Source organism: Notamacropus eugenii, chromosome 2 (assembly GCF_028372415.1).
Source record: "Notamacropus eugenii isolate mMacEug1 chromosome 2, mMacEug1.pri_v2, whole genome shotgun sequence".
Lineage (NCBI taxonomy): Eukaryota > Metazoa > Chordata > Mammalia > Diprotodontia > Macropodidae > Notamacropus > Notamacropus eugenii.
In genome coordinates, this window is record NC_092873.1 from 198,505,146 (window position 1) to 198,649,324 (window position 144,179).

The 144,179-nt window shown below is 36.0% G+C and overlaps 1 protein-coding gene across 1 annotated transcript; it reads left to right on the top strand.

Moving 5' to 3' along the window:
* Positions 1 to 17,349: 17,349 nt before the first annotated feature.
* Positions 17,350 to 87,791, top strand: RFX6 (regulatory factor X6). Its single transcript, XM_072643140.1, has 19 exons — positions 17,350 to 17,588; positions 17,950 to 18,109; positions 23,475 to 23,598; positions 28,120 to 28,181; positions 43,432 to 43,509; positions 46,671 to 46,698; positions 54,352 to 54,459; positions 59,588 to 59,665; positions 59,761 to 59,874; positions 63,660 to 63,709; positions 66,743 to 66,902; positions 69,278 to 69,422; positions 72,541 to 72,650; positions 74,409 to 74,526; positions 76,204 to 76,326; positions 77,768 to 77,977; positions 80,521 to 81,033; positions 82,444 to 82,665; positions 86,864 to 87,791. Exons 1-19 carry the CDS (start codon positions 17,369 to 17,371, stop codon positions 87,037 to 87,039), a joined length of 2,799 nt encoding a protein of 932 aa, XP_072499241.1. The 5' UTR covers positions 17,350 to 17,368; the 3' UTR covers positions 87,040 to 87,791.
* The last annotated feature ends 56,388 nt before the right edge of the window (positions 87,792 to 144,179 follow it).

Consider the following 144,179-nt stretch of genomic DNA (forward strand, 5'->3'; position numbering starts at 1 on the left):
TCACCAAAGTTATTGATAAGAATACTTGTTTTGTTAGATGCTTTCACCCTTCTGAAAGAAACAAAGGAAAAAAAAATTAGAGCAGAGTTCAGCTCTAAACTCAGTTAGTTCATTGCCCTAATAAGGACAAACTAGAGTGAGGCATTAATGAATACATCTGCTTCACTTGATTGAATGATGGGTAATATTCTCTTCACATCAGTGATAATTTCACATATAGGCAGAGTAGACATTTACATATGTATTGGGATTTGTAGTAGATAGAGCATAGAACCTGGAGTCAGAACACCTGGGCTTTCCGCTTATTAGCTCTGTGACTTTGGGTCAATTTCTAAACCTCTCTGGGCTTCACTTTCCTCTTCTGTTAAATTGGGATAATAGCACCCATCCCACCTACTTCACAGGTTTGTTATAAGACTAAAATGAGAGAGTGTATTTGAAAATGCTTGGTAAACTGGAAATTTTATGTATACATATAGACATGTAAGTATGTATATGTATACATGCATACATACACATAAAGAGACAGAGGGGGGAGGGAGGAAGGAGGAAGAGAGAAGGGGAAGATAGAGGGGGAAGGAGGGAGACAGAGAAAGAGAGAGACAGAGAAAGAGAGAGAGAGAGAGAGAGAGAGAGAGAGAGAGAGAGAGAGAGAGAGAGAGAGAGAGAGAGAGAGAGAGAGAGAGAGAGAGAGAGAGAGAGAGAGAGAGAGAGAGAGAGAGAGAGAGAGAGAATCATCATCACTTTTGTCTCATTCTTCTTTTGATGAAATAGAAATGGCAATTGCACAGGTGGCTCAACTGAGAGCTTCTTGTGACTGAATAAGAATATTGGGATATAAGTTGGTTTTTTTTTTTAGATCACTGAAGGTATCACTGGGACAATTCCAGTCTGGGCAAACATATCAATATATCTCATCTTTTCCCCAAATTGTTTTAATTTTTCTGCTAGGTCTTTACATCTGAAAACTTTTCATTCAATGTAGTTTGGAAATAATGAGTATCCAAGATGGATGCATTTATTAAAAACATTATTTTTAAAATGCTATGGATCAATATTATGTCTCAATGGTGGTGGGTAGTAACTGTTTTTTAATGACGTTCTAGTTCAATTTATTTGCTGAAATGTCAAGGGTATTTTGTGGTTTGCATATTTGTAACACGGTTATTTATTATCTATTAGTTCATAAAGTATAGTGAGCTTCTAGTGTATAATTCTAGTCATGTGGGTATGTCTTTCTCTCTGATATTTGCTACATTTTTCCAATGTGCAGTGATATGTTGCAAAATTTTCACTACTTCTCTGCATAATCTATGTTGATCAATAAATTCAAGCTTCTGGAGGATAAATCTTCTGAACTTTCTGGTTGTATTGTCCTGATCTTGAGTCACTATTATATGCTCCCCCAGTTTCTATAAAAAAATCTATATAACTCAGCTGTTTGCTTAATCTTTGTTTTTGCATATTGTTGGTAAAGTTCATGTGAATACAATCCACAAATCACTAATTGATTCCAATTTTGGATCTTAAGCATTTTGTGTATTTGTCCAGAAATAAGCCATTTTCAAATTACATTTGACAAACTCAGTGGCATATGTACATTGTTACCTTTTACTGTTACTTTGCGAAATCCTGTCTTTGTCCCAAATATATTTCTATAATTTTTTTAACCTGTATACTGCAAGCTCTGAGAATATCTATCTTTTTGAGAAGGAAGAGTTAATCTTTCTAAAGCAGCTTTGGCATGATGAGCCCTGTTTTATTAACATTACACAGTTTTTTGTGTGAATGCCTAGATCCATTGGTATCCATTTCATCATGACCAAATAATATATTGAAACTGGTATTACAATCCTTCCTCCTTGATAATAGTATGCTTGATGGGTCTTGCCTGGAAAAAAGCAAGAGTTTTGTATCACCTTCATCCATTCATTTGGCATCCAGATTCAAAATCAAAGCCTCTAATCTGTGTTCTTCCTTGGCACATGGTAAGAGTTTTAGACTTATCAAATGTTATTTTGCTGTTATTGAAGAAAGTTTTGACAATATGGGATAATTTTTTAATGTGTTTTTTAGTAAAAGCATATAATGTCATTGATGTCATCCATGTAGTTCAAGTAATAAGTTTTGTTTTATGTTTTAAATACATGATATTGCGTATGTCATTATTGCATTTCTAAATTTTCTAAATCACAACATAGTTGTGATATTTGGAAAATCAATATATCAGAAAGATTCTACAATGATGGTCAATCTATTAATTATTATTAGTAGGCTGCACTCTTCCCTATTTCAATTCTTTTGTTTGACTAAAATAGGAAGGCAAAACTATCTGATTGAAAACAGCTTGGCCCTTTCAGCTCTGGGCTCCCACTGTCCCACTGACCATGGTGCTGATGTACTAAAGAGGCTTCTAAACAAGACAGGCTACGATGGAAACATTTTATTTTTTTCTGCTTAAACTCTGTTGAACTCCGTACTAAAAGCTATCTTCCAGCAAACTTAGGTAATTTCAAGAAAGTAGTTTTGTATTTAATTGAGAGACAAATCAATCACTCAACCAATATTTATTAAGTGCCTATTATGTGCCAAATACAAAAATAGCTACAAATGATATAAAAAAGTAAAAAGACAGTCTTTGCTGTCAAGGAGTTCATGATCAGTATGATTAATCTTTGAATCAGACTATTGACAACGGGATCCTTGTATAGACATAAGAATATTGTCAGAGACTTATTAGGAGTGAAAACTCAAAAATAAAAAGAATAGATGAAGAAAAATTTTCTTCTGCTCAGGAAAAAACAATGAAAGAGTTTAGAGGATGCTGACTTTGCTGTTATTCAAGAGGCTGGATGTTCCTCTTCTTCAGAATATTCCAATATATCTATTGTTTTTAGAAGTTAACTTTTTTTTATGAGCCCATTGTGCTACTTTAGATAAATTAAATAAACTCATATTTCTAAAAAAGGCTAGCTAATTGTAATTCTAAAGTATGCTCTTTGTTGGCACTATGAAAAGACTTTATCCTCACACAGACTTGAAGTTATCAAGACCACCGGAAGAAGGTCAGGATTCATTTCGTTCTTACCATGATCCTCTATCTTCTAAAAATCCTTATTTTTAATCTAATCACTTCCTGTCTTCACTATTACCATTTCCATTTTTAATGGTCTACTTAATTCCTTCTATTTCTAAATTTAAGTGAATACTGAAGGCCAATAGTCAATTCAGGGAGTATTTAATGGAATCTTGATAGAGGAGAATTTTCCATTAGATTAGTTTCCTTATAGGTCCAACTGGCAAGATAGGGTGACCTTGATAATTTTGTAATGTCATCAAAGCTTGCACTTGTCATATTATGTCTCCATTGTATCTCTTCAAAATTAACTCGTAGTTAGAAAGTTAATCAACTGCCTTTTTAATGTAATTCAATAGACATATTGCTAGCAATGGTGGCATAGCTCATAATAATAAAATGGGGGAACTATTCACTTCATGAAATGGAAACTTTCCTTATTTTGTGTAAATATCCCAAATGAAGGCAAGTTTCATGTTGATTTTTATATTTAGACAAATAGTCTAATTATGAAGCAGGTAAGCCATCTAAAAATGTGCACCAGTAGATTTTGAAAATTTATCCAAATTACATAAACATGGATAATTTTTGCTCTGCGTCAATGTCAATGTTACTAGTATCTATTCTTGAGCACGAATTTGTTGTGACGAGTTTCTAAAAGTTAGTATAGAGTAGTGCCTATCTCATTGGCTTGCACAAAACTGTTATTTCTCAGTTATTGCATAATTGCTCAATAATATTTGTTGAATTGCTGTTAAAATTAATATCATCTGAAATTTTTTTATTGTTCATTAAAGCACCCAACTCACAATGAAACATCTTATCAAATTGAGAGTTTTTTTAAAAAAACATATTTTGACTGGTGATCACATTTTCTATTACTGTCATAATTTAAGAAAAATCCTGAAAAAGGCAGCTAGATGGTAGAATAGATAGAGCATGAGGTCTGTAGTCAGAAAGACCTGAGTTAAAATTCAGTCTCAGGAAGTTACTAACTGTGTGACAAACTAGAGGTCACTCATCCGCTGCCTGCCTCAGTTTACTCAATGGTAAAATAGGCTCAATAAAAGCACCTAACTCCCAGGGTTTGCTGTGAGGATTAAATGAAATCATGATTGTAAAATACTTAACACAGTGCCTGACAGTAATTAGGTTCTTAAAAAAATGTCTTCCTTCCTTCCTACAAGCTGCCTTTATTCTCAGTATTTACAAACTAATAATTTATTATTGACATATTTTTATTGATGTTTTTATTTTGTAGAAAGTAATAGTAGTCACCTCCTGATTTTTCTTCCTCTCTCCCTTTCCTTCCTTCATTAGGCACCTTTAATGTATTACTCTTTTTCAATGGAGAAACAAAAATGAACAGCCAAAATCCCACACAGGAAGAACATTTTAATAGGTTGTTTAATTTCTCTATTCAATATTTCAATGTCCTATCATCTCTTTGGGTATTCAAAACCTCTGTATGATTTAGTAGATAGACTTCAAGAGTTGTGGATAAAAATATTCATCACTTTGGAGCCAACCTGCTAACAATTCTCTCTTAGCTAAGATGAGTCCTCGTAAGTTGTTGTTCAGTCATTTCAGTTGTGTCTGATTCTTTATGACCCCATTTTGAGATTTTCTTGGCAAAGCTACCAGAGTAGTTTGCCATTTCCTTCTGCCACTCATTTTGCAAATGAGGAATCTGGGGTGAACAGGGTTAAGTGACTTGCCTGGGGTCGCAAGTAAATGTTTGAGGCAGGATTTGAATTCATGAAGATGAGTCTTTCTGATTCCAAGCCTAGTACTCTGTCCACTGCACCACCCAGTCCTCACAAGAGGGACACATAATATAATGTATCCCTGACACCATACTTGAAGCCTTTTCATCTTGGTAATAATAATAACTTGGGTTTGTATAGCATTTTTAAGCCATGTAAAGATCTTTGCATGTTTTCTTATATGATACTCATAACATCCGTGTAGAATAGGTGCTACTATTATCACTGACTTACAAATAAGAAAACTGAGGTAAACAGACAGTAAGTGATTTGTCCAGGGATGCACATTCAGTTAGTCACTAAGGCAAGATTTAGATTCAGGTCTTCTGACTCCAAGTTTAACAGTATTTGTTACATGACCAGGCTGCCTTGAGCTTCTGGTCAGGGCTTGTGCTTTATTGCCATGACCTTGGAGAATCCAGGGTCACTTTTACAACACAATAATACGCAATAGAAGGACTTCAGTAGAAGTTTCTGTTTCACAGAAACTTAATTTGATGATTCCCTCTCTGGTTGCTACTTTTATGGATGTAAACTTTGAGGAATCGTTGTTATTTGGCCTCATGAAATACTCATATATATTAATTTTAAACTCTAAGATGACTACATATTTTACTACTGTATATGCTCATTTCTGAGCCAATCTGGATGGAGTATTTAACTCCATGAAAATGGATACTGAATATGTGGAGATTGACCAATTGTGGGAGCAAGAGGGATAGGGAGAATGAAAAATTCATTCATTTGTTTTTTATATCATCTTATATACTTATGATTCTTCTTTAACAGAGCTAGGAGACCACTTAGCAACTACTTGAAGTCATGTTTCATGTTGTACAACCAATTAGTAGTAGCTGTGATCTCATCACTTCATTTAGTAAACTTGTGTAGTCAAAGATGTTACCCAGAGAAAACTGAGGGTATATACTTATTGACCTTTCCTTCTACATGCCTGTTCCCAGAATAAAATGGCAAAGTGTGTTCTATTCTAGAGTATAGAGGCAAGCTATGTTAAGACTGTCTTGATAACCTGGCCCCTTTCTATGTTTCCAGTCTTACACTTTACTCCCTTTTATTGATAGTGCATTTTTGCTTATTGTTAAAGTAATTTTGCTTCTCAATAGGAAGATCTTTCCCATCCATTAACAGGCCTATGTGACCTGCTTAAGTCACATGGAAGCCTGAGTCACACGAGTCTAAGTCACATTGAACAGAAAGCGGTGGATCAGGAAGAGGCAAAGCTAGAACAGAACTGAGAGGAAATTGGTCAGAGAGCAATCAGAGCTGAGAAAGAAGGCTGGCTAGAGTGAGTGGGAGAGCTTGTTTGTGATTTGTTTAAGGGAGCTGGTTCGCGGGAAGCCTAATAGAGGGAAGGTTTGGGGCTGTTGCTGCCCTCTGCATTACTATTGTGTATAGATTTCTTGGTTACTATAATGAGTTTGGCTTTCTGGTGTCTGAATAAATGTTTTGGTTCTGTCTTTCATGTGGAGAGTCTGTTGTATTTCCGATTCAGAATTGTGCCAGCATATTCATCACTGTTATAGGTGCTGTGAAAATTGCACTGGCACTACATCACCTCCCCATCTCTTATGATCCAGCAACACTGGCTTCCTTGTAGTTGCTCAAACAGGACACACTATCTCCTGTCTTTGAATCTTTGTACATCTCCCATGCCTCAAATGCTCTACCTTCTCACTTTAAAAAAAATTATTTTATTTTTAATTTTTGGAATAAAACAAGCAATTCCATAACCCCATATAATAAAAAGATAATTGCATATGAAATTGCAAATCTATTATATACTATTTGTTATTCCTTTTAAATACATAATAAAATTATCATGTAAATTTTTTCCCCTCTTTTTCTTCCCTCTTCACTCCTCCACCACCCTAGAAATGGCTACTATTAGTCACAAATAGGTACATATATATGTCCATATATAAGTAAAATTATTCTATATATTTGTATTTATCAGTTCTTTCTCTGGATGCAGTTAGTGTCTTTCTTCATATGTTCTTTATAGCTAATTTGGGTAACTATAATAGTCAACATAACATTCACTCAAAGTCATTCTTAAAATAATATTGCTGTTACTATATACAATGTTCTCTTTCTTTTGTTCATTTTACTTTTCATTATTTTATGCAAGTCTCTCTACATTTTTCTAAGATCATTGAGCTCATCATTTCTTACAGCACAGAAGTTTTCCATTACAATCATATACCACAGTTGTTCAGCCTTTCCCAACTGGTGGGCATCTTTGCAATTTCCAGTTCTTTGCCACCACAAGGAGAGCTTCTATAAACATTTTAGAACATATAGATTCTTTCCCTTTTTCCTTAAGCATCTTTGGAAATAAACCTAGTAGTGCTAAAATGATATAAACAGTTTAATAGCTCTTTGGGCATAATTCCAGATTGCTCTGCAAAATTTTTGGATCAGGCTACAACTCCACTAACAATGAATTAGCATCCCAATTTTTCTACATCCCCTCCAACAATGTGATAGGTGTAAAATATATCAAGGTTGTTTTAATTTACTTTTCTCTAAACAATAATGTTTTAGAGCACTTTTTCATACTTTCTCACTTTTACCTTTTACTCAGTTTTCTTCAAGACTTAGCTCAAATCCTTAGGGCAGCTAGGTGGTGCAGTACAGGAGTCAGGAGGACCTGAGTTCAAATCTCAGCTCAGACATGTGACACTCACTAGTTGTGTGACCTTGGGCAAATCACTTTACCCCAATTGCCTCATCCTGGGTCATCTCCAGTCATCCTGATGAACATCTGGTCACTGGATTCAGAAGGCTCTGAAGGACAAGTGAGGCTGGTGACCTGCACTGCCCTCCCTCACTTAAAACAAAGTCAAGTGCAAGTCCTGTCATTATTTCTCTGATGGCATGGTCTTCTTTGACAATGGAGGATGAACACACAGCTCAAATCCTATCTTCTTCAAGAGGTATCTTTCTTGATACCCCTAGCTGTTAATACTTTTCTGTTTCTGATCACCTTCCTTTTATTATAGCTTGTACGTACCTCTTATTTATGTACTGTCTCTCTGCATTCCCTGGCCCTTTATAATGTACACTTCTTGAGGGATGGAACTATATCTTTTGACATTATTTGCATTCCCAGTGCTTAGATAGCATAGTAGCCAGAATATAATAAGTGCTTAATAAATACTTGTTGAATACTTGCTTTCTTGATATACTCAAGTGTAAGGATCACACATAACTTGAATCTAAAATTGGAAGGGACCAGAGAGGCCATCTAGTGCCACTGGTACTTCAGCTTTCCTGATGCACTGTTTTCCAAACTTCTTAAAGATAGATAGTGATATAGAATTTCTCTTTCTTCTGACAAATCTCTTTTCACTAATTCTAAGTTAGTATTGTCTAACAAAGTAAAAATAAATTATTTCAGAACAGAAACTTTTGTTTTTGTATTTTTATCCTCGACACCTAACCCAGTGTGTGGCATAATAAATATTTGATCAATTTTTCATAAGATCTTGGACTTAAAGTGGAGAAGGGTCAGAGAGTCCAGCTCCTTTATTTTATAATTCAGGAAATTTAATCCTAGAGAAGTGAAGTGACTTGTCTAAGATCACAGGTAGGAAGTGGTAGCCCAAAGATTTGAATCTAAGTCTTCTAACTTTTTCCCCAGTATACTTCATCTTTATATCATGCTGCATTGTGATACTAATACATAGATCCCAGAGTCACTTCCTTTTTGCCCCAATCAGAAAGCACAGTTTTCTTGTCACAGGAAATTGTCATTGACAATCTTTAATTAATAAATGAATGAAAAGCATTTATTATACACTTACTATGTGCCAAACATTGTGCTAAGAGTTTAGAATACAAACACAGAAGGTATAAGATCTCTGCCTTACAGTAGTTATCAGTAGCTTTATCCTAATTAGGGAGGAATACACACACACGCACACACACACACATGCACACACACGCACACACACATACATATACATATACATGTAAACAAATGTATATATGGGAATGGCGACCAAGGAGGGGTTTTTTGGCTTGGAAAATCATAGGAAAGTTGAATAAAATCATAGGGGAATTGATAGACATATACTTTATAGGAACAAAGACAATACTCATTTTAATTCAAGAACTGAAAGGATGGGGGTGAGGGAGAACATGGCAGCATTAGGCAAGAAGATGACCAGAATATAAAATGAAACATACTGGGACTGGTTTGTTACAGCACATGATGGGAGACACTCACCAGTGAGGGTAACATAGGTCTAAGGGTAGATTTTTCTAGAATTGAAAAGATTAAATCCCTCAGGTATACTCTCTGGCATAGATGATTCAGTTACAGTGTGGCAGGTAAGAATTAATATTCCTTATTTCTGGGGGTCACACATGGAGGTTTACTAACACAATACCATTTTGTATGGCAAAATTTTAAGTTTATGATTTATTAGTATTGTTATTTAATATTTTTGACAGGATTATGGACCCATGATTTTTACTGCATAGGAACTCTCTTCTTCAATGCAGGTCAGCAATTCTTCTGTAACTTATTGAATTGGAAAATTTCCTGAATCCCTGAGATATTAAGATGACTTGCTCATGGTTTCATAGCTAGTATGTGTCAGAGGGAGCACTTCAACCTAGGTAGATCTTCCTGACTCCAAGATCAGGCCTCTCTCCACCATTCCAGACTTCCTCTCTATTTAGCGTTTATGATTGCCAGAAGGTCACCTGGTTCATAGAGAACTATTGAATCATCTTCTTGTGATAAATTGCTTAGTAAAGATGAGTGATTGGATTTAGAAGCCTTTGAGCAGAGAAAGAAAGATGGCAAATAAATGCATTGCATATATACTTAGTCATGGAACCACAATCTAGAAATAGATATGGGTATTGATTCATCCTATGTAGCCATACTTCACAAAAACAGTATGATTTAAACAAAACTAATGATCTTATAAGTACAGAAAAATAATATTAGCTTTGTAAAAAAGAAAAGTGTATATTTGCATACAGTATTAAGAAAATGTAGACCATATCAAAAACACCATTGTGATTCTTCAGTCATGGAATCATACACAGCATTGTGATTTCTTTTTCTTAAATTGTATTTGTTTGTTTTTGGTTTTCAACACTCACTTCTATAAGATTTTGAGTTCTAAATTTTCTCTGCTTCCTTCTGCTCCCCCTCCCAGCAATGTGATTTCTGAAGAAAAAACATAGCTCTTACCTCTCGCAAAGAGGCAATGAACTTAAAATCCAGAGAGACACATACATTTTCCAACATGTCAAATGTGAGGATTTGTTTAATTGGGCCATGCATAAGGACTTTCTTTTTTTCCTTCCCTTTCCTCCTTTTTTTTTTGTTCAATGCAGAGGATGGGAAAAGTAGTATGGACAGATTTATATAAATTTAAAAAGACTAAATATGCCTCTTTGCAATTATCCCCACTACTGCTCCTTGTTCTAGACTCCAGTATAAAAAAGAAGCCTATTTCCTGTTCTATAGGATACCTTTTCAAATACTTGATGACACAGAGGCATATTTATTAACATAGAGATGAAAATAATACAAAATGTGATTATCTGTGATAGAATGTCTTATTATATAACATGTCTTATTCTATATGAAATAAGTTTGAAAACTAGAGAACTGTGACCATAATATGAATTATTACTGCATACAACAATATTACACCAATTCATGAGACTGTTTAGAAACTAATTAATTGCAGTTATTTCAAAAATATCTTTTGCTTTGTCATTTCAATCATAAATACACCTTAGTGATGATCTTCTTTCCTTAGAAGTAGAGGACATGGATTGTTAGGACAGCAAGCTCAAACCATCAGACCCATGTTTATTTCAGAAGAAAACCATACAGGATAACAAAGATTCAATTCATTTAGCAGTGGTAAGTTCGCAACCTATATAGTAGAGGCATACTTATATACCACTCTCTTGCTTCAAAAGTCCACTTCTTTTCTTTTTATCTACTTCTTTCTCTCCTCCAAATATTTTGGGAATGGTAATTAAAATAGAATAATCAGAAAGCCACATAAAAACCTTCATTTTTGTTTTGAAATGTGCAACTGATTTTTAAAAATTGTTTTGTTTTGAAATGTGCAATTAATTTTTGTTTATTTAATGCATTGTCCCATTATCACAGAACATGTCCTTTGAACTGTTTTCCTAGTAGTAGGAATAGATTCATGCTAAGATATAACCATGTTCTTGCCTGTACCCTAAAGTAAGCAAATAAAATAATTGATTGTAAGATACTGACCTAGAGCAAAGAGGACAGTCTATGATTATTAAATGAATGAAATTGTCAACTCATATAGACCTCAAACCTGAGCCAGTGGCCTCTTTGGTACCCCATTCTAGCCAAATGAACATATGATCAATGGTCACAGCAATATCTTTCAGACCTTTTGAAATATTTGAGTGGTCTCATGGGATAGTGGAAAGTACATTAAATTTACAGTCAATAGAGAAATGTTTTCAAATTCTGCCTCTGAGATTAACTATATGACTGCATGAATCAGATAATCTCTCTGAATCTCTCTTCCACTATAAAATAAAATTAAATAATATTCATGAGGCTCAAATGAGATAATGTACACAAATCACTTCAAGTATCTTAAAGTGTGTTATAAAGGTAAGCTACTGTTATTATTCTAAGAGCATACACCAATCTCACTACTAGCTTTTTCTTTGGCAAACATGATTTGTCCAAGGGAAGGGACAATTTTTTTATTTTTTTAAACCTAGTATGTGATTTCATCAGTGTAGGAATTTCAAAGTGAGGACTTCCCTCTACCTATGCAACTTAACACTTGCTTTGTAACTTCTTAAGTTGCCAGAAGCATTAAGAAATTAAATGACCTGCTCAGGGTCTCATCAGAGATGAGACTTGAACCCCAGTTCCAGAAGCCAGCTTTCTAGCTACTCTATCATGTTGTCATTAGTGACCTCTATTGGTGATTACTGAACTAAGGAGGTAATGAAAAAAAAATCAGATTATTAAAATGAATTATTTATAATTGAGTAATTCTTTGTTAATTGATTTTTTAAAATACTCAATATTAATTATATTTCTTTATATAGATATATAAAGATATTTAAATAATTTGATTCTGTTTTAAGTTCCAAATTAAAATTTCCTCTGCAAATTAAATTTCACTTGTCTGGTTGGGATTGAGTAGTTCCTTTAATACTTTGAAAACATGTACACATACATAGGCAAAGAGAAAACTTATGCATATAGGGAATATGGGATTCCCAAGGGAAAATAGTATTTTCTGATTGGGTTTACATAAAACAACTGCACTGAATCAACAGTAAGTTTTAATCCTACCAGACAAGTCAGATTTTTCTGTTCAGAGTTGTTTTGGCCTGTATTAGATTTTTTTTTACCAGTTAATTCTCACACAGTACAACATAACACTTCTTATTTAATTGAAAATTTTTGTTTATACCACTAAAATGTAAATAAAGTTCTGACTTGAGGCTGCAACAACTCAGAAAAGACAGGGTAGATTGTTTTAATGAGTCAGAATTTGGGCTCCCATTCACTCTGGGTACCATATGGAGGCAGTATGTTCCCCTTTGCTCACCAACACCCTTCATCTCAGATGGGTTCTGGATTTACTGCGAAATGTTCTCTCACACGAAGATCCTGTCCATACATGGAAAAGGGCCTAATACTTGCAGCTCACTGATTTCGGTTGTTGACAGAAATGAAATTAATTTCAAACTTTTGATTGAAACATCTCATATTCCTAATGAACGCACAAAAGCCCAGATTTAGGTAATGTAATTTATCCTGTTAAAATAGTTGAAATGATTTTCATATAGGACTTACATATTTATTATGACTAGACATGTTCATTTAGATCATTATGGCATTGCATGGAAGGGTAGTTCTCATGTACTCATAAGATCGCATATTATTTACTTTCGTGTACTGAACAAGTTTGACCATTTTGCTTTCTTTATAATTACAAATAGATTTAATTTCATATTAAATAAGGGGTACCAATAGACTGTCTTTTACTGGAGTTTGGAAAAATAGGTTGTCATTTAAATGTGAAGGAAAAACATTACTTTAGCAATTATATGTTCTTTAAAAAAATCATTACATTAATGAAAAGAACCATGTTATATTAAATTAATTAAAGAGAAAATTTTAAATGCATCCTTCATCTTCTCCCCCTTTTCCCATAGATAACAGTACAATAAGAGCAATATTACTTTTTCCCAAAGTCTTTTAATGTGCTATTTGGACACATTCACATATCCAATTGGGCAATATTCTGCCTTATAAAAACAACATAAACAACTTTTCTTCATTTCATGGGTTGAGAAGATACAGCTGGGTCACAATCTGTCCCACTTGAGGGAATACACAGATCAATGAGATCATACTTCTATCAAAGTATAAAAAAAAGGAAAATAAATTGCCCTTTGGTTATGTAAATGTTTTTCTAATTAAAATAGCAAACTATTTCAGAGTTCGAAAGATCCTTGGATGTCATACTGTCCAGCCCACTCATTTTAGAGATAAGGAAATTATAGTTAAGAATCACTTTGGTAGAGTCAGGTTGCAAATTCGGTTTTCTGACTTCAATTCCATTGCTCTGTCTTCTATGTTATATATTCTCATAAGGGAAGTCCCAGAAATAAAGACCTTAGGTTAATCCATTCAACAGTATTTGCACTAGGTGGTGGAATAAGCTACAAAGGAAAACAATCACTGTAGGGCAGGAGTTTACAAGCTACTTAGGAACCTGGAACCCTGAACTACATCTCAATAGAACATGTTTCTTACATAGATACTTGAAGATTGTTACTCCCTGTAGCCTAAAACTGAGAAAGGGACTTGATTCTTTGCTGAGGGTTAAGGTCTAAGAACTCTTTGCTTGGTAATAAATGCTTTATTGACTGACTGTGCCTCTCTTTCCACTATACCTTTCTTCCCTCAAAAGTGATTTAAAGTTGTGTTTTTTGAGATTGTCCTTTTAGATAAAATCTAGTATCCACATACATATACACACATACCACATGAACATATTCACACATACATATATATGTTTAGATCTGGAAGGGAACCTAGAGATCATCTGATCTAGTTCTTTCATTTTTTAGGTATCCAATCCAACCTAAGTTCTCTGATTCCAAATCTGGAAGTGTTTCCATTGCCCATTTCCTTATCCTAAAATGCACTGAAATATACTTTGATTAAATGGTAGATTAGATGAGCATTTCTTAGGATGTGTGTATGTGTGAAAATAGTCAAATTTATTACTTGAAATTTTAAATAAAAAAAATCCAGTTGATTGCTTTGAGTAAAATTTCCACGGAGATTGTTGTTTTATTATTATTTTTTGGCATCTTGTAGACAAATTTAGTAAATTCTAACATACACACTCTTCAAAGAAATGTCTGGAAGTTAGCTTCTAAAATACCATTGCTTGATTTGACATCATGTAAGCAAGACCTCACTTAGGCACATTATTTATACAGAGAATTTCTTTTTCTCAGAAACACCTGGTTCATTAGTTAATTTTTTAAGTTCATTAGTAAATGATGCTTAGAGAATAAAATTTATTACAATAATCACATCTTTCATTTCTCCAGATTTCTTCCATGAAGTACCTAGAATTTCAAATATGATCTGGTTGAAGAGTTGAACTCATAGTTTAAGGCAAAATAATCTTAAAGGTTGGATATCAGTTGGATAATTTCACATATCTACCTCAAATTATAGGGCGTGAGAAGAACCATTTATAACATATCTGAAAAACCTCCAATTACTTCAAAAAAAAAAATCTAATTAACTGGAATATTTGACTCCAGGGAGCCAAAGAAAACAACAATGAATAAACCAACCTTTCTGACTTGTCTCAAATTTTCACTTTCCATCTAATGTTGATGTAATAGACACGGTCTATATGTTGTTTAGAGGCAGTAATAAAAGGGATTTCCTTATTGTGCTTAACATGTCCTAATCAAAGAGTAGTTGGGTCAAGAATCAGCAGAATGTATCTATCTAAATCTTATGTGACTTCGGACAATAATAATAACATTTATACAGCATCTACTATGCGCCAGGTACTCCTCTAAGTGCTTCACAAATATCATCTCCTTTGATCCTCACAACAGTCCTGGGAGGCAGGTGCTATTATTAGCCCCATTTTACAGTAGGGGAAATTAAGACAAATAGAGGTTTATGTGACATGCCCAGTGTCACATAAATAGTAAGTATCCAAGGCAGAATTTGAACTTGGATTTTCCTGACTCCAGGCCCAGAACTCTGTCCACTGAATGACCTAGCTACCTCTAAAAACTGATTTGTACAAAATAAATCACTTTCTCCAGATTGTGGTTTCCTCATCTGTAAAGGGAGGATATGTTGGAATAGATCATCTTTATGGTTTCTTCCACCTCTAAAGTTCTATTTCCTTGAATGAGGAATGCATGTAAACATACATTAGTGCTAGGATTCACTAAATACAAAAACTCTGAGGCCCTATGAATGTATAGGAAACATACAAAGTTACTAAAGTAATCAGGGGATGATTTGGGGAGATATCAATTGCTAGGCAAAGATTTAGGGAGGCAACTTGAAGGGGAGAAGTTGTAGCTCTGTCCAGAGTGATATCTGGAAATTCTTTCACTAATTACAAAAGCAGCTGTGGAGGGTGGACAAGGTAGATCACAAGATAGCTCAACAGTAGGTGCAGTCCTAAAGAGATGCTCTGTCTCCCAAAGTTCCTAGTTCCCTACCACTTTAAGGGTTGGGGCCAGAAGGTGGTCCCTAGGAGAGGAGTATCATGGCCACAAGAGGGAGATGTGTGTATAGGGGCAGTAGTACTGTGTGAGGATGGCAGTTAGCTCTTGGAGGAAGGAAAGTGATCCTTTGCATATTTGACCCTATCGTTCTGAGCTAGCGATGGCTTTGGTTCTGCCAGCATCAGGTAACAAAGTTTGGGGCGTTTTTGCGCATAGTCAGGCAAATATGTTTTTCCAATAACTCTTTAATCGAGCAGATTGGACTAATCCTCCATGTACATATGTATCCTAACTACGTATGTATGTGTATAGACGTATACTCAGTCTTAAGAGCACACAAAAGCACATCATCACATCAAAACCTTTCAGGTTTTGATATAACTTATTTTCTCTTCCAGGGTGGACCTTGATGTTCATTCTTAATCAGATATCACTCATAAATCTTTGAAGGAATATTGTTTATGATCCCAACCTTACTTCTGTCATCTTTGCTCACTCTTTGTCCTCATCCCTACACACACTCTGGTCCTGTCCTCATCCTTATACACACTGTGGTCTCTCCAGGAGAAAAGTGAGATGAAATGTCATCCAGGACACCTGTCTAAAACTTCCATTATTTAAAGCTTGTTGTGAATCAAACTGAGTTGAATTAAACAGAATCAAATTAAAAGAAGTCATCCAATCCCTTAAATCATTTCTTAACTCATTGTAAGAAGCAGAAAATTTTAGAAAAATAGAAAAGTACGTTGATCTCATATACTCACAGGAAATTAGATCAGGAAAAGACTTTACAAATCATCTAGTCTGCCTCGCTTTGCACCCCCCCCCCCCGCCCCCCCATTAAACCTAAGATTAGACAATGATCGCCCCAGGGCAGAATTAGGCAGGGAACTCGAACACCAGAGACACCCACCCCGGCAACCCACACAATCAGAAATAATTGTCTTTCCAAGTTAATCATTAATGTCTCCTGGGGCAGGAGCTGGGTGGATCCCTGGGATGGAAGACTTCACTCAGGGTTTCCCCAGCTCAGTCTGACCGGCCCCAGTGTGATTAACTTGTGTGTGTGTGTGTGTGTGTGTGTGTGTGTGTGTGTGTGTGTGTGTGTGTGTGTGTGTGTGTGTAACAGAAGGGGAGGGAGAGATTTGGACCACATAGTCTCTAAGGTTCCTTCCAGCTCAAAAATTCTGTCATCTGAGGAAAAGGAAGAGGATTAAGAAGAGGGAAAAGAGCATTAGGGGATGTGAATTAATTGTTCCGGGCTGGATTGAGACTTCTGCCCCAACAAAAAAGTGTGTACATGTTAGGTCACGCATCCTTGCCCAGGCGGATAAAGGACTCGTGGGATGATGTGGAGGTGTAGCCCTAGTCCCTTCCTGGCTGCAGGGCGCAGACCCCAAAGTAGTAGCGGGGCTAACTTCTAAGTAGCCAGCCTGTACCCCTTTCTCTGGAGGACCGGACTTGATTCATTCATTTGGGAGGTCCTCAAGGCAGTGGCCTCCCATCTTTTAGACAAGCTACTTTTTCCAGTTTTCCTGGTGGACTCCTTCAAGGCAGGTCACTAGTCTCTCACTGCGAAGCCGCACCACCCTACCCGGCACCCTATTCCTTCCCTCACCCCAATCTCCGCCCCCTTCCCTGCCCCCGCCCACGGACCCATCTCGTGGGCTCCCAGCGCTGTGCTCGTCTGCATGGGAGCCCGTTGTGCCTCTGGGGAGGAATAACTATGCCCATGAAGAGGACCGCCAAGGTCCGGGAGCGGGAGGGCGCCTTCCTGCAGGGGCAGCCTTCCCCAAAAGTTTCTCCTGGGCTCCAAGAGGAGGGATGCTACGTAGAGCTTCTGGCCAAGGGCTTGCTTGCCTATCCGGAGGAAGGGCAGCCTGTAAACTCTCGGGGCATCGGGGAGGATGTAGAGGAGCCGGAGCTGTCCGTGGGAATCAAAGCAGGTGAGCCCCTCAGACTTTCAGGGGATGTTACTGGGACCTCGGTAGCAGTAGATTAGTCCTGGCGGTGCAGAGGAACCTGGAGTTATTTCACCACGAACAGGGGACCTATTTGCATAATGTTGCAAATAAAGGATCAAAAGCATCTAGCGTGTGTTTCTTGGTATCTGTGCATTCATACATCTCTATACTGCAGATAGATGCTTTTAAACTAGTAAGACGTGGAACTATAGTTAGTGAGTTATCATCATCTGCAATTACTAGTCACGCCAGTTTAGGAAACTAGCCAGTTATAAGTCAAATAATTGTGATGTCATGAAATGCTTGTCTTGATTTTTCATAATGTATTTTTCTTTGCAATCAGAAATGCATCTCAGCAATGATCACCTTTCTTCCTCATCCGAAGAGGACGTGGATACTCAAGACCATAAAGTGAAAGTCCCTGAACCACATCTGTCCCAGAAGAAAACCATCACCCAAATCATGAAAGATAAAAAGAAACAGACTCAGCTCACTCTGCAGTGGTAAGGAGATTATAAAGTACAGGTATACTTTTATGCATCTGCACTACTCACAAGTCTAACATTTTCCTTTCTTTTCTTTTACCTTTTCTTCTCAAGAACATTTTGGGAGCACAACTGAGACAGAGTAACTCTAGTTATCTTAAAAAATCTTTAGTTTTTTAATACAGAGTAGAAGTAGGCAATTGTGCAAAAGTGATTTGCAATATAAATATAAGAAAATTCACTTTTTCAATTTTGAATGCAAGCAAGAAATTTAAGCATATTATAAAACTTTAAGTGAGATATATTTTAGGTGCTATTATCCTTAGCAAAATGAGATTTTTTTTTGCTTTTTTCTTTTTTAACCCTGCAACACTTAATTGTTTTACATGAAATTACCAGAATATGCAGACTTCATTTATTTTTAAATAGTACATGTTATGCTTTGTTTATAAACATGATCATTTAGGTAACAGGGTTATATTATATCCTATATATTATAGGATATGTATCTTATATACGCTACTGCATATCAATTGAATCCCTAGCATGAAAAATTATAGATGGAGGATGGGATTGAAAGTGAAAGTGTTCAAGATTGAAGGGGGGGGGAATATTCTTTGAGACAGAATTAATAAGGTGCAGATTTAGAGTCAAAGACCTGTGTTAAAATCCAGGCTCTACCATTTACTGTTTGTGTAACACTGCAGAAGCCAGTTAGGGTTTCTGAACCATAAATTCCTCATCTGTAAAAATTAGGAGCCTGAACTAGATTATTTTTAAGGTTCTTTCTACCTTTAAATCTAGGATCCCATTTTGAAGTTCTTCCTATTAATTAAATGATAAAATGTATTTAGGTTATTTGAGACAACTGCTAAGCATAAATTCACTTAGGTGCAATAATCATACTCTCGAAGACTGAATAAGTGGCAACTTTAAAAATTGATCAATACTGCATGTTAGAGGAAAACAATCTAAAAAGATCATAGTATGAAATACCTAGATTCTTCTTTTACATCATTCTAATTAATTAGAACTTCTTGAGCAAGCTTTTTTACTTTCATGTGCCATCAGTAATCCATACTTAAAGCATATGCTCAATAAACTTTTACGGTAAACATGCCTGAATAGTTTATTTAGAAGGGAAAAAAAGACTATTGTTTAAAGAAAATAGACATTTATCAAGATAAAACATTTTAAATATGTTGTGTTTTAATCTTATCTTCACATTTTATATAAAAATTCCAAACTGTACATTTTTTTAAAAAAGCAGCTACATTTTACCTATACTGAAATTTCATGATTCTATAACTCATGTCTAACTTTATAAAACAGAAATCTTAACTAGAATAGTAACCAAAAATGCTACCCATCTAACCATTCTGCTAAATGGAAGAAACATATGCTAGATACATCTTGATGAATCCTAATGTTTCAGGTATTAACATATTAATTGATTAGGTCTATATCAGCAAATTGAAGTAGATATTTGAGTTAATTGTCTGGAAAATTAAGGCCAAAGTTATTTTCATTTGGGATATTAAGCTAATACAAATGGAAAAAAATATTTTGCTTTCTTATGAATTCTTTACTTCATATAGAATACAGAGATATTTTAGTTATTTCATAACTATCTGTGGTTGGATTAAAGAGGAAATGTTGTCCCAAAGAATTAAAAATAAACTTGCTATCCACACATTTAAATTATTATGAATACAGAAATTATGCTTTCAGAACAACAAAACAAACAAATGACAAGAGAAAAATTCAGTCAACTAGCTAGATGTTCTGCCTACACAGTGTGAGGCATTTTAAAGATATCTCTGTTTGTATAGTGATCCTTTCTAGCACCCCAATTTCTCACCATAAAATTCTTGACAAAAGACATTTTTTCATCAAAAAGAATTAAAATCACTTTTATTTTTGAGAAATCTCCATAGCTTCAAATAAACCATTAATTAATTACACTTTGGATTATCACACACACACACACAAAAGGGAGAGAAGCACTGGTTTGTCATCTTGGCAAAATAAATCTGGTTGAGTACTTTCATCCAACTATTTTGCTTTTATGCAGAAAAACAAACATTATTTTATCTTTGAATGCAGTTCCAAAAGATTTTTTGAAAAAAAAAAGAGGTGTTAAATATCATAACTGATTTCTCATTCAAGCTAATAAAAAATTTAGAGCTGAATTCTTGGGAGATAACACTCAGTTGCAGGTTGAATAATTCCTACTTTTGCAATGCTATAGGTATTTTACAATAATATAGATATTCTTAACCTTAGTTTAGGGAGGCAACATAGTATGTCGGAATGAGTGTTGGTTTTGGAGTGGGTAACTTGGATTCAAATCCTTGCTCAGCCATATACAACCTTTGCGAGCTTAGGCATGTCATTTCATATGTCCTGTTCAGAGGGGATCAGACTAAGTGTTCTCAAGCTCTAAAGACATGATCCTATGTCCACCTTAAGTTACTGGTTTAAGTGATTTTTTTCCCCTGCAACCTATATTGAGTTTTTAGCGTAACTGGAAATAGAATATTAGAGTTTTTTCAGAAGTTCTGTGATTTATACTTAATTTTTTTCAGAGGCAATTTAATCCAGTTCCCTCATTTTCATTGTTGTCTTAGTCATATCAGTCTTGTCTGACTCTTAATATCTCCATTTGACTTTTTTTGTTGTTTTTTGGGAAAGATACTAGGATGGTTTGCCATTTCCTTCTCTAGCTCATTTTACAGATGAGGAAACTGAAGAAAAACTGAGTTAAGTGACTTTTTCAGAGTCAAACGGTTAGTAAGTGTCTGAGGCGAGATTTGAAGTCAAGAAAGAGTCTTCTAGATTCCAAGCCCAGTGCTCTATCTACTATGTCATCCCTCATTTTACAAATGAGGAAACTGAGACCCGTGAAGGTTAACTCATACAGCTACTAAATTAGAAAAGTGAGATTTAAATCTTTCTAAACTTAAAGCCAGTGCATTGACCACTGTGCTGCCCCTTGAAATTGTGTGTTCTTCACGTAACAGTTAATGTCCAAATATAGCTTACTCATCTTCAGTTATCAAAATGCTCATGTATAGTCTTTCTGTGTAGGACCGAAGTTAAATTTTTTTACATTTGGAATCCTCTATAGGGTGTTTTATTGATCTGGAAAACAAGCTATTTTAGAACAGAAATGTACAACACTGCTTATAAAGAAAAGTAGGAATTCATCAATATTCTTCTAGAATAGAAAGTCATGAGTTAATTTTGATTTAATTTGTAAATTAATTCATTTTTTATTCTACTATCTTTAAAATGTGAAATAATCTCTTCAATGGCTTAAAAAGAAAAGCAAGAAATGCAAGTATTGGTCATCTTTAAGTTCAGAAAATCTTGAGAGTTGTTGGATCATAGACTTATATAGCTAGAACTGGGAAGGGACCTTGGAGGTCATCTGGTCTAATGCCTTCATTTTGCAGATGAAGAAATGGAGATCTCCAAAGGTTAAGTGACCAGCCCAAGGTCACACAACTAGTAAGTGATAGAGCCAGGATTTGATCCCTGATTACTATGACTCTGGAAAATACCTCTTCTTCAAACTAGTTAACACATTCTTCAACCCTGGTCAGAGATATAGATAATGTTATGGTCTAAATGTAATGACAATTTTACTTCTTTGGGAGAAGCACATCAAGATGCTTGCTGTTTTTATGACTTTTTTTAAATGGCAGCTAGGTGGCACAATGGAAACAGTGATGGACCTGAACTCAGGAAGATCTGGGTTCAAATTCTACTGCAAGTCATTTTTCCTCTTTCTGCTTCAGTTTCTTCATTTAGGGAATAAAAACAGCACCTACTTCACAGAATTGTCTTGAGGGTCAAATGTGATAACATATGGAATGTGCTTTATAACCTTAGAATATTACGTAAATACTACTATTATTATTTTGTGGCATATAAAACCTAAAATGAGAACATTTCTTTTAAAATAGTTTATTATTTCTATTTTTTAAGTCTGTCCCTCTTAGTCCTCTCCTGAATTGAGCAACAAAAAAACCCCCTAAAAACCAGATTCACTAATGCATAGTTACATAATCTAGCAAAACAAATTCCACATTAACTATGTCTAAAAATGTATATCTCTTCCTGTATTTTAAGTCTATAACTCCTCTGTCAGGAGGACAGAAGCACATTTCATCTTCAATCTTTTGGAGTCCTGATAATATTGTGCTAATCAGTGTTCTAAAATCTTTCAAAGTTGTTTTTATTTATTATGTTATTGTATAAATTCTCCTAGTTTTTCTCTCCCTTCTGCATTAGTTCATAAAAGACATAAATTTCCTTAGAAATTATTCATTTCATCATTCTTATATTGCAATAACATTTCATTACAAGCACATGCCACACTTTTTCCCTAGGAAGGAGGACATATCTTTAATTTCCAATTTTTTGGTTACCCTGAAAAGAGCTGTGACAAATATTTTTGTATATATAGGAACTTTTCTACTTAAAAAATTTTTCTTTGGAGCTATAGATCTAGTAGAGGTGTATCTGAGACAAAGGGTATGCACAGCTTGGTAAGTTTCTAGGCATAGTTCCAGTTTGCTTTTTAGAATGGCTGAACTAATTCGTAGCTTCACCATAAGAAGAATATTGTGTCTGTCTTCTTGCAAGACTTTTAACATTTTCTTCTTTTGTCATTTTTGCCAAAATGATAGATATGGAACAGAACCTCAAAATTACTTTAATTTGAACTTACAATTCTCTAATTATTAGTGATTTGCAACATTGTTTTTCATATAATTTTTGATAGCTTGATTTTCTTCCACTGAAGACTTCCAATTCATATCCTTTGACCATATCCCTAGACAAGAAAACTGAAGCATAAAGAGGGTAGTGACTTCTATCAGAATTTGAACTCAGATCTTCTTGACTGCCATGCCACATAGATGCCATAAAAACAAATGACTCTACAGCAAGCACCATAGTTTATATCTCTCAAGGAAATAAAAGTATCATAATTTTTAGACTACAGTATCTTCTATATTTCTTGATCAGAAATTCAGGGGTTGTAATCTTCAGGGTTGAAAATTATGCTATAAACTTGAAGATAACTGTTTCAAAAAGAGCCATAATGACTTATATTCAAATCCTGGCTCTACCACTTACTAACTGTGTGGCCTTGGACAAGTTACCTTTGGGGACTTCCATTTCTTCAACTGTAAAATGAGCCAGTGGAATGTTGAAAGTGGGATTTTTTCAAGGGTATCTCATATCTCTCTTCTAAGCAAAACTGAAAGTAGACCATAGCCACATGATCCTATGTATAAGGAAAAAAAGAAGAAGAAATAGTAAAAAATAGTTAAAAGTAATAGATATTTTTCAATATTACTATTCTTTACAGGCTTGAAGAAAATTACATTGTATGTGAAGGTGTGTGCTTACCACGGTGCATCCTTTATGCACACTATTTGGATTTCTGCAGGAAAGAGAAATTGGAGCCTGCCTGTGCAGCCACTTTTGGAAAGGTAAGATACACATTTTGTACATTCTTCAGTATATCAAATGTCATATCATTTGATGAATTTAATATTACCGTGCCTATGAAAATTTTAAAATATTCTATAAACATAGGTGAGGCCTTTCAAGTAGATTCTCTGGAATAGCTATCCACTGATATTTCCCTTTTGGAGATTGCTTAACTGAGATGAGGCAGTATAGGACAGTGAAAGAGACTTAGGCTGCAGAGTCAAAAGATCTGCTTTCAAATATCATCTCTGATGGCTATGACTGGTATGATCTTAGGGAAGTCACTTAAAGTAAGTGTCAGTTTCCTCATCTATAACATGAGGAAGTTGGACTAAGATAAAATCTGAGATTCCTTCCAATATTAAATTTATGACGTACCAGAATGTTGGTGAACCATTTAAAGCAGCTAAAGAAGTCAATATGGACATTCCCAAGTCCTTTCCCTTGTCTTCTTGATAAGTTTCTTTAAGTATAATATATTGTTTTAAAGAGAGATTTGTTAAAATTCTCTTAATGGTTGCTATGTCTGCATATGTCTACAACCACAAATCAAAATAGAGAGTGGAGCTAAGTACCTGTATCACTCAAACACGAAATATTAACAACCCTATTGTTGTTCATTTATTTTAGTCATGTTCAACTCTTTGTGACCCCATTTGGTGTTTTCTTGGCAAAGATCCTGGAGTGTTTTGTCCTTTCCTTCTCCAGGTAATTCTACAGTGGAAGAAACTGAGGCAAACAGGATTGTCACTTGCCCAGAGTCACACAGCTAATAAGTGTCTGAGTCTGGATTTGAACTTAGCTTTTCCCAACTCCAGGCTCTACATTCTATTCACTGTACCACCTAGCTTCCCAGCTAGGTTGTTGCAACTATCTAGAGATTTCAATTAATTTTAAGTATTGCATAATCTAGATGGTCCCTTCATATTTCCATTTGATTTCTTATATATAGACTTACTCTAAAAAACTCATAAACTTTTATAAGCTTTTTATGGGATTTTGCTTGATATTCTTCACATGTAAAAATTTGATGCTCTCTACCAGATTTACAAATTTGTTTATGAGAGGTAGAAACACTGAAGTGTTAGAGCTCTGCTAATTTCATTGCTATCTCTAGAATTAGAAAAAAAATGTAAACTTCCTGGGGAAAAAGAATTTTTATTAGGTTTCCAATAATATTTTGCAGACCTGAAAAATTTTGACATTCTGAAGAAGCTTTTGAAAACTTGGATCTCAAATTTTGTATATATATACAAAGTTGCATATACCATAAATAATGCCCATATAATCTGAAATTGAAATTAAATATGTTAAAGGGCATGATTGCTCACAATATGTAAACTTCAGATCTCAGGTGTGTTAAAAAATAACAAAGAACAAAGTGACGCACCTGTTTACGTAGGTGCATCTGCAAAAAGTATGTGGTGAATATTTTGATTATCTCTAAAAGATACTGTTTCAGGTACTAGAAAGAATATTGAACTGTTGAATTGGAAGATCTGGAATTTAATCCTGGTACCAATAATTAGCTGTATGATCTTTGGCAAATTGGCTGACTTCTACGAAGTTTAGTTTCCTTATCTGTGAAATGAGTGGACTGAATGAATTAAATGATTTCTAAGGTTGCCTGTAGATATAGGATTCTCTCTTCTGTGGAAGGCAGTTTTCTATTTTAGCAGCAATGGAAAAAAATACTAAAAAAGAGAAAGATTTCTGTCTGATTATAAGATTTTTAATCAAAAGGAAACTTTCTAGTTCAACCCTCTCATTTTACAGATGAAAAAGAGTCCAAAGAAGTTTTGACTTCTCCAAAGTAATACAAGTAAACAATAGAAGGGAAATAAACACAGATCACTGGGATCCAAATGCAATGCCTGTTCTAATATCTTTACAAGAAGCATTTGCAGGAAAGCAGGAAGAGACCAGCAAACCTGGGAGTAGCAGTAGTTCATTGAGATCTAGGGTTTGGGAAGAATCCATTTCAGCTGTACACGACTTCATACACAGAACGATGCTAAATAAAACACAAATCTTCTTGCCAGGAGGATAAACAAAGCAAGGATTGTTTCTTTGGCATGAGAACCTAAATGATTTATTCTCTCTTTTAAATAGTAGCAGTGGCATGGGAATACATGAATCTAAAAAGATATAATCCCCTATGGTAGTTATCTTTATTACCATCATGTACATGTTATTACTTTTTAAAAGACTAAATATTTGCTCCCTGTCCAACATTTCTTTTATTGAGATAAATGCTGCAGAATGGCCACCAAAGAAACCACATTCTCTCTCGAAATAGACAGTTAGGTAGCATAATGGAAAAGTGTTGGAATGAGAGTTAAGAAGACTTGAATTCAAATCCTACCTCAGATATTAACTAACTATGTGATCCTGGGCTTCTCAGCTTTTGTTTCCTCATCTTTAAAATGGAAGTGGTAATAATAATAGAACTATAAAAACATAACTATAAAATACTTCTTATACAAATAAAGTCAGATCTAAACAATTGGAAAAATATTAATTGCTCATGGGTAGACTGAGCTAATATAATAAAAATGGCAGTTCTACCTAAATTAATCTAGTTTAGTGCCATACCAATCAAAATGCCAAAAATTATTTTAGAGAGCTAGAAAAAATAATAACAAAATTTATCTGGAAGAACAAAAGCTCAAGGATATCAAGGGAATGAACAAAAAAAGTGCAAAAGAAGGTGGTCTAGCTGTAGGAGATCTCAAACTGTATTATAAAGCAATAATTATCAAAACACTCTAGTACTACCTAAGGAATAGAGTAGTGGATCAATGGAATAGATTAGGTAAAATTATATTATATTAATTACAATATAGTAAATGACCATAGTAATCAGTATATGATGAAGATCCAAGCTTTTGGAACAAAAGCCAAAAATTTGACAAAAATTGTTGAGAAAACTAGAAGACAGAATGGCAGAAACTAGGTATAGACCAATATTTCACACTATATACCATCATAAGGTCAAAATGAACAAGTGATTTACACATAAAAAGTAATACCATAAGCAAATTAAGGGAGCATGGAATTATTTATCTTTCAGATTTATGGATTAGGGAAGACTTTAGGACCAAAGAAGATAGAGCATTGCAAAGTATAAAATAGATAATTTTGATTATATAAAATTAAAAAGTTCTACACAAACAAAACCAATGCAATCAAAATTATAAGGAAGCAGAAGATGAGGAGGAAAATTTTGCAACAAGTATCTCCAATAATGGCCTGATTTCTCAAATATATAGAGAACTGAGTCAATTTTATAAAAATATAAGTCATTCCCCAATTGATAAATGGTCAAAAGATATGAACAGTTTTCAGACCAAGAAATCAAAGTTATCTATAGTCATGTGAAAAAGTGCTCTAAATTACTGTTGATCAGAGAAATGCAAATTAAAACAACTCTAAGGCACTACTTTATACCTATCAGAATAGGTAATATGATAAAAAAGGAAAATATTGGATTATGGAGGGGATGTGGGAAAACTGGAACACTAATGTACTCTTAGTGGAGTTGTGAACCAATCCAACCATTCTGAAGAATAGGTTGGAACTATGCCCAAAGGACAATCAGTTTATGCATACCCTTTGATCCAGCAATACCACTGCTAGGTCTATATCCCAAAAACATCCAAAGAAAGGGAAAAGGACCTATTTTTACAAAAATATTTATAGCAACTCTTTTTTGTGGTATCTAAGAATTGGAAATTAAAGGGATGCCCATCAATTGGGAATGGCTAAACAAGCTGTGTTATATGATTGCAATGCAATATTGCGGTGCTATAAGAATTGACAATCAGGATGATTTCATAAAAACCTGGAAAGACTTACATGAACTGAAGCATAGTGAGCAGAATCAGGAGAATGTTGTATACAATAACTGCAATATTATTTAATGAAGAATTGTGAATGATTTAGCAATTCTCAGCAATACAATGATCCAAGACAATCTCAAAGGACTAACAATGAAGCATGCCATCTGCCTCCAGAGAAAGAACTGATATTGATTAAATACAGACTGAAGCATACTATTTTTTACTTTCATTTTTTTATTCATCTTCTTATACAAAATGACTAATATGGAAATTTTACATAATTACACATGTATAACCTATAGCTGATCACTTATTTTTTTAGGTAAGGGGAAGAGGAGTGAGAGAGAAATAGAATGTGGAACTTAAAACTAAATGAAAATATTTACAAATTGGAATAATAATAATATTTACCTTACAGTCTTGTAATGATCAATTGAAATAATTTCTTTTTTCTCTCCTCTCTTCTTCTGTTCTCTTCTTCTCTCTCTCATATATATACATATATATATAATATATATGTATATATATATATATATAAAATTTCTGTTTCTTTGTCTCTGTCTCCCTCCCTGTTGTTCCATGTGTCCTCCCTCAATCTGTAGTTTGCAGATTTTAGTGCTATATAAATATTAGCTATTATTATTTTTTTACAATGAAAACAATGTATTTTCTCTTTAGACTATTCGTCAGAAATTTCCCCTTCTTACCACACGGCGACTTGGGACCAGAGGCCATTCAAAGTAAGCCATACTGATGTACATTTTACATGTGTCCTTGTATATGTTCCATGTATGTGGAAAAAATACTAATTTTTTTGTAAGAGGAAAATCAGCCATATAGAACTGTGTGATCTCTTGTTGACAAGGCTAGGTTTTAGCTAGCTGTAGAACTGGAGAAAGGGCAAAAATGGATTTGAAAAAATAGTTCATTAAAATAAAAATAATAATTCAAATGAATTTATATCCTTTAAATTTCACCTACTTTTCAAATTCTTTAAATGTTTCTGTAGAATGTAAGGTTCTTCAAGATAGGAACTGGTTTTTATTTTTGTTTTAGTATCCTTACCAGCACCTAGCACAGTGCTTTGCTTCTGGTAGGTGATTAAAAAATGACAGTTCAATTGAAATATTGTTAGTATATTAACATCTGACAAAATTTCCATTGGGGAAAAAAAAACTAGAGTGTGTTGAGTTGACTTTTTAAATAGCACAGAAGGATTATTTGACTTTTTGGACATTCTTAAAGCACATACTGAAACTGTCTGGTAACAGCTTTCACTGGATGAGACTATATTTGCCTGTCAAAGGATAGTCTCAGTCATGGAATAGAGGCCTCAAAAAAGTGTTACAAAGATTTGCAGAACTGTTCAAGATGCGGATAGGCTTATAAAAAGTACTCATTCTGCTTTCTATTTCAGGATTTCATTTCTTTATTTTCTTTTCTGGGAATGGAGTTTCCTTTTTCATAAAATAAACTCCTACATGTCCCTTCTTTTCTCCTCAGAGGGAAAAATCTTATCCTTCCTCCTGGTCTCTGAAAATGGTAACAGAATTTTCTTGGCTATGTCATTTGGGTGAGAGGAAGAAAATTCCCAGATAGGAAGAAAAAAATCTGAAGCTTTAAAAAAAAAACAAAACACTTGAGTCTTAATACAAATTTACTCCTGCATAACTGACTGCTACTGGATTATGTTGGGATTAGAAAGAGAGGGTCTGGACTTGGTTAGACTTTGGAAAGAAAGACAAACTCAGAGAGATATTGTTCCTTGACTTTCACTATGGACAAGAGGATTGTGATCTGGGGATTCATAGTTTCATTGAGCTTTCATGGGCAGGCACACATGCAAGTCAATTAGTCCTTGGTGGGGCATTTAGGATTAAAGATAAATCATTAACTTGGTCTATTGTGGCAGAGTGAACAGCTCACTGTTTAGACTGAAGTAGGCAACATGTCTTGACTTCAGGGAACCAGGCTGTCTAAGTACTATAGCTTTCCCTAAGAATAAAGCATCCTTGATAACTTGGATTCTTTCTGCCTTGATAGCAGAGTAAATTTGGTATTTACTTGGATTATGTGAATCAGATAAATCTGACATTTTGATAATATAAGGAAAAAAAATTTACCAGGATATGCATGACTGATATATAAAGTTGTTTTTTTTTAAACAATAGTACCATGAATTTGGTTATAATTTTACTCAAAATATTCTCAGTAAGACACTCTTCCCCCTGAATATCTTTAGTATTAGAGATATCTTGAATTTAATTAATTAAATTGAAAAATTGAAGACATTATCTTGATTTTCTAATTTTTTATCAGCTATATTAGAGAAAGAGAAATCTTTTCTGTTATTCATATTATTGAGTGGTATATTTCAACATATTAACACAGCTACATTTTAAAAAGGAAAAGCTGAGAGGTGAGGGAAATCTATAAGGGAATGGCATTATAGGATTAGGTAAGGTGAAGAAATATAAAGATGCTGGAAGATGGAAAGGAGAGATTGAACTTTATGTAACCATATGCTGCAGAAGCATTTTCTTTTACACACAAGGCAAAGAAAATAGGGATAGAGTAAAAATCTTTATTTCAAGATAAAATTATAATGAATTTTTTTTTTGTATTAGTTGATGCACTTGATCCTTCTAGAGTTAAAGGACTGAAAAGAATAGATTTGGTTCAAACAGACTATATCTAATTTTTTTCATATATATATATAGACACACGTACACTCATATATGGATTGCTATCTATGTATAATATATGTATATAATGCTATCTATGTAGATAGATATAGTGCTATCTATGTATAATATATGGTTTAATACTCTAACGGATTTTTCATCTCACCGATGTGGGCACCTTCTGCCTCAATGCTTTCATTGAATATTTCAGCTTCAGACAACAACAACAACAAAAATGCTTGCAGCATCACAACCCATCTATATAGTCCCATACAGTGTGATTTTTCCTCCCCCATGTCCCCCCCCCCATAAATCCTACACAGGGGGTGCACCAAAGCCTGGGAGCCTTTCTATAGCTCTCTCACCTTTGTATACCACTGGAGTGTGAAAACTTGCCACATGATGAATCCACCGACTTTTCTGGTCTATATCTGCCTCCTTTGCTTTGATATTATTCCCCAGGGCTTAGCAAAGTACCTGGTACCTAGTAGGTATCTGAAGAATCCTTGTTGACAAATATTCTTCATGCTATTTTACTTTTTCTAAAATTTTAGATTCCCATCATGTACTTCTCTATGATTTTTGGGGTATCCTCTCCTTCATTTCCCTCCTTTCCCCTCCATCTCTCTCTCTCTCTCTCATATATATATATATATAATATATATATACTCTCTAATATATATATACACTTGTGTACTAATATATACTATAATTAATTAGTATATTAATTAATTAATATAATTAATTATAGTATAGTAATTAATTAATATAATTAATACTAATATATATAATATATATACACTCTCATATATATACATATATATATATACACACACTTGTGTATCCACGTGCTTACTTACATTCTGGTAATGTAGTGTGGAGGAAAGAACACTGGAATCAGAAGACCTTGATTCAAATCCCCGATTTGTAGTTTACAGCCTTGGTGATATCAGGCAACTTGTCTCACTCTATGGCCTTTAGTTACTTACTATTTTTTTTGAGGCAATATGACTTGTTAAGTGACAGAGTTAAGTGACTTGCCCAAGGACACACACCTAGTAGGTGTGAGGCTGTATTTGAACTCAGGTCCTCTTGACTCCAGGGTTGGTGCTCTATGCACTGAACCACCTAGCTGCCCCTAGTTATTCACTTCTTTAAAAAGGAAAGATTGCCCCAGATCAGAGGTGGAGAACCTGCAAATTTGAGGCCACATGTGGCCTTCTAGGTCCTTGGGTGTGGCCTCTTGACTGAGTCCAAGTTTTATAGAACAAATCCTTTTATTAAGGGGATTTGTTCTGTGAAGTTTGGATTCAGTCACAGGGTCGCACTTGAGGTCCTAGAGGGTCACATGTGGTCTTGAGGCCACAGATTCCCCACCTCTGCACTAGATAATCTCAATTTGCCTTAAAATTATATGATTCTTTGTTTTTCAACTTTTAGAACAAGATAAAGGTACAAGAAAATTGATAGGGAAGGGGAAAGGGAATAGAAGAGACTAAGCATTTATATAGTACCTACCACCTTCCAAGTTCTTTACAAATAATATCTCATTTAATCTTCACAACAACTCTGTAAGGTAGGCAGTTTTGTTACCCTATTTTATAGTTGAGGAAACTGAGGAAAACAGAGATTAGTGGTCTGTGCAGGGTCATGAAGCTAGTAAATAACTGAGGTCAGATTTCAACTTGGTCTTTCTGATTCTAGGTTTAGTGTGTCATTTAGAAAAGATTATTGATATAAAATACAAAATAGACAAGGAAAGGATTCAGGTCTCTGGACCTGAGTTGGAAACAACAGGTGAAATAATGCTAAGAAAAAAACCCCTGGATTTGTCACAGGAGTCTCCATTATTTTTTGAATGGTAATTCAAAGATGGTAATTCAGGATACATATAGTTGTTTCATTAACATTTTGCCAATTCACAAAACCAAAGTAGATTATTTTACACTTATAAGGGCTGAAGTAGGCCAAATAATCATTAAGAAAATGGAAAGTAGAGACAAGTGGAAGGAAATCTTGTAGGTCAAATGTTCATGTTTTCTTGTGATGAGACCAGTAAGAAAAGACAAAATCCTGAGAGCTAATGGACCCCCTGTGCTTCTTTTCTCCTTAGTCATTTAGATCAAACAAGTGCGTAAGCTACTTTAAGTTTAAGCTAATGGCATATTAAAACCAAGACAGTGTGACATCTGAACAATCAAGTGAAAAGGGAAAAATTCAATGAAAGCATTTAATTGGCATTAAAAAGGAGAAATAAACAAATGGATGCTTTGTTATTTTTATTGAAGCCAGTGAAGGTTCTGGGTTCAGTTGTTTCATGAAATTCAACAAAGGCAGTTTGTGTGTAGACACAGCCTGTTCTCAACAAGTGGTATTACATTTAATATTTTATTGACATAATTTGTAAAGACTGTTGCTGTAGCCCAAGAGAGGAAATCCATTCAGGGTGTAGCTTAGTCACAAATATGTATGTGCACTCTTATTGTATATGCACACTAAAATCATAGTTGCAGCTACTGAGATAGCAAATCTTTAAAAATTAAGTTAAAATATTATAAATTAAAAGGCTAAAAAATCATTATAAAAACATTTGGGGAATTCATCTTTAGAGCATGTCACAAGATACAAAAGAATATTTTTTTTTTAAAGGAGATAATAGCAAGCAAGAAGGATTGGCTTAAATTGAATTTGAATAAATAAGAAAATATTAGCATGCTAGCTGAATCCACTATTGTTGATATTGCAAATTAATTTACAGCCTTTGTCTTTGATTGTATGATAGTTGTGTCTGTACCATACACTTCTATCCCCTCCCCTCATCTGGGAATTTTGTTGTTTTTTATTCACTTTTCTGTTGAGGTTGACTGTGACCCCTTTTGCGGGATTTTCTTGGCAGAGATATTGGAGTGGTTTGCCCTTTCCTTCTCCATCTCATTTTATAGGTCAGGAACTGAGGCAACCAGTGTTAAATGACTTGCAAAGGGTCCCACAGCTAGCTACTAAGTGTCTGAGGTCAAATCTGAACTCAGGTAGATGAGTCTTCTTGACTCCAGGCTTGGCATCCTATTCCCTGTACCACCTATCTACCTCACAGTCATGCTCTACCTGTGCATTTAGTGAAAAATAATAATCAGGAAAATATATTGACAACCACGTGGAGACAACATAACAAATCACATTTATGTACTACCTTAAGGTTTATAATTATTCAATAAGTATTTATTATTTACTATAAAAGAGATGTGCTTTATGATTATATAAATGTAAAGATCAATTCAATTCAACAAATCTTTATTAAGTGATCCCTATGTAAGGTAATGTACTAGGTTCTAGAGAGGCAAAGGCAAATTAGAAACAACCCTTACCCCCAGGAGCTTACATTCTACTGGGGAGACATGATACCTAATATTAGGTCATTTGAAAAAAGAGAGAGCAACAGCAGCCGTCATAACATGGATCAGGAAAGATATCATGGACATGTTGGCCACCATATCATGGACATGGTGACATCTTGAGAAAGAGGTAAAAATGTTGAGGATAGCTGAAAAGGGAACGCATCCCATGTACAGAGCGTGGCTTACGCACAGAAGTAGAGAATAGGATATTGAGTTTGTCTGAAATGTAGAGCATGGAAATGGAAAAAATATGAAATAAGTCTGGAAATGTAATTAGTAGCTATACTGTAGAGGGCTAGGAAACATGTTTTGTCTTCTAGTTTGACATAAAAGTTCACTTCTACCTTGCCTAAAATCTCCAAAATCATTAGCCTAATGAAGACAACATGATTAAGGTGATAAATATTATAGAAAGAATGACTTCTTTGCAACAGAGTAGAAGACATAGTGAGATAATAAATACACAGAATTTGATATAGTTTATTATCTTTATTGTTGTTCAGTTGTTTCAGTCATGTCTGAATCTTTGTGACCCCATTTGGGGTTTTCTTGGCAAAGGTGCTGGAGTGGTTTGTCATTTCTTTCTCCAGCTCATTTTACAGATGAGGAAACTGAGGCAGAGTTAAGTGACTTGCACAGCATCATACTGCCAGGAAATGTCTGAGGCCAGATTTGAACTCTGAAAAATGAAACTTCTTGAATCGAGGTCCATTACTTTAATCACTGCACCATCAGCTACTCTGATATATTTTATAGCATAACATAAATATCAGATATTATAAGAATAAACTAACTCAATGATCCACTTTTGAACTTTTCAATTCAGTTAAAAATATTTATTGAGTACCTACTATGTATAAAGTACTTCAATTTAAAGTGTTCACTGAGTACCTACTATGTGCAAAATACTATGCTAGGGATGAGGGAACATTAAAAAGTTTTTAAAAATTAAAAAACTATGCCTTGCCCTCAGGTAATTTACAGCTTAGTGGATAGGATATATATGTAATATACATATTCATATATATGTATATATGTGTATGTATATATATACATATTCATATATAAAATTGTAACTAGTTGAGGTGCTATTTCCAGCTTGGTCACTCTATGCCACAGTGAGGCATCACGTCAAAAAATTTACATAAAGACGATGAAGGCAATCATCAATTAAACAATTTAGTTTATTATTGTCTCCCCCATTACACAATAAGCTTCTTTATGGAAGGGACTGTCTTTTGTCTCTTTTTGTGTCCTCAGTGTTTAGCATAGTGCTTAGCACATAGTAGGTGCTTAATAAATGTTTATTGATTGATCGAATGTGAAATTAGCTTAGTAACTAATATAAATGGATTTATTTTGATGTTCCCTTTTGGTTCTCATATTAATTTCCACGGAAATGTCACATACGTGTTTTGTTCTGCATAGCATTTTGTTATGATTATGATTTTAATATTCATAATGGAAACAAATCAAAACCAGTTAAATAGCTATTGAGCCACTTAATTTGTCTGGGAGTGAGGATGTGAGGAATTGTAAAATGTATTCTGTGACACAAAGGGGCTTGCAATCTTATCATTTTTAAAAAGTCTGAATTTCTTCAATTCCAATAGCTTTGTAAAAATCCAAACTAGTAGAATGTAGTACATAGCATGGCAAGAAAGAATTGATTACTTTTGATTTATTGATAATAATTTAGTCTTCTAGTGAGACAGCCTAACAGCTTTGTAGTGAGCTGGCCTCAGAATCAGGAATACCTGGGTTTTAATTCCATCTTTGACACATATTGATTGTTATAACCATGACCACATGACAACCTCTCAATGCTTTAAGCAACCTTCTAAGGCTTTAAGATGGAAAGAGTGTGCTAATGTGAATCAGTAGAGAAACTGTTTCATTTGGAGTTCCCTAACCTAATGAAATTACAATTCCAGGACCTATCTCTGATACATTGTCAGTTACATTTACCAGTGATCATGTAGTCAAATTCTCCCCTCTGAGGAGATCTTCATAGAGGATCACACCTGATACATATGTATCACAGATGCTGTGACCAGAACTCATGTTTTTGTCATTTATTACCTCCGGGCTATATTTTGGGGTCTTGTACTAATAGGAACCCATATAATAAAGGAGAATATAGAAATATAACTAACTAGAGTAGAGTACAGATCTCCCAGCTGCAGCTAGATATGCAGCTAGATATGGAAATGCTTCCAATTTTCTCAGGGTTGTTATGGCTCTACTTTTTGGCATTTATGAATCACAAATTATTTGGGGGAAGAAAGTTTTTATCTTATGTGTTCTATACATGGTTATATGAACTTACACATTTGGAGAGGGCAGAAACAAGGCTTATGAATGCTAGATCTTTTTATTTTGATGAGCAACCTACATTCATAATTTTATCATTTAGAAATGCTTTTACAAATAATGTTGATGATGTGTTCCCTTGTCTTCCAGAATCAAGTACAAAATCCTCTTCTTGGCATTCAAAACTCTTTATAACCTCTTCCCCCTCCTACTTTTCCAGTTTTCTTATACTTCACTCCCCACCAGGTACCCTTCAATCCAGGGACACCGGCTTCTTGGCTGTTCCACAAACAAGACATTCTTATCTCTCAGCTTTGGGCTTTTTCTCTGGTTGTTCCCTATTCCTGGAACACCTTTCCTCCTCAGTTCTACCTATTGGCTTCCTTGGCTGCCTTTAAGTCCCACCTAAAAATCTTGTCCTATACAGGAAGTCTTTCTAAACCTTTCTTAATTCTGGTACCTTTTCCTCTGTTAATTATTTCCTATTTATTCTGAATATAACTTGTTTGTGTATATGCGTTTGTTGTCTCCCTTAATAGCCTGTGGGCTCCTAGAGGGCAGGGACCGTCTTTTGTTTCTTTTTGTGTACTCAGTGCCTAGTACAGGGTTTGCTGGCATATAGTAGGTCCTTAATAAATGTTTACTGATTGATTTGATCATATTTGTAGAGCTGGAGGGGGGCTCATTTTACTGATGAGGCTCAGAGAACTTAAGTATTCTCCTCTACCACACTACCCAACTCATATGACAATAATGACACAATAATGAGAACACAGAAAATGGTGGATTTTCCCGAGAAGTGCTCTATCTTTACTAACATTTTCCTAGATTATTTTGTCTGGATTTGTTTTTTTTATCACCCCCATCTCCCTGACTACACACACATATGTATCTCTTGTATCTCTACTGTATCACTCCATCCCTTCTCAAAAGCAAACTATAAACTCCTTGAGGTCAAGGATTCTAATATTTTTATCTTTGTATCGTATCACCTAACAAAGTGCCTTCCACATACCAGACACTTCATAAGTATTATCTGAATTGAGTTAAGTTGAAATGGCAAATATCCTACAAAAATGTAGAGATAGCTCTATGCTTCTGTCCTTGCCTTGAAAATACTCGTCATTAAATTTTGGACCCATTCTACAGATTATAGACAGACAATAGACTAATTGATGGCTACATTTTAATTTCTTTTGACCTCGATCAGGCAAGGACTAGCTTTCTGACACAATGGATAAATGTTGTTATCTTATTTATTAGCAGTGATTTAGTGGGTTAATAAAACTGATATGGCAGCTGGCCTTATCATAACAAGTTATTGCAAGTCCCTGGAACAGCTTAATCCCATCATTTCCTTATCAGTTATCATTTGTATAATGTAAACAAAAATCAGGGTCACTAACTCTGTGTGAACATATGTTACAGGAAACCTATGTAATGATTAGAAAGGAAAAGAAGAAATATTGTGGCACTTCCAAATTCATGAGAAAATGAAAAAAAAGTTATCAGACATTTAAATATTTTCTTAGTAAACAAGACCAAAATTTAGGTTCAGTAATTTCATTTACCTTTCAAAAAAAATCCTTTTGTTTTAAAACTTTAAAAAGTCCAGTCATTCACAATGTCTCATTGTTATTTTTCTTACTTATTGTACATATATAAAGTAACCTGTCTTCACTCTTTGTGAGGAAATGTAGAACCTCTTTTTTAAAGGAGGTATTGGGGAGGAAAGCACTGGACTGGAGCCTATTCCTTGCTTTAGTCCAAACCTTTACCTCTTTGGGTCTTAGTTTCCCCTCTCTGAAAAATAAAGGGGTTAAACTAATTGTTTTCCATTTCCCTTCCTGTTCTAACACTGTGAAATATTATGACCAATGATTTAAACAATCTAAATTGACTGTCCTAATTTATCCTATCTCAGGCAGACAATCTGTGCAGAATCCAGCTGCCTCTGGTTAATTCCAAGACTTTAGCAGCATTTATTATTTCTTTTTTTAAAATAAAAGCTAGTAACAGGATGAAAACATTCTCAGACATGGGAATCTTTACTCAGAAGAGTTGTATTTTTAATTGTACATGCAGGGTATAACATGTGCCTAGAGTAATGAGCTAGACAAGAAATTTATTGGTTTTCTAGTAGGGAGGTAAGTCCTACTTCCGGTTTTGATAAGCACCAGCTCATTACCTGAAAATCAATTTGGCACCTTTATTAGCATGCAATAAATAATAATTGCTATGGAATCATCTATCCACATTACTTGTGACTCTCATAAGAAGAGAGTGTTTTCTCTAGACTACTCCAATGCTTCTAAAACTTTGACATCTCATTGACAGACTCCCTCCAATGGTGCAGATCCCATGCCCTCTCCTTATGTGCAATTCTGGTCCATATTCTTTCACAGCTCTTCCACCGAAGATCAACACAAACATCTTGGAGGCCAATTTACATTTTACTATTTCCTAAAAAGATTCTGCATGGAATAATGCAAGTTTATATATGGATTTATGTAAAAGCTTGTATTTCTATTAACAGTCTCTAACTCAAAATGCTCATGTGTCAGTTACACATTATTTTAGTGCATGATTTTTGGTATGTTTCTTTGCAAAAGCACAGAATTCAAATTCAATTTTTAGGTTGTAGTGACTGATAGATACAGATGATGTGATCTATACTCTTTGTGGATAATATCGGGCTTGAGAACTGATGACTTCATTTTTAACCGAGGCGTGAGATAGAGTCCTTCTACTTTACAAGTGAGCTTAATTTTTTTTTAAAGGAAAAGAATCAGGGTGCATTTTATTCAGATGATGAAGATGTAGCTGTGGAAGTCTATAAGATTATCTTTAGTTGAACTCTACCACACCAGCTGAATTCAATTAAATTCAATAAAAACATTTTAAGCTCCAGGTCTTAAGTATGGAGCTAGATTCCAAGAGAGACACAGTGATAACTAAGACACAATACCTGGCCTCAAGAAGCCTTGCTATGTTTAATTGCACTGACAGGAAAAGAGACAAGTGTATTTTAGTGAACTGAGGAGCATCTTTTGAACCTGTAAGATCTATGGTCAAGTCATGTTTCTGACAGATATTAGCTGTGTGGCTGTGAGCATGGTACCTAACCTCCCAATGTCCTAGTCAGCATTCTGATATTATGCTACAGATAAGTGGCCAATCCACGTGAGGGAAAGAAACTTCCCATACCAATGGCATCATAGGTTCAGATCAAGACAAAAAGGAAGGTGTCTCCCATAAGGGTAAAGTATGGTGCCAACAGTATTTTTCAGGGTCTCATGAAGATTCTGGATTAAGAAAGTATTTTTCTACCTTTAAATATACCTGAGACAATAAATAAAAAGTTAACAATTTGAAAAATGTGATTTAATACCGTATTTTTCAGCAATAAAACCTTAATTGGGATTATTTGAGTTGACTGTGAGGAGAAGCACTGAAAACGTCCACTTTCAATGAAATTCTCTCCCTGTCTTCTACGGCAGAATGAAATAGAAAAGTGGGCCAAAGCTAATACCAATAAAAAAATACCAAGAAAAAAGACATAGAAAGAGAAATTCCACTTAAAAGAACTACAGAATGTGTAAAATACTTGGGAGTTTACTTTTCAAGAAACACAAAAAAACCATAAAATACAACTACAATCAATTATTTACAGAAATAAAAATAGACGTAAATGATTGAAAAATCTTAATTGCTCACAGGTAGATAAGCCAATGTAATAGGAATGACAATAATATCTAAATTAATTTACTTCTTCAATGCTATATCAAACTGCCAAAGAATTACTTTATGGAACTAGAAAAATAATAAAAAAAATTCAGTGGAAAGGGGAAAAAAGTCAAGATTCTCAAGGGAAATAATGTAAGGAAATAGAGGTAAAGGGGGCCTAGCAGTGACAGATCTCAAATTATATTACAAAGCTGTAATTATTAAAACAATTTGGTACTCGCCAAAAAATAGTGGAACAGATTCAGTGCGCAGTGTAGTAGAAGCAAATGTATTTAGGTATCCTAGAATTCAATAAACACGAAGACCCTAGCTACTGTATAAGGATTTACTATTTGACAAAAAGTGCTGGGAAAATTGGATGGCAAAATGAAAGAAATTAGATTTAAACCAATACCTCACACCTTAAACAAAGTTAAGCTCCACATAGGTAAGTGACCAAGACAGAAAAGGTCACAACATAAACAAATGGTCATTCAAGATTTTGGAGCACTAATAATGAACCATGGTATTCATGACAGAGAGGCAATGGATTTAGGGTGCAGAATGAGACACATACATCTATATACACATATACTATACTATACATATGCCATCTTAATATGTATGTATGGTCAAGAGAAATGAATTCTCTCAATGGCTGTATATTTATATACATATACATATAGATATCTATGGATAGATGTCTACATGATATACATAGATATACAGCCATTGAAAGAATTCATTTCACTTGACCATATGAATTTATTACAAAAATTTGCTTTTCTAATCTTTTTTCCCATTGAGATAGAGAGGGGAGGGAGAAAAAATAGATTCTCTCTCTTTTTTTAAAAAATAGATTGGGAGAAGTTACAGATTTAGAATATTATATGTACTTTCAGATGATGTCACTGTACTATTAGTTTTAATTAATTGTTTTACTTTGTCATAAAAGACCTCTCATGAAGTAGGAGTAATCTGGAAATGTTTATAATGTTAAAATAAGCCACATTAATAAAACTTTAAATTAAAAAATAAAGCCAAAGATTAGGGAGAAGGGGTGAAAAATCAAGAGTACAGAACAATCACAAGCAAAGGAAAATATTTACTTTCTGGACATGACTTAAAATTCATTTTCTTCAGGAAATAGCTATTATATGTCTATAAATGTCTCATGTATACATATACCAATATAGCACAGTGAGGAATCTTCAAAGAATTTGAAGTTAGAATGTAAATTCTATTTTTATTTGCCATGAATCTATTTTTTTTTTCCTGCTCAGATATAGCATTTTCATTAGTTTTTCTAATAGCAATAGCTACCAGAAAAATCGCTGCAAAGCACCTTGTGATTGTAGGGTTCTATACACAAGCAGGTTATTATTGTTATAAAACCTGCCAATTTGTTTATATTCTCTAGTTTTTCTCTTGTTCATATCTCCTAACACAATTGCTTTCAGCAAGATTTTCATGATTTAGTTATGCCAATTTCCTTCCTTAACATTTTCTGTTAGTGACAATGAGTTCAATAGTCTGGGGTTTTCTTAAGTTTGATGTCTCTCACATTTCTCAGTCTTCCTTCTGTATATCCTTGCAGTTTTAAAACAAATATTCATTGTTTTTAAAAAATGCTTTTCTTTCTATAAACATGGAATAAATTTGAGCCTCTCCTATTTTTTCTATTTGCCAAAGTCATTTTTTTCCAGAGGAATTGAGACTGTTTATATCAAAGTCAAGATAATGGAAGCAAAAATACTTTGGCCTTCTCTCGCATTTCACAATATTTATTCTTTATTCTTAAAATTTAGTCATTTGTTGTATTTATACTATTTCTTCATTTCCCCCATTTTTCATAATTTTCTCCTAAAGTCACTTTTTCTTTCAGGCAGCAAGTCTCATACTCATGGGGAGTCATTTTTTTTAGAACGAATTTGAGTAGGAATTCAGTAAATTTAGGAAGGCAGTATGGTATAGTGAGAATCATTAGATTTGGGATTTAGAACATGGACTAAAGTCCTAACTTTGTCACCTAACGGTTTGTGTAAGGCTTTGATCAAGTCATTTGATCCCTATAGATGCCAGTTTTCTTACTCTTAAATGAGCATAGACTACCTGAATTATAAGGTGCCCCCCAACTAAAATTCCATATTCAAAATAACTCTTAATTTACATTTTATTCTGATGTTCGAACACACTCTTCATTTATGTATGTAAATAGATGACCTAGGAATCCTTTTTTCCAGGTTAGATAGAAATTATTCTATGCAAAAAGCTTTAAAGAGAATATAAAGAGGTTCCATATAGGAGATCATCTGGTATCTCATGAACTTTAGACTTAACATTTTCATGACTCCTTGACTCAAGGACATGCTTATCTGTACTTTGTGTATCTTAAGGAAGGTTTCCTAAATTTGTGATTAGGAATGGATTAATTCATAATTTTATTGGTCCACAGTTGATCGTCATATTGATTTCCTTTTTCTGTTCTCAAGTCCTAATTTAGCGTTTTGAACGAATCAAATTTATGTTTTGTGGTGAGCATTGAGCATGGACATAAATAATGCCATTGTCTATTCTGATGTGATCATCTTTATCAAAGCTGTAAACAAAACCCATACTAGCTTTTTGGTGGATGGAAAGATTGCTGTGATTTTAATCAATTTATTCAACTTGTAGAGCTCTTTTTGGCTTTTGGAACTTGAAGGATGAAACATACTGTGCAAATGCAAGTCATTATGGTTATCATTTCTAGAGAAGGAAATTATATTGACGATACTAAAAGGTCAGGACTCAGCAAATGATTGCTTTTATTGCTCATGTCTGAAATTTACATGAGGAATGGAAGAACTCATTTTCATAACTCAAGAGTGATATAGAAGCCAAGAATTTAAGCTTGGAAAAAAGTCACAAAATTTGAGATTGTAGACACCTATGATTTGGTATTTCTAGGCAATTGATTCTAGATCTCATTCTTACTTATATGTGTAGCATGTCAATAGGTGTGGCCAGAGATGGGAAGAGACTGAGCAAATGGATATGATGATTCATCTATCCCATAGCTCATTATCTATTTGAGACTTTTCTTCTAAAAGCATCATACCTTTTCCAATAGCCACTTTTCTAATTGTCTGGTCTTGTTTATTCCCAACAGTTTACAGCACAGAAAAATGTCTCTTCTACTGTTGTTCTATAAAAATTTGAATCAGGCTTTACAGCAAAATAAGCTTGTTCTTATTTCCTCATTTAAAGTGAAATGCTCTTACTACACAACCCATATTGACCTCTAACCTCCTGGAATGTCACTGTTTGCCTGCCTATGTCATAATGTTTTCTTCTTTCCTATAAAAACCATTTTTGTTTAATATCACATATTCTTAAATGATGCAATTTTCAATTAGCCACATTGTACACACTTATAAGTGTTTATATTCTAAAACTTTTCAGCCAGGAGCCTGAGACTTCTGGTTCCCTCTCTCCCTTTGTTCTTCCTTTCCTCCCTCCCTCCCTCCTTCCTTCCCCCTTCCTTCTTACCTTCCTTACCTTCACTGTCAAGTGTGCACCAGAAATGTGGACAAAAGCAGAATAAGTGTTCCTCTGTGATCTTGGGAAAGCTCCAACCTCTTTAAACCTCAGTCTCCTCATCTGTAAAATGAATGGATTGATGTCTTGTCCTCTGATGTCTTGCCCACCTCTAGATCTCTGATCCTATAATCCTTTAAGGAAGGAATTTAGCACATTGAGATATTGATTAATGAAATGATGACAGGAAAACTTGGAATATGGTTAACATTTACTGTATTGAGTTTCCTGGTGTTGGTCTTTTGCCAAGCTGTTGCTGAACTCATCATTTCTACTTTTCTCTTCCACCTCAGGTATCACTATTATGGGATTGGCATCAAAGAGAGCAGTGCATATTATCACTCTGTCTACTCCGGGAAGGGTCTAACAAGGTATATATGGCTCAGTGACACTTCTGGCTTGCTTTCATCTTTCTCCACCTTAGCAGTGATGACTGCTGGACATTCTGCTTGATCTGTCTATGCTCACTGCATCTGTTTTCTTGTAAAACTCAGTAGAAATTTCCAACTTTTTATAGACCTTTGTGCTTGTCAAGTTCCCACTCCTTGGCACTTAAAAAGATGAATTGCTGAGAAAGTATTTAGAAACTAGTTCTTAGAAAGATAAAAAAAAGGAGGAGGGGTAGCCGAATTCAATTTAAATTAATGCTTGCTGGCTAGTCTGGGTCCTTTTATTTGGAAGATATCAGTGATAAATAAGAAGAGAAATTATGTTTGCCTAAGGGATAGCTAAAGCTCTCCACAAGCTGACTACAACTTCTTTGTCTCATTGGCCTTTACTTTCCCTCCTGTGCTCTGTGATTCAACTGGACTCACGGAGAGTAAAGATTGTTTTATGCTTCATCTTTGTACCCTAGCAACTAGTTCAGTGCTTGGAACACAGCAAATACTAATAATTTATAAAATTCTTTTTCATGTTGTCTTTTGAGAGAGGGGTTCAGACCTGTGATCTCATTAGTGTGTGGAATTCCCTTTGACCCATGTAGATCAGTAACCATTTCCCAACTTTGACTCTTAGAAAAATGCTTGAGATACTCAGAGGTAAACTGACTTGTGAGTGATCACACAGACAGTATGTATATAGACAAGGTAAGACTTAAACCGATGACTTCTTGACTCCAAGACCTCCCAGTCTGCTGTGCTATGTTGCTTCTCATTCATATATGTGTGTGTGTGTGTGTGTATGTGTATGTATACACACATATACATTGTATGTATATGTACACACATATACCATATATATGCATACTTTATGTGTATGTATAAGTATATGTATATGTATGTACATGCACACACACACACACACATGCCTGACGTGAAAAGAGTGTTGGACATATAGCCAGCAGAATGCAGTGCTAGCTTATCACATTTCTAGGGCTAAATAAACGTGTTTTGAGAATTGTAAGGGAGGGGAACAATTAAATGGACATGGCAGCTAGTGGCACCAATTAAATACCCTGCTTCTGAATGAGTAAATTTGAATTTGTAAATAGCTTCTTAAGGTTTTCAAAGCATTTACCTCATAAAAGGCAGTAGATTATAATGGACAGAGAGTCATTTTCAGATCCAGGAAGACCTGGGTTTAAGTTCTGCCTGGGATAGTTATATGGCCCTAGATACATTTAACTTCTCAGTAACCTCTCAGAATTGCTTACCTTTGTAATTCTGTAAAATTATAAATTTCAGAAATTGGTACTCACTGGAATTGGTAAAGGGACTATCCACATAAGTAGTTCCCTTGATGTAGTTCCTTATATTAATGGAATCATAGGTCCAACCTGTAACCCTACTTTACAACAACCTTATGAGGAAAATAGGTATCCTCATGTTGCTGATGAAAAAACCGAGGCTCTGAGCAGTGATCTGACTTGTCCAAGGTATTCATAGTTCATGAATGTCTAAGATGGGATCTGTGTCTGAGAATGTATTATACCACACCTTCCAAGGAGTGAGCTTACCTTTTGTCAGAAGAAAACCTTTAAAAATCAAATCTTTTGTGCAATTTTTTTTAGTTACCTAATTGACTCATATTAATAAGAACAAAACCTTGTATTAGAAGTGGCCAAATGGAAGCATATAAATAATTTATGACTCCCAGGAGCTGCTTAAAAGTGTATGGTTTCATCCCTGCCACAGAGACAGGGATGGATGCAATGGAAGTAGCACGGTCTTGTGGAAAGGGTCTTAGACTAGAAATTATGAGAACTTGGCTTTTTCAGATTCTGCTAGTGATTCTGGTTGATTTTCAGTCTTTGTGCCATGTCTGTCTCCATTTAAAAAATATGTATACCTCTTGGGACATTGTGAGGTCTATTGAAAGCTCCTGGAGAGTAGAGATTGTTTCATTCTTTGTCTTTGTATCGCCAGCATTTAGCACAGGACTTGGCACGAGGGAAGGTGCTAAATATATGCTTGTTGATTAATGGAGCAATAAAAACATCTATGACACTTATATGAATGGAGAAGGTGCACCTGAAATTCAGTGTATTAGTATTATTGTTATTAACAAAGTTCTAATGCAAAAAAAAGATATGAAAATGAAAGATTAGGTCATGAAAATGCACTTTTGATTTTGTTATTGCTTTAAGTGCCCATTCTTTCATTTTAATGATGAGAATGATGATAAATGATAATAATGATAAATTCTTAAGCATTTATTGAGCACCTACTACGTTTTAGACCCAGTACAAATGCAATGAATAAAGCATTCCTTGCCATCTTGGAGGTTTTGTTCTATCCACAGAGAGTACATGTACACTTAAAATATATATTAAGTACATACTAAGCAAATACAAGGTAGTACAAGAGAATGGATATAGTGTTAGCCCTGGAAGCTGAAAAGACCTGACTTCAAATATGATCTCAGTCAATTAATAGCTATGTGAACCTGGGCAAGTCATTCAACCTCTAACTCAGTTTCCTCAGTTGTAAAATCAGAATAAATAATAGCACCTGCCTTACAGGGTTGTTGTGAGGATCAAGTGAGATAGCAATATTTGTAAAACATTTAGGACAGCATCTGGCACAGAGTAGGTGCTTATTGAATGATTGTTCCTACCTTTCATTCCTAATTTTGTGGGTGGCATTAGCAGCTAGAGGAGAGTCAGAAAATGACTCAGGTAAGAGGTGGCCTTTGAGCTGAACTTCAATATGTAATATGTTAATATTTGCCATTTGATGTAGCAAATAGTCTATGCAGTTGCTTTTTGTTGTTGTTTCCAGAAACTGCTTAGGCCCATGTGAAAAGTTTCAGATGAGATTCCTATGCCTGAATCTTTATGCACCTTCTATTAATTTCATCTCATTCTGCCTTTCCCCAAGTGTCTCCTTGAGTTCTGAGTAAGTTAAGGAAAGCGCTTGGTTCCTTTTGGGAAGATATTCAAAGAACTACTTTTGTATGAGAGTGTACATTTTCCCAGGTGTGATATGAAGTCACTCTTTTAACAGTCCCCATAATCGGCCCCCTTATTTTTTCCTAATGTTAGAACTGTAATGTTCTTTTGGAACTAATGGAAATGTATTGATTTTTCAAGGTTTTCTGGAAGCAAGCTGAAGAATGAGGTAAGCATCATTTCTTTTCAAAGTATTTCACATTTTTATTACAAAACTTAGTTGCTGAACAACATATACTAGAATAATTCAGAACATCAAAACTCCTCCAGGCTTTGGACGGGAGAAAACTTTCTATTACGTGGACAAATTTTGTTTTGTTTCATGGCCCAAGTACATAGCCTCTTGCAGAGATAATCTTCTAATTATCTGTATCTCAGATCAGGGCTTCTTAATTTGGGATATACCAAAGGATTTGTGAATAGATTTCCAGGAATCCATGAATTTGATTGGGAAAAATAGTTAAATCTTTTGTTTATGATCTCAAAATAAAATTTAACATTTCTGTCAATTATTTTTATATTAAAATCCCACTCTCTTGGTTCTGACCTCTAATCATCCCAGTCCCATCAAGATCCACCTTAGACTCCTCCTCAAGACCTTCCTGAAGCCCCAGACTACTAGGCCACCCCTAGATCCCTCCCACAGTCTTTCTCCATACAAGATCCTTCTTGTCTCCACGAGTTAGATTCAATTTAACTCAGATTCTATGTGGTCCCCCTTGTCAATATAAGCTTCACAAATGGTGAGGCTTCTTAAGAGTCAGCCCAATATGGCAGATCTTTAATAAACTTTGCTTTTCTTTGGCTAAAAAATGATTCTGTGAAGAGGGCAAGGTTCATAGGCTTCACCGATCTGTCAAAGGGATCCATGGTATACAAAAGGTTAAGAGCCCTGCCTTAGATCAAATACTTGAAGATTTTTAAACAAAGCCCCTGAGTACTCCCACTAAAATAAAGTAAAAGAAAAAGGCTTCATGCAACAGGGTTGAATTGTGCTCATAATATGTGAATTTCAATAAAACCTGAAATCTGGAAGAGTAATTACTGAAAACCACCAATGCTGCTTATCTCTGGTATGTTGTACCACTTTTCTTTGGTTAGTATTTTTCCTGTGGAACAACATATCAGCAAACTACCTTTATCTAAACCAGTTAATCTGCCATTAGAGACTGCATGGCTAATTAGGCAGATAATAATGCTCTCATTATCCCGAGGTTAAAGAGCCATTAGAAACAGGTGCTGTAGAACTAAGAGTGGGTGGCAATGTGGTACACGAGCCAATCTAGAACTGAGAATCATGAAACCCCATTAGGACAGTGAAATGATGCAAGTCTGTTATCTTGAAAAATGAAGCCAAATGAAGTCTCTCTGCAGGGAACCAATTTCTTTTCATCGAAGCTTTTAAAAAAATATATCTAATGGGCAATTACATAATAAAACTCCCTGGATTGCCCTTTTTAATCAATGAAATAAACTCTTTGTGTGTTGATAAACAGTTGTTAAAATGGAAAAAAATTGCTTAATATGGTGTTTCAGCAGCATGATGTTTGCATCGATTCAGATTTTAAATTTAAAATAATTTCTTTAATTTACTTTATGTTTAGTGAGAGTGCTAATAGTAGAGGACAATTTGATATTTTCCATATGTTGGCGCTGCCTTTTGTGTCTAATGAAAAGTAAAATTTTTCATCAACGCTACTCTGACCCTCTGTTAGAGGCAGCATGTCATAGCGAATGGGATGGACAGCTTTGGAGTCAGGAAGTCCTGGATTCAAGTTCGGCCTCTGACACAGTAACTGTGTGGCTATGGGCAAGTCATCTAATTTCTTCATGCCCCAGGCAATTCTAAGATAGTGAGTAGAAAAGAGGAAGGGAATAAGCATTTATATGGCCCCTACTATGGGCCAGGCACTGCGCTAAGCACTTTTTGCAAATGTTATCTCATTTGAACTCAATACAACTCTTCAAACTAAGTGCTATCATTTTACGGTTGAGGAAACTGAGGTAAACTGAAGTTAAATGATGTGCCTAGGGTCCCAAAGCTAGAAGATGTCAAGAGGCCAGTTTTACCTCAGTCCTTCCTGACTCTAGGCTCGACTTTCTCTCCACTGCGCCACTGGTTGATTGATGCTATGGCTGATTATTGGGGTGGGTCTGTGGGAAAGTTTTCCACTGTGGAAGCTTCCTGCACTAATGAAATCACAGCTTTGGACTCCTCAGATATTGTTTTCAGCTCTGTGAGTCCAGAGACTTTTTCTTATTTAATCTTCCTATCCCCCTTCTGTGCCAAGTCCAGTGTTCAATTTATGTGAGATAATATAAATTTGTTAAATTGAAACAGAATTTAAGATCAGATTTTGTTTTCAAAGGGGAACATGACGGAAGAAATGGGTTTGCCAAATAGGTATGCTACACAGTGCTCAATGTAGGGGGCGAGGGGAAGGGACTGACAAGTTAGGTTTGTGTAGATTTGAGGATTTACAGAATGCTTCCTCATGCAGTATCTCATCTGAATTAAAACATATCATTTGTTTTTCCACTTGGAGATTGTTCATCTCTTTATGCTTCTCTCTTGAACAGGGAGAGGTTCCCTACCAGCCTGAGTTCATGGCATATTTGGGGAATTCTTAAGACTAGGGACTTTGCTTTAAAATGAATAAACAAAGGAATTCCCCAATTGGTCTTTTTTGATATTTTTTCTTTGGGATTTCAAAGTCCTGGGATCATTAAGGCCAGTTTGAAAGGAGTGTGTGGTGTTATCAAGTTCAACATTCCTGGAATTCATGCTGAAGCTAGTCCTGGATGTCAGCAAACTTGATTAACTCTTTTATGTACTTTGGAAAAGCAAGGATTTAACTGTTTGTTTTTGCTCTTCCATTAAGGGACTAGGAGAGAAGTATGACGTGCTAAGTGTGCATCTAACGGTTAGGTGGAACCTTTTTCTACACATTCTCTTGATTTTGGAAAAAATTAGTCAGTTCTTATTAATAGCTTCTGCTCCAGGATACAGCATTATGGTTAGAAATGGGCAAATTATACACAAAGTATTTCCTTAAATAACCATATCAAAAGATCTTTTAAAAATGATCTACTTACATAATAAAACTCTTAATACATAGTGGCTATTAATTGAAATCTTTCATATTTATTAGTGTAAATTCTAAACTAAGCTTTTATTTTTTAAGATTTTTGTTCTTTGAATTTTGGCCAAGGTAAATTTCATCTATAACTAGATCTGTGAAAATGTCTTAAATAAAACTCTCACGAAGGACTTTCTTTTCCTCTGGACCTGAGAGTTTATTAGTTTAGAGAAATCTTTGTGAGGAAACTCCCTCTGCTATTGCTCTAAAACTTTGTGGTCTTAGAGAATAGCTGGGGGTACTGAGAAGTTAAGGAACTTGCTTATAATCCCATAACCAGTATGTGTCACAAGCAGGACTTCCATCTCGGTCTCCCTGACTCCTTGGTTTGACTGTCTATCCACTGCTCCAGTTGACTTTTTTTGAAGGATTCTATGAATAAAACAATAGCTGTTGCTGCTGCTACTGCTACTACACTACTACTACTACAGCTGCTGCTGCTACTACTACTACTACTGCTGCCAGTAATGATAAATGAATCAATATATCACCTTATACACAATATTTCTATGCAGAGGGAGAGTTTCATAATTTTATAAATGAGAACATGGAGGGAGTTACCGTGATAATCAAAACTTTCCAAAGAGGTTATCCAAAAAGTTCAGAGTAAAGTGTTTCCTTATTTCTTAGTAATTTAGAAGCTAGTAGGGAAAAAAGGATTTTTTTTCCACTTTTTTCACTTTCACTTTGAAGGGTCTTGTCTGTTGTAAGATATTTGAAATCTTGTAAAACATTGGCCAAATAAAAAAATTCCAGTTCATTGAAACTAGGCCATCAGAAAATAAGTGCCTCCCCATAATGTTATCACTTCACAATAAAATACAAGAATGAAAAGTAGAATAATCAAAATTACAAGTGGACAAAATAAGGCTGAGATCAATATAACATAGTGGATGGAAATGGTATTGTCAGAAAAAAATTCTCTAGGATCAATCCAAAAACTGAAGCTAAAAAAAAAGGACTACTCCAGAGCAAGACTGACCATAAACAGTGTATTTTCTAGTTCTTGGCTCAGACTTATTTTAAAGATTCCAAATAATGCAGCTGTCATTTTGCCCTGGCAAATTCCCATGATTTCATCCTTTTCTGAGTCATATTTTCCATCTGAATTTCCCTCTCTTTAACTTCATCCTTTCATGGCCAGCTTAACAACTCTACATCAAGCCAAATAGTGCATCCCCCCTCCTCAGTGTGCTTGTCAAATATTTGTAGACTGTTATCACATTCTCCCTTAGTCATCACTTAGTTGAGCTATATAGATTTAACTCCTTTAATCTTCCCTCATAAATCAGCCCCTCCCTCCCTCTAATCATATTTGTTTCTCTTCTCTAGGCTCATTCTGTTTTTCTTTCCTTACAACTTTTGGTAATGAGATGCTTAAGGCTCAACACAACAGTCCAAATGTCACTTCACTAGGTAAGCAAGGAGGCACCTCTCTAATCAATGACTTGGTACCTCCTTATACAGAAAACAAAAGAACAACAGCTTTCTTTTGGTCCTTTTAGAAACTCACATTTCTTGCTTCTCAGGTCTGATTTTCTTCTAGCATTGCACATTCTTGGTTTTCATTATTGCATTGGTAAAACTTTTCTTCCTTCTTACCCAAGTAGGAATATTCCCAAGTGACCTCTCCCATTTGCTTCCCCTTCCCTCACTCAATCTTTTCATTGATTTCCATCTCTATCAGTTTCGAATAAATATGCGTCACTTCTGAACAAATTTATAATTTACTCACACGTGTATTTAGAATTAGAGAATTATTTATTCATTAAAATGAGGCATATCACTTCTTAGAAATAATTCACTAAGTCCTATCTTGCTTAATGTTACTAGAAAAAAGGTTATTAGAGAAGAAAGATGGTATTCTAAAACTTTAATTTGGTCATGGAGAATCATTATGGCATAGTAGAAAGAGCATCAGGTGTGGAGTGAGAAACACTTGGGTTTGAATCTTAGGTCTGCCCCCTATATGCTGTACAACCTTTAAAATGTCAGGGGATGGATTTCTGTTAGCTTTACTTTTCTCTTCTGTAAAAAAAAGACTGAACTAGATCTCTAAAATCCCTTCCAGGTCTAAATTTTATGAATTCTATGAATAGCTTCTCTATTAATTAACAAAATTTCCTATTTTACTCTACTTTTTCCTGTTTCATGGCACAGTGGATGAAAAGTTAGTCTGGAAGCTATGAAGACAGTTCAAAAGAGTTAGATGGTTCAAATCCTGTTTCTGACACATACTGGGCAAGTTAATTCATCTCCCAGTGCCCTAGGCAACTATCCAAGACTGTAAATCACAGAGAAAGCATTCACTCTGCATTGGTGAAAGGCATTTCCTCCTCCAGGGAGTTCCTTACCATGAACTGCTATTGCCATTCTTTCTCCATGCATTGGTAACTGATGTCCGTACTGTTCACCATAGGTTACTGCAAGTTTCAGGACTGCTTTGGAATCAGAAAAAAAGAAATAAGTAGCATGAATAACTGGCTTGGTATTAAGTGCATTTTACTGTATTCTAATTCTTTCCAAGTTTACCATCCATTAAGGTGACTGTGACAACTCAATAATGAGAATGCCAATCAACCAGAATATCCCATTTTTCTCAACTATTCCAGATAACAGAATGTGTAAGATAGGTGGAAAAGAATGTGTTTTTTTTTTTGTGAAAATGAATCGATTTCATTTTCTTTTTATGAAAAAATCTTTTAAATGATGTACACACATACACAGTCGAGAATATTTAAAATTATTATCCTGGTCTTTATGAGGTAAGCATTTTCAAGCTATAAAACATTTTAGGGACCCAATTTTCCCTCCCTGGTCTTCAGGCTTCACCTTATCTGTCTTTGGGGAGCAGAGGGAATTGATAAGGCAAGGTAGAAATATAACCAATTGATATGGAATAATAATTTTTTTCTGGGGCAGAAAAGATCATAAACATGGTGCAAAAAAATCTTGAAACAAATATTCAAAGATGTGGTGAAAAAATGAATGAAATTGTTTTCGTAGAAAGCTACTAATACCTATAGGCTGTGGAGTACAATGTAAATAGAGTTGGGTTTAGCTAAAGTCAGAGGACTTGGGTTTGAGTTCTTGCTCTGCCCTCTATTCCCTGAATCATGATGAACAAGTCTTTTACTGTCTTTGAATCTCAGTTTCTTAATCTGTGAAACGAGGGGGCTTGGACCACCTGACTTCTAAGGACTTCTTCATCTTAAAATCTGTGCTGCTGTAATTGTTCTTGCCAAAAATAATTTCTTGATGATATCATTAAGACTAAGACTGTGGCTGATATAGTCATGATATACCAGGAGACTTCATTTTGATGGGGTTGTTTTCTTGATCAAACATGAATGCCGTTCAGAGAGATGGTCTTCAGGGTTTGTGCCTTATGTGAATCTAGGTGCATATACTTTGGACTCCTATAATTTTCCACTCTTAATGAATCTGGTGTCACTTTCACTTGGGGCTCCTAATAGCTTTGCCCCATCTTTTTTTAAATGAGAAAACTGAGGCCAAGAGAAATAAAGCAACTTGTCAAAGGTCACATTGATAGTGACTGTGGAATAGTTTGTGTTTTCCTGAATGTGATTTCCTTATAATTTGATGTGTATATATACTTTACACTCCCATATAATTTTTTACTAGTTATGAACCAGCTGTCAGTTTCACTGATTATACCCAAAATGTGATATATGTATATCTAGATATCTATGTGTGTAGCTAGATCTCTGTGTCACTTAGTCTCTCTCTCTCTGTCTCTCTCTCTGTCTCTCTCCCTGTCTCTCTCTCTGTCTGTCTCTTTCTCTCAATTGGAAAGAAATTACATGAAGGAAGTAAAAAACAAAAAGTTCTTTAGGACATTAGACTAGGAGCAAGGAAATTGGAATCCATTGCTGTCACTAACTATGATCATGTAACCTTGGACGAGTTTCTTGACGTATCTGGGCTGCATGGGAGATAGGAATAGGAAAAGATGATGTCCAAAGTCCTTTCTAGATGCAATATTCTTTAGAGAAGGGTAGCGTGGTATAGTAGATAGAGACCCAGGCTGCATCTGGCATATGTTGGCTGTGTGAGTCTGGGTTTAACCTCTTGACACTCTAGATAATTCTCTTAAGATGAAAAGTTGCAGAGAAGTCAGCAACTTGCATTAGTAGAAGGATTTCTCTCACGCAACATTTTCCATACCAGTAAAATAATAATCTCAATCCCTTTCCCTCCTGTAAATGAAGTCATGGTGACGTTTCTGTAATTTTAATATTAAATTAACTGTGAAACCCAATAAAAATAGCTTAAAGTCAGAGTAAAAAAATCTAAAGTCTACAGATTTATTTATTTTTCTTTTCTTTTTATGTTTTCATTAAATTTGGGTTTTTTTGAATGTATATAGATATATTTATAAGTAAATAGAAACAACATGTTTATTGGCATGCACATTTGATGTCCTGTACAAAATGTAGGTCCAGTCTTCTACCTTCACAATGTTTGCAGACAAAGAGCAACACACACACACATACATACATATATATACACATATATATTTCTATTTTATTTGAATGTAACATTTGAACCAATTACTTGATAACTGATATTCTTTTCCAATTTCCTTCATTCAATGGATGTTTATTGAGTACTTTCTGTGAAGGATAACAATATGTTTATTTTTTTCCCCTGAATTATAGGGTGGTTTCACGAGAAAATATTCACTCAGCTCCAAAACTGGGACACTTCTTCCAGAGTTCCCCAGCGCACAACACCTTGTATACCAAGGATGCATTTCTAAGGACAAGGTATTGATATGAAATACTTCTTTATCTTCTGACCACTGCCTGCCCAAATCCTCTCTCCCTTCTATCAGCCCTCCCATTCTCTTGTCCCCTTCCTCTCCTACTTCCCTGCAGAATAAGATAGCTTTCTTCACCCAGCTGAGCGTGTATGTTATCCCTCTTGGAGCTTGTTGTGATGAGAGTAAGGTTCAAGTTTGTCTGCCACTCCCTTGCTTCCCATCTTCCCCTCCTTTATCAAGTCACTGATATCCGTATTACCTGACTCAGTCCTCAGAGTATATCATAGTTGTCATAAATTTGCATAATCAAACATTATTGACTGATTTATGAAAGGGGCAAACTATTACTAATGTTAATTAACAGCTTTTAGTTTAATTATTTACCTTCTCAGTCTTGTTACCTAACCAGGGTTGGCAAAATGTATATTAAATGTTTAAAAATGAGTTTCCATTTAGGTCAACTTGTCAAGGTTAAAGAACTGCAAAGTAAGGGGGTTAGACTTAATGTTTTCAATGGTAATTTCCACTTTTAAAATTCTTTAATAGTCTCATATTTGTGATATACATATATGTGTATATGTATGCATATATTCTCACACATGTCCATGTACATTTTAATGAAGAGATCTACATGTTAGTAGGCACTAATAGCTTATTTCCTTGTACTTATACAGTGAGGTCTCCAGTCAACTGCTCATTCTGGGGCCACTGAAGTCGTTTGTCTAACCAGGCTTTTTATTTGGCTAGTAGCCAGTAAGTAGCTCCCCCATTGATTGCTAAATCTATAGAATTCCTGCAATGTGTCATTGGACTACCTATTTTGGTTTTAGTTTATTTTGTTTTTCTCTTCAACTAAAGTGAATGATTGGAATAATAATAGCTCCAATCTTCCAGGTTTTTGCTGTGAGAATTGGTGAGGCAATATTGGTAAAACACTTTGCAAACCTTATACTGCACATAAAGGCTAGTTATTATTATTCATTAGAATTTGAATCTATTGTTGAAGTATATTAAACCAATTCAGATGATTTGCCTGTAGGATGTACTTAGGTGAGTGTAGTTAACATAATTTCAGATAACTTTGGGAAGTATTCCAGACCACAGAGAGTTGTATGGAGATAAGTAGAGTTAAAAGGTAGGCACCAGGGTCACACAGCCAGCATATGTCAAAGGTAAGACTTAAACTCAGGTCTTTCTGTCTCTGGGAACAGCACTTTATCCACTATGTCATGCTGTACATGAGTATTTACAGAAAAAAAGGTTCAAATGGATAAGTACCAGTTAGCTGAGGGAGTGGGTACTGGCCATTGAGGGCATCAGGAAAATATGTAGAAGATGGTTTTGAATGAGTCTTGAAGGAATTGAGATATTCTCTGACATAGAGGTGAAGAGGAGAATTCTAGGCATAGGGTATTGCTCCAGAAAAGGAAAAGAGAGAGGAAATGAAATGTTATGTATGAAGAAAAGAGAGGTCAGTTTGATTGGGTTGTAGGGCAGCCAGGTGATACAGTGGATAGAGTGCCAGACCTGAAGTCACTGAGTTAAAATCTGTTGTGTGACACTGGGCAAGAGTCTTAACTATTTGCCTCAGTTTCCTCATCTGTAAAATGAACTGGAGAAGAAATGGCAAACCATTCTAGTATCTTTGCCAAGAAAAAACCAAATAGGGTCACAAAGAGTTAGACACAACTGAGCAAAACAATACAGATTAGGAAAGTAATATATGCCCACACTGGAGAGTTAGGTTAGAGCTAGGTTTAAAGGACTTTAAAAGCCAAGTAGAGGAGTTCATATTTTACCCTGGAAGCAATAGAGAAACACTGGAGTTTACTGAGTAGGGGGACTAAGGATTTTAAGGAAAAATCACTTTGGCAGTTGAATGGAGTATGGATTGGAGTGGGGAGAAAGTTGAGGCAAGGACACCAATTAAGAAGGAATTGCAGTAATCCAGGTGACAGATGATGAGGTCTTGAACTAAGGAATGGCTATCTGAATAGGACAAAGACAGATGGGAGAGATATCATAGAGGTAGAAATGGCATAAAAGATGAATAAGTAGATGGATACCCATTGTAAAAATCATTGTTAGTTTCAGGTGGACAAGGACTCTCTACTTTGAAATTTATTAAGAATTAAAAATAATTTTCACAAAATCAAATAATCTCAGAGTTAGATGTAACCTCAGAGACTACCTTGAAGGAAATTAAATTCATAAATCTGTAGTTTGCAGATTCCATTATCTTCTCTTTTTCTGAAAATAAGGATAATATTTGCCCTTCTTAAATGCTGCAGTAACTTCTCTAGTCTCCATAGTCTTTCAAAGATTACTGAAAGGGTCTTAGTGGTTCATTGGTCTAGTGACAAACTCATCAAAGATCAATGGATCATAGATTTAGAATTGGAGTGTACCTTAGAGGCTATCTACTGCAACCCCTTCATTTTATAGGTAAGGAAACTGAGGCTAACAGAGATGAAGTTACTTGTCTAAGGTAATACAGAATTTTAGTATTGTATTCTCCATCATAATCCATTATTCCTTCAATACTGCTTCTCCTAGTATATCACTACCTATGTTGGGTATCCACTTTCTATTAGTTATTTTTTTGTTCTGTTCTTTCTAGTTCAAAAGTTATTCTTCACAGCAGAGTAAATAGAAGCAAAATGAGATTTGAGTAATTTTTCCTTCTCTTTACCATACACTACCATTTTCCCATCCATCCCATGTGGCTTATCCTATGCCTTCTTTGATCCTCCATTGCCCCTCAGTTTAGATTGAAAAAACTTTTAGATTGATTCTCACTCAGTCTCATTGCGAGAATTTTTTTTGCATTTATATCAAGTCTCATGAATTGTTCCCTTCCTATGATTTTATTCTCTTACCACTGTTCATATCTCTCAATTTGTTCACATAATTGTGTATACTTTTGGAGAATAATTTTGTTACCTAAAGGCTGCTATATTTCTGGTTTGAAAGTGACATTATAACTTTGGATTTTGTGAGAGACTAATAAAATTAACAATGTGGCAGTCCAGTCTCTGGACAAGCTGCAACAAACATAGCTAGAAGACTATGGAAAAAAATAAACTCTGTTCTTTGAGAGTATCATCTTGAAGAAATAGATTTATTTGCCATATTGGAGTTTCCCTTTTACCTGGCTTTCCTCCATGTATGGAAGTGGTGGGAAGTCATATAACACATGTGGAAATATACATTATGCAACCAAATTAATATATATGCATATATTCATGACAGAGGTATGGTGGTGTAATACAGGTAGAGGCCTTAGAGTCAGGAAGACTGGGATTGCCTCTGATAGATACAAGCTGTCGGTCAGTTACTTAACATTTCACATTTCCAGGCTCTAAACTTTCTTAAGGTTGTATTATGGGTTGAATTGCTAACCTGCATAGTGAGGGGAATTTTCAAGCCAGGAATGGATAAAAATCACAGGTTCAGGCTATATATATATATATATATATATATATATATATATATATATATATATATATATATATATATATATATATATATATATATATATATATGTATATATATATATATATACATATATATATACAGGGATAGAGGGACAGAAGGAAGGAAAGAAACATGTATATATTTTATTTGGTCTTTATAGCAATTCAATGAGGCAGGTAATATTGAAAAGACACATCATACATTAGCAATATATTTTAGCACCTTCCTCTCATCTCTCCATTTCCTAGGAGTTCCTTCACTTGTGAACTCAAAAACAGATTGGGAGAATCTGCTGATCATATACATTTATGTAAATAATGGAACTTCCATTTAGAAGTGGACAGAGCAGAACTGAGCCTGCATTATCACGAACCACTTTCTACCTGTATCTAGCAGGCAGCTGAGGACCCTGACTCTCATTCTCAGTCTCTCTGTGCCCCTCTCCCCAGCTGTCTGCTTGTTTTGATGAGAATGGGATTAAGTAGGATTGAATTGGATGACTTCAGCATTCCCCCTTCCCCCACCCCTATACCTTTTTTAGAGTCAGGACCAGGATCTCTTTAGCTAGAAGATGGCTCCAGTGAAAGGGACTGAGCAGAGGAGCTGCTGTTTTTTACCTTTAGATTAATTTAGCCCAAGGCAGCTACCCCTCCTAACCTGATTCATGTACATCTTGCTCTCAATAACCTTAATTAAAAAAAAAAGTTTTGCCTGAGCTCATGTCTAATGGTTTGAAAATGATAATGTCTACTCTCAGTCACATCAAGCAAAATTATGATGATTGTGGAATCGTAGTCATTGTCCAAGGTCTTTACAAAATTTGGAAATGAATAAATGAGCTATTGATATTGAAATGTTGGTCAAAAAATGCACAATTCTGATGATTTGTATGTGAAGGAATTAAACTGACTGCTGGATTTGGAGTCAACCTGTTATCAAATCTTAACCCTATTACCATTCTTTACATGTGTGTATTTGACCAAGTCACTTTAATTTCCTTGACCCTGTTTTCTCATCTGGAAAATGAAGAAGATAGACTAGATCAGTTCTAAGATCCTTTCAAATTCTATAACTTTTTATCAATCTTTAAGTAGCATTCTATATCCTAAATTTTTTTTGACAAAACCATCACCAAATATTAATTCATGACTGGTGAAATTTATTAGCTCTATTTTACAGATGAGAAAACTGATTCTCTCAGGGGTTAAGAATAGATTAAACATTTTATATATGCAACCAGCCTCACTCAGTTTGGAGACCTTTATTTCAAGGTTGACTGCAAGGTAATGAATGTTTTAGCCACAATAATCCCTGAAGACCATCTACTAATTATAGAGGGATGATGAATTGCATTAGTGGAGGGAATAACCACACCAATGAAATCAGATAGTTGAAATAAGAAGCTGACATTTATGGGATCAAACTACTAGATTACTGATTTAGAAATGGGGAGGGAGGCTTTCAAGTGTTTATGCTTGAAATTTTCCTTTGTTTTACTTTAGGTAAAAAAGTGTTGCAGAAATTTCACCAACATATTAATGCTATTTCTTTTTTCCCCCTCTGTCCCATTTGGTAACACAGAACTATTTGATTTCCTTTGTTATTAAAAAAGAGTTGAAAATATTCTTAATTTAAGCTGTCACTTCTTTGAATAGGTAGACACTCTCATTATGATGTATAAAACTCACTGCCAGTGTGTTCTGGATAATGCAATTAATGGAAACTTCGAAGAGGTAAGGGTGATCACAAACATTTTCTTGATTATATTATATGTGTGTTCATGTAGAGTGAAGATATTAATTATGTGTACCCCTTCCCCTACCAACAGATCCAACATTTCTTACTACATTTTTGGCAAGGAATGCCTGATCATCTTCTCCCACTGCTTGAAAACCCTGTTATCATTGACATTTTCTGTGTTTGTGACTCAATTCTTTATAAGGTGAGCCTCATCGCATGTTGATGGTTTCTACATGCAGTGTGCACTTAAGACAACAACATCTCCCTATTGGGCTATCTTATGGGAAAATGTTTTCAATAAATTTTACACTTAAGTATAAAAATAACAATAAAAAAATCCCTCGGGCTGAAGATGTGCCAGCAAATGATTTTTTAATTGCTTTGCAAAAAAAGGATCTATTTTCATTTTTTTTTAAAAAAATTACTATCTAAACCATCACTTAGCATTAATAGTTGAAGAGGTGCAACTTCTGTTTTTTATCATTATTATTATTAGCATAATAGTTTAAAGAAAACCATTTAGATATTTCATTGGATCACTTTATGATATTAGCAAAAAAAAAAAAAAAGAATTAGGTGCTATTATGGAAATTCCTTTGAGCATCCTATTTTCTATTGACTCCAGCTGTACCCTTCAAAACAAGAAAAGGTTAGGTCGAATAGACAAGGTCCCTCATTTTTAATGAAATGGCTGTTAACATGTCCCAACTGAAATCAAAGACCCGGGTGTCTACAAAAGATTCATTCATGGATTCTTGTGGAAAGACAAGTCTCTTAGACAAACACTGACTGAGGTAGCATTTAAGGAGTTTCTGATGGAGAGGAGATGGTCCAGGTGAGAGGCTGGGTCCATGACTAACTCCATTATCAGTCACAGTGAATGGGCATAAAAGTGTGGGGAGAACTAGCCCACTGTGTAAATATTATCATTAGATTAAGACTTACATTGTGAAAAAGAAAAGTTCAGCTTTTTAAAAAATGAATTGTCATCAGAAGAATTTCAAGCTAAAAGGGTAGATAAAACTAACTATATTCTAAATTATAAGATTTACTTGATTTTTACAGTGACTTAGCTGCAGATGTAGGAAGGAGAGAGACTTAGGAACAGAGCCACGGTGCATTCTTCTATCTTGTGTCTAGCCCTCACCCTCATCCCCACCCCCACACTTGCCCCATGAGGTAATGGAACCCTCATCATCTAAGAGGACTGGGTAGCTACAGTGTTCTTCCCCCCAAGTTCAAGTTGGAGCTGAGCAGGTATAAAGTATAGTCTTGTACCCTCATCTCCAAAGTAGAGGATAAGCCATTAATTGAAGAGCTAAGGCTTGGATACTATCAGTAGAGAAGTGAAGGACTATAGTGCCTGAGTCTCAGCCTCACACTTAAATGCTTGTTTCCTGGGACAGTGTGCACACTCAAGTCACAGCACCAGGGACTAGCTGAAAGTGTAGCCGGGCTGTGAATTTCTGAGTGGCTGCTGAGAGATCTGGAAGTTTGGACTGAGAGCAGAACTACAGGTCAATGAGTCTGCACCTCTTTTCTCCCCCTTTTTAGTCCCCCTAAGTGAGGAATGCAGGGTTGGGCAGCAGTTCAGGAGAGGAAACTAATTAAGGAGAAGGAAGCAGTTCCAGCATCTGGTGCTAAGAAATGAGCTGAGCCTTGGAGAATCGGTTCATTCATAACGTTATGTTTAAAATTTGCCAAATACTTTCTTCACCATAGCCTTGTGGGGGGAGGGAGTACAGGTATTATCATACTGTGTTACAGATAAGGAAACTGAGTGTTGGTGGGGAAATGACTTGTCTAAGGTGATACAACTGGTAAACATCAGGCCTGGGTTTGAAACGCTAGTGTTAATGTTCTTTCCACTATAGCACACAGCTTCTGATGAACAGCAGCTAACTAAAGCATGAGTTTTTGTAACAAATCCTCCAACTTGAAATTAGAAGACATGAAATTAAATGACAACTTAGAGGAGGAAGAAGAGGAAGAGAAAAAGGAAGATGAGGTGATGATGATGGTGATGGTGATGATAAAGATAGGAAAGGGCCAGGTTGTGAAGAAGTAAGTGCCCAAAACAAGGACTTTATATTTGATCTGGAGTTGATTGAGTAAGAAAGTTACATTGTCAGACTGAAACTTTACAGGGGTGGGGAACCTGCAGAGTCGAGGCCACATGTGGCCCTCTAGGTCCTCAAGTGTGGCCCTTTCACTGAATCCAAACTTCACAGAACAAATCCTCTTAATAAAAGGATTTATTCTGTAAAACTTGGACTCAGTCAAAAGGCCACACCTGAGGACCTAGAGAGTCACATGTGGCCTTGAGGCCTCAGGTTCCCTACCCATGCTTTAGGAAAAGCACTTTGGCAACTGAGTAGAATGGAATGGAAAAGGATGAGAGACCAATTAGGTCTCTCAGGTGAGTATAAAAAGGACCTCAACTAAAGGTGGTGACTGTGTGAGAGGAGAGAAGGGTATGTGTGCGAGAGATATGGAGTTGAAATGATAAGATTTAGCAATTGTTTAGATGTTAAAGGAAAATAAAGAGTCAAAGAGAACATCTAAGTTCAGAACCTGGGTGAATGTATCCTTGACAATATTAGAGAAGCTCAGAATAGAGGAGGTTTTGGGGGTAAAGATAATAAATCCTGTTTTGGGCAGGTTAAATTTGAGATGCCTACTGGGCATGTCCACCATACAAAAAGTCTGACAGGCAGTTGATGTTTTAGGACTGGAGTACTGAAGATTTATTCTGATCAGCTGTGGTGCATCAACAAAACTAGAGAAGATGGCACATCATTAATGAAACAGTGATGAAAAAGTTGAAATTGTGATCTTGCAGATTCTCCTACCTTACCTCCCCACCCCAATAGAGTTTGGTAGCCATTTTTTTAAACCCATAAGCCAGGCTTATAATGAGAATTATGTCTAAGTATATTAATATGCAGTGTATATTAAATGACTGTGAATTTTTCTAACCCTAAGTGTGGGTATACGCATACACAGAAATATAGCTGTGTAGATAGGCTCTATAGATACCTAACTGGTCCATTCTTAGGGGTTTTTTTTTTGGTTGTTTTTATTTTTAATTATAAACTTTCTTCTTTTATTATAACTTATCAACAGACATGAACATTTCAGGATGAAATGAATAAAAAGTAGATTGTACATGAAACTGAACAATTATCTAGTTTTTTTTAAAAGTATATATCAGATTTGACACCACAAAACCTCCCTGTTTGTATTCGATTTTGAACTTTTTGCTTTCATCGGTGTATTTTGAAACATTTTATTGATTCTATTTTTATGCTTTTTGTTGTGTCTGCAACACTATCCATCAACTCTTCCCAATAAAAGTCCCTCTTTATTTTTTAACAAGTAAGTAGTCAAAAAATCAATACACTGACCATTTTCTTCACTCTTATTTTGAAATTGCTTTCCTTTCAGATTTTTCCATGATTCTCCCAAATATATCTAATAGAGGTTTCCAGTAGCTAGCAGAATCTTTATATATTTCTAAGAATCCTATTCTTCCTCCAGACTCTTTTTACTTGTTCCAAACCAGTTAAGTGAGAACTCTCAACCTCGGTTTATAACCTGGTTGCTTCAAGTAGGCTGCTAAATATTTTCCTTTATTGTTACTAAATGTCCTCTCCTAGTCTACCCAGTTTCTTTAGTGCCCCAAAACTTTAGGACTTTTGCTATTTTGGCTTATACTCAGCATTCATGGCAATATTTTTTTCCATCCTTCTCCTCTCTGCCTTCCAAGACCACCAACCTGACATATGTGGGATTTTCCCTCTTTTGTCTACTTTGCTTCCAATCCTATATAATGGCCCATATGCCCACCTACTTTAGGTTCCCGTATAGACACACATTTTAGAGATTATAAGAATGTAAGTACATGAAAATAATTGGGTAATTATTAAGTGACATTATATGAAGTATTGGCACTAAAGATTTAAGCTATCTTTCCCTGTGTTTAAGGTCCTAACAGATGTCCTCATTCCGGCAACAATGCAAGAAATGCCTGAAAGGTAGGTAAGTCAGGTTAAACATGTCAAACCTGTCAGTACAGCATTTCATTCTACATATTACATTAAAGTAGGGGTGCTATGTATAGTGAAGAGTGAACTGATCTTGATATCAGGAAGACCTTGTACTACCTTTCACACGTACTGGCTCTGTGACCCTGGGTGAGGTCACAGTGCACCCAAGTAACTCTCTAACACTGGAAGTTGCATAGTAGGTGCCAATCTACCTTGGTTGAGGAAGTTTCCTACTGGTAGATTCCCTTCACTAATAAATTACAGATTCAGATCTCTTCTTCTTCTCCTTTCTCCACCAATTAATCAAATTTTTAAAGAATCACACTAGAAGAAAAGATATTTACTCAGTAAAAAAAATTATTAAATGCCTAGATTTTGCATATGTGATATTGAAAGGTTAAATCAGACTTCTGTTTTATTTTTAAATGATTTCTGCCTTAACAAACTTACAGTTCAGTAAAGGACATAAAATGTGTTCAGGTTTGTTCAGGTTAAATGAGATAAGTGTGTGTAAGTAGCATGATATTGGATAAGACAGAAATCATTTCCAGTTCAGAGAATCATGGAAAACTTCAGTGTACGTGAACTGAGTCTTGAAGGGTGGGTAGAATTTCAGTAACCAAAGATTGCTCTGGGGTAGAGAAGAAGGAATTCCAGGGAAGATCCAAGGTAGGGATGGAAGGAGGTAAAATAGAAGAGAAATATTTGGGAAATGGCAAGTTTGGATGAAGCATTAAGTAATAAGTGGTAATATAGTTGCCATGCAATTTGTTTTGTTTTCCCATTTTATTAAGTATGTTGTCTGCCAAAAGCCCTTGTTTGAGTATCATAGAAGGAGAGGTGAGAGAACATTGTTTCTGAAAGCTGTAGGGTAGCCTTAGGCCAAATCTAAGTTTATTTAGTTCTCAGGACATAGGGAAATATTTTAAAAGAGAAGCTGGTTTGTTAAACGTAAATGTGATATCCCTCCAACACAAGAGTCCTAAGGAAAGACAAGTCCATCGAGAAGTGCGGCACCATATATTTGTTTGGAAACAATGAACTTAAGCTCAACAGCAATTTGTATATGTAAGAAAGTAGTATTACAGTAATGTAGCCTTTTAAGAACATAGGGTTCTGACGATTGATATCAGCTGTTTGTTGGAGGCCGTCTAATAGGCGAAAAACAAAATTTTCAAAAAAATCCCCAACAAAACCCTTTGCTTTGAAAAATAACTAGCTTAAATCTTGCCTTAGTATATTTAGGAGCAAATGCACACAGTGCTCAGCATGTAGAAAGTGTACACTCATTATGTGATAGAGTTAATTCAGAGGCAGCTTGGTGTCCTAAACAAAAGTACTAGATTAGGAGCCATAGGTCCTGAGTTCAAATCCTGACTCCTCTTCTTTCTGTAGCATAACCAGAGGCAGAGTGCACAAATTCTATGGGCCACAGGTTCCTCATCTGTGAAGAGAGGGGACTGAAGTGGTGGCCATTGTCTAAGGATCTTTACAGCTTCAAATATATGGATCCCATGAATTACACTTAACTGGCTTACATTTTTCTTGTAGTCTTTTCTTTTACCAAATGTTTCTTTGATCTCATTATTGCTTCTGTGTAGCGCAACTGACATTGAGTTGGATCAGTGTGAATACAGGAAATTTATTCTCTGGATCAAAGTTTATGCAAAATAGTAGTTATGTTTATGCGTGGCCAATCATCCAGTCAAATGAATGTTTGTGAGTAGACTGCAAATACAGAGGTGTTTGGTGGATTGTGGCTAAGACACAGATCACTGTTCACTTTTTCACCTACCTCTCAGGGTGGTTGTGAGGATTAAAAATGAGATAATATTTGTAAAGCACTTCACAAAGTGCTCTGTGTGTGTGTGTGTGTGTGTGTGTGTGTGTGTTAGCTATTACTATTGTTTAGCACCCAAGGATTTGCAAAGTACTTTCATTGGGGAATTCACGAACTTCAATGGGTTCAATTCTTTCTTTCTATCTATCTATCTATCTATCTATCTATCTATCTATCTATCTATCTATCCATCCATCCATCTAACCGTCTATCATCTATCTATCTATCTATCTATCTATCTATCTATCTATCTATCTATCTATCTATCTATCATCTATCTATCATCTATCTATCTATCTATCTATCTATCTATCTATCTATCTATCTATCTATCTATCTATCTGTCTATATATTTTACAGTTCTAATCTATAACTCTAATCCCTCTCTTGACCTCAGGTTTGGTACCACCTGCTACCTGGTGAATACCTTGATCTAGATATTCCATTTGAATTTCAAATTCACTGTTTAAAACAGAATTCACTATCTTCCCTCCCCTACCAAACCGCCTCTTCTTGAAACCACTCTTTTCCCATGGAGAGTTCCACCTCATCATCCTTTTAGCCATGCTGAGTTGTATCTCTTGTATCACTCTTCTCCTCCCAATGTAGAATGTGAGGTCATTGAAGCAGAAATTGTTTTTTTTTACTTTATGTTCCCGGTACCTAGCAAAATAACTTGCATATAGTAGATGAAGTGGTGAGTTGAAATGATCTCATTTGACTTTTACAATTATCATGGGAGATAATGCATGGTGAAGATACAATTTTTCCTATTTTGCAGATGAGAAGACTAAAGGCCACAGGTGAATTTTCCCAAGTTTATGAGTAGTAAACAATGGAGCCATTCAACATATGTTCTGACTCCAAGCTTGGTTTTTCCATCATGTTAAACTGCCTCTGATTAACAATCACATTAATTATGATAATATTACTTAGTTTAACTTCCTTTGAAGAATGCAATGAAAAGCCCACATGTCTGTTGTCAGAAAGTTATCCTTTAAACTTATTAGCTTTTAAGACATATTCCTCATTTCATGGAGTCATAGAAATTTAGATGTGAGAGAAAGGGGACTTCAAAACAACCAAGTCTAAGCCCATCAAATTTCTTTAACTTCTAGATTTTTAATTACTTTCCCCTCCCCACAGAAGTCCTGGCATTTAACATGTGGGTTTCTTTGTAGTTTATTAGCAGACATAAGAAATTTTGCTAAAAATTGGGAACAGTGGGTTGTTTCATCCTTGGAAAACCTGCCAGAAGCCCTAACTGATAAGAAACTACCCATCGTACGCAGATTTGTATCTTCCCTGAAACGACAAACATCCTTCTTACATCTTGCTCAGGTAAGTCTGCAGGTGAATTGTATCCAAAATTTCTTGACTTTTGCTACATTAAAAATAAAAAAATCTATTAGTTACAGTACAATCAAGGAATGAAATCCTATTTTCAGACACATCAGTTTATATGGCCAAAATGATGTCGGTGTGATCTTGGTGGTGAGATTTATTGCTGCGAAAGCCATATATCCACTACTTATCAAGTTGCCAACTGTAAAACCTTCCAGTTCTCTTTTAAATGTGTCACTCCTCATTGGGGAAGAAAGAAACCAGTAGTTTCATTCTAAATAAGAAAACTGTCACATGTACATTTCTAAAAAATATATTTTTTCACATGATTATCCTCTTCTGGGGAGGGCTCAGTGTTTTGATCTCTGGAAGAACTATTTTTGTAGGTTATCAGAGAAGAGCGATGAGATTTCTAGTTCTTCTTTTGATCCTGTAAATGAGAGACCTCTTGCTCTAAGACTAGAAGCTCCTGAAATCTTTCACAAAACCAGGCAGCTAGTTGGTGAAGTGGATATGACTCTGGGCCAGGAGTTACAAAGAAATGAGTTCAAATCTGACCTCAGATACTTACTAGCTGTGTGACCCCCCACCCCAATCATTTAACTTCTCTGCCTCAGTTTCCTTCTCTGTAAAATAGGATAATAATAGCACTTACTAGGTTGTTGTGAGAATCAAATGAGAGAATATAGGTAAAATGCTCAACAGAGTGCCTGGAACACAATAGGAACTTAATAAATGTTTCTTTCCTCCCTTCCTTCCTAATCTATCTGAATCAGCAAAACACAAGGAACAGAGGTAGGAATAGCTAACTTCTGTGGAAAAATCAACCCATCATTCATTTGCTGTATAGGATTGTTCATTGGATTTTAGCTATAGGGCTGGAAGGAAACTCAAAGGCCATCTAAGGTGTTTGTGGGTAGATTTTAGGGAGTCTCTGAAGTTGGAAGGGAAAAAAATTACTTATCCGGTCAAGTCCAGTGGCTCCCTATCAACTTCAGGATCAAATGTAAAATCCTCTGACTTCAAAACCCTTTGCAAACTGATGTCCTTCCGTCAGCTTGGAATTCTCTTTCTCATCTCTGCCTCTGGGTTTCTCTGGTTTCTCTTAAGACCCAGCTAAATTCCCACCTATGAGAAGTTTTTCCCCATCTCTTTTAATGTTACTCTTTTCCCTCTGTTACTTTCCTCCAATTTCTACTGCATGTATCTTGTTCACATATAGTTGTTTTCATGTTTCCTCCCCCATTACTTAAGAGTGGGGATTTGGCCTTTCTTTGTATCCCCAGTGATTATCCCAGTGCCGGAAACAGTAATAAATTAAAAAATGTTTATTGACTGATTGGCTTTTTGTTTCCTTTGTAAGTCTATATATTTTAGGCATTTAAAGCATTATTCTGAGAAGGGATCTATAGTCTTTCCTCTATGATGTAAGGGGTCCATGACACACAAAAATGGTGTAGAGGAAACTGAGACCAACAGAGATTTAAGTGCTTAAGATCATTCAGGTAGTAAGTGTCAGATGCAGGATTTGAAATGAGGTCCTCTGCCATAGAGTGCCATTTCTACTGGCTCTGAAGTCAAAGGATTTGCGTTCCAGTTCAACCTTTGATATTTACTTTTGTGACTTTGGAAAAGTGACAGCCCTATAGGGGCTTCATTAACTAGGTGGCAGAGTAGGTAGTAATAAATCTGGTGGCACAGTAGGCTTGGAGTCAAAAAGGCTGCCTCAGGTATTTACCAGGTAGTTCTGTGACCCTGGGCAATTCATTTGACTTCTCATCCCACTTATTCAACTGGAAAATGGGGATAATAATAGCATTTATCTCATAGGGTTGTTGTCAAGATCAAATGAAATAATATTTAAAGTGCCCTGCAGCCCTTCAGGCCTTACATACTAAGACTTGAATACCCAGTATAAATGCTATAATGATGATTAAGAATGAATTATTATAGTTAATTATTGATGTTATTATGAAATTAATTATTAAAACATATGATTTATTATTACTAACAATCTGTAAAATGAAGGGAGTTCTTGCCCTTTTGTGTGTGTGTCTTAGATCTCTGTCAGTCTGGTGAAGCCTATGAAATCCTCCGAATAAACTTTAAAACCATTAAAGAATGCATGCAACAAAATACCTAAGCTTACAAAAGAAACCAAAGGTTAGTCAACTAATCAGTCAATTAACATTGATTAAGCACCTTTAAACTCCCTTCTAGCTTTACTTCGATGAGCTTGTTATTTTCGTGTTAAAATTAGAGGGAGAAGGTGTATATCTAGGATGTTTTCTCCTCTAGTAGTAATAATGGTTTTCTTTCTGGGAGAATTGAAATGATGTACCTCTCCATATCTTGTTTTTTGACAACTGCAGATTGCCAGACCAGCCCTTTTTGACCAGCATGTTGTGAACTCTATGGTGTCTGACATCGAAAAGGTTGATTTGAATAGCATTGGCTCGCAAGCATTTCTCACCATTTCTGGAAGCACCGATCCTGAATCTGAAGTGTACACCGAATGTAAGTCTGTTTTCTTTGCTATGTTATTGAAGTTAAAACAAACTAACAAACTTTGGACCCATTTTGGCCTGATAGCAGATCATGGACCAGGTCAATTCCACATGATGAAGTAATTAGGCATTTTCAAATTATTACTGCTATCTTCTTTTACCTTTAAAAGTGCAAAAAGTTCACATTGTTGTGTAGATCATTAGAGAGAAAGCAGATTGAAGTCTGAGACTAGCCCAACCTGAAATCTGATGATAGCCCAACCCAGAGTGAGGTCTGAAGATAGCCCAGTTCCAATCTGATTCTGTTTCATAATTCAGAATTACATTAAATGACAAAATTTGGAAAACCAAATTCTAGTTCTAATTATTCTATGAATTTGAGGAGATTAATGGAGGTATATATATACATATATATGTGTTTGCATTTGTATATATATAAATATATATTTCTATATTATATATTTGAATGTATGAATATATGAAACTGTTTTGAGGTCTTCCCCCACCCTATAGTATTGAACTTGGGACCTTACTAAATATAAAGGAGATGGTATTTAAGGAAGGAAAAAGCCAAGTAACTTCATTTTTAACTTAGAATGAGCAAACTATTGAGGTTACATTGGGTTCACTAGTACTCAGTAATAATTCTCTTCTATTTGATGAAATTACTTTAGGATTTAAAAGACTTATTGAATTTATTAATTTGTGGAGGCTAATCTGCTGTCATAAGAGATGCTTTTTTGTATTCTTGTAAACCCCAGATACTTAAATTCTAACTTCAAATATTCAGAACACATAGCTTAAAAGAAGTTTGTACTAAAATAATGATTTGAAAAAAAACAGTGGATATTCCTTATTCCTCAACCAATTTCTAAGTTTTTCTATTTTTCTGTTTTTAGTTATTTCTTCATCTCACAATGTTCTAGGCAGTAACATTCTAATACTGAAGGGCAATTTTGCTTAACTTATCTCTGCTAATTATTTTGGGTATTTCAATAGTTTAACAAAATCTTTCATCTAAATTCTATATTTTGGGTTCTAATCCTAGAATACATGTTATGATGTGAGAATATATTTTCTGAGTCAGTCTTATTTCTGTACAATATAGTAAAATTTAGAGGAGATATTTTAGCTACTCCTTTTGGACTTTAATGAAATAGACTTTTTCAGTTAGTCATATTTAACTTTGGTTTGAGTCATCTGCCCCTTCAATGTTATAATCTTATGTTTTGAGTTCAAAAGTCATTATTCCACTTCTTGTGTATTACCTGGATGTGTGAGTAGGTGGTGAGAATCATTCTGTAAGCAAGAAATGCTTTTAGGAGAAAATTATCCTATCAGAAATTAGCTAGATGCAGTTTACACTTGCTGACTCAGATGCCAATTAAAACTTTAATTTAGCAAAATAAAGCACTTAAGAAATTATTGGTGATTTAAGAAAAGGGAGAGAGGATTGCTTTCTCATTAATAATATATTATGAGAATCTTTAAACTGAAAGTATGTTAAATCACAGTGTGGATATTGAGCTTCATAGAATAATAAGAAAATTAAGTGCAGAAGTGCATTGACTAAATCCATTAATTAACAGTATTTTCTTGAAGAATTGTCTACAAACTAGGATGCGCCACTCCTACATCCCTACCATTTAAATGGGAGTATATGTTGTGCTTGGCAATGACAATTAGAGCAAACAAACTGCTCAGTCACGTATGATTCTCTGGGGTCTCTATAACCATAGCCATTTGTCACTACAGAAACCAATAGCTTCGATGAACAATAAAGCAGGGAACTTATTGTAGTAGCTTTTCTATCAAGCCATGTACCATACTTTTCAGGGGGCTCTGGGCACATTTGTGATCTTATGACACAAAGCATAAATGAAAAGTCTACATTTTTCATCAGGCCATAATGAGGACATCTACTATATTTTATACTAACTTAATTCACATTTGCATAGCACTTTAGTATATACAAAGTAGTCTTTGCACTACGATCCTATGAGGTAAGTCTTGTCCGTGTTATTATTCTCATTTTATGGATAAGGAAACTGAGGCCCAGAAGGGTGAGATGCCAAGCCTAATTATTTTTCACTCAAGGTTTAATTCATTTCCCACTCCATTATTCTATTCATAACACAGTAGCTAGAACATGCCAACTGGGTGAACTCTAACATTTTTTTTATCTCAGAATTATGTTATCCTAATAATTAATTCTCCACATGCACTAAATGCTCAGCTGGGGCATTAACTCTAAATATATATTTTGACTAAAACCTCAATAAATCTGAAAAAAAACCACTACCAGCATTCCTGAATTCTAATCCTCTTTTAAATTTAGAAATGAACATAGGCAAAGAAATGTCTTGCAACCCTAAATGATTTTAGTTAATTAACGTAATTGGAATTTGCTTTTACATAATCTTAGAAAAAGTTTTGTTGTGAAGTGGAAAGAGTTCTGACTTTTCAATCAAGAGGTATGGGCTTAAGACCAATCCAATATCTGTTTGACCTTGACCTATGCCTCAGTTTCTTCATCTGTAAAATGAGGATAAGAACACTGGCATTTCCTATTTCATGGGGCTATTGGGAGGAAAGCTCATGGTCACCCACTATACAAATATTAATTGTTTAAAGATTTTAGACCTCTGCAATGAGATAGAAATCTAGTTTAAAAGTTAAGGAAATTTAGAGATATAAAACAATTTCTTCAGAAGATATTTTTAGAAACATGATAGCTAAAATTTATATATCATTTTAGGGTTTGCTTTACCAATATTTTCCCATTTTATTCCACTGTTCTGGGAGGTAGGTACTATTATTATCTTCATTTTACGTATGAGGAAACTGAGGCAGGAAGATTTGATGCAAAAAAGAAATCTAGGAAAATTATTCAAGATTTCAGGAGTTATAGAGATCTTGGGTGGTGTGTTCTCTCTACACACTAGGGAACAGGGAGATGGGGGAAAAGATGAGAGAGTTCTGGGATAGCCCTGAATTCAGGATGCATTTTTTTTTCTGTTTTAATGTTGTCTTTTCTTTTGTATGCTACAAAATTGTCAGTGGTTCTTGGTGAGTGGACCAGGGTTCTGAGTAGAGTGCAACCTTTTGTTCTCCTTTTTACATGGTAGATGACTCTATTACAGTGTTCCAAGAACTGAAGGATTTGCTAAAGAAGAATGCCACCGTGGAATCATTTATTGAGTGGCTGGATACTGTGGTAGAGCAAAGGGTTATAAAGGTACCATTCTATGACTCTGTCAGATTCATGAAAATAAAAAACTTTGTTTTAATAGTTGGCTAAAGTTTCATGTTGAAGAATAGTTTGGGGGTGGGCAGGAAAAAAGCAGAAGATGGTTAAAAGTATAACTCTACCAAATCAAAGTGGAACTATGTATGTAGATATAAGAATCTTGGGTTTTAAGCCATTAATAATCATTAATAATTAGTTCAAATTAGTATTTAAAAGAGTAATATAAATCAAAATGACTGATTTTTTCCCTCATATCCAACGAATTGGCAAGCATGACAATCAGTGTAAATAGTCAATGCTGGACAGGTTGTAGAAAGATAGTCACTTTAATATACTCTTGGTGGATGCATAAATTGTTTCAATCATTGGAAAGCAATTCTGAATTAAGCTTAAGAAAGAAGGAAATAATTAAAATACTTATACCCTTTTACTAGAAATACCACTGCTAGACATATACTCCAAGAAAATGAACAGGAATTACAGGGGAGAATAAAAACCTTATTCTTTGAATTGTCAAGTGCTAGAGCATCCATTGTCATTCCTACAGTTATCATTGGTTCTGTGGCTAGGTAACGTGCTTAGGAAAGGATGGATCACAGAATATAAGTATGAAATATAGAAACTTAAATGCAGCTCAAATTAGAAAAAAAAGAAATAACAAGGAATAATTGCATGAAAAATGTCATTTTAAGCATTTCAAGTTCTCAATTCTAAAAGCATTCAATATTTTGCAATGATTTGTGGTTTCTTTGGTTCTTTCAGTTAACCTTCAAGTCATTCATCAATGAAACCAGACAATCAGAGTGTAGAAATCGCTTACTAGTCCAAGTTATGGTGTGGGGACTTGCTGGTATCATTCAGGATCAGATGAGTGCAAGTTAATCATTCATGGGACATGTAACCCTTCCCCTGCACTTTGCCGTCTGTTCACTTTTAAAGTGCTGTCGCAGGAAAACTCAGAGATAACATAATTTTGTGGACTGTTTCAATTGAGCAAGTGACAACTTCTAATTCTATTATATAACGTAACCATATGGGCGATAATGAAGGGGAATTAAGGCTGAAACCTAATATAGAAAAATATCCTTTAATTTGATATAGTAATTAGTACATTAAGAATCATTGTGGCATGGTAAAATGTCTTGGAGTTGGGAAGACCAGAGGTCAAATTGTACCTCTGAATAATAATTGATAATAATAATGATAATAGCTAACATTTATATAGCACATTATGTGCTATTATTATGTGCCTGGCACTGTGCTAAGTAAGCACTTTATAATTATTATCTCATGTAATCCTCACAACTACCCAGGGAGGTAGAAGTTCCCACTTTATAGATGAGGAAACTGAGACAAACAGGGTAAATGACTTGCCTAGGGTCACAGAACTAGCAAATGTTCGAGGCCAGATTTAAACGGAGGTCTTCCTGACTCCAAGCTTTGTGCTCTACTCACTCTTTCACCTAGATGTCCCATGTACCCTCTGAGCACATGATTTCTGACTATTTCACCCTAGTTAGATCACTTAACCTCTCAGTGCCCCAGGTAATATTCTAAGACTCTTAAGTTTCAGAGCAGGTGCTGCTCTTCACTGGTAAAGGGAGTTTCCTTACTGAGTTGCTTGCACCAATTAAATCACAGGTTTGGTCTAAACTAATATGTCAGTGTCTCTATCTTGTGTCTATCTGGTCATAAAAATAAGAAAGGAGCAGCACGAAAAATTTTGGGTTGTTCCTTTAATTTTAGACCAGCAAGCAAAATGGCAGATCCTTAAAGAAGAGGGCTCAAGATTTCCTGTTGAAATGGAGCTTCTTTGGTGCTCGAGTCATGCACAACCTGACCTTGAACAACGCCTCCAGCTTTGGTATCCTCTCTGCTTTGGGAAACTCTTCTGAAATGTATTGTCTGCTTAGTCCAATAGCCACAATGATCACTCATAAACACCTGATTCTTAGCCCTTTATCTTTTGGTCTTTGAAGGAAAAAGGAAGAGAGGCTACACATTTTCCATGCCATTGTGAGCTGCAGTGTTTGGGAGCCACCTGCTTTTTTGACTGCATGTCCAAAATGCTCCTCTGCAGGAATCGGAGAATCCTAAAATATCAGAGTTAGTGGGGATATCAGTAGCCACCTACTCCAAAGCATGTGGGAAAAGAATGCCCTTGACAATATGTGGGGCAAGACTTCAAGACTCAGTCTCTGGATAGCTCCCTGGGGAAGGAGTCAGAAAGAGGAGATAGACACATTTCTAGATGTTTCTGAGTAGCTATTAAAACATCTTTCGATACCTATATTCCCTGGCTGGAGGAACCTGAAAGTTATGTCTTGAGTTATGTCCTTGCAAAATCAAGTGCTTCTATTTATTTTTCTTCTTGACATAATTTCAGTGAAATGAAGATCAGCCTGTAACTTATAGGGTTAGAGAGCTGTTTAGGGCACCGAGAGGGCATGGTTTGCTTAGCAACATGCAGACTATTAGCATATGGCAGGGGTGAAACTTGAACCCAGGTCTTCCTGACTCTAAGACTGCTTCTCTAGCTACTGTCATTCAACTTCTCTTCCCTTAATATCATTCATAAGATTTTTTTTTGTTATCATTTGTTTTTGAAATCCTTTTAAACTCCTCTTGGACAGGTATTACTTTAGGTTTTTCTTTCCTTTACCTCTGGTACCTAGAATGGTTCCTGTCACATAGAAGGCATGTAGTAAATGCTTATGAATATAATTGAATTGAAACACATCTAAAACATCTAAAATAATCTAAGAAAATATTAAAAAAAACTTTAATGGTTTATTGTGAGCAAAGAAAAGGCGAGTTTCATCTCAATTAAATTTCTGAAAAGACTGGAGAACTCACACATACAGATATTAATTAGATATATAACATTTATTGTTTAGAATATTATTCTCCTATTTAATTTTTAGTGATTTCTTTTAATCCACTGTACTGATGCTCAGCATTCTTTAATGTGAAAAGGACTTTTTTCCCTTTTTGTTAGGCAGTTGATGTGTAATTTAAAGATAAGTCAAAGATCTTTCAGTATATTTCTTTCCTATGGAATATATCCATATATTTTGAAAAATGAAAGATAAAGTTTTAAACTAGACAGAAATCTTCTTTTGATATTTTTTTCACAATTATATTGACAACTGTCTAATTATTTGGCATAAAGTAAACAGGAATGGTACTGAACTGGCCCTGTTCTCCTTCTTATCTCACTCCAGTGTGTGCCTCTTCAAGTATAAAGCATGTCTCACTTTCATCGGTATTTCACTTTGATGTAATTAGGTCCCCGAGAGCTTGAGGGACAGTAAACACACTGAACTAGGTGGGCCAGGACAAAGAGAGATCAGTTTCAGGTTAGGCATGTTGGTCTTGGCAGGTCATTTAAAGTCCAACAGTTATTTGTTTATTTCACTTGCTCCTTGTAAAGTGTTGAAAGATGGTCATGGAGATAACTTTGCTACACACTTTTCTCCCTTTCTCACTTCATTTTATTCTTCCCTTCCTCCTTCTTTTTCCACCTTTTTCTTCATATAAGGTTCTTTTCATTTGATCCGAATGCTTTTGGATGAATACATTCTACTAGCCATGGAGACCCAATTCAACAATGACAAAGAGCAAGAATTGCAGAATTTATTGGAAAAGTATATGAAGAATTCAGGTAACTTGAGAAGTACATGCAGTTTGCATTTTGGCTTTACCTAATCCTATATTTCATATTTTTAAAGTGAATAAACCAAGTAGACTTGAGAAGCATAATCTTCAAAGAACCTCAGAATGCTGCTTTGCTAAAGTATAAAATGTTTGCATTCAGGCAAACATGATATGGGGGGGAGGATATGGATATTTATAGTTAAAGGATCAGTATTCAAATCCTGGATTCTATACTAATTACCTATATGACCTTAACCTCTCTGGATCTGGTTCCTGATCTGTAAAAACTGAGTGTTTAGACTAGATGACATCTATAGTCTCTTCCAATTCAAAATCTATGATTCTCTGACCAAATACTAGCTGATTGATTGGTTTATTCAAAAAATACTTGCATGTCTGCATGCAAGGCATTATGTTTAGAGCTGGGTGATTGGAGCAGGAATGGCAAGAGGAGGGAACAAAGTAATATGAAGCATGGTTTGAACTGTCAGAGGCAGGTAGGGAGTATAGCAGATAGAGCACTGGACTTGGAATCAGGCAGACTCTTGTTCCTGAGTTCAAATCCACAATCAGACATTTATTAGCTGTGTGATCCTGGGCAAGTCATTTTAATCCTGTTTGCCTCTGTTCCTCATGTGTAAAATGAGCTGGAGAGAGAAATGGCAAATCACTTCAGTATCTTTGCCAAGAAAACAGTGTCATGTAGAGTCAGACATGATTGAAATGACTGAATAACAAACTGAGTCCTCAATTTCCTTGTACTCTAGTAGGGGAGAGAAGGTACAGATAACTTTAAGTGTGGAAGTGTGCATTAACCATCATGTGAGTAGGACATATCATATGTAGAGCTGCTAAGTTTGGTATTTTCTGTTTCAATATTATATACTATATGGATGGGGGTGGGAGAACATTGTAGAGGCTTTATTAATATTTGTTGACCTGAATTGTCAATACTTAGAAGAGTAAGATATCACTTCCCTTCGCAATGATATATATTTTTGATGATACCTATAATTCAATGATCAATGACTTAAGTGGTAGCCAAGGGAAGGAAGAAATACAGAGTTCTGTAGCTGAGAGCCAGCCTTGAAGTCAGGAAGGCTTGGGTTCAAGGCTTGCCTTCGACAGTTACTTAGATGTGTAACCATCAGTAAGTCACTTAACTGTTTAGTTTCCCTAAGCAATTCTCTAAGATGATAACTTGCAGATGAGTTACTAATCTTCATTGTTGTGGAGAATCCTTACACTGGAAGTTCCCTACAAGGAAGAATTCATAAATCTGGAAAAAGTAGAAGGAAAGAAGGACCAATTAACCCTAATTTTTAGTGGGACATTTCTTCAAAACTTGAACTAAATCGTCTAACTTTCAGGTACTTTCCTACTCTTTGACCTGACATCATATGCTGTCTGAGTAAGTGAATGGGACTTTCTTGTCTTAATCTTTCCAGATGCAAGTAAAGCTGCCTTCACTGCATCACCAAGCTCTTGCTTTTTGGCTAACCGGAATAAAGGGGGCGCTGTTCCTAGTGATGCTTCAGTCAAGAACGAATGTCTTGCTGAGGCAAATTATGTTTCTCTGCCCTCTAACCAGCCCAGTATCTTGCCTTCTGCTCTACATCCTTTCTCTCCTGGGAACACGGAGAATATGCAACTTACAGGTACAGTTTAAAATGACCAAGAACAATATCTCATTATACGTCAACAAGTGATTTTTATCTCCCTTCCCATTCTCTTTCCTAAAACTGTTCTACTCCAGTGATTTAGCCTAATCCAATTGGAACTCAATAAGCCTTCATATTGAGTGATAGCAATTGCCATTAATGCTCATTATATTGACTATTACTATCATTTATATAATGACATAATTGTTATTAATAACTTACATAATTATTACATACTACAAGTAGGTTTTTATCTTTATTGTATGGACAAAGAGACCAAGCTTTCATCTATATAACTCAAACATAATTCAGAGGTGGGGGTGGGGAGAGGTAGACTCAATGATTTAGTTGTTATTACAGTGTCTACAAATATTAAATTTCTGCCTTGAACTGACTCTAGCAACACTATACCACTTTTCTCAATAAAATTATTTCTCCAAACTAGTGTTTTGTCTGTTTGTTTTTTTGCTGTTCTAGGCTCCCTTGGTTGCTAAAATGGTTTATTACTAAAGCTGATTAACAGATAATAATAATGGTGTCTTACATTGATATACTTTTTAAAAGTATTTCTCTTTGACATATCACTATAACCCCTTTGAGGAAGAAAAAGATGTTTATGCTTCCCAAGTTTTAGATGAGGAAACTGAGAATTAGAAAACTCAATGACTTACTAGTTAATAGCAGAGACAGAATTGGATTCTTAAGACCATGCTCTTTTCATGTGTGCCTATATTGCAAATGCTGGGTAAACATTCTGCTATGACCCTTATGGACAGTGTGAGTACTAAAGTAGTACCAGTACTAGAATCATGGAAATCTAAGTACACTAATTCTGAATGACTTTTGCCAAATTTCAGTGGTATTCATATGATATTAAATCAAAGAATAGGAAAGTACCTGAAATCTAGATGATTCAATTCAAGGTTTTGAAGAAATATTCCATTAAAAATCAGGGCTTTTTGTAAAGAGCTTCCAGCATAGGGTAGATTCCAAGGTTACACTGCTGTGGCCAACTGAATGGGTAGGGCCATGAATCTGCTTAGTAGTCAGTATCATAGAATCACAGAATTGGAAGCTCCTCAGAGGCTATCTAACCCCTAACCACTACAGTCTCCTCTACAGTATACCCAAGAAATGCTTATCCAATCTGTGTTTGAAGAACTTCATCAAGGAGAAATTCATGGCCTCCATTTCACCTTTGAACAGTTTCAATTACTAGAAAGTACTTCCCAATATCAAGCTCAAATCATAATTTTACGTTCTCCTAGGGTCATAAGGAACAAGTATATTCCCTCTGCATCATGGCTTCCTCTCAAGTAATAAAAGATGGCTATAATATCCCCACGCTCAAGTTTTCTTACTGGGCCAAACATTCTTAGGTCCTTCAGCTGATCCTTATATGACATGAGAATGAGGGCCTTCACTATCTTGTGTGTCCTTCTCTGGATTGTCTTTGGTTTATCAATCCTAAAATGTGGTCCTCAGAACTGAATCTATCACTCGAGATGAAGCCTGATCAGTGCAAAACATTGCAGGATTATTACCTTCCTAGTCCTGGACTCTGTCTTTCAATGCAGCCTGTAGTGGCATGAGCTTCCATGGCTACTATAGCATGAGTTGGAAGAGAAGGCCTCATGGTAGAAGTGACAGAGGGAAAGACACAGGGAAACACAGAGAGTTGGAGATGAGGAGGAAAGGTATCCTATGCATGTGAGGCAACCTATGTTAAGGCATGGAATTGTGAGATATGAGTATAACTTTTTGAGAAGTAACAGTCCAATTTGGCTGGAGTATACAATGCAGTTATGTGGCAGCTTCCTTTCTGGTTAAACCATTTAAAATCTCCATATAAAATTATACTGTCTTCCCAAGCCCATTTAAATGATACACAATATATACATATCTATTAATTTCTAATATGAACAGAGCTTATGAAATAATGTAACTTTTTATATAAGGTTTTAGCCACAGTATTTAAGTCAGTTGTCAGTAGAGGTCAGGAGGAGAGATGGAAAGAAATTATTCTGCTTCTCTCACTTGGTTAACAATGTACCCTTCCAGCTCCACCTCTTTTTGATCTTAAAGCAATACTTCCTTATTCTTTATGCTTGTGCACACAGATTTCCTTGATAAATGTAGGATCTGCCATTGGCTATTCATTTCTTACCTTTAATGCGTTGAATTCCCTAGTTCTAAGAACACAGCACATAGTTCTAGAACAGAGCACAGGGAGATTAAATGATGTGGCCAGTGTTCGAGGTAGAATCTGAACATAGGCTGTCTTGCCTCGAGAGCCAGCATTACTTCTGCTTCCACGTTACCATTGCTCCTGAGAATGTAGAGACTTATAGTGAAGCTAAAAAGTAATAATAATGTCGAAAAAGCTAGGGACCTTTATTTGTATGATGAATGAGCTTTCTGCAATATTTTATGATTCCCTATCCACTCCATCTTCATTCAGGACTAAATATCTATCTACTTTAGTAATTCCTCCACATAAATTCTCACATTGATGTTCCTTTAATTTTGACTTCTTCCAGGTCCAGTAGAGCTGTCTCAGAGTACTGGTCACCTGGTGACACCACCCATTTCTCCAGCCATGGTCAGCAGAGGAAGTGTCATCAATCAGGGGCCAATGGCTGGGAGACCTCCCAGTGTTGGTCAGGTGTTATCTGCTCAGTCCCACTGCTCATCATACTCAGAGCCCCTGTACCAGACTCTTTCACAAACAAACCAGAACTATTATGGCACCAGTCCCAGCTATCAAAACATGTTTCGAGCCCAGACCTACTCGTCTGCAGGAATCTACCACCACAGGGCTGAACACAGTCGGTTTATGGCCTTGAGTGAACAACAGCTTTCTCGAGACTACTTCAGTAACAGCTGTGCTGTGTCTCCATATAATGACAGATCACCTTCGAACTATGGACCATCCTCAACTATGCAGGATGCACACAGTATGCAGTTTCTAAATAATGGAAGTTTCAATTTCCTGAGTAATACAGGGGCTAATGGCTGCCAAGGATCATCATATCCTCCTAATGCACCTAACGGTACTGGGGAATTTTAAAGAACCTTCCTTTATTTTCTTATGCTGCTTTCATGCTCTGAGTAAGGGAAAGTATACACTTGTGTTTGTGTAACCAGATGATTGAGTATGGCTCTACTTATTGCTGAGCCATACAAATTTATGGTGACAATTTAGTTTGTCTCTTTCTTTGTCCCCCATAAAGATCCATTCTAAGTGCTTTGGCTGACCTTGTTAGCTTTATAAGTATCACTTATTTAATCAAAGAAAAAAGTCTTGTTAAAACTATGATCAAGGCGACCAAATCAGAAACAGGAACCGAGAAGCAGTTTATTCACTGCTATTCATTGAAAAATGATTTGCCGACTTAAAAGCAATTCCTTAATGTTTAGTTGTTGTAATGCTATTTTTAGAAATAGTTGGGGAATAGATATTATTCCCTAATTTTCAGCTTAGAAAATTATTACAATCAAGTGGCTTGCCTAGGAATATGAAATAAACTAATGGAGAAACTGTTCAGTTCCCTAATTTTCAATGTGGTATCCCACCCATAGGCCATCCCATCTCCCAAAGTTATGCTTCCTTATTTTACCCCCAAATACATAACTTACAATAAATAATATGGAACCTCTGAAAAGTCAATGGTAATATTTATTACCACTTCTTGGAATGGTTCTAATCCACCCTCCAGTGACATTAACTTTGTAACATCTTGTGTCACTTGTTTCTATTTCTGACACATAATAAAACCTTTCTTTTGTCTATTCATTCAACAAACACTGAACACCTATTATGTATCTTCACTAGGCGAGATGTTTCAGGGTATTTGTAGATAATTGAGAGAGGAGTTTAGCTCTTATGGGGCTTACAGTCTGGCAAACTTCATTTTGATATTGCTTTATGAAATTCTTAATTTCTTAATACATAAATGTTGCTCCTGTTAATGTTTTCCAAGGGCACATCTGTGTATTAAATAAGTATTCTCTCTCGGAACTAAAGTAATGAGCCTGAGCCTTTTTTCTTCATATACCCAAGAATCCTCTTAATTTTAATGAGTGCTAGGAGGGATAACAGAGGCCAATCTAGTCTCCCCATCCTCCTTTTACCATTGAGGAAATAGGACAGCAAGGTTATGATTTGGTCAGGGAATGCAGGGAGATTAAATGATGTGGCCAGTGTTAGAGGTAGGATTTGAACATAGGCTGTCTTGCCTCTAGAGCCGGCATGACTTCTGCTTCCACATGAGAATGCAGAGACCTGTAGTGAAGCTAAACAGTAATAACAATGTTGAAAAAATTAGGGACCTTTATTTGTATGATGAATGAGCTTTCTACAATATTTTACGATTCCCCATCCACTCCATCTTCATTCAGGACTAAATGAACTTTGGAGCAAATTAATCCATTGTCAAACTGTCACCCTTTTCTGTTAATAGGATATTATGGAAGCAATATAAACTACACAGAATCTCATAGGCTTGGATCAATGGTTGATCAGCATGTATCTGTTATCAGCAGTGTGAGCAGCATTCGCTCGTTGCCCCCATACAATGACATCCACGATCCCCTGAACATCTTAGATGATAGTAGTCAGAAACAAGCAAGCTCCTATTATGCAGACACATCCTCTTCAGTTGGCTGTCGGACTCCAACAATAGGTAAGTATTTGAACAGGTTTTACACACACACACACACACACCCCATATATTTATGTAATATGTGTGTATGTGTATATTTGTTGTTGTTCAGTCATTTTTAATCATGACTCTTTGTGACCTCATTTGGAGTTTTCTTGTCAAAGCTACTGTAATAGTTTGCCATTTCATTCTCCAGATCATTTTACAAATGAGAAAACTGAGGCACACAGGGTTAAGTGACTTGCCCAGAGTCACACAATTAGTAAGTCTCTAAGATCATGTTTGAACTCGAGAAGATGAATCTTCCTGACTCTAGGACTAACATTCTATCCAATGTGCCACCTAGCAGCACATGTATATATGTATACACATGTATACATATATATGTATGTGTGTAGGTATGTACATATGTATGTAAACATGTGTGTATGTATGAATGGGGTTTATGTCAGTTGCCTTTTGTCAGCCTAAGGTATGAATTATTAATGTGTGGGAAGAACTAGTTACAAACTCACAATAAATTCTTCTCTCTATACGTGCTAAGTTGTCGCCGACAGTCAAAGATGTGGTGGACAGTACCATCTGTAGAGGTGATACAAGTTTTCCAGTATTCCGTAGAAAATAACTAGTATGTAATCTAAGCAAGTAAGAGTGATCTAGTCATATAAAACTACATGGACAAAATATCATGTTACGTTTCTCATTTTGTCATATAAATAAGAGTTTGGTTTTCAGTAAAGATATATGAACATTGCCTTTATATTACGACAAAATTATATACATGTATACGTATATATGTGTATGCCCATATACACACATGGACATACACATATGCAGATATAAAATCACAGGTCTTGTCCAACTAAAATCCACATACATATTATATATATAATATGCACATATACATACATACATATACACGTACACAGATATATGCATGTGTATATAAGTGATACAGATTTTAGTTCTGGATAAGACCTGTGATTTTATTGGTATGAGGATCTCTCAGTTTGGAGGTTCCTTCTATGCGTATAAATCGACCTCTTTTTTAATTTATAATCTTAGGGAGTTGCCTGGGAGCACTGGAGGGCAATGTATCAGAGATATGTATGAAGGGCAGAACTTAACTAAGGTCTTCATCATTCTGCTCTCTGTCCACACTGCTTCTGCTGATATGTGATCTTGAGAGAATTTTTATTGTTTTTTTCGGCAGTCATCTGATTCTTTGTTACCCTATTTGGAATTTTCTTGGCAAAGCTACCAGAGTGGTTTGCCATTTCCTTCTCTAACTCATTTTATAGATGAAGACACTGAGTTAAACAGCGTCAAATGACTTGTTCAGTGTCAAACAGTGAATGTGTCTGAAGCCAGATTTGAACTCAGGTCTTCCTGACTCCAAGTCTGGTGCTCTATTCACTGTGCCCCAACCTTTAACTTAAAATTGACAGACTGATGTCGTAAATACTCTAGGGCATTTGGAGGAACCCCCCATCTCCTCTATTTGAGAACATCTACCGTTTCCCCTCAATTATCAAGGAAGATATTGGCTAACAGACTAAATACTAGCAATGCTCATTATTGTTCTAGAATTTCCAGAGAAATACTGCACATGCCATCCTTAGAATGCTGTTTGGGATCATCTTGTGCTTTGTCAGCAGGAAGGGAGGGGAGCAAGTGGAGATACCCTTTTTGTGCCTATGTCCCCTGTCATTGTCTGGCTAAGCTGTCAGTTTGCTCAGCAGGATAGCCAGAACTGATATAATAATCAATTAAAGCTGTCACTGACTAGTCTAATGCACATTAGGAGCTCAGCTAGTCAGGGAAATGGGTGGAAAGAGGAAGAGGGAGTAATCTCCCAGCAGCTCTACATTTTTACATGTCCCATCACAATTTCTGGGACCCATTAGCACAAAATCCCTACATTTAGTCCTCCTTCAGACCATCACAGGGTAGAAGGGTGTCAACTCACAATCACTGAAAAAGACAAAATCATTAGTTACCCCTATCCCCACCTACTCAGCGTTGGCTTTCAACAGTGCACTTCTCAAAGCACTTTTTGCTTTCCTATGGCTGGCACAGATGAGCTCAGAGAAGTGTCTAGCAGCTGATCTCCTGTTCTGTGCAAATGGCCATTGCTCCTAGATTACTTTAATGAAGCAGAAAATATCACTCTAGGAAGTTTCCTCATCAAGAGAGATTAAAATGTACAGTGTTACCATTGTAACTGTTTGTTCTATTTACATAGACAGATAGTGGGAGCTTTGATGGAATGTATGTTGGGGGACATGCAGCTGTATGCATTTTTTTAATTTAAATTTTTCCCCCAAAATTTATTAATTAACTTATTTTCAGTTTTCAACAATCACTTTCACTAGTTCCAAATTTTCTCCCCCTCCCTTCCTCCTCCCTCTCCAAGATTACATGCAATCTTATTTGGGTTGCATATATGCATTTCTATTAAATACGTTTTTCACATTAGTCATGTTGCACAGAAGAATTAAATGAGAGAAACCACGAGAAAAACAAAACATAATAAAGGAGAAAACAGTCTGCTTCATTCTGTGTTCTAAATTCATAGTTCTTTCTCTGCATGTGGATGGCATTTTGTCTCATTAGTCCTTTGGAAATGTTTTAAGTTCTTGCATTGCTGTGAAGGGCTAAGTGTATCAATAACAGTCCTCACACACTGGGGCTATTACTGTGTATAATGTTCTCCTGGTTCTGCTCATTTCACTCAGCATCTGTTCATATAAATCTTTCTAGGTTTTTCTGAAGTCTGCCTGTTCGTCATTTCTTATGGGACAATAGTATTCCATTACATTCATACACCACAACTTGTTGAGTCATTCTCCAATTGATGGACATCCCCTTGATTTCTAATTCTTTGCCCCCACAAAAAGAACTACTATAAATATTTTTGTACATGTGGGTCCTTTTCCCATTTTGATTTCTTTGGGGGTATATAGCCCTAGAATCCATATTACTGGGTCAAAGGGTACGCACATTTTTATAGCCCTTTGAGCATAGTTCCAAACTGATCTCCAGAATGGTTGGATCAACTTATGGTTGCACCAACAATGAATTAGTGTTCCAACTCTCCCACATCTTCTCCAACATTTATTATTTTCCTGTTTTTTCATGTTAACCAATCTGATAGGTGTGATGAGCTGTATGCATTTGTAATGTAGGACCAGCTTGCAGGCAAAGGGTTTCAGCAACATGAGAAGAAACTAAGGAGGCAAAGTAGTATAAAATGAAACGGAAATTTCTTTAGCTTCTGTCCTCAAGTTCTTATGGTTAATAGACTTGGGGGATACTAGACAGGAAGCTAGAACTTCAAGGTACCATCCAGTCTACCCCCTCTTTTTCCCAGAGAAGTGAACTGAGCTGCCCACGACCACATAAGTAATAAGTAACACAGTTAAAATTTCAATTCAGGCTCTCTGACTACAAATCTTACACTTATCACTATACCAGAAATGTGATGAAAAAATTCAGTTCATGAAACAGCTGCTGTCACAGTGGATAGAGTATTGTACCTGGAGTCAGGACTCAGACGCTTACTAGCTGTGTATCTTTGGGCAAGACAACTTCTATTTACCTCAGCTTTCTTAACTATAAAATGGGGATAATAATAGCACATATTATGAGGATCAAATGGGATAATATCTGAAAGCATTTAATACTGTACCTGGTAGGTGCTATAGATATGCTTCTTCTTGCAACTCAACAGACACTTTTAAAAGTATCTACTGTGTGCAAAACACTATATTGGATAATGGAAGGGTAGGAGAAACAACTTGGGTATTTGGAGATTATGAAAAATAGTTTAAGAAGGAAACACTAAATTTTCTGTGGAGATTGGAGAACAAATTAGATAAAGAAAACTAATATTAAATATTATGCTGTGATTTTACACACACACACACACACTCACACATACACATATACACATTAGGAGTTTGAGCCACTGACTCCAATGTAACTAGCTATATGACCATGGGCCAGTCACCTGACCTCTTTGAGTCTCAGTTTTGCCATTTGTAAAATAAGAACAGTAATGCATTTACTACTTACTTCATAGGATTGTTGTGAGTTGAGTTTTGTAAAAGTTAAAATTTAATTTAGAAATATGTTATTATTGTAGAACGTGACAGGTAAAAATGAAGAGAAAATGTGAACAAAATTCAAAGACAGTGATTGCTTTTTTTTCTTGTAGCCTCCAATATGTCAACAGCAATCCCAGCATCCTCATCTCAGTGTATGTTTGGAACTTCTAGTCAATATCCAACTCAGGAATCTCTGGACTCCCATGGAGCGAATAGTAGAGAAATAGTGTCATCTTTGCCACCAATCAACACTGTCTTCATGGGAACAACAGCTGGGGGGACCTAGGCCAGAAAATGTGGTGGGTTCATTTTGAAAACACTCCCAACATCACTGGTCCAAAGACCACTCTTCCCTCAGCTTTCTAAGAGAGGAGAGAAAACAGACTCTGCTGTAACTGGACACCATTCTTGAAGTCACTTCATTGAGAAAGAATAATAAAAAAAGACTGGGTGATTTAACTACTCATCAGAAAACAGACAACTGCAAAGAGTACATTGCACATGGATCATTTGACATGAGTTCTTAATAATAGTTGTAGCTTCAAGCATCAGCAAGCTAATAGAATTAGTAGGGATTTGGAGAAGCAAATATTTCCATTATGGAGAATTGACATTTCCCTTTCTAATTTATTGAAAATGCATATGCTGCCACTGTTTTGTCTTTTCTTTCTATTCATCCTCTTCTTTCTCCTTTATTTTTTTTAAAGAGGAAAAGTTTATTTAATGCCTATCCACTGTCCTTTATTTATTAGGATCACAGAATCACTGTTTACGACCCCTTATTTGACAAATAGTCAAATGTATGTGTTCTACCTCCTATGGAAATGTTTACAACATCAAGTTTTGATTCAATTCAGCCTATGCCAAAGTTGCTTGACTTTCAAATCTCTTGTGCTTTAGTAGGTTGGTTTCTGTTACATAAGGTTGACATTATCTGTGTAACTGAATAGAGACCAATGCTTTCTACATGTTTATAAGAAATGAAAAAGATGAGGAGAAATAAAAGAAGGAATGCAAGGAAAATCTCAAAAGTTAAAATGTTTTACATGCTCTTTCTCTTTTCTGTTGTGGATGGTGCCATTTTTAGATGATGTAACTTTGGACTATTTTAGCAAACAGACATGTTCGAGGACTAGGATCCATTCTGCAGTATATAAAGTAGTACGTGAGAGGTATATGCAAAGTTCTATGGAAAATGTAAAGAGAGAAAAATGAAGCCAATCAGCCCTTTCTGCCTTAAGTTTTCACCAGTAAATTGGAGCCAACATATATTAAGTAGGTGTTATAGGAACTTATGAAATTAACTAAGATTTGGAAGTAGTTTCTAATGGAAAGAGGTATGAGGAATATGTGTGCAAAGGTTAAATCAAAGTTTATTTTAAAGCAATTTTATTTATCTCATTATTTATAAACTTCAAGTAACTTGATACATCATTTACATAATTTCATTTATTTTCCCTTTCCTACATCTTGGCAGAAAAGGCAGTTGTGTAATCAGTAGAATCTGCTGTGAAACTCCCATTAGCCTTATGGTCTTCTATTCTATTCTTTCCAATCTTTTTATGGAGCGATGAACCCTGCCTTGTATTAACTATATAAAGGATAAACACAAAAGTAAATTTCTGGCACAAATTATAAACACATTTGGTTATCCAAAATTTTCATTTAAAACTAATCTTTAATTTGTATCAAGCCAGGGCTGTGCCTTTTTTGGGGGGGTGTTTCAGACTTGAAATTTCATCAGTGTGAGGGGTTCCTGGTGTGGAAAACACATTCATTGTTGCAGGCCAGTCTGTAACTAGTCTAAGAGAGTTACCTGAAACATGGGGAGGTTAAATAACACTGTTACTTAAATGATTGTGTATAGTGTCAGAAGCTGAACCCAGGTCTTCCTATCTTCGAGACTAGAACTTATCCACTGAATAGCTCAGTCTGAAATTCTATATTCTAATTATAGATTTGTATTAATCAGCAAACATTTGTTGTAGGTCTACCGTATGCTCAGCATTGCGCTGTGAGAAATATAGAAATGTGATCCTCCCTTCCTACCCCTCAAGGAACTCACAATCTAGATGAAGAGACAAGATGAAAAGGCAGTTTAATAATGGAAAGGGCTCTAGATTAGGAGTCCCTTGTTCCGAATCTATATTTTGATCCTTAGCTGTATGACCTTGATCACTTACCTTTCCTGGCTCTCAGTCTCCTCATTTATAAAGTAAGTTAATTGAGCTATATTGTGTCTAAAGCTTCAAAATTCTATGAATCTGAGACTAATACAAGTGAAATGACGACAACGATCAAATTAGTGGCTGAATCCTGCAATATGATTTCTTAAGAGCTTTGTTTGTCCTTCATTCTCAAAGAGGTCCAATGACATCAGGAAGATGATGTTTTGACTTGCAAGTGAATTGGATTTAAGTGAGGCAGAGCTGGGCAAGTCATCAGTGATGGCTCTGAAGGCAGTGGGAGACCTTGGCCTTTTTCAGCTAAAGTCTTTCCCAGGTCTCAGTTTGTCTGAGGCAGCACCCATCAAGTGCTACAGGAATTCAGAGAAGGAGATCAGTGAAGGTAGAAGTAGTCAGGGAAAGCTTTCTGGAATACATGACTCTTGAACTGGGTTGAAAGCCAGCCATTCAACACATTAAATGCTAATGTTTTATTGAATGTCTTCTGTGGAAGAAATCATGGGTGAAGCATAGATGAATAAGATAGTTGTCCTCAAGGAATTTATAATCTAACAAATTTAGGGGAATACAGAATTTATGTGTTGGAAAATAGAAGGCAATTGAAGGTTTGTTTGGTTTTAGAATACAAGGGCCATTATGTAAATGATATTTAAAAAATATTAATCTGGCAGTATCACTCAAAGTTTATTAGAATATAGAGATTGAAACGAGGGACACAAGCCAGGTTGCTAGGATAGCAACTGAAGTATTTCCTGATTCTTATACCAGCTCTAATCGGTTGTTAGCACTTTCTCACTCTTGGAAATACTTTGTAATTAAAGATGTGCTTGTTGCTTCATTTAAGTGGAATGTAATCTCCTTGAAGGCAGAGGCTGTTTGATTTTTTTTTTTTTGGTCTTTATAAGCCCAGTACCCAGCACAGTGCCTGGCACAGAGTAAGGCTTAATAAATGTCAGTTGAGTTGAATGAAGTTCTGTACTATGATGGAGACAGGAGGAATAAAGTAGAAAAGACAGATGTAAGACATTTCTAAGGAAAAATGGATTTGATGTGAAGGTTAATGAAAAGGGGTTAGTTAAATAAAACAATTCAATTGAACAAATATTTATTGTGCACCAGCTAGTTTCAATGTGCCAGAGATTAAAATAAAGATAAACATGACAGATTGTGCCTTGATGGAGTTAGCATACAAGAGGAAACATACTGCACATACGCAGCAACAAAGTGGAGTACAGGGAGAGGGGGGTGGAGGGAATCAAGCATTTATTAAGTGCCTACTACATACTAGGCATTGTGCTAACACAAATATTATAATATTACAAATATTAGATTATTGGATACTTACAACAACACTGGAAGGTCGGTGCTAGTATTATTCCCATTATACAGTTGAGGAAACTGAGGCAGGCAGCAGTTAAGTGAGTTGCCCAGGGTCACATAGTTATGAAATGTCTGAATTCAAACTTAAACTCGGGTTTTCCATTCTCTAGATCCATTTCTTTATCCACTGCATCACCTAGCGTCTAAAAGAAGTACAAGGAGCTATGAGAGATCCAATACCATTTTTTCACTGGGGGTGGGGGTGGGAAAAACATAACAAGGTGGTAGAATCTGAGCTGGAACTTGAATAATGAGTGGATTTCAGAAGGCACAAAGGGATGAAGGAACATGGTAGGCAGAGGCATTGAGACAGGATAGCATTGAACCTATGCGAGGGACAGCAAATAATATATGCTTAATAGATATTTGTTTGATAAATTGAAGTTAGATAAATTAGGAAGGAAAGCTGGTTTGGGGATATTAATGGGGGCAGGGAGAATGATGATGAATTCTGTTTTAGACAGGATGACTTAGAAGTGATGTTGGCACATCCAAGATTCTGTGTTCAAGCAGGCAGGGTAAAATGTCTATCGCTTAGGAGAGAGCTTGGGACTGAAGATTTCATTTTGGGAATCATCAGTATAGTCTATATAGGTGAGATTGTGGGAGTGGATGAAATCAGTCTAGAGAGAGAAGCTAAGAATGAAGGATAGTGTTTTGAAGGAGAGTGGGAAGCAGATCTAGTGAAGAAATCAAATATATAATAGTTATTCAAGTAGGAGAACAAACATTTGATTTTAAAAACATTTCCTAAGCACATAACTATGTTCCTAGCGCTGCTGTGTGCTAGGTGCTAGAGATACAAAGTCAAAAACAAAATAATTCCTGCCTTCCAGGAGCTTATGTTCTACTGAGGGGAAACAACATGTAAGTAAGTAGATACAAAATAATTGCATGCTAATATACTAATATTAGGGAAATGATGGGAAAGGATGAGGACTGGGAAAAAGCCTTTTGTAGGAGGGAGTAGTTGAATTGAGCCTTCATTTGAACTAGGAGTTCCAAAAGACATAAGTGAGTAGGGAAAGAATTATAGACTTGGAGGAAAATCTGTTTGTAAGTCACAGAGGTGAGAGAAGGAATATTAGGAATGTAAAGTACGTCATGGGGAGTGATATAAAACAAATCTATCAAAATAATTTGGAGCTAGTTTGCAATAGGCTTTCAGTGGTAAATAGAGGAATATAAACTTTGTCCTAAACACAATAGAGAGCCACTGAGCTTTTTGATTATGGGAGTGACGTAGTCAAACCTGTGTGTTAGGACTATCAATCTGGTAACTTGAGTGGAGGATGGATTTAAGAGGGAAGATACTGGAGACAGGAAGAACAATTAGGAGGTTATCGGAGTAGTCCAGCTGAAAGTTCATTAGAGTCTGAATTAGGGAGGAGGCTGTGTTAGTGGACAGAAGATAATGGATGGGAGATATATGGAAACAGAATAAAAAAGACTTGGATACTGATTAGTTATGGGGAGTGAGACAAGGGAAGAAATGAGCAGAACTCTGGGCTTTTGAATCTAGGTAACTGCAAAAGATGGTGGTAACTTCCATAGGAATTGGGAAATTAGGAAGATGTATTAGTTTAGAGAAAAAGGTAATGAACTTTTTTTTCTTGGTATATTGAGTTTAAGATACCTGGAATACAAGGTAGAGATGCTTGACTGAATCTCAAGAGAAAGACAAGTGCTAGATATGTAGACAAAAGAATAATCTTCATTGAGATGATAACTGAAACCATGGTGGGGGGGGGGAAGAGAGAGAGAGAGAGAGAGAGAGAGAGAGAGAGAGAGAGAGAGAGAGAGAGAGAGAGAGAGAGAGAGAGAGAGAGTCCAGGATAGAGTTCAGGGATACACACAGGCTCAGACTCATGATGATCTAACAAAGAAGGCTGAGAAAAAAAACAGTTGGGCAGGATGAAAGACAATCAGAAAGGAATGCTGTTATAAAAATCTGAGAGAAAGTAGCTGTTAGGGGACTGGAGAAACGGGGTAGAAACTGGCCAACAGTGTCAAACGCTGCTAAGAAGCCAAGAAAAATGAATAAAGGAAAACACTGTGCTGGGCCCTGGAGATACAGAGATAAAATACTGAGTCCCTACCCTCAAGGGGCTGTCATTTTACTGGAGTTTACATCCAGCCATGGTAGGTAATATCATGATAGTGCAGCCATACATAAGACTTTATACTAGTAGCACATTTTATGTGTACATTTATTACAGAGGCAGCTGCAATGACACATATAGAAAACTGTCCTTGGGATGAGAAGCACTTGGCTTCACTGCCTCTGACACATTCTTGACTAGAAAGTGTTGCCGTTCTTGAATCATTTTCATCCATGTTCAATTCTCTGTGACCTCATTTGGGGTTTTCTTGGAAAAGATTCTCCAGCTCATTTTACAATGAGGAAACTGAGACAAACAAGGTTAAGTGACTTATCCAAGGTCACATAGCTAATAAGTGTCTAGGCCAGATTTGAACTCAGGAAGATGAGTCCTCCTGACTCCAGAACCTACACTTTATCCACTGCACCACCTAACTGCCCTGACTAGTAAGTGACAAGTCATTTAACTCCTAAGAACCCTAGGCAATACTCTCCAACTATAAATTGCAAAGTAGGTGCCAATCTGCAATGGTAGAAACCATTCTGCTTTAGCAGAAGGAGTTTCCATCATGGGGAATTCTTTGTATCAATTAAATTACAGATCCAATCCCCTTCCTCCCTCTCCAAAAAAAAAAATTATGCCCAGTTTTTAAATGAAGAAAACAGGAACACAAGAGTTAAATAACTTTTCTAATGCCATGTCAAATTCACACTCAATGTTAGAAATTAACATAGTTAAATTCTTATCTTATCAATAAATCCTTAGAATACACCATTTTCTGAATCATACATTTTGGTGGTTATCTCCATAGAAATAAATGAACAGATAAATGCATCAATTAGGTGGATCCTTAGCAAAGTTAAGAGACTGAAAGATTGGTAAAGCTGGAGAGGAAAAGCCACCCAAATCAATATGAGAGAATCATAAGGATGGATGAATCATATGGTTATCTTGTTCATCTCCCTGGCTCCAGAAATGACTGCATTTAAGTCATCAAAGACTGGGAGGTAGGAAAAAGGGAAGAAAGGGGAGAAGTATTCTTAATATCATGTTGAAGTGTGATTCACAGTCCTTAAAATGAAAAAGTTTTGTCAAATATTTAGCCCCGAGTATCTACCTGAGTTCCTGTTACATTGGGACTCCCTCTCTGATGGTCTTCATTGTACATGGATGAGACAGTAACTATTTACTCACCTCTTTTCCAGACCTTCTCCATCCATCCTCTAACAAAAAGCCTTTCATATACACTGTATAGCTTATCAAAGCTTAAAACTGCACTAAGTCTTTTGGGATATGCTGTATAAAGTTACACCCCCTAAACATTCCCTTTATAAAGCTATATAAATGTAATTCCTAGTAGGTTCTAGAATCCAACTTGGGCAGCTAGGTGGTGCAGTGAATAGAGCACCAGTGAAGGAGTCAGGAGGACCTGAGTTCAAATCTCACCTCAGACACTTGACACTCACTAGCTGTGTGACCTTGGGCAAGTCACTTAACCCCAGTTGCCTCATCCTGGGTCATCTCCAGTCATCCTGAAGAACATCTGGTCACTGGATTCAGATGGCTGTGGAGGAGAAGTGAGGCTGGTGACCTGCACAGCCCTCCCTCACTCAAAACAAAGGCAAGTTCAAGTCATGTCATCATTTCTCTGATGGCGTGGTCTTCTTCAGCAATGAAGGACGAACACATACAAAGAATCCAAATATTTTTAAATGATTTTGATTTGTCTTCCCAACCTGAAAATGTTGTCTTTACACATCACTTCAAGGAGAAGTGGAAGAAGCCACCCGGTAACACCTTGACCAAAGCTCAGAGGGGAGATCTCCTACTTCCCTATTGCCATTTAAAAGTAGACACTTGCATGTATCCCTATGTCACTGAAGTTTTTCTGCTACCTCATACAAACGCAGTCACTCCTGATGCAATTTACATTTGTGACATTTATTTTATCTTCCATTATTTACAATAACCCTGTGAGGCAGGAATGGCAGGTATTTTCTTCATTTTCATATGAGAAAACTGAGGCCCATAAAGTTCTATAGTTATAAAGTGGCAGAAGTGAACAAAAAATCTAGCTCTCTATGACTTTATTATTGTCCTATTTACACCATGGCAATCAACTCCTTCTGGGTCACTCTGAATGCCAGTGGAGTTTAGCACCGTACTAGCCGTCTCATCTGCTTTGCTCTTACTAGCAAATTTACTGAGAATATTTCCTATTCTATTTTCCAAATCATTAATAAAATTTTCAAGTAGTCCCAGGCCAAAGATATATCCCTCTAAAATTCCATTTTAAATATCTTTCTGGCCTTGCATGGTCTTCGGCCTAGTTCAGGCACTCTTTGACTTTTACCCAGACTATAGTAATAGGTCCCTAAAATAGTCTCCCTGCATCTGGTGTCTCCCCTCTCTGATCTATCCTCCCCAGATTTGTTTAATTTCCTTATAGCCTAAGGATAAAATACAAAGTCTTCCACTTAGCTTCTAAAGCCTTTTGCAGTCTGGCTCCAACCTATCTCTAAAGATTTCCCATGAATTTTCCATTCCAACCAACCTGGTTTATTTACTATTTCCAGATTCTTCCCACATGTTTTTATACTCTCTGTTCCACATGCCTGCAATGCAACCCTTGTCTCTTCCACCTCTTAGAATCACTCATTTCTTTCAAGACTCCGCTCAGCTTCCACATTTTATAGAAGGAGTTTAATTCTCCTGGTTAAGAGTGTTGTCTTCCCCTCAGATTGACTTACACTTACTTATTTACTGACATATTTAATCTCCAAATAGAACAGAAACGTGTGGAAGGTCGGGTACTGCTACTTACTTTGTCTTGGTCTCTGGAACTCAACAGAGCACTTGGCTCATAAGACACTTAATCCTTTTTAAAGTTTGGATAGCTTCTGGGGGAGAGTGGGACAGAATCATTTAACAATAAGTGGATTGTTCTACAGCAATAAAGATACAGTTGAGAAGAAATAAAATAAATATGGTGTGGTCTTGGTCTACATAATTATATATGACTTGTACCATGATTGAGCAGACGGGAGAGGAGGAGGGGGAAACAGATGGCAACCTAGGATTAGGGTACAGACAGCAAGACACAAGAGGCACTGCAAAATGCAAGTCAAGAACAAAGGATGGTATAGAGTTGAATCTGTCAACAAGAGAGTCAAAACCAAGGAGGGAGGAAAGCAAGGCTAGAACAGGTGTCTAAGAAACTTAACTAGAAAGGATCACACATATAATAAGTACCTGAGGTGGTTTTTCTTTTTTTTTCTTTTTAATGTTTTACAATTACTACCATAAAACTTCAATTTTTTCCCCCCTACCTACCCCCCATCAACCCCCTCCCTCCCCAAGATGGCATACAATTCTATATAGGATCTACACATACTTTCCTATTGAATATGTTTTCACTATAGTCATGCTGTATAGATGAACTAAAATAAATGGAAGAAATCGTATAACAAATCAAAACATAATACACACACACACACACACACACACACACACACACAAATGATCTGCTACATTCTATGAATGAATTCCATAGTTCTTTCTTTGAGTGTGGAAGGCATTTTGCCTTAGAGGACCATTGGGAATTTTTTTTTTTAAGTTCTTGCGTTGTTACAAAGTTCCAAGTCTACCAGAAAAACCTCTCGCACACTGTGGTCATTGCTGTGCAAAAAGTTCTCCTAGTTCTGCTCCTTTCCCTCGGCATCAGATCGTATAAGTCCTTCCAGGCCTTTCTGAAGTCTTCTTGTTCATCATTTCCTATGGCTCAATTGTATGCCATTACATTCATACACCATAATTTACTCAGCCATTCCCCAATTGATGGGCATCACCTTGATTACCAGTTTTTGGCCACTACAAAGAGTGCTGCTATAAATATTTTTGTACATGTAGAACTCTTGTCCATTTTTATGATCTCTTGGGGATACGGTCCTAAAAGCGATATTGCTGGGTCAAAGGGTATGCATATTTTTGTAGCCCTTTGGGCATAGTTCCAAACAGCTTTCCAGAATGGTTGGATGAGCTCACAGCTCCACCAACAATGAATTAGTTTCCAACTCTCCCACATCCTCTCCAACATTTATCATTTTCCACCACTGAGGTGGTTTTTCAACCGAGTCTTCCTGTCTTCAAGTCTTTTGGTTATTCATTAAACCAGGGGTGGAGAATCTGTGGCCTTGAGGCCACATATGACCTTCTGGGTCCTTGGGTGTAGCCTTCTGATCAGGTCCAAATTTTACAGAACAAATCCTTTCATTAAGGAGATTTGTTCTGTTAAGTTTGGATTCAGTCAAAGGTCTGCACTTGAGGATCTGGAAGGCCACATGTGGCATTGAGGTCGCAGGTTTTCTATTCCTGCACTAAACCGTAATGCCTCTTCTGATTAATTGGAAGTACAGTGATGGGAGGGATAAAGGTGAGACTGGTGGTCTGGGGATTTACAAACTGATAAATAAAAGTTGATGACTTTGATAAAATACTTGAATGTTTTTAAAGAACATCACGTATTTAATCTTATAACAATTTAGTGAAAAAAGTACTATAGTTATTCTTTGCCCCATTTTATGGATAAGGAAATGTAAGGCCAGATAGATTGAGATTTGTCTGAGGGTACACAACTATTAAGTCTCAGGCAGGATTTGATCTATGTCTTCCTTTTTTTCCTGGTTTTGGACTATTTCTGCTATATGACATTATCTCTTGATTGGTCTTGGATTCTCAGTAATTTGGGTCTTCTTATTTGTGGTTACACAGAAGGATCACACCTCCATATTTTGTAGATGTAGGCTATATAGAAAAGAAGAAAAAGCAACAACCCACAGGTTTCTTAAAGTTAGTTTAAAGTGATTGGTAATTTGCTCATAGAGCCAGTGTGTGAAAAGACTTTGGAAAAAGTGAGTTCTAGAGCTGGAAGTGCCAATTCTGCCAAGAAACAGATAGCCAATATTAGTGTTTGGTTCTGTTTTCTTAGTTACAAGTTACACAAGCCCCACTGAAGTCTGGGATTGATAATATATCATTTTTGTAGAGCAGTGATAAATATCGATTTTCATATAAATGTCACGAGAGCAGCCATGAGTATCTACAAGGGTCTAGATTTAAGAACTATTTGGAGTTTTGAGGGAAAGGGTTAACACATCCATTCAGTTGCAAAAATAAAGAGCAGAAAGAAAAGCAAACAGCATTGATAGTCATTATGACTGACACTGGGCAGATTTTGTTCTTATGGGGAAGATAAAAGACAATGCATTTATACACACTGTTTCTATCCTATCTTATTCAATTATTGAATTCTAAATGAAACTCTCTAGTTTGTCAATGGTAGGGGACATTACCATACTGCTCCATAAAATGTACCAAGCAAGTAAAAATAGATTCCCTTTCAAAGGCCATATTTACTCCTTGATTACAAGAATATCCAATTGCCTGGAAGGATTGAGACTTACACCAGAGTAATTAGGATCTGAATTTGTTTTAAATCTGGCCGCTCATCTTGAGACTGATTTGTTTATAACACGAGGGCTTACTTTTATCCTGTTTAAAGTTTCTCTTTGTTTGTCAATAACATCCTTGATAGAAAATATCTCCCAGTGTTTATGGATAATGCCTTTTATATTCTTTCAGTATAAAAAATTCAGTTCTCTTCGTTTATCAAATCGACCTGCTCTACATAGAATATGATTTTGATTGGACAAGTCTTTCATATTTTATAGAAATTTCTGTTCCACAAATTCTGCCTTTTTAAAATGTGAATGACAGGGCTGACCTCTAAGCCAGTAGCCTCTAGTTTTGGGATCAAGAAACTGTAGGAGTAAAAGAAAAATAAAGAGCATATACCCCTAATATGCATATATTTATAGACAACATAGATATATTATTGTGTTAATAATCATGTTCTATAAAGCATACAAAATAGACATTTTAGAAAAGATGTAGTAAAGATGACATAATATTTGGTATGAGAGTCAATAGGTAGCTGGCACCTTAATGAACAGAAGAGCAACGTGGTCTGTCTATTTTATTAAATTTTTAAAAAGCTTGTAGTTTTATTAATTAAATCAATTTTTACTTTTGCTTTCAATTTTGTTAATTTTATCTTCAATTTTCAAAATTTTTATTTTGATAGTTTTTTTTGATATATTACTTTTCTAGGCATTTAAAATATGTATATCCCTAATCCATTAATCTATTTTTCTTTTCTTTGTTAATAAACAAGTTTAGAGATAAAGAATTTCACTTAAAAACTACTTCGGCTAAATCCCAAATGTTTTGGTATATCATCTCACTGTTGTCATTATATAAATGATGAAATTCTCTATTGTTTCTGTCAGTTGATCTTGAATCATCGATTCTTTGCAATTGCATATTTAGTCTCTAAGTTTGAATCTTTTCTTCAAGAACTCTTTATTAGTAAAAACTTTAATAGTGCAGTGATTAAAAGGTATGTTTAGTATTTCTACTTTTCTGCAAGTTTATAAAATTATTTTTTCTGTCCCCAGTTGATAAATGGTCAAAGGATATGAACAGGCAATTTTTGGAGGAAGAAATTAAAGATATCTATAATCATATGAAAAAATGCTCTAAATCATTTTTGATTGGAGAGATGCAAAGCAAAACAACTCTAAGGTACCACATCACACCTATAAGATTGGCAAACATGTCAGAACAAGAAAATGATAAATGCTGGAGAGGATGTGGGAGAGTTGGAACACTAATTCATTGTTGGTGGAGCTGTGAACTCATCCAACCATTCTGGAGAGCAATTTGGAACTATGTCCAAAGGGCTACAAAAATGTGCATACCATTTGACCCAGCAATACTTCTTCTAGGACTGTATTCCCAAGAGATCATAAAAATGGGAAAGGGTCCCACATGTACAAAAATATTTATAGCAGCACTCTTTGTAGTTGCCCAAAACTGGAAGTCAAGGGGATGTCCATCAATTGGGGAATGGCTGAATAAATTATGGTATATGCATGTAATGGAGTACTATTGTGCCATAAGAAATGATGAACAAGAAGACTTCAGAGAGGCCTGGAAGGACTTATATGATCTGACGCTGAGTGAAAGGAGCAGAACCAGGAGAACTTTGTGCACAGCAACGACCACAGTGTGGGAGAGTTTTTTCTGGTAGACTTGGAACTTCGTAATAACGCAAGAACTCATTAAAAAAAAAAATCCCAATGGTGGTTTTCTAAGGCAAAATGCCTTCCACACTCAGAGAAAGAAATATGGAAGTCATTCGCAGAATGTAGTAGATCATGTTTGTGTGTGTGTGTGTTTTTGTGTATCGTGTTTTGATTTGTTACATGATTTCTTCCATTTATTTTAGTTCGACTACATAGCATGACTATAGTGAAAATGTACTCAATAGGAAAGTATATGTAGAACCTATACAGAATTGTATGCTGTCATGGGGAGGGAGGGGGGTAGTGGGGGGGTAGGCGTGGGGGAGGGATAAAATCTTAATTTTATGGCAATGATTGTAAAACATTAAAAAATAATAATAATAAAATAAAATTTAAAAAAAATTATTTTTTCTGTCACGTAGTCAATTTTGTGAAAGTTCCTTATGTAGCTGAGCCAGACATGAACTTTAGGAAAATCACTTTGGCAGCTATGTAAAGCATGAATCCTATAAAGCAGTGAGATCTGAGGCACAGAGACCAATAAGGAGACAATAGTCCGGGATATAGTTGAAAAAGTTCTGAGCTTATGAGGTGACAAGGCATGGACCAATGTAAAAAGTATGGTTGAGGTTGAAATGGCAAATACATGGGAACTAATTGAATATGTTGAGGGAGGGAAAATGAGCCAAGGTAAAGACTAGGTTGCACACCTGCATTACTAGAAAGATAGTGGTGCCATTCACAGAAATAGGGAAGTTCAGAAGAGAGGTGGGTTTGGGAGGAAAGGTAATTAATTGTTTTAGAAGTGTTGAAAATGCATATCTATGTATGGGACTGAAGTTCAGGAGAAAGACTAGGGCTAGATATGAGAGGAGATTAGAGTTGGGATTCTGCCTTCAAAACTTAAGTGACCCTGCGCAAGTCGCTTAATTTCTGTTTCCCTCAGTTTCCTTAATCCTTAGTACTTACCTCACAGGGCTGTGGTATGTAAAATGTTTTACAACCCTTAAATTCCTATGTAACTGGCAGCTATACACATGTAATAGGAATGAGATATAGTGATAACTTAACAAATTATCAATATGTAAGAGCAGGAAGGACTGGAGAAAGTTGCTAAAAAGAAGTAAAATATTGGTAGGTAGATTTTTGGTAACACTGAAAGGCTGGATCATTTCCCTGATGTCATAGTTAACATCTGGAATCTGCTCTTTCTGTGACATATCACACAAACCAAAATAATTCATTTCATATATTTTTATTTTAATGCTGCATACACAAATACCTGAAAGATCTGTGATTTCATCAGCCCCTTCCATGTAATCAAAACTTGCTACCATCAATCTTAGTAGATAAATGTTAGGGAGTTGATTGAGTTGCAGAGAAGTGTCTATGCTCCTATCACTAGTAAGTGTCAGGGTAGGATTTCAACCTGTTTTCCTGCTTCCAATTCCCAAACTTGATCTACTATACCATACTACCTCTTAAATAGAATTAAACACTACATTGAAGTTCTTCATTAATAAGTTTTTTTTATATCTTTTTAAAAGATATATTAAACAAAATTACTTTCAGTGGGTCACAAAAACTACAAAAGTCTAATTCACTGCATCCTCTGATGAGTAAAAAAAAACTAAACCCTTTATTACTTCACACACCTAGTCATATATAGATATTTGCCTATATCTATATCTATGTCTATATACATATGGGTAATAGTTTTTCCCCCTTTTGGAGGAAGCATGTATATGTATATGTGTAATATGTGTGTGTGTATATGCACATGTATTTTTTTTAGTAGAAAGTATTGATATAGTGTGTGAAATACTTTAAATAAGATTTTCTTATATGTTGACTTGATTGATTTATCCCTGAAGTTGAAGACAGCTGAAGGTGAGGAAAAGGTCAGTCTAGGCTTTTTCAGTGTAATGAGAAGACCTGTCTTAAAAAAAAAGATGTTTTAGATACTCCAAGAAAGACTTGGGTATGGAGAACATTTTAAAAAGTGAAAAATTAACTACTCAAAATGATACCTGTTCTTAAGTAAAGAGAAACCATTGTTTTGATTAGCTGAAAACAAGGGCGGTGTTCTCGCCGATCAATAGTTAGAATAAGGGTCAGAGATTTATAGCCTTCAAGCATCTTTAAACACACAGAGGCAAATACAAGTTTCACCGATAGATTTGTTAATCAGGATTTGTCATTTGGCACTGTGTACTCTAGCTTATTAATGCCGTAGGTATATTACTCTTAAGCAAAAAACCTAACCATATTTCTATATTTAATGTTCAAAGTAGCGCGTATTCTTGACTTTGAATTTTAAATGTACTAAAAGTCCAGTCTCAGTTTTCTTGTTCTGTGTACTCAATCATGATATGGACATTTGCCCATCTGCAACACTTGTAGTAAAACTTCACCAGGAACCAAGCTTAAGGATGGTCTTCTGAGGCACCCTTTGGCAGTAATCTGTGCTTTGCATTGCTTAGGAAATTCTTTCCGTTTTATTGATCATTTCTATAGTTTTTGTCAGTTTCCAGTTGTTTCCCCTCTAATTTTTAATATCTCCTCCTTTGTGCTTATTTTGTATTTGTTTATTTGCCAGCTTTCTATTTTTTTAAAAAAATGATTATTCAGTTTATTAAGCCTCTCTTTCTCTATTTTCTTAGTATATATTTGTAAGGATGATTTTCCCTTTGAATTCTACTTTAACTGTAATCCAGAAATTTGGTATATTTTTACTTCTTTATAATTTTCTTTAACATGATTATTATTTGTTTCTATAATTTGTTCTTTGACCCACTCATTATTTAGGATTTTATTGTAGTTTCCATTTGGATCTGTCTTCTCTTTGTTTTCCTGGAACTGATTACTATTTTTGTTGCATTATGATCTGTAAAGGATAAGAATATATTTCTGCCTTTTAATATTTCTTTTCAATATTGATGTGCCCTAATACATGGTCAATTTTTGTAGAAAGTTAATCTAATGCTAAGAAAACCACTAATTTATCTCTCCAGTTATTTTAGCTTAATCTATTATAAAGCAGCCCTATTTTTTATCAGCTCATCCTTAGTTTCCCTCTCGTTTGTAACCCCTTTCCCTGGTTTTGGAGTTTTGCTTAGCTTACTAGTTCCATTTTATTTCTTCCTTTTATCTTCTTACTTAATACCCTCCCATTTTAATCCTTTTTTAGTAAAAGACCCAAGTAAAATCCCTCTGCTTCTTTTGTTTCACTTGTTAGCTTTAAAAACTTCGTTTTTGTGCACTTTTTTCTGTAAAACACTTTTTTTCTGTTTCTTTCCCTGACTTTCTTCATTATATCTCTTTTCAGTCCATTCTAGACTTTTGTTCTGTGATTCATGACTATTATATATTTAGACCTCCTTTAGTCTGTTCTCTTTGAAGTGCCTTGCAAACATCATGTAGGGCAAGTTTGAAACCTGAATCTATAATATATAGAGAAACGGTGCTGTAAGACAAGAGAAATTGTCCCAGCACTCCAAGTAACCAACCTATGGTACTGCTGAAACTAAAATAAAAGAAACATACATTAACAATAAATGCAATAGACATGGCTCTATACAAAGCAACACCTTATGGGACACTAGGTGACAATATATGTAACTAATACAGATAGGAAAGTATACACATGTCCATTTGTTGTTCAGTCATTCAGTAGTGTCTGACTCTACATGACCTTACAGGTATTTGTCAATGGGGTTTTAAAAACAATTTCTGTTGTGTCTTGTATATTTTTTCCTGCCCCCCTTTCTATTGTGCCTTACTCTTAAAAATGCCAATCACTATAGATTATAGAAAAGATGTTTTCCCATGATAGAAATTTCCTGTATCCTGGTTTATTATCAACCGTTTCCCTCTTCATGGTCATTTCTCCTCCATTTGCTATAGAATCTCCATCACTGATTCATGCCCTCCAGCTCCTCTATGAGTTAATTGCTCCCAGGGGCTCTGATTCTCCTTCTGAGGCATGATGTGGGGGAGGGGGGGTTCTCTTTAAGCATCAGATCTTTGCAGATTGTACCCATCGTGAAGTATCCATCTCCTTTCATGGAATCTTTCCCATTGGAGTGGTACACCTTTCATCACTGAAACAAGATTTCTCCCTTTTTTTGCAGTTTTAATCCCTTCCTTTGCCTCCCCACCCATTCTCCTGTAGGATCTCTTCTAGAGAAATTATAGTGAATTACCTCCACTGTGAGCCTTTGACTAGATTGGTGTACATTACATATTTCCCTCCCTTCCCCCTTTTATGTACTTTCTCATTCTTAATATAGTCCCGTAAAAATATTGATTCACTTATAGGTTGAGTGTTACAAAGTTTGTTCCATGATATTTCAGCCTCATTTTTCTACTACCTTTTCTTTTTGACTTCTTTTTCCAACTCTGTCTCCTTTGATTTTCAGGGTAGGTTAATTTGGGCCGTATTTTGAGCTCCTATTATCTTTGGAAGACATTATTCCATTTCCTTATGCAGTTTTCTGATGGGTGAATAATAGTCGGGTTAATCAAATCTTCTTTCCTTTATATTTGAAGATGGTTTTCCTGGTCACTTGCAGAATATGTTTTTGTCACTGGAGTTATTCAGTTTTACCAGTGTCTTGGAGTTTGGAGTGTAAGGGTTCCCCTCCCAACCCCCCACCCCTTTTTATTAGCCCTTTGTTTTCTGTGTTCAGAAGTTCTGGGCAGTTGTCATGTATTATTTCTAACATTATGGTCTTCAAATTTTTTGACTTCTTGTGTTCTTCTGGGAGATCTTTAATCTCAAGTTGTGTCCATGCATCCAGTTTTGAAATTCAGATGTTTGGCTTGTATGGTGATCATGTTTTCTTTAAATGTTTTTGCCTTTCCTTCTCTTTTCCAGATTATCTTTCACTTCTATGAATTCCTAGTTATCCTCTCTTTTGTTTCTGTGGTGAGATTTGCCACATGAATTCATGATTTTCTGTTGTGCCAATTATTTCTGTTGTGCAGGCTATAAATTCTATTTTCATAATTTTCATTTTTCTTTTAAACTATTCAGGAGTATTTTGCTATGGTTCTGTGCTCTTTTAGGAATCTTCTGGGTCCTGTACCTCATCAGACGTTGATCCACTTTCCTTTTTCTTATAATATTTATTCATAGATATCTCTTCTGTTATTAACAATTTCCTTGTTAGTTTATCTGCTTATGCTTGGAATCTTTAACTGAAGTTTTTTTTTCCTCCTGAGATCTTTGATATTTTAAGTCTTTTTTCCTTAAAATCTTCTATTCCTTATTTTTCTGACTTCTTCCTCTATGATAGTTGTTTTCCTGGGAATTAGACCTCAGAGGTGTCAACCTCTTCCAACAATATGGAAGGAGGCAACTCAGGAAGACCTGAGTTTAAATCCAGCCTCAGACACTTCCTACCTGTATGATCTTAGGCAAGTCACTTAACTTCTGTCTGCCTCAGTTACCTCAGCCATAAGATGGGGATAATAATACGACCTTGGTAGGTACATTCCTCACAAGGTTGTTGTGAAGATCACATGAAATAATATTTTTAAAGTGCTTAACATGGTGCCTGGCACATACTGGGTGCTGAATAAGCACCTATTCCCTTTCTTTTCCTTTGCCCCTATCAAGTATGGCCATGGTTGTTTAACATTTTCCTTTGTCTTGAAATATTTATTTATAGATTCCTGAGTCCTTTTTCTTAATCTGGAGGTCATATTTTTTTCCATTATCAATATCTTTCTGCTCATTATGCTCAAAGTCTTTGGGTTTGAGTTAACTTCTGTTTGTAAGTTTGTGCAGCCTTGCTTCCTGGATTGTGGTGAGCGATAGGGGATGGGGTATTAAGTGACAGTTTTAGGTTTTAGAGATTATTGCTTTTTTCTATTGTTAGTGAATTGAGTTTTTGCCTTGTTTGGGTTCTGGTGTCCTAGATCATAGAGACACCTGAACTTACATTTTCTCTAGCCCATATTTTTTTATTTTGGAGAAATTTTAGAGGAACTGAAGATCAGAGAAAATCTCTAGTTCTCCATCTGGTGGTCCCATGACCCAGGAGTCTAACATGGAATTTCAATAATTACACACAGAAAATAAAATCCTGCCTGTTTTTCAATGAATGACAGTGACAAGAGAAAAGTGAGATGTGTAGGTTGATGGTCTATGACATCACAGACCTGTGAAAGGAGATGGTAAAAATGAAGCCTCTTTGCTAATGGCAAATATCTGATGAAAATGAATGTTGTTCAACTTTTCTTCCTTCTTTTCACTGAATTAAACTAATTTGCTGTTTTTCCCATTTAAAAAAATAGATTTTTATGAAACATATTTTGTTTACTTTAGTGGTGATTTTATCATTAGAAAAATGTAACTGAATAACATTTCAATCTTACATAATCCCATAAAAGGGAGAATGTTTTCATTTGGTCCTCAACTCATTACACATAAATTAGATGTTGAGTCATAGCACCACAGTAACAGAGACTAAAAGATGGAAGGGGACTCAGAGGTACGCTACTTCAAAACCTTACATTTTACAGATGAGGAAATATGCTCCAGAATTGAGAGTGACTTGTTCATGATCATACAAGTGATAAATGTCAGAGCTAGAATTCAAGGCCAGTTCCTCGGACCCCAGTCTTTTTTGTTTTTAATGTTTTTAGAAACAAATTTCGTCACACAGCTAAAAATATCTTTCAAATCTGGTTACATGTAAAGAAGCTACCAAACCCAAAGGCCAGTTACAAGAAGATTTTTTTAATATATAATTTATTTATTTTTCAGTTTTCAACATTCACTTCTACAAGAATTTGAATTCAAAATTTTCTACCCATTTCTCCCCAAACCCCACCCTAGGACAGCATGCACCCCATCCACCCCTTCCTCCAGTTTCTCCTCCCTTCTATTACCCCTTCTTCTTCTATCTCTCTCCCCTCTATTTTCCTGTAGGACAAAATAGATTTCTATACCCCATTGCCTGTATATCTTATTTCCCAGTTGCATGAAAATTTTTTTTTTTAACATTCATTACTAAAGCTTCAAGTTCCATATTCTCTCCTTTCCTCCCTCCCCACCCACCCTCATTTAGAAAGCAAGCTATATAGGTCATACATGTGTAGCCATGCAAAGCATTTCCATAATAAATATATTACAAAAGATTAGCCATATTTCCTCTGTCCTATCCTGCCCTCCTTTTATTCCATTTTCTCCCTTGACCTGTCCTCCCACAATAATGTTTCCTTCCGATTTTCCCCTTTCCTCAATTTGCTGTCCCTTTTATTATCTTCCCTCTCCTATCCCCTTTCCCTTTGCCTTCCTGCAGGGAAAAATAGATTTCCATATCCAGTTGAGTGTGTGTTATTCCCTGCTTCAGCCAAATCCCATGAGAGTGAGGCTAACTTATTCCCTTTCATCTCTCCCATCTTCCCCTCCATTGTAAAAGTTCTTTCTTGTCTTTTTATGTGAGATGACTTGCTACATTGTACCTCTCCCTTTCTCTTTCTCCTAGTACATTCCACTCAATAGTAAAATTAATTTTTTAGGTATTCTCTCTTCATAATCAGCTCACCCTGTTCTCTCTGTTAATGTATATATAATATATATGTATATATACATATATACCTACACATACACACTATATACACAGCTACATATATATAATATACACATACATAAATACCCATATACACCTACATGTATATAAGATACACATACATATACCTATATATACATACATATATAATACATATAACATACACATACCTATATCTATATACACACACACACACACATATATATATAATATACACATACACCTACATCTATCTATCTATTTATCTGTCTATCTATATTCCTTCTAACTACCCTAATACTGAAGGTCTCATAAGTTACAAATATTGTCTTTCCATATAGGAAGTAAACAGTTCAACTTTAATAAGTCCCTTACGGCTTCTCTTTTCTGTTTACCTTTTCATGTTTCCCTTGATTCTTGTATTTTAAAGTCAAATTTTCTGTTCACCTCTGATCTTTTCAACAAGAATGCTTGGAAGTCCTCTATTTCATTAAAATTCTATGTTTTTCCCCTGAAGCATTATATCAGTTTTGCTGGGTAGGTGATTCTTGGTTTTAATCCTATCTCCTTTGACCTCTGGAATACCATATTCCAAGCCCTGTGATTCCTTAGTGTAGAAGGTGCTAAATCTTGTGTTATCCTGATTGTATTTCCACAATACTTGAATTGTTTCTTTCTGGCTGCTTGTAATATTTTCTTCTTGACCTGGGAACTCTGGAATTTGGCTACAATATTCCTAGGAGTTTTCCTTTGGGGATCTCTTTCAGGAAGTGATCACTGGATTCTTTCCATTTCTATTTTACTGTCTAATTCTAGAATATCAGGGTAGTTTTCTTTGATAATTTCTTAGAAGATGATGTCTGGGTTCTTTTTTTGGATCATGGTTTTCAGGTAGACCAATAATTTTTGTATTAATTTTTAAATCTCTCCTGGATCTATTTTTCAAGTCAATTGTTTTTCTAATGAGATATTTCACATTGTCTTCTCTTTTTTCATTCTTTTGGTTTTACTTTATAATTTCTTGATTTCTTGATTTCTCATAAAGTCATTAGCTCCATCTGCTCCATTCTAATTTTTAAAGAACTATTTTCTTCAGTGAGTTTTTGGACCTCCTTTTCCATTTGACCAATTCTGCTTGCTTCTCAAGGCATTCTTCTCCTCATTGGTTTTTTTGGACCTTTTTTTTTTTTTGCCATTTGGATTAGTCTATTTTTAAAGGTGTTATTTTCTTCAGTATTTTTCTTTTGGGTCTCCTTTAACAAGCTATTGACTCATTTTTCATGATTTTCTTTCATTGCACTCATTTCTCTTCCCAATTTTTTTCTCTATTTCTCTTAATGATTTGTAAATCCTTTTCGAGTTCTTTCATGGCCTGAGACCACTTCATATTTTTTTTTGGAGGCTTTGGATGTAGTAGCCTTGACCTTGCTATCTTCTTCTAGTTGTATGCTTTGCTCTTCCTCATCTGAAACAATGGAAGAAAATACCTTTTCACCCAAAAAAAAGTAACTTCCTATAGTTTTATTTTTCTCCTTTTGGAGCATTTTTCCAGGCAGTTACTTGACTTTTGAGTCATTTGTCAAGTGGAGGGTATATTACCCTATGCTTCAGAGGTTTTGTGCGGGTGTTCTCCCAGATATTTTTAGGGACCTATAAGTTCTCAGTTCTTCCAATGTGGCATAATCATGGGAGAGGTGTTTACTCTTTTCCTGGCTTGTGCTCTGGTCTGTGAACAACCACAAGCACTCTTTTCAGCTCTGGACCTGCGAGTAGGATTCCCTTTCCACAGCCACCAGCAGCTTGACCACATCAGAGCTCCTCCTCACCCCAGGACCACCACTCAGGACTGAGACTCAGATCAGCTGCTCAATTCCCCCAGAGTCTGTAGGTCGAGAGCTCCAGAAGTGGCCACTGCTGTGGCAGTGGCAGTTGCTGCCCTGAGGCTGGACCAAGCTCCCCTCTTACACAGGTGAAAGAGCTTTCTCACTGACCTTTGAAGCTGTCTTTGCTCTTTGTGGGTTGAGAAAATTGGAAACTGCTGCAGCTGCCCATGATTCCAGGCCCTGAAGCCTGTTCCAGTTCTCTGCTATGAGCTCAGTTCTATAGACCCTTCCTCTCAGCATTCCAGGTTTTCTTGGGCTGGAAATCTGTTTTGCTGTGTCATTTTGTGGCTTTTGCTGCTCTAGAATTTGTTTAGTCAATTTTTACAGGTATTTTAAGGACTTTGGGGGGAGACCTTGAGCAGGTCCTACTCTACCATCTTGGCTCCATCCCCATAAGAAATTTTTAAAAGCCCCAAGGCACTACCACCAAATAATCATCTTAAGAAGCTTATTTATGGCTCAAGCAATGATACTTTAGTGATGAAGAACAGGAGGTAAATGGGACAAAATCAAGAGAAATACCCCCTCATGTCTCAGAAACATGGAATAGAGTGCTAGAATTAGAATAAAGAGACCTGAGTTTACATTCTGCCTTGAACACTTGGTCGCTATATGATCATGAGCTTCACTTTTCTTATCTGAGCCTCAGTTTCTTAAACTTTAAACACTGATTCCAGTTACCTGGTCTATCTCTCAGAATTATTGAGACAAAGATGCTCTGAAAACCTTCAAGTACTATAGAAATGTGAATTATTACTATATATGGTAATAAGAATAACTTTTGGGTAATAGAGGGAGGAAGTTGGTCTTATGAAATCTGCCTCATTTCAAGATGTTGGGAGAAAAGCCTTACCCTCAGATAAGCAGGACATAAGGAACATGGAAATAGAAAACATACATACACACACACAAACATGAAGACACCAGCACATACACAAAGCTATGAGCCTAAAGCCACTGTCAGAGGGCAACTTTGAGAGTTTTCTCACTTGTTCTTTATTTGGTATTTGCAGTTTTAAAACGTTTAAAAATTAGAATATTTAGAGCTGGAGTGTATGTGTTAGAGATGTGTCTATCTGGGTAGAAATGAACATCCAGTAAGAAAACATAGTTTAATAAATATTTTTCTGAGTATGTAAAAAAACAGAAAACTATACATTTTATATGTACATATATAATACACATATATACATAATAATCACTTTAATATTTTTTTTGCCTTGGCTTTTCTTGCTGATGCTATCAATACAAAATATGGTCAATTCTTTCTGTGTCATATGAGACAACAGTCACCATGGAAGATTGACAGGATATTGAAATAGAAACAAGTCATTTCACAGAGACTGTAACTTCCTTTGCATTTTTGGTCAAGGTAGGAATACTAGGGACATGTTTGATAAATGAGCAAGATTAATGAAAATGTTTATAGAAAAATCATTAGTTTTAATGGCACTGAAATCACTCAGAGCATTAGCTTTCTACACAGAGGAGGGGTCCTGTTGGTAGAGTGCTGAATCAGTGGAAATTCTTGGCCCATGTCTCCACATTTGCTTTTGTTCCAATGTGATATTTCAAGAGGAAGCAAATATGCTTTATGACTGCTGGCCAGAAAGCTTATGAGATGGATATAAAAAGTACAACATAGTGCGAAACACAGGCCAAAGTAGACCAGGCTAAGACTAAGGTCTAGAAAGTACACCTTATTAAATGCTATGGGGAACTCAATGAATGTTAATGTAACAGGGCATTCCTGGACTAGGAGAAGGTAAGGTGTGAGCCGTGTTGTTTCAGGGAAAATCAGGGATCATAGATTTAGCACTGTAATTGACCCAAGATGCAATTATGTCCAATCTCCCTTTTAACAGATTAAGACATTCAACCCAATAAAGATTAAGTATCTTGCCCAAGATCATGCAGCTCAGTAAGTGGTAGAATGGTGATTCTGCTCCTGGAGTCAGGAAAACTCCTCTTCTGAGTTCAGATCTGGCTAGACACTGACTAGCTGTGTGACTCTGGGCAAGTCAGTTTCCTCATCTATAAAATGAGCTGGAGAAGGAAATGGCAAACCACTCCAGTATCTTTGCAAGAAAACTCCAAATGGAGCCTCAGAGAGCCAGACATTATTGAAAAATGACTGGATGACAATAACTGGGGATTCCAAACCAGGTCCTCTGAACCCCTATTCCAGCATTCAGTCCATTGTACCATGTTGCTCATTGTTCTGGACTGATAATAAAGTTCATATGCTTGACCTGGTCCTTGAACTTGAATTTTTAACTGTAGAAGCATTTTTTTTTTATTCTGGGAGAGATAGTCCTACTGAAGAGGTATCTTTCCATTTGGGAAATGATGAGTTAAATGTTCAGTACTAGAAAAAACACCTGTGTCTAACAGCCATGTCTCTAACCTTGAGACCTCTTTTAAAACATTAAACATAGTTGACATAATGGTAGTATTCTGCATGTAATAGCATCAAAGAATCGAGGTCTGAGGATATTGTTTATTTATATTATATATATAACATACTATATATAACAAATATTACATTATTTGTACTCATATTAATTATTATATAATTCCATATCAATTACATAATTAAATAATTATGTCAATTATTTATATATATACATATATATTTTAAGGTTAACACATATTTGGATAATCTAAATATAGTTCCAACAGAACTCTGACGAAAACAGCGATGGTCTTATAATGTGTTCTCTCATTCAGATACTAGCTGAGAAATATCAAATCCTTTAATTTATAATAATTATAATTATATAATTTCAAATTCTTTAATTTTATAAAGACTTTATTGGTATATATATATATATATGTATATATATAGGCATACATATTTCTTATCTGCCTTTTGATCTCTGATCTCAAGTAGACATACTAAAACTTTTCTGCTTCTATGGCAGGAATATCAAACCCCATATTATCTGCCATTGCCATTACAATCTCTACTTGGTCTAATATATCTAAACCCAGGTCTTTAATGAAGTGGGAAGACACTGAAAGCTTTTCTGGATCAATCTTATCACATAGTTTCAATCTGCAGAAGACCTGGTCCTAAATGCTTTTCATTTTCAGAGAAGGAAAGTCACTCTAATGGTAGTACAACTATAGTAATGAGGGAACCAGGTCATACAGTGGATAGAATACCAACAGTCAGAAAGACTCATCTTCATGAGTTCAAATCTGGCCTCAGACACTTACTAGCTGAACCAGCAAACCACTCTGGTATCCTTGCCAAGAAGACCTCAAATGGACTCATAAGAAGTTGGACATGACTGAACATTCCCTTGCCATTTTTGTAGGACCCACGGATAAACATTCCAGCAGGAATTTGTTATTGTTTGGTTGTTTTTCACTTGCGCCAGACTCTTTTTGACTCCATTTGGGGTTTTCTTAGTAAAGATACTGGAGTGGTTTGCCATTTCCTTTCCCAGCTCATGGGGAACTGAGACAAACAGAATTAAGCAGCTTTCTAAGGATCACACAGTTAAGTTGAATTTGAACTCAGGTCCTCCTAACTTCTGGACCAGCACTCTATCCACTATACCACCTAGCTGCTGCTGTCTCAAGACCATATATAAGCCAATTTGGCATGACTTCAGGGGGCATCTGAAAGATGGGTTCTCTAATCAATAAGTAAGATTGATACGCCTCCTGCTATGGTGTTGTGTCTTTCAACCCCACCCTCTTCAACAGGAGCTGCTGCAGGACCTTGTAACTTCCCATTAGGATTCTTCTACCCTTAATGCCTAATAAAGAACAGGGGACTAATTGACAGAAAATAGGCACAGGGAGGCTAAAGGAAACAATCATAAATAGGAGCTACCAAAAGAGGAGTTGAAACATTCTTAAATTTTGTTTTCTTTCAACAGGAATAGCCAAAAAAAAAAAAAAAAAAGGAAGAGAAAGAGGGAGGAAAGGAAGGAAGGGAGGGGGGAAGAAAAAAAGGGAGGGAAGGAGGGAGGGAAAGCAGACAGGAAGGAAAGAAGGAAGAAAAAAGGAGAGAGGGAGGAAAGAAGGAAGAAAAGGGAAGAAAAGTGGGAGGGGAAAACTCTTCGTTGCCATAATCATCACATGATTTTGTCCCCAACTCAAAGGAGGTCTATGTGAAAGCATTGTTGCTCTACCTCCCCCCAAAATGCTTTGGAAATGTTATATTTGGTGAAGATATTCAGTGGTCACTTCTGCAGTCCATGTTTGTGTAAAGGTAGGTATTAATTAACCAGGAATGTGCCAACTTTTAAGCCTTATAATGCAAAGAACACAAAGGTGTGTCTTTCTGACCCCTTGGTGCCTCCTTCTATGTTTCTGATTCCAGGGTTTATCCTCAATCAAAGATGACCAGCACTTTCTTCCCTGTAGCTATCTTCTTCCTCTTTCCGTCTCCTCTTTAGGATTGCTTGTCCTTGTGAGATTTAAAGCTGGGAACACAATTCGTTCCTTCTAAACAAGTTAAGGATTAGCAGCTGTTGAATTCATATAGGATATGTAGGAAGCCTGTATCCATGCAATCAAATCCCCAACCCATCAGCCAACCAATCAAATTGAACAATAACATGGAAGGCAGCATGGTATAATGGAAAGAACACTGGATTTGGAGTTATGGAACCTGGATTCAAATCCTGCCTCCTGTTTACTGGCTTTCTGACCTTGGGAAGGTCACCCAGTCTTTCTAAGCGTCAGTCTCCTAGTCTATGAAATTATACAGTTAGACTAGAAGATTTCTAAGGCCTCTTCTAAGTCTGAATATGTATGTGTCTAACAATATAAGGGGTATCCCAAAAGTCTTAGCGTAGTTTTAAAACTTTAGTAGTTTAAAAATGCACTAAGACCTTTGGGACATTATGTATAATGTGCTAGAGGGGAGGAGGGACAAAAGTGCCAGTTCTGTCCTCAGAATTCACAGTCTACATAAGAAGGAAAAGTTAACTCCCGTGATGAGAGTAATGGACTATCAGATAATAAAGAATTGACTAAGTACAACAGGAATTAAAAGAGAAACTTTTATTCTCCCCCCAACTTCTACCCCCCACCCCAACTCCTCCTGCCCAAGGCAGTCACAAATGGTCTGTATTAACTCACATTTCCATGACACTAGCAGTCAGGAAGGTCCAATTTTCCCTGAAATTGACATTGCATAAAGTATTCCTTTTGAGAAAACTAGCTGGTCCCTTTCCTGTCTATCCCACAGTGCTATCTAGATCTTTATTGGTGGCATATAAAAGGTGTGACATACTTTACTCTCTTAAGCACTAAGGAGCAGAATAGCAGGGAAGACAGAGGGGATTTGGTAGGTGCCTTGAAGGTTGAAGGATTAAACTTGGTCTGTTCATCCTCAGATGACAGAGATTAGAATGGGTGGAAATTTCAAAGCAATAAAGTAGCTTCCTCTACGTAAGGAATCTAACAATTTGAGCTGTTCAAAAGGGAAATTGGCTGCCTAAGGGAATAGTGGGTTCACCCTTACTGGAGGTTTAGCAAAGGCAATAGAAAACCTTTCTGGGAGTGGTGCAGGGTTGAGTTCTGTTAACAAGAGTTTTAACAGCTTTTGTTCTGTCATTTTCCAATTGTGCCCAACTGTTTTTGAATCTATTTGGGGATTTCTTGGCAAAAATACTGGAGTGGTTGTCATTTCCTCCTCCAACTCATTTTATAGGTGAGCAAACTGAGGCAAATGGGGTCAAATAACTTGTTCAGGAGCATACAACTAGTAAGTGTCTGAGGTCAGATTTAAATTCAGGAAGATGAGTCTTCCTGACTCCAGGGTCAGCACGCTATCCACTGTGCCACCTAGATGCCCCCTTTTAATAGCCTAAAATTCATTAAATCTTTTGAGACACCCAAAATGGTTATGACCCAATGATCTCGGAGATCCCTTCCAACTATGAGACTTTGTAAAAGGATTGTAAGTAGAACAAATACTGATGTAATTCATTGAAGAGAGGCTTTGACTTGCCTGTGTCCCAAAAGAGGCCCCAAACTCCAAAGCGACATGTATCCCTTGGGAAAAGCATTGAAGTGATTGAAAAATTGATCTTTCCTTAATGGTGCTGAGAACGGAATTTCTTTTAACTCTCACTATCAGTTCATAGATCATCTCAATGGTGGGAAGCATGTTTCACGGCAGCTTAAATGCATGATATTGAATTGTGAAGCCCTGACCCATTAGATAGAGGAATCTTCTGATCTATTTCTGGGTTCATTTTAAGCAAACAAGTTAAGAGTGGCAGTGATAATAATACTATCTAACATTCGCATAGCACTTCACGGTTTGCAAAGTGCTTTACAAATATTATCTCATTTGATCCTCAAAACCACCCTGGGAAGTAGGTGCTTTTGTTACCCCTTTTTTGTAGATGAGGAAACTGAGACACAGAGAAGTGAAATGAATTGGTCAGGGTCACATAGCTAGTAAATATCTGAAGATGGATTTGATCTAAGGTCTTCCTGACTCCAAGTCCCATGCTCTGTAAACTGCACCACTGACCTTAGTATCTGTAAAATGTAAAGTTGAAGAGCTTTCACACTATACTTCAGAAGGTCCAGGGCTGAACCAACTTTTCTGGTAAATCCAAGACCTTTTTGCCCAAAGGGAATTCAGGATACTATAGCAAATAAAGGAACAGAAGAGTTCAAAGCACCAACTAGGGTCCTCCATGTAACTCAGGAAAGTCATCTTGGTTCTCCCTTGATGTTGGACAGTGTTTTAAGCTGATCACTGGAAGAATTTTGAGTTATCACTAATGGGAAATATGGAAGCTTCAGAAGGCAAGGGAAGTGTTGAAAATATACCTGGATTGCTCCATTTAGTTAAAGGAATGTTTAACAGATCTAGTTATGAGAGCTAGTGAAGTCGGAAGAGTTGCTAGGTTATGGAGAAGTATGTTTGTATGAAGAAAAAATCCCAAGGCAGGAAGCTCAGTGTTTACATCCCCATAGATATTAACTCGAGTTTAGAGAATGAATTTTGATGGGACTAGTCGATTACATTCTGCCCTTAATAATTCATTATCTGCTTTTCCAGCATTAATTTTACTTTCTCTTGTATCATAATTATTTGTGTATGTCATTTTCCTCTATTAGATTGTAATCCCCCTGAGGACAGTTTCTAAATTATATATCAATATATATATTTATATTTTCATCACCTAGAATATTGCCTTACAAATAATAGATTCTTAATAAGTGTGTGGAATAGATTGAATTGAAGAATAGCGATGTTAGAATAGAATTTGTACCTCCATACCAAAGAAGCGAAAATTAACTGCAAATTTTATTTCTCCTCATTAAATTTCCCATGATTACAGGGTTTAGTGGAAAAGTACTGGACTAGGGGCAGCTAGGTGGCACAGTAGCTGGAGTACAGCCCTTGAGTCAGGAAGACCTGAGTTCAAATCTGGCCTCAGACACTTCTTGGCTGTGTGACCCTCAAGTCACATAATTCTGTTTTCCTCAGTTTCCTCATCTGTACAATGAGCTGCAGAAGGAAATGGCAAACTACTCCAGTATCTTTGCCAAGAAAACTCCAAATGGGGTTCCAGAGAGTAAGGCACAACTGAACAGTACCAACTGGACTAAGGAGTCAGGAGATCTGTGCTCTAGACCTGGTTATGACTCTCACTAGCTGTGTGATCATGGGTAATTCATTTGGGTCTCTGTGTCAAAGTTTCATCATGTTGAAAATTAGAGAGTTGGACTTGGTGACTTCTAATAAGAAATCAGCACTCAGAGGGCTGTCTCCAAACTATTGTGCCTATTATCATCCCTATTAAACATTTATACTCTGCTTCTGACCTCTGATAAGTATGTCTTTATCAATTTTACTTCAGTGGACACCTTTACCTCACTTCCTAGCCATTTCCTAACTCCCCCCTTTCCAAATCTCCTTGATGTGTTTGCTGTCTTCTTTAGAATACTTGCTCCATTTATATCCCCAGCATTCAACACAGTATCTGACACATAGTAAGTGCTTTATTAAGCTCTGTGGTGCAGTGGATAGAGCACCAGTGCAGGAGTCAGGAGGACCTGAGTTCAAATTTCACCTCAGACACTTGCCACTCACTAGCTGTATGACCTTGGACAACTCACTTAACCCCAATCGCCTCATCCTGGGTCATCTCCAGTCATCCTGATGAATATCTGGTCACTGGATTCAGATGGCTCTGGAGGAGAAATGAGGCTGGTGACCTGCACAGCCCTCCCTCACTCAAAACAAAGTCAAGTGCAAGTCATGTCATCAATTCTCTGATGGCGCGGTCTTCTTTGGCAACCAAGGATGAACACACACACACACACACACACACACACACACACACCGCTATCTCTCTACTGTCTGCCTACTTGCTTATCATCTATTTATGAACTCATTTCTTGAATTCATAAATGGAAATCACATTCTTGTAAAAAAATTTTAGTTTTCAACATTCACTTCCATAAGATTTTGAATTCTAAATTTCTCTCCCTCCTTCCTTTCTCCCCTCCCCAAAACAGCAAGCAATCTGATATAGGCTATACATATACAATCATATTAAACATATTTTCACATTAGTCATGTTGTAAAGAAGAATGAGAATGAATGGGAAGAACCATGAGAAAGAAGAAACAAACAAACGAAAAAGAGAGCAAATAGTTTTCTTTGATCTGCCTTCAGACTCCACAGTTCTTCTTCTGGATGTGGATGGCATTTTCTATCATGAGTCTTTTGGAACTGTCTTGCATAACTAAGTCTATCAAAGTGAGACATTGCGCAATGGTGCTGTTACTGTGTACAACGTTCTCCTGGTTGTGTTTGCTTCACTCAGCATCAGTTCATCTAAGTGTTTGCAGGTTTTTCTAAAGTCTGCCTGCTCATCATTTTTTATGGAACAATAGTATTCCATTACATTCATATACCACAACTTGTTTAGCTATTCCCCAATTGATGGGTATCCCTTCAATTTCTAATTCTTGGTCCCCACATAAAGAGCTTCCATCAATATTTTTGCTCATGTGGGTCCTTTTCCCATTTTTATGATCTCTTTGGAATATAGACCTAGAAGTAGTATTTCTGGGTCAAAGGGAATGCACAGTTCTATAGCCCTTTGGGCATAGTTCCAAATTGCTCTCCAGATGGTTGGATCAGTTCACAACTCTACCAACAATGTACTAATGTTCCAATTTTCCCACATCTTCTCCAGCATTTATCATTTTCCTGTTTTGTCATGTTAGTCAGTCTGATAGGTATGATATGGTACCTTAGAGTTGTTTTGATTTGAATTTCTCTAATCAATAGAAATTTAGAGCATTTTTTCACATGGCTATAGATAGCTTTAATTTTCTCATCTGAAAACTTCCTGTTCATATCCTTTGACCATTAATCAATTAGGGAATGACTTGTATTCTTATAAATTTGACTCAGTTCTCTATATATTTTAGAAATGAGGCCTTTATCAGGGACACTGCTTGTAACAATTCTTTCCCAGCTTTCTACTTCCCTTCTAATCTTGGTTGCATTGGTTTGTTTGTACAAAAACTTTTCAGTTTAATGTAATTAAAATTACCCATTTTGCATTTCATAATGTTCTCTACTTCTTGTTTTGTCATAAATTCTTCTCCATAGATTTGACAGGTAAACTATTCCTTGCTCTCCTAGTTTGCTTATAGTATCAGCCTTTATATCTAAATTATGTACCCATTTTGACTTTATCTTGATATACAGTGTAAGATGTTGGTCCATGCCCAGTTTCTGTCATACTAGGAAATCATATTCTTCTTTTAGACCTAGAGTGCCTAAGGCATGGTATATAGGCAGTGCTTCTTATAACCACTCTGTGGGGTGCATACTATAGGCAGCATTATCCCCATTTTACAGATGAGGCAACTAAGGCTCTGATAGATTAAGTGAGTTGGCTAGGTTGTTGTTTCAGTTGTGTCCAACTCTTCATGACCCCCTTTGGGGATTTCTTGTCAAAGATACTGGAGTGCTTTGCCTTTTCCTTCTCTTGATCATTTGTACAGATGAGGAAACTGAGGCAAAAGAGTTATGTGACTAGCCCAGGGTCACACGGTTATTACGTGTCTGAGGCCGGATTTAAACTCAGAATTTGCTGACTCCAGACCCAGAACTCTATCCACTGTGCCACCTAGCTTCCCAGGTAGCAGATATCAGAGATGTGGCCATCCTGGGTCATTGTCAGCCACTTTGACCTTTGTCTTGCCACTTTACACTGATGACTGGAAGTAAGAGTGAAGCCGATGACTGCACAGCTCTGTCTCATACTCCTGATGTCACTGGTCTTCTTCAAGAATGACGGACGGGCAACATCAGAGAGGTGATTCACAAACCCAGTCATTTCTAATTTAAGACCCAGCACTCTTTCCAATTCTGCCTTTCCCTAACAGGGATATAACAGGATATATGAGAGAAAGATAGATAGTGAAAAGATCTCTGGATTTGGAATTAGATGGCCCAAGTGCAAATCTTGGCTCTACTACTTACTATCTGTGTAACTATAGATATTTTATCTCTCTGTCCCTTAATTTCTACTGCTGTAAAATGAGGGAAGGAAATGGGGATGTTACATGATAACTTTCCAACTCTAAATCCTATCATCCTATAACCTATAATAAAATTATTTGATAAGACCATTAAGAAGTACAACGAAAGTGCTGTGTGAATTCCCATGAGGTGAAGCCATTAATAATAAAAAGAGAAGGAAAAGGGAAGGATCTCTAATTTAGAATGATAGAAAACCCAATGATCACCTTTTGCCACAACTTCCATTTTTATTGTATTTTATTTCTTATTTTAATTTTCCTTTATATTCAGAATTCAATAACCATTATGAATCACAAACATCTCAAGTTTCTCTTATTTTAAAGATGAGGGAACTAAGGCCCAGAGAAATTCACAGAGGGAGCATAAGGACAGAGCCAGGATTTGCACCCAGGTAATTTCAAATTCAGTCTTCTTTCTACTTCATCATGCTGCCTGATAGTAAAGATGAGCTTTGATTTGACCCTAAAAGGATAAAGATAAAAAATGGAAAGCATTACAGGGTATAAGGAACTGCTGAGAAGGCATAGTGCTTTTTGGTCACTTTAGCTGGATTCTAGAGTGTGTTCTGGAAGTGATTTGAGATTATGCTGGACATAGGAAGACAACAGAATCTTGAATGTCAAACAGAGGACTACAAACTTGACCTAGGAAGGAATAAGGTACCATTGAAGAACCTGGAAGGTGGCCATAATGACCTTTGGAGAGTACATTCAATCTAAGGAGAACCTCCCACCCCCCGCCCCGTGCTTGTCCTTCATCCATTCCTCCAGGCTCTGTCTCAAAGATCCAACTCAGAATTGCCAGGTGAATGGGGTTGGGGGTAAAAGGAATGAAAGGATCTAACCCGACATCACTTCTCCCATCTGCCCACATCCTCTCTGCAGTTGCCCCGACTGAGGTTCTTACATGTCTTACACCAGGTCAACGAGAAGAAACCTCTGTGGTTGGGGCTGAAGGCTGCAAAAAAGACTAGAGCAGACAAGCAAGTGACAAAACAAGATTGTGCAAAGGACCTTGGAGCATAAAAGACAGAAAGTTGTAAGGACCCAGAAGTTAGAATTTCATAATTAGAAGGCATCTTAAGCTATAGAATATAAAGTGCTAATTCTGGAATCAGACAGTAGCACTGAAGCTTGTGATTCACTTATCAACATAAGGGGTATTTCGTGCCTCCTTCCAGGACCCCAGGTACTTCACTACACATTTTATTGTGTGCTTCCTTCTCCTCCCTTTTCTAAGGTGTTATTCTCATGTAGGCTAGGAGGCAAAGCATTTCAAGCATAAGGGACAGACAGTGCAAATGTATGGAGACAGGAATTAATGTGTTGTGCAAGAAGCTGCAAGTGGGCAGTCTCTGAAACATGGAGTGTTTAGAGGGGAATAAGGTGTAAGAAGGCAAAAAACATGGAAAGGAGCCAGGAAATGAAAAGTTTTTACTGACAGACAGAGAAGTTTATATTCCATCCCAAAGGTTCAAAGCTCATTAACCTGGAGTAAGGAGCAGTGCTGATATGTTCAGAGTTCCTATCTACATCTTAGGAAAATCTCTTTGGCAGCTGAGTGGAAGAGTTGGAAGAGCTTTGAGGCAGGGAGTCCAGTAGAAAACCATTGCAATAGTCCATATGGGAAATGATGAAATTATGAACAAGGTTTATAGCTCTAAGAGTGGAGAGCAAGGGACATATTGGAGAGATGTTGTGAACGTAGAAACGACAACATTTGGCAATGGTCTGGCTATGTGGTGTAAAGCCCAAAGAGTCACAGAGATTATATAACTGCTGTTAATTCTAAAAATACTGAAGACCTCACAGAGGTTGCATGCCAACTATCAAGTTTAAAAAATAAAATGAAATGAAATCAACAAGCTTACAGAGGTTATAGACAAAAAAAACTTCTTTATTCCATTGGAGGAGGGAAACTGGACATGCATGCTGGGGTATCCTCTAGGAGATCTACTGCAGCAAGATTAAGCTTTATTAAATACAGTAGTGACTAGACAAAGAAACAGGCAGTGAGTTGTAGCTGTGGCAGTGAGGGGGTAACAGAAATAAAGGGGCAAATTTGATTCATAGCAGGACTTCATTATTGGAACATGGTTCCTGCAGGTGCCTGTCCAAGCTCAGGGACTGCCTGAGGCTGGTGTGAAACAGGTCTTTGATTTTATTTCAGCAGAGTTCATCCAGAGGGTGAGTGCAAAGGACAGTTTACTTGCTGGGCCTTAGTTCTGGAAAATAGGGTATCTCTGATAGTAAAAAGACAGCAGTGGTCTTGGAACGGGGATCCTGACAGTGGAGAGTGACAGTGAAGGAGTCAGTGTCAGGTCTCAGGTGACTAGGAAGTTGGTGGTTGTAATAGTAAGCAAAATAGAATCTTTTGCTGTTTTTGTTTTAGTATATTCAAGTGCCTCTGATTAATCTTGCCTTTATCAACCGAGTCTTTACTAGGAGTAAAGTACAGAAATAAGAGTTTCTTTAACTAGAAACAGTATATGTATTTGTATTGTTAATTATTTTAACGTGATTAAAGAAGATCTTCCTCACCCATTAATGAGTCTGGGAGGATTTGTAGGAAAGGCAAACACTTTTTGTTAACTTCTAATGAGGCACTGGTTCTCAAGGGTTGAGATGCCCTCTGGCTCTAAAAAATGTATAAATACTCTGAGGGTGAGGTTTAACTTCCGGGCTTACTCTTTGGAAGAGTTTGTTTGGCCAGAGGAGACTCTGGAAAGTGGCTAAGGAGCCTCAGCTTTGAAAACCCAGATTTTGGTGCTCTCCTCTCCAGTATCTCAGTTGGATCTGTCTGCTGATCTATGGTGTAAGTATTGCTTATGTCAGACATTTGGAAGCATACCTGTTGACCTATATTTCTCTGTATTTTCTCTCACTTTTTTCCCTGAACTAAGTAAATGATACATGTGCTTGATAAAAGTGATTGTTGACCTCTCAAAAGTTGCCTTTCCTTTTATAAATGCAGATCTAAGAACCTGTGATAGCAGGCCCCTCTGTGTATGTCAGGGTGCTTACGGTTACATTGGTGTCCTCCACAATAATGGAAACTAAAAAAAGAGAGCTTAGAAAGAAGAAGTAAGTTGTTTCAGAAATGTTGAGTTTGAGATGCTTGCAGTCCGTACTTTACCCTGTTTAATTAGTTATATTAAAAACAAAGAAGTTCATAAGATTAGGATAGTAGGGGGTTCTTCAAGCACTTTCTCCAGCCACTCCCTCCTGCTCCCTTCGCACAGGTCCAGAATAATCCTAGAATGAACATGTAGGAGCAGGAATAAAGTTTGAGAGGAAGAGGAGGAGTATTTAGGCACTGACAGTAGAGCAGAAGCTGGCCTGGGCTAAGTAACCACATGCAGGCAATCATCAAGAGCTGGCCTGCTGAACTCAAATCACTGTGCTTAAAAAGACAGTGCCTGCTGATAGAGACTAAGCCAAAAACTGCATGTGCTACAGATCCTGGAATAGGAGTTCCCATCACAGTGGTGGTAAGAGAAGCCATGGGAGCTGGAGAGAAGTAAACAGGCCAGAGATGGTAGGAACATCATGGAGATGATGCTCCCTTGATTTATATCCTCAAGTCTGTCCATTAAGTATTGGACTATGAGTTTTCCAGAATGGTACTAAACTTGATTGATAGGAGAAAGGGAATTCCCTGGAAAGGAACTCTATCTAATCTCTTCTTATGGTACAATTATTTCTAATGTGATTATCATTTTATTAGATTTTTTTTTTTTGCCTGCAGAGAAACATGGACCTTGGGCCATCAGAGTTGATGTCTCGAGCTGCTGGTTATACTCAGAAAGAAAAAGTGAAATGAGCAGAACCCAGAGACCATTGTATATAGTATATTGTTTTAAGAGTGACTTTGAGCAAATAAGTCATTTTGACTCTTATAAACATCCAAATTAATTACAAAAGACATAGGAGAAAGATGCTCTCTGCATCCAGAGAAAGAACTAATAAATAGAAGTATGAATAGAATAATTTTACATATATTTACCTATCTGTGTCTAACAGTAGCCATTTTGTGGGTGGAGGGTAGAAAAAGAAAGAAACTTACATGATAATTTTATTATATATTTAAAATGAATAACAAGTTGTACATAATAGACTTGCAGTCTTATGTCCAATCACCTTTTTTTAAATTATATTATGTTATGGAAATGCTTGCTTTGTTCCATAAATTAAAAATAAAATAAATTTAAAAAAGAAGTGAAACTAGGAACTTTTTATGCCCATGAATCTTTGAGAGCTTTAATATCATTTAATATCATTCAACAAATATTTATAGAGTTCCTACTATATGCTACACACCACAGTAATGAAAGAATAAATAATACAAGGTGTTCCAAAAGGTAAGTCATTGAAAACTTTTATGAGTATGTCACTGTGACCATCATAATACAACATAAATCAGATCATATATTGACCCAAGAAAGCCATCTGTAATGCTCTTTAAGTAATTAGAACAAGGTGACACATTTATTTTCCGCCTGACTTCCGGCATCATGATGACAATATATATGGCATAGTGGAATGAGCATTCACTGGGAATCATGAGATTTGGATTCAAGTCCTGGCTTTCCTGCTTATTTGCAGTATAGTCTTGGGTCATGATAACTCCAGTTCTATAATTTTGATGTTCTGTGTCATCTGGATATATCTCAATATAAAGATGTATGTTATCTAGACCAAATAAAGACAGGATTCATTAACTTTTTTTTTTTCAGTTTTTTTAGGCAGAGTTTTTTGTGTGGTATCAATATGTTCAAATTTTAACCATGACCATAAGAAAACACCTGACATTAGATATGGGATAGGTTTTTGACCCAAAGAAAATCACAAGAATCATTCAAGCACAAAACTCCAGAACAGCAAGACCATTGTGACTTGTGCCCACCACTTATGTGTGTCCCTTGCATCATGGCCCCATTCTGGAATCCCCACTGCTCTGTTTGGGCAGCTGAACCCTGGGCTATGCACAGCGCTGGGCCAGAGGAGGGTGGTGGCAGCTGCTCCCTCTCTGCTCCAGCACAATCCAGGTTTCAGGTACATTGCAATAGTCTGTTCCTATTGTTCAGTTGTTTCAGTCATGTCTGACTCTTTGCAACTCCTTTTTGGGGGTTTCTTGGCAGTAATGTTGTCAGGATCCTGGAGTAATTTGCTGTTTTCTTCTCTAGCTCATTTTATAGATGAGGAGCTGAGGCAAACAGGGGCTCCAGGTCTGGCATTCTATCCACTGTGCCACTTAGCAGGAATTATATTAATTAATTACATAATAAGTTAGAATTTAGAAGTTCCAAATGCTTTGATCTAGAGCTTCAAGTTCCTATTGTTGCTACAAAGGAACTTTCTGAGGCGGCTCTGCAGAGTAGTCTATTAATCCCAGTTTTGAACCTGTGTCCATAGGCATCCCCAAACAAAGTCAGTGAGTCAGGAATGTTGTGCTGGATACATTTGAATGGCCTTGTAGACTATTGATTAACAGTTGGCTGATTGACAGATTAGGTGACCCCTAAGGCCCTTTGCAGCAATAAATCTGTAATCCCAAGGGACAATTCATATACCATACCTAAGAAATTTCATAGAAATCCTGAGTATCATAAGATCATTAATTTAGAAGTGGAAGGGACCTTGGATGACATCTCTCCCTACACTCTCACTTTATAGATAAGAGTATTGAGTCCCAGAGAAGTCAAGAGATTTGCCCACAGTCATAGAGGGAGCAAGTGACAGTGCTGACCCCATTGAACTTTTCCCTACAAAGAAGGGAAAAATTCTATTTTTAACCAACACACCTAATGCCCCATGTACATGTATGTGCTGGCTCTTCATAGAAAAGCATGAGATACACTTGACCAACAGCAGTCTAAATCTTCTAGAAATATTTTATTGATGTTTTTTGGTTTTATGTCATGGTTATTTCTAAATATATTACATATATATGTATATATGTTTATATATATATATGTATGTAGACACCACATATAATATATCAGTGATTCTACTTTGAAAAAAAAACTCAGTCAAATCAATACACTGACTGCATCTGACATACATGCACCATTCCATACTGATAGTCTCCCACATTACCAATGAAAGGAGAGAGGGAGAGCTATACATTTCCTAATCTCTTCTTACCATTTCTGCTCATATCATTGTAGTTTTGGTAGATATGCTTATCTTGGTTCTGCTTACTTCATCCTATATTAAGCCATAAAATTTTTCCCATTTTTTTCTGAATTCCTCATAGTCTTAATTTCTTATGGAGCAACAGTATTCCATAACATTTATGTACCACAATTTGTTTAGCCATTCTCGGATCAATGGCTAAACACACTATTTCTCTTTTGCGAAAAGTACTACTAAGGACATTTTGCTATACATGAGGCTTTTCCTTTTGTCCTTGGGGTAGTTTCTAGAAAGCTGAAGGGGAAAAATGAGCAGACAGAAAAAGGTGGGATCAGTAGAGCTGAGTACTACAAAATATGCGATCAACTCAGGACATTACAAATGGACAAGAAACACAATTCCACTCAGTAGCGGGCACTTTTGAATATAAATGTAAAGTGATATTTCCCATTTTAAGCCTTCAGTTTTTCTCCTATTCATCTCTGTTTCCTTTGAGGTTTTCCTTGTCACAATGGTGGCACAGATGGATAGACAATTGAAAAGCACATAAAAGATTTAACTAAGCAGGTGAAATAGGAAAACCTACTTACCTTCCTCTTGCTTGGTTGATTATTATCCCCTGATCAAATAAAGGGCCACATGTTCATGCTGCCCTTGTGCCCTGGTTACCACAGTTAAAAAAAAAAAAAGCAAAGTAAAAAAGAAAATATGTACTCTGAAAATTCTATCTTGAAGGAATATGTTCATGGATAGACAGTTACTCTTAGCATATGTGTGCCTTTTGCTTTCATATTCCATGTTTTTTAAAGATCATCCTCCTGTAAACAGACCAGCAAGAAAGACCAATTCTGGTTTGTTTTTTTTTTTTTTTGTGGTGCCATAGTTGAGAAGAAAATCTATTGTAAAGTCTTTAGTGTTTCTTTTCATGGGCAATGGGCTATAGCTATGGACTGACTGTGGAAAAATAATCAAAACCCTGGGGTGAGGATGGGCAGGGTTAGGAGGAGGATATTAACAGTGGATCTAGATGATAGGTGAAGATCAGAGAATGATTAGACCCTGTGTTAATTAGACCTTCATGTTAATTACTATCTATTGCATGTCTAGTCCTTTCCATTAATAGTGAAAAAAGTCACACTCTAGATTATTTCAAGGTTTTCTGAGGTCTCTGAGTCTTTGACATGCCCTCAAGTAAGTAGGATGAGGCACTTTTCCTGAAATTATGTGGTTTTTTAAAAATGTTTTTCTATTATACCTTGTCTCATTTAAACAAATTAAGACTCACTGTGACATCTTGGAAATTCACCAATTTATTTTATTATATTTTATTATTTATCCACTATTTTATAGAATTGTTTTTGAAATACAACAACCCGAATTATTCAGAACAGCTACACAAATCTGTTTGTAATTACAATATATTCACAGGCAGATAACCCTAGAGATATCTGATATTTTGTCTGATGGTCTAGTGATCACTTGAACTTTTTCATCCAATTCTGAAGACTGAAATCTGTCCATTGTGGAGATATCTAATGAACTTTCAGAAGTGATTCATAGACACAAACTTTGTCCAGTACACAGGTCATTACGTCCAAGGAACCTGTGTGATGTTTCTAATCAATGGTACTGACCAAGACAGACAGAAGACAGATAATCTAAGGACTAATGACAGAAAGAAAAATTGCAGGTATCTGAATAATTTTTGCAATTGCCTTGGTTAACAACAAACCTGATTGCCACTAGAATAAAATATAAACTCTTTTGTAGAACATTTGGAACCCTCCCCAATATGACTTCCATCTACTTTTCCAGTCTTATTTCCTACTATTCCTTTTCACATATTCTCCATTCTAAATAAACTGACCTAATGGCTTGTATCCCATACTCAACATTTCATCTCTCATCCTTATGTCTTTTCACAAATGTTTCCTCATGCCTAGAATGTGATATTTCCCCACCTTGGCCTCATAGAATCCCTTACTCCTTCAGTGTACAGCTCAGGTAACACACCTCTTATATGAGGCCTTTCCTGTTTTTCCTATTTGTGAATCTTCTCTTGGAATCACTTTGCATCATTTTGTATATTCATTGTATTTGCTTACTTGTGTACCTGAGGGATCTTCCTCCTCTCATGTAAGTACTTTGAAGGTAGGGACAGTTTGTTTATTTTATTTTTAATTTATGAAATAAAACAAAAAGATGATTGCATATGAAACTGCAAATCTATTATATACAACTTGCTAATCATTTTATATATGGAATAATTTTATCACATAAATCTTTGTTTTTTTTCCCCTCTGCATAGAGAGGGCTACCTAAGTACTTAAAACAGTGCCTCCTGTATATAAATTGAATCAAATAATTATTTTTACTTACTCATATTTTCCTGATGAGTCAACGTTAAGGTAATAACTATTTTGTTTTGTTTTGTTTTACAGAAAAGAATATCTTTTGGGGATGATTTGCTACTTTAAGCAAATAAGCATTAATTAAATGCCTATAAATTGCCAGTCATTATGCAATATGAGAAGCTCTCAGATATATACTACAAGGGAAAGTAATTGAATTGTGAGAGGGATGAAAATCATTAGCAATAATAAAGTGAAAACTGATTTGTAATACTAGATTGCTTTGTTTTAAGGGAAAAAAATAATCCCAATATTTTTTAATTTAAAGGGAAGTTGAAATCATCTTTCTCCCACCACACACACACACACACACACACACACACACACACACATACTTTTTCCCATTGAAATCTTAAAACCATAATTTAAATAACATTATTGATATTGCATGGAAATATAACTTGGTAATCGATGTTTTCTCCATTATATGCCTTTGGTCCACATGTCTTAGCTGGAAGACCGAGAGACCAGCAATACAGATGATATAGACCAGTAATTTTCCAAAGTAAATGTCATTTTTCCCAATTCAGTCTAACACAAATACCAAATGATATGATTACTATAAAATATTAAAGACCATCTTCATTGTTCCCATTAAAATAAAAATAACAACTAACATTTATGTAGAATTTTGGGTTTTGCAAAGCACTTTACAAATATTATCTCATTTCATTCTCACAATAGCCTGTGAAGTAGGTGCTGTTATTATTCCCAGATGAGGAAACTGAGGCTTGTGATTTGTCCAGCTATTCACCCAGCTAATAAATGTATGGAGCTCCAGGTCTAAGAGGACACTTATCTGACAAACAAAAAAGAGTAGATTGTACTCTTACTGTTCCACTATCACCATCAGAGTTATTTCTGGCTCTTGACAGTGGAATCTTAAACTTCAAGCCAAATGCATACTGATTGGCTTTCTGATTCTAAAGTGTATTAATACTTTCAAACTGAACATAACCAAATATAGCACTGATATATCAAATAATCCATTGATTCACTTTAGATAAAATAGGCAAAATAACCATCACATTTGTAAAATTATTGATCATAGTAAAACCAGAAGCTTCTAACTAAACAGTAGGGACACCAAAAGTCAAACAGGGAGGTCAGCGTTCGTATCATGTCACTGGAATCTGAATTTCAGCCATGAGATTCTATTATCTGTGCTCATTGTTAACAAGATGAAGGTGGAAAGGACTTTTTTGAGGGGAGTTAGAAAGGGAAGGGGGAAAGGGGAGAGAATCCTTCAGCTATCTTCTTAATAGTTCCCAAGAAATGGACATCATCATTTTTGGGGGGATTTTACCTTCATAGATAAATCTTAATATAGCTGCAACAGCTTAGTTTGTGGAACTATTTTTCATTTGGTTACAGACATTCTGATGGCCAAGTCTGATTCCCTGAGGAAGATGTGTCCCAGCAAATGAACAGATTCCCTTCATTCCATCGTCACTCTGTTTCTGCCATTCCATGAAACAAGCAAATCTCACAATGAGGAGCCAGCTGGCGGCAGCTTATGAATGGATAGAAGATATACTTTCTTTGAGGTGGTATTATCTGTAATCTGCTGCATCCCAAAAGACTGTCCAAGACTAGATTTGTCAAACAGTCAGGCTGAGATCAAAGCGGAGGTCTTCGTGTCCTGGGTGACCAACAAGAGCACAGTAAGAGACATAAACAATTGGAGAGCTGATGTACAGGTATAAATGTATCTTCCTTCATATCTGATTTCATCCATTTTATCTAAGCTGATAAACCTGAGAAAAGCTTCTGAGCTGGATAATACAAAATGATAACCCAGTGTGAATGTACCTGAAACAAGTATATACACTAGGAGAGATATCACACTTCTAAGTTTATCCATTGAATCATTGATTATAGCGTAAGTCTGGGGAAAAATGAATGGTAATTACTGAAAGAGCTGGAATCTGAAAACCCCAGGCTAGATGCTAGCTCAGGCAAGTACCTTTGCCTCATATAAGAAACATTTTTCGCCATGAATTATAATTTAGAGATTTGGCTGTTGGAAGGGAAACTTATTATCATTATCTAATCCCTTCTCCACTCATGCACTCCTTTTTTCAAATAAGTCTTATCAACGTCTTTTGTTTTGACCTCGTAGTCTTTTTTGGTGACCCTTCCCCCCATTCTACTAAGTATTATCGAACCTTTCCTTGTAACTAAGAAAAATACTTGAGCAAAAAAAAAATACTTGAGCAACCAATAGAGTAACTATGTCTGACTGTGTATACAACAAGGGGGAGGGCATTTTTTTCTTTACTTTTTCTTCTGTACTAAGATTTATTTTTATAGTTACTCAGAGTTCAGCTCCCTTTTATTTGTAAAGCACTCAGCATAGGAATTGGCACGTAGTGGATGCTTAATCAATGTTGCCTCCCTCCCTCCCTCCTTCCCTCCCTTCCTTCCTTCCTTCCTTCCTTCCTTCCTTCCTTCCTTCCTTCCTTCCTTCCTTCCTTTTTTCCTTCCCTTCCCTTCCCTTTCCTTCCCTTCCCTTCCCTGCCCTTCCCTTCCCTTCCCTTTCTTTCCTCCTTCCTTCCTCCTTTCCTTCCATTTACTAGCTATATGACCTTGAGCAAACCACTTAACATCTCTGACCCTTGGATTTCACAACTATAGTACACGTGGCTAGACTAGATGTTTTCAAAGTTCCCTTCTAGCTATAAATCTATCATTCTGATATTATTTTCATTTACATTTTTCTTACTATTATTGATATTGTTTTTTCCTGTTCTTAAATTACTGCAAATAATTTCATGTCTTCTCATGATTTTTTCTGAATTCTTGATTGTCATTTCTTCCTATCTGTGTAGATTATTATTATTGTTTAATAATAATATCATAACATGGATGCAGCACAGTTTGTGCAGTCTTTATCTAGTGATTGGGTTCTTACTTTGTTTCCAGGACCTTGCTACAACAAAATGTATTCTTGTAAATATGCTGGTATATATGACATCATTCTTTTTTGTTTGACATGTTTGGTTTATATGCTCACTAATGGGGTCAGATTATTTATGTATACATATACATGTCTGTGCCTAGAAGTGAGAAAATTAAATAAAGAAAAAAAATTAGCAGCTTTTCTTTTATAATTTATTTTTCGGTTGAATCATTTTATAGCTCCACCAACAGTGCATTAGTGTTCCTGTCTTCTCATAGCCCCCCCATTTTTATCTTGCATCATCTTTGCCAATTGGCTTGATGCTTACATATATTTATCAGACACTGGGTTTTTGAGTTAATTGTTTTGGTTTCATGGACTCAAAGGTGTCTCTCTTTCCCTAATTGATAATTTCTCTTCTTATCCTATGACAACTGATTTTTGTACATACACACATATTTTCACTTTCAAATAAGCAAAATAATCTATATCATCTTTTGTGATAATTTCTCTCTTATTAGGTTATGAATTCTCCCCCTAGCCATAACTATGAAAGGTATCTGTCCTACTTTTCTTTTAGCTTTTATGGGCATGACCTTTATATTTAGGTCATATTCATTTTGAGTTTATTGTAGTATATTTAAGATATTGGTCTAAATCTTTTCTTTCCTAATTGTTTTAGATTTTTCTGTACTTCTTGTTAGATTTTCTCTAGGTAATTTATATTCTTGGTTTTATTGAACACCAGGCAAATTTCAGTTGTTTCTGATTTCTGATGCCTGTTCTTATCCCACCATGCTTTCTTTCTCCCATCAGATTCTTAGACTCTGCCCCCCAGACTCCTGGATCCCCTGGCTCTATTTGGTAGCTTTTCACTTTATGTTGCTAGGGCTCAGACCTTTAAAGTAGTTCCTAGTCATCTATTCACTATACCCAATAAATACATGGGCGCCCTCTTCCACCTTCTATTTTCTTTTTTGTGTGTATAGGTGGGTGTTGTCTTCCCCCATATGAACATAAAGGTCTTGAGGGAAGGGATTACCCTGATTGTGTTTCTATCCCCATCACTTATCACAGTAAATGAATTTTGCCATGACATTTTTTCTAGCTCTACAAAGTAATGTCTTGGCAGTTTGATCAGCAGAATACTGATCTGCAAATTTTAGGTGGCAGAATCGTTTTTGATCTCTGGTTTTTAGAGAAATCACTTCTTTCATATAGCCTAATACTTTCTCCTCTAAGGGGCTTCTGCTTAAAAGAGCTGGTAGACTTTTGTCCTTTAAGCAGTGATCTTGTGAAGAAAGTTTAACTTTGAATTTTACAAATGATAGTTCTCTAAAGCTCATTTGGGAAACTATATTATTCAATATATTCTGCGATAGTCAATTTCCAGTGGTCTTTTAATCAGTTAATAGTCAGAAGCAGTGACTGTCATTGGCTGTGCCACAACCCCAAGGGATGAAGGAAAGCACGTAGCCCTAGGAGTTTATTGCCAAAGTAGATTTCAGAAATTCAAAAAGACCTAGGAATCTACTTGATTCATTACTAGACTGCAGCAATAAGGATGATTAAGAAAATGTGAATATAACTTCCCACTGAAAATTTTTTTATTAATAGAAATATGATGCAATAGCCTGATTTCCATATCATGCTCAAGATCATCACTCTCTGGACATATAGATCTGAATATCATTGTTCATCATTGTTTATTCAGGTAAATTAGCTAGCACAGTGCACAGAGTTCTGGGTCTGGAGTCAGGAAGGCTTGAGTTTAAATCTAGCCCCAGACACATATTAGCTGTGTGATCTTGCTCAAGTTTAATCTTTGCCTCAGTTTCCTCATTTGTGAAATGGAGATAATAATAGCATCTATTTCTCAGGGTAGTTGTGAGGATCAAATGAGATAAAACTTTAAAAGTGCTGAACGTAGCTCCTAGCATGTACTAAGTGCTCTATAAATATTAATTATCATTAATTTCATAATTTCATTATGGGAAACTAGCTGGCCCAGTGGACAGAATGCTGACCCCAGAGTCAGGAAGACGCATCTTCCTGAGTTTAAATATGGTCTCAGACACTTATTAGCTGTGTGACCCTGGGCAAGTCACTTAACCTTGTTTGCCTCAATTCCTCATCTGTAAAATGAGCTGGAGAAGGAAATGTCAAACCATGCCAGTATCTTTGCCAAGAAAACCCCTAAGGGTGTCACAAAGAGTTGGATATGACTGAAAACGACTGAATAACAATAACAACAAAATTTCATGATGCTTGTGCAACCCCTTATTTGAGTATATTATGTTTCTCTTTCCTGGAATAGAAATCTACTTTTGATATTATCTATGTATAGAAATCTTACCTTCTGAATTGATGTCAAATGTCAGATCATCTACTGTGGGAATTGTTTAGCTACTATAAATAAAACTGCCTCAGATGCTAAGGTAATTTTCTTGACTTTTGAAATTTCATAGTTTTTACATTCACTTTAGCTCCTTTATTGGTTCTACATGATTCTTTTTTCTTTGCATTTGCTTTTTGTCTTTTTTTTTTTAAACTAAGTTAAAGCAGCTTTAGCTTTATCATCATTATAAGTTTTTTTTTCAAATAACAAAATACTAGTTATGCTGATCTGGATTTGCATGATTTGTAATTTTACTTTCTAATTCCTAATACATTTGGTGCAAAAAGATAATAGTGATGATTATTATGTCTTAGTAGAAATATTAAGTACTTATTATACGAAATAATATATAATTTAAACATACAATGACTCTAAGTTTTAAAGATGTAAAATAGTACTTAGTTTTCACCTGCCAGTTCATTAAATTTCCAATTTTCATATTCTCTAGAAATAATCACTCCTAGTTAATCTGGTTGCATTATATGTTATTGAGTTGATTCCATTAAAAAAGTAGTGAGTAAGCATTTATTTTGTTTTTGAGGTTAATTCTTCCCCTTCTTCCTCCTGCTATTCAGGATAAAATGATCTTGTTATTTTGCAGCTCTTTGGTAATTCATATTTTAGCATTATTGTGTTAACATTAAGCATGATAAAATGACAACAAACACTATTAATAATTAGTTATGAGTCACTCTACAAAGAAGAAAACAAGTCATTTGGTTTTGTAGGGGAAAAAGGACATCATAGGGGAATCATTTATCTTTGATCCCTCATGACCACTAATGGGAATCCTTCTATCCTGAATTGCACTGTGAGAAACCCTTTATAAATATTAACTCATCTGATCTTCACAATAATCTTATGGTAGGTGCTATTATTATCTGAATTATATAGATGAGGGAACTAAAGCCAAACAGATGACTTGCCCAGAGTCACATAGCTGATATCTGAGACCAGATATGAACTCAGGTTTTCCTGATTCCAGCCCAGCATTTTTTCCACTGTACTACTTAGCTTTCCCAAAATGGCCTTTTTTGATTCCCTTCATTTTACTGTCCCCTCCAAATTACTTTGTAATTTATTATTATTATTATTATTATTAATTATTTTGTATATATTTATTACACAAAGTATTATATATTTATTTTATAAAGTATAAACCTATTTTGTATATTTCCTTATTATGATGGATGTCACTATTTTCCCTCCTGCCCTACAACTACTAGAATCTCAGCTCCTGAGGGGAGGGTCCATGTGAGTTCTGCCTTTGTATCCACAGTACAGTGCCATGCACATAGTAGGTATTTAATAAATGCTTCTTGAATTGTATTGAGTGATTGAAGTGGTACCTTATCATATATTTGAACATTTCTTCCTTGGAACAGATGCATATTTTAACTACTTTACTCAAGAGTTTCAATGTTCCTATTAGTTAATTAGTTATTTAAATCACTAGAAAGAAATGTGTATTCCCTTGGGAATAGTTCTTTTGATGACTGAATTCCCGTTTCCCCCCCACCCCCAATTTTTGGCACTGTTCCATAACTGTCTTGATCATAAAATTATTATCTTAGTCTATGCGGTTTAACTTAACCAGAAAAATCTGGAGCTTGCATTTCAACTTTCCAAATCACTCTCTTTATTCTCAAGAGTGTGCCAGTACTTATCAATAAATTCATTTCACTTTATTTAATAATCCTAATAAAAATAAACCCAAAAGATAACATGAAATGAAGTAATTATTCTGATAAATGAGATTGTTCTGATAAAGTTAGTCTCCTATAGAATAGAAAATGCTAGGAAGTGGATACTATTCCAGGAGATTCCCATTTTCTTTGGACAGGAGGCTAAAGAAAGATGAGAACTCAATCTCCTGACTATAGCTCTCTACTGTTTCATGTGTTTGTCCTTTGTTGCCGAAGAAGACCGTGTCATCAGAGAAGTAATGACACGACTTGCACTTGACTTTGTTTTCAGTGAGGGAGAGCTGTGCAGGTCACCAGCCTCACTTCTCCTCCAGAGCCATCTGAATCCAGTGACCAGATATTCATCAGGATGACTGGAGATGACCCAGGATGAGGCCATTGGGGTTAAGTGACTTGCCCAAGGTCACACAGCTAGTGAGTGTCAAGTATCTAAGGTGCCCCTTGCTGTTTCATAGAATGTGAGAGTAAGAAGGGATGTTGGAGGTCATCCAATCCAATACACAAAGGAAAGGAGTCTCTCTGATCACATACATGTCAAGTTGTCCAGTCTCAGCTTGAAGACCCTCAAGGAGGAGGAACCACCAACTTCTTATGGTAGCCCCTTCCACTGGACAGCTTTAATTGTCAGGGAGTTTTTCCTAAACTAAATAAAATTATCTCTTTTTTCTTCTACCTGCCGATTCTGACCTTGCCCAAACAGAACAAATTTAATCCTTGTTCCACATGACAATCCTTCAAATACTTGAACGAGTCAACTATCATGACTACCCCTTGAATCTTGTCTTCTCCAAGTTAAATGTATTCCTTCAACTGATGCTTGATGTGGACTTAAGGGCCTTCATCATTCTGGTTACCTTCCTCTGGACACTTTCTAACTTACGAGTGCTCTTCTTAAGCCATGGTGCCCTAAACTGAACACAACACTCCATGGGGTTATCGTCTCCCTATTTCTGGAAGCTCTGTCTCTTTTAATTAAGCTCAAGGTCACATTAACTTTTTTTGGCTACCACATCACACTGCTGATTCATATTGGGCTTCCAATTCACTAAAACCCCCAGATTGTTTTCAGAACAATTATCAGTAAGGCATGTCTCTTACCATCTTGTACTTGAAAAAGTCTAAGTATATGACTTTTTTTCTCTCTCTTTTCACACACACACACACACACACACACACACACACACAATTATTGAGTTTCATTTCATTAGACCAACCTAATATTCTCACCTGTCAAGACTCTTTTGGATCCTTACTCAGTCATAAGATGTAGTAGCTCTCCCTCCTATCTTAATTTTGTCCCTAACTCTTTCAAGCATGCTAACTATGCCTTTATCCAAATCATTGATTAAAATTTTGGCTCTTCTGCCAGAACTACAAGAGTATGCTTTTCCTTTCTTTATTCTTTTGGCAAGCACAGGGCAAGGTCCAGTCCTTGAGATATTTCCTTCTGCTATATTGTCATGCAACCACTAATCGCTACTTTTTCAGTCCTATCATCCAACCAATGCTGAATTCATCACAGTTTATTGTGGTCTAATCTGTATCTCTATACCCAGTCCACGAAAAATAGTTTTAAATATTTTTATCAAAAGTTTTGTTAAAATTTAGGCAAATTAAATTTGCTTCAGTGGATAGAACACTGGACTTGGAATCAGAGAGATATTGTCCTACATTCAAATCTGGCCTCAGACACTTATTAGCGGTGTGACCCTTAACCAAGTTACTTAACCCTGTATGCCTCAGTTTCCTCATCTGTAAAATGAGCTGGAGAAGGAAATGGCAAACCACTCCAGTGGCTTTGCCAAGAAAACCCCAAATCAGGTCACAAAATGTTAGAAATGACTGAAATGACTCAACAGCAAGGACTTCATTGACTACTTTAGTAAAACTGTAACAAAAGGAAATGAAGTTAGTCTTCCATGACCTGTTCTTCATGAAGTCATGTTGGCTCTCTATAATCACCGCTTTTCTTTCTAGATTTTTTTGCCAAATATTGTTTAAAATGTTCTGTTCTATAATTTTTTTTTCAGATACCCTTCTTGGATGCTACATTTGTTTCTTAATTCTCCCAGCTATAAAAGGTGTTATATGGGTGAATGGAGCTTAGAGATGATGAAGCTAGTACTCCTTTCCTTCCTTCCTCCCCATTTTGGACTCTGCTCTCCCAATCTCCTGGTTCCTTGAAACACTAATATATTTACAGACTGAATGGGGCTAAAGCCATGTAAGAGAAAGAGACTAAAGTTTTGAAATTTCAGGGTGAATCATAGGATCTAAAGTTGGAAGGGACTTTAAAGATCATCTAGTTCAACCACTCCAAGGATATAGGCTACTCTCAGATAAGGAAACTGAGGTCCAGAGGAAGTAAGTGAATCCCCCAATGGCAATAAGTCATGTGAGTAGGAGAGCTAAGATGATCATATGGGCCACTTGATTTTAGGAGATTTTTGTCTGATTTGACTCCCATCCTAAATTGATCAATAATATGTAATACGTACCAACCACATGATACACCACCAACCAGAATTCTGAAGGTAACTAACAAAAACCAAACTACAATTCCATATTTAGTGCTTTAACTGACAGCAAAGTTTAACGAGTGGATATTTATAATTGGCTTTTATTCTATAAGAAATATAACCTGATGGACTGATATTAGAAAAAAATTTGTGTGGTGAAATGTTTTTCATATGTTCATCACAGTGGGCGTGGGCAAAAAAGAAATTTTTTAAGTGCCTTCTTCTTGAAATTTCCGGAGTAGAGAACGGTCATGCCTAGATTTTCAGCATCTGCCCATAACCATGGGACTGCTAGTTCTGTAGACTGTACCTTTAATGTTACTGTTGATCTCCAATGAACAGTTTGTTACTAATTGACATCTTGTAATATACAAAATGTGATTCCCAACCCTAATCCTAAATGGACTAGCATGGTGACAAAAATGAATGATTTCCAACATTAAAAAAAAATTAATATGTCTTTAAGTCCATCAAATTCTCACTTCAATTGATTAATAAAAACTTTACACAATACAAAGAGAAAATAAACAACTTTTTTAAAAAGCAAAAGGCAATTCATATCCCTAATCACTATGGGTTCCCCAACATGCTTCCTTTTCTATGTCTCGGAGAGAAAAATCACTCCTACCCTTTCTTCTTCTGACATGTGTGCATGTCAATAGAAGCGCTGAAATCTGGGGCTCTGCAATTAAAAATCACTGGAGATTTTTTTTCCTGTACCTTGAGGAAAAAATAATTCACTCTGGCACTGCAACAGATGGTTTTAAATGTGATGATTACAAAATTCTGAAGGTAAAATAGTTTAATTACAAAGTCAATACTGCCTCCAAGCCTGGCTGAGTCTTTAGTGTAAAAACAACAGACGGAGCAGGGCAAACGCTAGGCCAATGTTTAACTAGAACTTTGCATTAGCTACTGCAGTACAGCTCTCCATCAGGGCTTCAGTAAACTAATGATCCACCGATTCTCAGCCCTTATTTGCTAACCACCTCTCCTCTAGAATGGGTAGATGGCAGAGAAAGAGTTACATTAAAAAAAACCACAGGCAGGAGATGGGTGACACACAAAGGTGGTGTAAGCTTACTAGAACAGCACTTTCTGGGGCAGAGCACAGTTCTGGTAAAAATGAGACAATCCACAGAATCTCACATCTGTAAGGTATCAGAAGCAACCTTATCTAACCCTTACTTGAACAGGAATCCTCTCTATGACAAGCCTTTTTCTCTAGTGAAAGAGGAGTCACTAGTTCTATTCTACTTATGGAAAGCACTAATTGTTAGGAAGATTTGGCTTATATTAAGTCATACTTGATTCTCTGAAACTTCCAGCCTCCTGTGGCCTTGTTTTTAGTTCCCTAACCATCTTGGTCATTCTCCTCTGGAGCCCTTCAATGTTCTTCTCCTATAATTGTCACACCTATAATTGAGTACAGTGCTACAGTATGTCTCGATCAGGGTAGAGTTGGGATGGGCTATTTTTCCTTCCTTCTTTTGTCCTTCCCTAGCCTTCTTTCCACCCCCCCCTTCCCTTCTATTCCTTTCCCTTCCATTCTCTTTCTTTCCCTTCCATTCTCTTCCCTTCCCTTTTCTTCCTTTGCCTTCCCTTTCTTTCCCTGCCCTTCCTTCCTTCTTTTCTTCCTATACATCCCCCCATTCTGCCAGGTAAGCCTAAGATCATGCTAACTTTTTCTTTATTTTTGTTTGGCTATGTCACGGTGCTCCCTTATGTTGAATTTTCAGTCCATTCAAACCCTTAAAGTCCAGAAAGAATTTTGTTGCAGGAGAGGATGTGAAATCAATTAATAAGAACATGACATTTTGAATTTGTCAGAAAATGAAGCTAATCCACCTAAAATCAAAACTAGGGTTTGGGCTCAAAACAACAAAAGAAAAATCAATGGCAGATAATTATGGGGGCAAAGATTAGCATGATGTTCACTTTCTGCAATGTTGTATACATGTACAATCTAGATTAGCATAATAAAGTTGTTTTAAAAAAGCCATTTCTCAAGAAACAGAGACAGTTGAAAATTATTCATAGATTAAAACATTGATCCTAATTCATGTTAATATATAAGAGAAAGTGTGTCTTAATGGACAGGGTAAGGAAGTCCTGGAATCAAGTCCATCTTCTGACCCATACTGGTAAGTTGCTCATGGTATTCCAGGCAACTCTGAAAGACCACACAAGTTGCAAATCCTCATTCGTAAAGGGAGTTTCCTCACTGGGAGTTCCCTATACCAATGAAGTTATGTGTGAATCAAATGAGATAATACACGTGAAGAACTTTGCAAACTTTAAGGCATAGTATGAATGATGGCTTTTATTATCAGAAAAAGAGAGAGAGACAGACAGACAGAGACAGAGACACAGGCACAGAGAAACACATAGAGAGAGACACACACAGAGAACCATGTAGAATTCTATGGTAAATTTTAAAAATATCTTTAGATACACTGACAGAGGGATTATTTCTTATATCAGTCTTTAGAAGAAAAAAAAAATCATGCATGAAAATCAAAGTGGGAGAATGACCATTATTTTTGTTCCATAACCACTGAATATGTATGGTTATTACAAGAGAGGTAGCATCACTGGGATCAGCACATATGAGAGGGCCTGAATGGTTTAAGAGAACAAATATTTCTGACAAGTCTTATCTCTAAACATTATGATCTTAGTCAATGTTACCCAGGATAACCTGAGAGACCTCTGTAGGGATGCCCTGTTAGTTAGAAATTAGGATTTCCCTTTTTCCCTTTTTTTCTGTATGAAATATTTCACTGAGGTCTTCTGTTCTTCCTATAGTTAGGACACCATTAAAATAAGGTAGCACATTTGAGCTCTGAGAAAGGTCTTCATGAAGCTTTGGAGATGTAATAGAAATTCCAAACTGAAAATACATTAACTGGGAATGTCCTTAAATGAGTGATGATTGCATGTCTGCTATAGTACTATTAAAGATTAGCTCTTGGTAAATGAGTTCAGGGAAAATTAAGGTAACTATGACCTTTCACCCCACCCCTTGTCTCCCACAAGTAAAAATAACAAGAGTTGGTTGACTGAAGTCACTGGAAATTGGTGTTACTTAAGGGTATTAACAATACATCTGTAGTCCAGTAAGAATTATATGACTTGGATTATTAAATTAGTTATTAAATTAGCATGTTATCACAATTGAGATCACTCATCTAGAATGATTCTGAAACACTATGTTCAATCAGATATTTAAACTGTGGGTTTCTATCCTTAAGGAAAATGGTAATCTTTCTTCTTATCAGGTGAATTGATGGCAGCATGATACAGAGGAAAGAATCCTGAATTTGATGTCAGAAGTTCTGGATTCAAATTTTGATTAGCCACTTGCTACCTCTTTAGCTTTGGTAATTCATTTCACTCTGTACAACTCAGTGTTTCATTTTTAAAATGAGTTCAGCTAGATGAATTCTATATTCCCTTCTAACTCCAAATCTATGACCTTGTGATGTAATAGCTGGAAGTATTAGATTGTAAAATCCATGAAGGAGGGGAGTTCAAGAGGCATGCTGAAGTTAGTTCATACAGGCTCAAGAGAGCCAATTGTTCAATTTTCAGCCTGAGCATTTACATTGCAAAAATTGGTAAACACTAAATCAAGGCAAAACTTTGATTTATTGTTTTGTTGATTGTCTAGACTTCAGAAATTGATGAAGAAAATGTTAATAAACCTTAAAGTGTGTTATACATACATTCCCCCTCCCCTACAAAGAGTCAGTTTTTGACCACTTCCTAGCACATCCTGATGGAGAACAAATCTTCTTGCCCTAATACCTAGTACAGGTGTCTAAAAAGTGAAAGTGCTTAATAAATATTTATAGATTGGAATTGAAAAAAACTCATTTTGTTCCATGTATTTCTATTTATTCTAAAATGTAAGCTCACTTTGAGAGGTTCTAGTTCTTTGGAACATCAATCTCATCACATATTTCTCCACTTGGGCTGTTCTAATCGTAATACTGTGCCTTGGACAATGATCACAAGCATATGAACCAAATCTTGCCCAAAAGCCTTGTCCCTTGAAATAATGGGTAAAAGCTTCTCCACAAGGAGTCCAAACTAGATACTCACAGCACTGCTTCTTTCAGACATAACTACTAGGTGATGATGATGATAAAGAATGCTTGCTTATTCAATAATTCCAGTATCTCTGAAAGCATTATGAAAGGAAAAGGAACTATCTGTTCAAATATTTTTAAAGATTTTATTTGTAGTTGCAAAAAAAGGAAAAAAAGTTGGGAGGAACACCAGCTCCTAAAAGCCCAATAATAGGAAAATGGTTTAAACGTGTTAAATTAATATTATAGGATACTTAAACAAAATTAAGATGTACAAGCAGAAGACCTAAAAAGAAACCTATAAAGATTTGATGAAACAATGTAAAGGAAAAAAACAATATAAGAGGAGAAGTAAATGAGAAGTAAAGGTCAAGAAAAGACTCTGGATGGAGTGTTAGAAAGAATGACAAAAGTTGTTAACATATGATAGGCACTGAAATGAACTTCAATGCAAAAGGTTACTAAGTTGGTATGGATGTTGGATATGGGATTATAATAAATCATTATATTTTTTAAAAATGTAATGCCTAAATAGTTACCTCAACAATTTGAGCAACAGGTCTTATGAGAAAATATTATAGAAAGCAATTTTCCTGACTATCAAAACACCAGTCAACTAGAATTTATTAAGCATCTACTATGTTCTAGGCACTGTCCATAGTGCTAGACCACAATAGTCTCCACCTCCATAATGTATTCATGGCCATGTAGCAGTACTACTTCGAAAGCTGCTCTGTTGTGAGACTTGTTGCCATTGACTCTATGTGTGCTAACTATGGGATCTTACTGTCATTATTAAGAATGTCTGATGGCAGGTGATGTGAATTGTAAGGTCAATTCTCAGGCTTCATTCAGATGGATTTGAATGATGTCTTCTCTTGAGATGTTCTTTCTCCTTTCAAGATCCACACTTTGCATCTTTTAATACTGGCAGAATTGCCATAATCTTCAAGAACCTTGAGTTGGGGTTGCAATGTCAGGAATAATCAGAAGATACTGTGGTAATGTGCATTTCCTGTATTCTGTTGAGTCTATTGAGCAAGAACTCTTGGCTGATGTAAATAGTATTTGTATCAGAAATTCTTTCTTTAATTCCTGTGACATTTAATGATACAGTCCCATTGTCTAGGATCTTGCCTTGGATTATTAGAAATGTTATTTAAACAGATTTAGTTAAAAGTATTTTATTATATATATGTCATATTTTATATTTTTATATATTTAATATATTTTATTATTTATATGCCTTATAAATGCCATGTAAAAGGGAATGTCACACTTTGTAAGCTAAGAAACCTTCAAATTATAATGTTACGGTAGAGATACAGTTCTGCTGCATAAGTGACAATGCCCTTACAAAAGTTTTAATTCTGTTGATGAAATCTAAATATATGAACATTGACATATAGTAGGCACTTAAGTGCTTGTTGGCAGACTGCTATTGAGAAGTTTTCATCAGTCTTTCAACATATTTCTCCAACTTTTGTATCCCATTTGTGATGGTTATTTATTTTGGACTCTAGGTCTTTCTTCTGTCCCAATAAATTGTTTTAGTGGCTATATTTTTCCCTTTCTCTATTTTATAAATATGAAATATAGGAAAAGAGAGGAAAGGACAAGGTTAGAGATTGTAATAATAGCATTTATATAGTGTTTTAAAGTTTGCAAAATATTTTATAAATAGGATCTCATTTTATCCTCACAAGCACCCTGGAAGAAAGATGTTATTATTATTTTCATTTTATAGTCATGGAAACTGAGGCTTGAGGAAGTTAAGTGACTTGCCAGAATTACATGGCTGGTAAGTGTCTGGGCCTGTATTTGAACTTAGATCTTTCTGGCACCATGTCCAGTTTTCTATCTACTGTGAGAGAGGAGTAAGGACACATGTGGTCAGAAAAGCCAGGACGAAAAGTTTTGCCCCCTTGGCTGTAGATGCTTTCTGGTTGCTTGGGGCCCATCCATATTTTAAGGCTGTTTTCCTTGGCCCTACTATTATGAGGCCCAAGACATTCTAAATCAAATCAACAAGTTCTTAGGCACCTAGTATGTGCTGAGCACTGTGCTAAATCCTGAGAACAAAAAGAAAAGATAAATTAATCCCTGTCCTCAAGGAAGTCATATTCTAATGGGGGAGATGGCATATAAACAACTATGGACATTAAGTTATAGACAGATAGATTAGAGATGTAGACATGCATATACACGTGTTAGAAATGTTATATCTATATAGTTATCCATATTGATACTGATGTGGGTATGGATAACCATATAAATATATATACGGATATCTGCATCTACAGATACACACATATGTACATGTTAGACATAGATAGATGTAAATATAGATAGATATAGCTAGAGATGGTGATTTAGAGGTAATCTCAGAGGATAAGGACTAGCATTGGGATTTGAAGGAAGTCAAGTGGTAGAGATGATGAGG

Coding starts and splice junctions, on each gene's coding strand:
- RFX6 (XM_072643140.1), top strand. CDS start 17,369: ATGCCCATGAAGAGGACCGCCAAGGTCCGGGAGCGGGAGGGCGCCTTC. Junction 18,110..23,474: donor ACTCAGCTCACTCTGCAGTG/GTAAGGAGATTA, acceptor TATTCTTTACAG/GCTTGAAGAAAATTACATTG. Junction 59,875..63,659: donor GTGACTCAATTCTTTATAAG/GTGAGCCTCATC, acceptor CCTGTGTTTAAG/GTCCTAACAGATGTCCTCAT.